At 56.6% G+C, this 138,463-nt stretch overlaps 6 protein-coding genes across 6 annotated transcripts in view; 4 read left to right on the forward strand and 2 right to left on the reverse strand.

Annotated features, from left to right (window-relative positions):
• Positions 1-5,470: 5,470 nt before the first annotated feature.
• Positions 5,471-17,279, reverse strand: LOC135886014 (WAP four-disulfide core domain protein 2-like). Its single transcript, XM_065413906.1, is given in 4 exon segments — positions 5,471-5,622; positions 16,615-16,749; positions 17,056-17,261; positions 17,263-17,279. Coding segments are annotated over 4 exon segments (510 nt in total).
• A 17,445-nt stretch (positions 17,280-34,724) lies between these two features.
• WFDC3 (WAP four-disulfide core domain 3) lies at positions 34,725-39,349 on the reverse strand. The gene is made up of 5 exons (XM_065413905.1): positions 39,220-39,349; positions 38,548-38,691; positions 37,996-38,139; positions 37,451-37,585; positions 34,725-35,086 (listed from the first exon to the last, which is right to left on the reverse strand). The coding sequence occupies exons 1-4, from the start codon at positions 39,293-39,295 to the stop codon at positions 37,452-37,454; spliced, it is 498 nt and encodes a 165-aa protein (XP_065269977.1). The 5' UTR covers positions 39,296-39,349; the 3' UTR covers positions 34,725-35,086; position 37,451.
• A 23,471-nt stretch (positions 39,350-62,820) lies between these two features.
• LOC135886906 (papilin-like) lies at positions 62,821-104,204 on the forward strand. The gene is made up of 15 exons (XM_065414683.1): positions 62,821-62,899; positions 63,340-63,513; positions 66,153-66,293; positions 68,874-69,014; positions 69,379-69,509; positions 72,613-72,622; positions 88,733-88,906; positions 92,312-92,485; positions 93,994-94,161; positions 94,777-94,950; positions 98,402-98,575; positions 100,322-100,495; positions 102,095-102,268; positions 103,347-103,477; positions 104,166-104,204. Exons 1-15 carry the CDS (start codon positions 62,821-62,823, stop codon positions 104,202-104,204), a joined length of 2,058 nt encoding a protein of 685 aa, XP_065270755.1.
• A 3,406-nt stretch (positions 104,205-107,610) lies between these two features.
• LOC135886015 (BPTI/Kunitz domain-containing protein-like) lies at positions 107,611-113,705 on the forward strand. Its single transcript, XM_065413907.1, has 4 exons — positions 107,611-107,702; positions 108,144-108,317; positions 111,188-111,358; positions 113,554-113,705. Exons 1-4 carry the CDS (start codon positions 107,624-107,626, stop codon positions 113,568-113,570), a joined length of 441 nt encoding a protein of 146 aa, XP_065269979.1. The 5' UTR covers positions 107,611-107,623; the 3' UTR covers positions 113,571-113,705.
• A 3,175-nt stretch (positions 113,706-116,880) lies between these two features.
• LOC135886012 (carboxypeptidase inhibitor SmCI-like) lies at positions 116,881-133,186 on the forward strand. Its single transcript, XM_065413904.1, has 6 exons — positions 116,881-116,972; positions 117,879-118,052; positions 121,446-121,616; positions 129,516-129,590; positions 130,648-130,818; positions 133,035-133,186. Exons 1-6 carry the CDS (start codon positions 116,894-116,896, stop codon positions 133,154-133,156), a joined length of 792 nt encoding a protein of 263 aa, XP_065269976.1. The 5' UTR covers positions 116,881-116,893; the 3' UTR covers positions 133,157-133,186.
• Positions 133,187-136,474: 3,288 nt separating this feature from the next.
• The window catches only part of LOC135886010 (WAP four-disulfide core domain protein 3-like), a 5,069-nt gene continuing 3,080 nt past the window's right edge, over positions 136,475-138,463 (forward strand). Inside the window, exons 1-3 of the mRNA XM_065413902.1 lie at positions 136,475-136,566; positions 137,007-137,180; positions 138,083-138,223. Coding sequence (XP_065269974.1) covers positions 136,488-136,566; positions 137,007-137,180; positions 138,083-138,223 — 394 coding nt within the window. The 5' untranslated portion in view covers positions 136,475-136,487. The remainder of the gene's footprint in view (positions 136,567-137,006; positions 137,181-138,082; positions 138,224-138,463) is intronic.

Here is a 138,463-nt window from a genome sequence, read left to right on the forward strand (position 1 = left end):
GCTGGTAACTGTTCCAACCGTCACTGCTAAAAATGTACAAGACCCTATTTCCAGTCTGAATTTGCCTGGCTTCCACTTCCAGCCATGGACGGCGTTAGACTTTCCTCGGCTAGACTGGAGAGCCCCTTAATGAACGTTTGTTCCCCAGGCCAGTGCGCAAGAGACGGGGATCAGCTCACCCCTTTGTTAAGCTACATCGATCCCGCTCGGTGAGTCTAGCACGCGCCTGTTACTAACCTCCTTTCTCCTGCCCTGATGCAGGCGGCAACGCGGCCCAGACGGCCAGGAGCCCCAGGGGGAGGAAGATGCCTCCTGACTCCATGGTGGTGCCGGGAGCCGGGTCTGAGTGCCGGAACTGAGCCAGGCCAGGATTTAAACTGTGGCCCAGAGGGGGCTGGGTCATGCAGGGGAGGGGCTGGCTCACCTGCCAGAGTCCAGCTCATTCTATTCACAATGCGTTGGCTGGAGTACCGGCACTGGGAGCGGGCTGTGCCGCGGGCGTGCTCAGCACAATAGTAATCCAGACGTAGGAGACTCCTGGGAGCAGAGCTGGGCAGGCAGCCCACAGCGCTCTCCAGGGCGTCTGCCTCCCTCCTGCTCACCAGTGGGTTCCTCTGTCCGCAGCGCCTCCTCCAGCACTTTGATGCAAGCGTTTGGTAGCCCCAGGCCGGCCTGCTGTAATGGGCATAGAAGCCACATCGCACACCCTGCCCAGCTCCCAGCCCCAGGTGTGTGGTGTGAATCCCCCTGCTGGGAACACCGGCTCTTGTCTGTAACTGGCTGCACTGTCCATTCCAAGCGGCTGGTTTCCTGGGTCATGCTGTTCGGAGACCCGCTGGCCAGGATCTAGCTGGACAGTGACTGTGCCAGGGCGCAAGCCGTGGGCCAATGGACAGCGACGGGCGCCGTTCAGGAGTGTTCGCCATGTTCCAGGCGGGAAGCGCAGTGATAGTGGCCTGTTTCTCCCGCCTCCCACGGGAGCCGAAATCCCCACCCCGGCTGAGCTGCCTGGCGGAGAGGCCAGTGGAGTGGGACGGGGGAGCAGGGGGAGCCTGGCTGGATTGCAGGGTGAAGGGGGCCATGTGCCAGGATACGCCAGGGCCCGGCCGGACCCGCACTGCCCGGTGGCTCCGCAAGTGACTTGGTCCATGGCGTATTCAGGGTACCCGGGCACAACTGCCCTCACACACCTGTGCCAAGCCCTTAGCTGGTGGCTCATCGCTCGCCAAGAGCCATCCCGGTGCCTCCCCGCTCGCAGGCTGAGCTGTGCCAGGCCCCTGCACCCCTTCTGCCTGCTGATGTGAGGAAGAGACGTCCCCCAGCGGGGCGTTCACAAGGGGTCCGTGGGAGCTAGCCGGTGCCTGCAGCCTATCCCCAGCCCAGCCCCCAGGGCCTGCTCCCTTCTGCTGCCTGGGCTCTGCTGGGATGGGCATAGAGGGCAGAGACCTGAGCATGCAGTGACCCTCCTCCCACCTACTCAGGGGAAAGGGGAGGGACTCTGCCACACAGCACCCCCCCACCTGCTAAGGGAGGCTCAGACACGCCCATGTCCTGTGCCCACGTCAGCCCATGTTGCCCCCTGGGATTAGCATGAGTGCAGGGTCTCTGATACACCCAGCCCATGCCAGCCAGGTGCAGCGCCCACGCATCTGCCGTGCCAGGGTCCAAGCTCCCAGGGGCTGGGGCTTCTGATCCCAGGGAGAGAGGAGACCAGTGTGTGCTTCAGCTTTCAGAGGCCTGGCCTCTCCTGGTGCCTGGGGCTCGGTTTAAACAAACATCAACCAGAGAACAATGCTGCGGGCTCGCTGCCAGCCAGCCTGGGACACTCCTCTCCCCGGGGCATGGTCAGGCAGGGGGCTGGGCTCCTGGCACCGAGCCCTCCCCGGCTCAGAGCCAGGCCACCAGGCCCCGAGCCTCTTCAGAGACAGCGCCCCCTGCAGAGACAGGAACGACTCCCCTGCCTGAGCTGGGCCTGTGGGGGTATCTGTGCTCAGGGATGGCGGGGGCCTGGGTGAGGGTGGAACTTGCGGGCAGGGGTGTTTCTGGGAGTACCTGGGCAGTGTGCCTGAGAAGGGCCAGGTGGGCCCCACAGCTCACCCCTTGGCTGTGAGTCAGACCCACTGAGGCCAGCCTGGCAAGGGTGGACCTACTGCCCGGCCCTGACAGTGCCCAGCTGTGGGGCCGGTGCAGCCCAGCCCTCCCCTCTGGATGTGGCCCTTGCTGGTGCCAGAGTTGTCTCCATCCCTGTGCTCTGAGGCCTGGGGAGCCCTTTCCCCATGTGGTCCAGGCCCCTATGTCCCAAGCAAGTGCGAGCCCCCCTCCTGGCAGCAGGGAAGGTGAGGCAAAGCCAGACATAGAGGGGTCAGGACAGCTTGGACGCCCGGGGTCTAGACGGGTCCCCGTGAAACGAGGGAATGAGCAGCAGGTGTCACCTCTCCCTGTGAACGGCTCCTGGGCACGTAGAGGCATGAGGGCACCAAGCCAGCTTGGCTACGTGTACCATGTCTGGGCCCGAGAGCCAGCCCCTGGGAGAATCACACAGGCAGAGCCCAGCAGGGGAGGCAACGACCAGCCCTGCTCCTGGGGGAACCTGGGCTTCCCGCAGCATCCCTGGGGTGCTCCTGCTGAGCCAGAATCCAGCCATGCTGCCTTTGGGGCCATGCCAGGCTGCTGACAGCACTGGGTCCCAGGGCCGTGCGAGAGGCAGGGCCGGCAATGGTGGGAAGGGTTCGGGTTTCCTCATTCCTTTGGCACGGGTGCTACTCGCCCTGCCTGGCTGCATCCCTGGCCCTCTGCCCGGGCGCCCTGACTGTTTGCTTGCCCCAGGAGCAGAACTGCGTGTTCTGTGTCGCAGGTGGAGCCACCGGCTGTCCCGGGGGGAGTTCCGGGATGATGGGAATGAGGCACGTGAGGGGCTCTGTGTAGCTGCCCGGGCACAGCCCAGCGGGACCTTGCAAAGAGCGGTTCAGGCTCTGCCAAGGCAGGATGTGCCGTGGGAAGTCACCCAGCCAGGCAGTGTGCCAGGCCCCGCCAAGCTGGAAGCTGCAGGGCTGGATTCGTTGCTGCGTCACTTCAGGGCCATTCCACGAGGCGTGCAAAGAGTCTATGCCCAGGCCGTCCCAGCCCTTTCTGCCCCGTGTCTTAGAGCAGAGACGCGTTGCTGGGAACAGCCCAGCTCTCTCACCGCTGCTGCCCAGGGGCCGGACGGAGGTTACAGCGCAGGAAGGGGCTGGACAAACTCGGTGTGTGGGGGAGAGCAAGGTGCCCAACTGCCCTGTCCCAGCCTGGCAGGACCAGGAGGGCACCATGGGGCACATGCTCAGCCCCAGCCCTGGATTGTGCACAGACAGCTGCAACTGAGTGTAGGTGTAAATTGGGTGTGCACCCACTTTGCAAGCCATTTGCATGGTGCAGACTGAGCTGGTGCAATGTCTGTGGTGAGGTAGGGGTGTAGGACTGGAGCCCAGCTGGGCACCTGGGCCTACGGGCGAGGCAGGTGTACTGGCGGAAACAGGGGCACAGGACCAGAGCTGGCCAGGTACCTGGCCCAAAGAGCTGGAGAAGATGCAGACACGACCACCAGAGCTGCAGGGCCAGGCTGTTTTATTGGGGTCTGGATATGCTGGTCCGTGAGAGCCCTGGGCAGGGAGCTGGGGAGCAGGACAGCTCCATGCTGGGGCACTGGGAGTCGTGTGCAGAGCGACAGGCATTTCAGAGCGCCACTCCCCCTTGGCCTGGTGATGAGCAGTTCTAGGAGGCATCTGCAAAGGGAAGGTCACGCAATGAGGAGGCAGGGAACAGGCTGTGAGCAGGACTCCCTGCCCACCCCATCAGCACAGTGAATCGCCTCCTGGGCACTGCCAGCCCCTGCTGGCCTGCAGGCTGTGTCTGGGGCCCCTCACGTGCACTACTCAGCGTAGGGAATCTGTACGGAGAGCCCAGCTGGAGACCTGGGGCCCAGGCTGAGCCCTGGGGCTAGCAGAGATCTCCGGAGGGGAGGCTGGTGCGCAGGATCAGCCCTGCTCACCATGACGCCCTGGGCTAGGTCGGGATTGGGGTGATACTTGTTCTCCGGCTCTATTGTCCTGCTCTGCAACGCCCCACTGACAGGCCGGCCCCATAGGGCAAATGACACTGACTACCTGAGGGGGGACAAGGAGCAGATCTCCCTCCAAGTCTGGCTGTCTGCCCATCCTCGTGGCCTCTGGGCTTCTCACATAGCTGTGCAATGAGAAAGGAGGTCCCACAGTGCCTGGCCATGAGACCGACGCACGGGAGATAGGGCGTGGGGTGCCCTGCCACCTAACTTCCCTGTAAGCTGTGTGGCCATGCAGCAGGTCAGGGAACCCGCCCAGGGGACCTCCCCCAGCCCCAACCTAGCCCGGCCCCCACCCTGCCACGGCCGGGACACCCCTCCCCTAGCCCAAACCCAGGGCCGGCCCAGCCCTGCTGGGAGGGGGGGGGGCGGCGCCTATCCTGCGGCCCCAGCCCTGGAGCTGCTGTGAGGAGAGAGAGTTTGGGGGGGGAAGTCTCCTCTTCCCCCCCCCCCCCATCATAGCCCCGGAGCCAGTAGCGTAGCTAGGGGGGTTCAGGAGAAGCAGCCGCTTCCCCTCAGTACATTTTTCAAAAGCAGCGCCTGCCGGCCGCCGCTGAGGTCCTGCAGGCAAGTGAGGGGGCAGGCCGGACTCGGAGGAGCCATTGGGGGGTGGGGCGGCAGGAGGAGCGAAGGGGCCGGCTCCTCGGCCATCGCGCCCCACGCTCAGCGCGGCCCCAACATCGCCGCCGCGGCCGCCTCCTGCGGCAGCTCAGGGCTCAGCGGCCGAGCGCTCCGCAGCTGGCAGGCAGATCCCCTCTCCCCGGCAGCTTCCTGCCTCCCTCGGCTCGGAAGTAGGAAGCTGCCGGGGAGAGGGGATCTGCCTGCCAGCTGCTCCGCTCCCCCCAGCCCCCAGGAGAAGCGAGCAGCGCCTGCCCGCCCCCCCTTCCCCCGCACCGAGCCCCTCTGAGGGGGGGCGCAGCATGGCCGCAGCGTGGCCGGAGGAGGAGCCTTTTTTATGGTTGCTCCCCCTGCACTGAGAAGCTGGCTACGCCACTGCCCGGAGCCCCCTCCCGCACCCCAAACCCCTCATCCCTGGCCCCACCCCAGAGCCCTCACCCCCTACACCCAACCCTCTTCCCCAGCCCTGAGCCCCCTCCCACATTCCGAACCCCTCGGCCCCACCCCCACCACATGAATTTTGTTCTGTGCATTAAGATGGAGGTGACGTGTCACATAACAAAATTCATTCCACACATGGGTGGGAAAAATGAGAGGAACACTGACCACCACTCCACTCCACACTGCCGCCCTGGAGCACACACGGGGTGGGGTGGGGGGGGAGAGAAGAGGGCTGTGCTCTCTACCCCGCGGCCCCGGAGTGCACACGGGGACTGTGCTCTCTACCCCGCGGCCCCAGAACTGCTACGCTCACCTTTAAAAGTTTGGCCGGACACACGCCTGTTTGCGACAGCCATTGATGCAGCACTTCATGGTCCCTGCGCATTGCGAGTCCATTGTGCATTGGTTCTTGCACAGGCCCAGTAAGGGGATTCCGCCTGACACCACTGGGCACGAGCCGGGTTTCACTGAAAGGGCAGGAGACAGTGTGAGTTCCGCGTGAGGGTCCCCGGCCCCTGGGCTCAGGATCGGGAGCGGGGCTAGCTGCTCTGAAAGGAAAAGTGTCTGCACCCCAGGGGCACGACCTGGCTCAGGGGCTCTGTGCGAAGGAGACGAGGGGCCTCACTTTCCAATCGGCCTCCTTATGTGCCCCTGCCTTGGCTGCGTGCAGCCCCAGCGCCTGTGCACGTAGCCAGCTCTGGGCACACACATGCATGTGCTTGGGGTCGGGTCTGGAGCGCTCAGAGCCTGTCTACACTCAAAACGCTGCTGTGCCGCCCGAGTGACAATGCCTAGCCACACGGCCGGCAGGGGCACTCCTGTCGCTGTAGAGAATCCAGTTCCCCCGGAGACGGAGCACTCTCCCGTCGACCTACACCGGGGCTGAAGGGGAGACAACAAATCAGAGATAACAGCGGAAAACCCCAAGATTAACTTCACTTAAGGACTAACGATCACCGAGCCCAGCTCCTCACTCGTGCTCTAACTGGCCACTAGATTGACTCAAGCTACGACAGACTGGTAACTATAAGACCATCTGGAGGACGTACGTGTGTGTGCGCGCACGCGCTAACACTTGTATTTTCCAATAAACGCAGCGGATTGTCTTTTCCCCTGAAAAAGATCCTGTGTGCTTCTTATAAGCATAACATTTTTGGTGGAGAATTGCGAAAGGGGGAAGACATGCATTGTGATTGTTGAAATTATTGCTAAATACTTCTAAAAGGTATCCCATCCGTATCAAGTGATCGATCAGTCAGGTGTGCACACCCCCGGTCATAGACGTGCCGGGCAATAGGGGAAGGATTAGAGTCCTCGCTCTGACCCATCTGTTAGGGAAAACTGTACAGAGAAGATCTATACAAACTGTCTAGGTATATACATCCCCCCGGTCGTAGAGGTGCCGGGCCATAAGGGTGGAGGATTAGACTCCTCACTCCCACCCGTCTGTCCGGGAAAAATTGCACAGGTGAATATACCCCCGGTCGTAGCAGGATCAAAAGGTAGGGGGCTTAGCGTTTCCCCCTCCTGCTCTGCCAGGCATAGTTTTTAGAGGGTATAGACTGTGTGTGTTGTGTAAATCCCAGCACAAGCATGGGCACATAAGGAGTAGGTTTCTGTAAGACCTCACCTCTGAAAGATATAGGAGTGCGAGTGTCACGGAGTGTGGGGGGACACAAGGCTCTGCACCCCCGGCTTCCTGCGATTCACCATGACTGTCAGCCAGCCAGTAAAGCAGAAGGTTTATTTAGACGAGAGGAACACAGCCCAAGACAGGTCTTGCAGGTCCAAACAACAGGACCCCCCCCCCCAGTTAGATCCATCTTGGGGTCCCAGGGGCACCACAGCCCCATGGGGGGGGGGCAGAGCCCCATCTGGGCTCCCTCCATTACCAGCCAGCTCCTCAAAAACTCCAACTCCCTCCAGCCTCTCTCACCCAGCCTCCCCCGGCTCCTCCCCAAGCCTTTGTCCAGTTTCCCGGGCAGAGGTGTCACCTGGCTCCAACCCCCTTCCTGGGTTCTCATGTTACATGCTCAGGTATCTTCCCTCAAGGCCAGTCTCCCATCCCCCAATGCAGACTGTCCCAGCCAAACTCCCCACTCAGCATTCAACGACCACATTAAGAACAGTCCCAGTTTGTCACATCGAGATATTGTTGTAATTTCACCATTTTGAGAGAAATGTTTAAGGAAAGAGACCACGAGGGGTGGGGGCTAGTTAAGGAGCCCACCCTCCTTGCTAAATTGGTAGTGGGACAAAGCCTGTGCCCATGGGAAGGGATGGTTCAGTGAGGAAAGCAGGATCGGGCCCAGATGAGCAGGCAGGCAACAGATAAAGAGCTTGGAAAACAGGTTGGGAGCCCTGAGGGGCAGAGTGGCAGGAGTAAGGGAAGCAGTAAGTCCAGGCCTGGGGATTTCAGCTCCCTGGGACAATACTGGGAATGGTGAAATCTGGGCTGATGAAAGTGTCATTTTGGGAGATAAGCAAATAATTGAAGGAAAGAGTGAGAAGTTAACCCTGCAGAGGCTGGGGGGAATTAAGCAGCTAAACTTTGTGAAAAGGTTAAAAAGAAAAGTGTTCTAGAAAGAGAATTCTTGGTTTCTTTGCAGCCATTCTGAAGGGAAAATGGGCCCATTTCCAAAGGAATGTCTGTAAATAAGTCAGGCAAAGAGACAATCTGATTTAAATCATTTGACTATGAACAATTTAGTCAACCTTGCTAAAAGAACATAAGGAGTTTCTATTGGAAACTAACTGCCCCTAAATGTATAAACGAAGCTGTAATCTATGTACAGCTGTGTAAACATGAAAGCAGTGTAAGGGGATGTTAAGAAAAGAGTGTATCTGTGTGTGTAAATGTGAGGTTTTAAGGATCTAAATCAACACTCCTGGTTTGTAAAACTCTTGTTTTGTAGGTTTAAAATAAATTGGTTTGGTTTTGTTTTTAAATACCACTAAAAATCCATTTGAATCTTTCATTCAAAGTTGCAAACCTGACCGACTTTTTGCCACACACAGGTAACTGGTGTTGTTTGTCTTTGGTATTTAGCATTTAACTCTTAAGGTACCTCAATGTCTTTTTAAAGACCAAAGTCGTGGCTGAAGCAGGGCAGTCAAACCCAGGAGGATGGGAAGAGAGTCTGGATTTGGTTTTTGGTAACAAAAGAGCAGCTAAGAGCTGTAGTAAAGAAATGAAAAAAGACAGTGCCCCTCAAGAGCAACAGCAGGGGTGAGGTGCACAAAACAAAAAAGCAACATTAGGAACACTGAGCTTTAAGGTGGCTCTGTGTAATCAGACTGTCACTTTGATAAAGGTACATGAAAACTCTTTGAACACAAAATAAACAGTTACACCTTATGTAAAGATGAATCTGGCTAATATAATGTTATAGAAGTTAAACTATGGAAGAAATGTGCCTTTTTCCCAGGACATGTGCAGTGTCTATTGTAGAAGGGGTAAGAGAAATGCAAACATACCATCCTACTTAATTAAAATCCTTTTAGGGCTCCAAAGGGAGCCATCATAGGTTGTGTTTTCTTTTTCAGATCACTGTGTGTTTTGGAAGCAGGAGTTGAAAGTAGAAAGAAATCAAAACTCGGGTGGAAGTTGATTGTGTCCCTTTTAAGACAGAGTCTGAGCTCTGCTGATGGCTTTGGATCCAAAAGCAAGCAGGAAAGCGTCTGTGTTAATGCAAATGACCTAGCTGATAGAGGAAGGAGAGAACTGCCCATAAATGGCAGCACAAAGGGGCTGCAGATCAGCAAACAAACTACCTGAAACCAAAAAGCTTCAATTCTGACCCTCCAGTCCAGAGGAAGGTGGAAAAAGGAGTCAAACCTAAGAATAAGAGAGGGACTGGTTAACCCTAAGTAGAAAAATGCAGTATGCACAGGGCTGAAATCTGAAGACAGGTACAAAAGCGGTCTGCTTATATGCATGGCATCCTACCTTTTAATTCACCCAAACCCCAAGGATAGAGCTCATGGTATAACAAGATACCTTGAATAGATTTGATGCTAATGTCATTGTTAGCATTAAACATTGGGATAAATGTAATGTTAATAAGTACCCTGTAACAATGTATAGTGTGTATGATTTTTGGAAGGAAAAAAAAAAAAAAAAAAAACCCACACACACACCCCTTTAAGGTCATATGGTAATGATGCTTCTCAGCTATTACCTGTGAATAAACTTCAAGCTTAGCATAGCAGAAAAAATTACAAACTTGGTCTGCTGTATAAAAAGGGAAACGGAGGTACATCACCTCGTGAATTTAATAACTGAACAGTGGGATAATTTCCCCTAAACCCTGAAAAGGTAGAAGCCATTGAAACCTGGCCTGCCTATAGAACAAACACACAGAAAGTATGGGGGTAATTCCTCTGTTTTGCCATGTGGCAAATTGCCGGCACTACTATGATGGGTCTCGCACTCGCACTTCTTGGGGGGGGGGGGGGGGAAGGGAGGTTCAGGGCACCATTTCTTGCCCCTGAACTGGGATATTAACTGCCCCACTAGTGTCCTAGAGGAGGGGAGTGGAGAGGGAGGGACCCAGGCCCGCCCTGTACTTCGGGTCCCAGCCCAGGGGCCCTAGGGATAGCAGTAAACCACTTGAACTAGCAGTTCCTTCCCCTGGGCTACTTCCCTCTCCTGCCCTTCAGCTTGTGGGGGCTTCCTGCCCTCCCTCTGCACAAGCCAGGTGTCCCTTTACCTAGGATCTTGGTCTTCTTAGCCCACCGCAGCACTTCTCCAAACTTTCCTCTGCCTCCCTCCAAACTGCTCTCTGCTTCAACACCAATCCACTCTACTTCAACTCCTTCCCCTGTCTGATTGAAGCAAAGGGGGGGGAGGGGTTTTAGGTGCTCTAATTGGCTTCAGGTGCTTTAATTAATCTACAGCAGACTTTTTTCCCTCTACGGGGAATAAGGCTCCCTTCTAACCCTCTTCTACTGCCCTCTGGCCATGCTGTATCACAGCCTGCAATCAGCAAGGGTATTTGTAAAAGGAAGGGATATTTTAAGCAATAATCTCCCACCCCAAAAGGGGTAGAAACATGTTATTTTTGTCTTTCATAAAATCAGAAAAAGCTGGTACCAGCTGAAGAGCAACCCAGAATACTATGGATCTACTGTCGTGACAAACATTGTTTTTTGTGTTGTTTGTTTTGTTGCTAGCATTGTTGTGTTAAAAAAGAAAAAACCAACCTACTGCATTAGGCAGAAAAGGATTAATACGAATGTTCACTGTATTTACAGAAGCCAATGTTGCAGAAGGGCAGAGGTGAAGGAATGGCAGTCTGTTAACAGGGAAACATCCTCAGGTAGCAGACACCATATTAGGAGGGACTGGTTTTGGAGCAGAGATTATGAATACTGTAGACCTGGAGGTAATTAAGAATAAGTTAAGTTCCTTGTCACAACTGCAAGCTAGTCTCATTCACAAGCAGGCAGATAATACTGTGGATTTGGTACAAATAGGTCTGGGAAACCTAAAAGCAACATGGAATATGTGGCGGTGGCAAAACACCACCTCCTGGCTGCTGTATAAACAACAAATAGAATTAGGGAATAAAACTGCCTTGGCCATAGAATGTACTGAGATGCAAATTCTTCGTTTAGCATCACTTGAACACAAAATGTTTTGGGTAATATCTGGGAATGTTTGGGTATTAATGCATCTTTTAAAACAATGGAAGAGGTCCTTGTTTGACACCTACAAATATGAATGGATGCATTATGTTTCCAGCATGGTTAAGCCTGATTTGTTATTAGGTGAAATTATTGTTAAAATTGCTCACCGACAGTCCGGGGAGACAGAAATATGGAAAGTGAGCCCACTCCCAAAATTGACATGGGATCTTTTTGGCTACCCCGGGTTATGGGTCAGTGGGCTGGGAAAGAGGAGAAATGATTGGACACCCGAGGGTGTACGGAGTGGAGCCCTCAGAAATGGGTGTGCTTGTCCCTACCTGTCACCACAGAACCAGGCAGCAAGGACACATCATTGGGAACATGTGTATGGGACAAACTAGAAAATGTGACGTGTTTTGTACAACGGACAATGTGTAGGTGTCACATCCTGGAAAACAGTATTTTGGGAGGATGCAAGTATTAGCCAACCCCCAGTGGATGAATGTAGATGTAATGCCCATGTATCGCTTCTCGGCTCTCTATGAGCTGGGAGGTGAAAACATTATATACTAGCAATCACATGTACTATGTACCAAAGATAGAAGAAGCACAGAGCACTATAACAGCTACCCCGGTTAATTTCTTTGTTACCCATGGCCTGGATTGGCGCGATCTAACTGATCACTTGTTATCAGAAACAAGGTGGCTCAGTTTTTACAACAGACACAGAGGAATATAGGGAAGCGTGTCATTCAAATATTACATGCAAATAGAGACATGCTAAAAATCGCTAAATCTGAAAAAGAACTGACAGCTTACCACTGGTACAACATTTTTACAGGCTTGTCCCCGACCTCTAAGGGCCTATTGTCTATTATGTTTCACCCATTACTAGTTGTGTTTGTGTTTGCTTGCTAGGAATGTGTTATATGTGCTGTTGGACAAACAGAATGTTTATTAAATTACAACCACAAGCTCAAATTGTCTCTCAGTATATTGCTATGAAACAATTGTATAAAATATGACCCAGTCAAGAATTGTTCTTGAGGGGTCAAAAGGGGGATATGTAGTAGTAGGATTTTATGTTTGTATTTTGGATAATTTAGAATGAAGGATATAATAATGTAGCATGTATTAATGTATGATTTGACCATATCCTGCCAGCCACTCTTTTTGAATAGCAGAAAGCAATGGCCTAAGGGGTCACTGGTAGAAACGCATCAGACAGGCTGCCTGTGTCTGAACTGATGTTAAGGCAGGAACAGACCAGAACAGTCCCTATGGCTGATTATGTCCTTTTGTTTTATTTGCTAGAAGGTCTTGTTTCTTATCTGCATTGCAAACAAAGTTGTGTAAGGTTCTTTTGTAATCCCTTTAGTAACCATATAACCCTTTCGAAAATGGAATCCTGTCTGAAATTCTCTGTACAATTGTTTGGGGTGAGTAAAGGACGTGTGCATGGTTAAGGATGAGTGTGAAAGCCTCACAAATGTCCAGATGGTCAAGAAGAAGTGAGAGACTTGGAGAGTCAGCAGGAAACAATCAGAAAACATCCATTGTATCTGATGCTAAACGAGTTAGCAGCATCGACAACCTCAAAGGTGAGGCAAACGCCCCCGTTGGCAAGACAACAAATAAGATATAACAGCGGAAAACCCCAAGATGAACTCCACTTAAGGACTAACGATTACAGAATGACATTGCAAAATCCATAGACTAAAGTGGGAATTTACAACCATAAAGCTGGGGTGTTTTGCCATAGAACTCTGGGTTCAGTCCTGCAAAGCCTCAGCGCATCGGATCGCGACTGACAGAGCCCAGCTCCTCACTCATGCTCAATAAATGCGGTGTTGCCTTTTCCCCGGAAAAAGATCCCCTAGGCAGGGCTCCCCTCTCTGGGGATTATCCCCAGGCAGAAGCTTTCCCTAGCACAGCAAGTAGCTTGAGTGTTCCCTTTCTTACAGAGTCATTGACTTTAATGTCAGACGGGACCATCCTGATCCCTCTTGGCTCCTGGCAATTCCTCACCTTCAGGCATTGCTCTCATAGGATCATAGAATCTCAGGGTTGGAAGGGACCTCAGGAGGTATCTAGTCCAGCCCCCTGCTCAAAGCAGGACCAATTCCCAACTGAATCATCCCAGCCAGGGCTTTGTCAAGCCGGGCCTTCAAAACCTCTAAGGAAGGAGATTCCACCATCTCCCCTAGGTAACCCGTTCCAGTGCTTCACCACCCTCCTAGTGAAAAAGTTTTTCCTAATATCCAACCTACACCTCCCCCACTGCAACTTGAGACCATTGCTCCTTGTTCTGTCAGCTGCCACCACTGAGAACAGCCGAGCTCCATCCCCTTTGGAACTCCCCCTCAGGTACTTGAAGGCTGCTATCAAATCCCCCCCTCACTCTTCTGCAGACTAAATAACTCCAGTTCCCTCAGCCTCTCCTCATAAGACATGTGCTCCAGCCCCCTAATCATTTTCGTTGCCCTCCACTGGACTCTCTCCAATTTGTCCACCTCCCTTCTGTATTGGGGGGACCAAAACTGGATGCAATTACTCCAGATGTGGCCTCACCAGTGCCAAATAGAGGGAATAATCACTTCCCTCGATCTGCTGGCAATGCTCCTACTAATGCAGCCCAATATGCCGTTGGCCTTCTTGGCAACAAGGGCACACTGCTGACTCATATCCAGCTTCTCGTCCACTGTAATCAGCGGCCCACCAGCATTGTGTGTCCCCAGCCTGGAGATGGGACCGAGTCTCACAGAGGTGCAGCAAGCAATATACATGGGCTTGGGGAGAAGGGACTCCTGGTTTCCTGAAGCCCAAACACGTCTCTGCTGGCCTCCCTTCGGCTGGAAGGAGGCTGCACAGTTTGCTGGAGTGCTCTGAGGGAGCCGGAGGTTGGAGGAGCAGATATAAGCAGTTCCTGACTCTCCTTGGCCTGCTGTGGTGCCTGACAGGCAGAGCACAAGGGCTTCCTGCCTCCCTGTGGGGCACAGGTCGGTGGGTGGGGGGCTGCCTGCCACAGCTTCCAGAGCATGTGGGGCAAAGTGCAGCTGCCCTGTGCCCACTGGATCTGAGCAGTCAGCCTGGCACATTGCATGTGTGGATCTGTAGGGCCTGACTGGGGGTCTCAGACTAGTTTAACGGCACTGTAACTCCACTCCCCTCACTGGGGCCCTCCTGCCCCCCTGCCGCACAGGCGTGTAAGTTACAGCAGAGCCCGATCCCAGGCTGCAGTCTGCTTCCCAGCCAAACCGGGCTCAAAACCGAGCAAAGGCTGGGCAACTTCTGCTCAGAATAACTCCAGATCCCAGGGGGCAGGAGGGGGCTCGGGAACATGGGGCCGTGCATTTCTGTGCAGGAGACTACAAACTGCCTTCAGACATGCCTGTCTGCCTGAGTCTGTGCCTCACCCAGGGCCCCACCTAAGAAGACCATCAGAACGGCCATAGTGGGTCAGACCAATGTCCATCTAGCCCAGTATCCTGTCTTCCGACAATGGCCAGTGCCAGATACTTCAGAGGCAGTGAACAGAACAGGGCAATTATCAAGTGATCCATCCCCTGTCATCTACTCCCAGCTTCTGACAATCAGAGGCTTACGGACATCCAGAGCATGGGATTGCGTCCTTGACCATCTTAGCTAATGGCCATTGATAGACCTGTCCTCCAGGAATTTAGCTAATTCTTTGCTGAACCCAGTTATACTTCTGGCCTCCACAACATCCCCTGGCAAGGAGTTCCACAGGCTGACTGTGCGTTGGGTGATGAAATACTTCCCTTTGTTTGTTTTAAACCTGTTGCCTGTTAATTTCATTGGGTGATCCTGGTTCTTGTGTCATACAAAAAGGTAAATAACACTTCACTTTCTCCACCCCAGTCAAGATTTTATAGATCTCTATCACATCCCGCCTTAGTCGTCTCTTTTCCGAGCTGAACAGTCCCAGTCTTTGTAATCTCTCATGCATCGAAGCTCTTCTATACCCCCAATCATTTTTGTTGCCGTTTTCTGTACCGTTTCCAGTTTTAATCTCTCTTTTTTAAGATGGAGGTGACCAGAACTGCACGCAGTATTCAAGATGTGGGCATACCATGGATTTATATAGAGGCATCATGATATTTACTGTCTTATTATCTATCACTTTCCTAATGGTTCCTAACATTGTTCGCTTTTTTGACTGCCGCTGCACATAGAGTGGTAACAGCTAATTCAGACCCCATCATTTTTATGTGTAGTTGGGATTCTGTTTTCCAATGTGCATTACTTTACATTTATCAACATTAAATTTCATCTGCCACTTTTTGTGAGATCCCTTGGTAGCTCTTCGCAGTCAGCTTTCGACTTCACTCTCTTCAATAATTTTGTATCATCTACAGACTTTGCCACCTCACTGTTTACCCCTTTTTCCAGTTCATTTATGAACATGATGAATAGCACCGGTCCCAATACAGACCCTTGGGGGACCCTGCTATTTACCTCTCTCCACTGTGAAAACTGACCATTTATTTCCATCCTTTGTTTCCTGTCTTTAACCAGTTACTGGTCCATGAGAGGACCTTCCCTCTTCTCCCATGACAACTTACTTTGCTTAAGAGCCTTTGGGGAGGGACCTCGTCAGAGGCTTTCTGAAAATCTAAATACACTATATCCACTGGATCATCCTTTTCCACATGTTTGTTGACGCCCTCAAATAATTGTAATAGATTGGTGAGGCGTGATTTCCCTTTACAAAATCCGTGTTGACTCTTCCTCACGAAATCATGGTCATCTATGTGTCCGATAATTCTGTTCTTTACTGTAGTTTCAACCAATTTGCCCGGTACTGAAATTAGGGTCACCGGCCTGTAATTGCCAGGATCACCTCTGGAGCCTTTTTAAAAAATTGGTGTTACATTAGCTACCCGGCGCAGCCCCCACCCGGGGCCCCAGCTTGGGAACTGTGCAGCGCCAGGCGCAGCCCCCACCCAGAGCCCCAGCTCAGGATCCGTGCAGCGCCCGGCGCAGCCCCCACCCGGAGCCCCAGCTCAGGATCCGTGCAGTGCCCGGCGCAGCCCCCACCCGGAGCCCCAGCTCAGGATCCGTGCAGCGCCCGGCGCAGCCCCCACCCGGAGCCCCAGCTCAGGATCCGTGCAGCGCCCGGCGCAGCCCCCACCCGGAGCCCCAGCTCAGGATCCGTGCAGCACCCGGCGCAGCCCCCACCCGGAGCCCCAGCTCAGGATCCGTGCAGCCCCCACCCGGGGCCCCAGCTTGGGAACCGTGCAGCGCCCGGCGCAGCCCCCACCCGGAGCCCCAGCTCAGGATCCGTGCAGCCCCCACCCGGGGCCCCAGCTTGGGAACCGTGCAGCGCCAGGCGCAGCCCCCACCCAGAGCCCCAGCTCAGGATCCGTGCAGCGCCTGGTGCAGCCCCCACCCGGAGCCCCAGCTCAGGATCCGTGCAGCCCCCACCCGGGGCCCCAGCTCGGGACCCGTGCAGCGCCCGGTGCAGCCCCAACCCAGGGCCCCAGCTCGGGAACCGTGCAGCGCCTGGCATGGTGGGGGCCCTCCCTGCACCCGGGGCCTGCGGGTACCACCACTTAGTACAGGTGCAGTATCGGTTCTGACCAGAAGCCCAGCGCGGTGGAGCTGACTTGCAGACAGCCCTTGCTCCCTTCACACACCCCTGCCCGCACCACCTGCTACTTCAGCACATCCCGGCCACTCAACACACCTGGCAGTGCAAGGCGGAGCCCAGTTCAAAGTGCTCCCAGCCAGTAGCCCCTGGGCAGGGCAGCGGCGGGGACACAGTGGGCCGGGCGACACGCAGGAGCGCTAAGGGGGCGCGTTACCGTTGGGGAGCTGACAGGACCATCCGCAGCCCGTCTGGCAGCACTTGAGGTTCTCCTCGCAGTCGCTGTCGGCCTGGCATTTCTCCGTGCAGTTAGCCGCCTCCACCACTGTGTCTGGGCACACGCCCTCTTTCTCTGAAACGGGAAAGGCCCACGGTGTAGCCAGGGTCACACTGGTCCCAGGGAGAGGGCCAGGCTGTGGGCCCGGAGGGCAGCGAATGCATCCCCTGTCCCCGAGGACCAGGGCTCACAGACATTGTTCATGGCGAGAGGCCCTGGAGCACCTGAAAGCTAGAGGATGTGGGGCCAGGTCCTGGCTCCATCCTGGCTCTCGATGCATAAGACCCCCTCCCCTGGGGGGTCCCTCCAGCCGAAGGGCTGCGTACATAGGACCGGTGCCCTCGGCGGGGACATGGGATGGGGCGTGACGTTTCTACTCACTGGTAATGTTCTGGCCAGATGCAGACGGCAGCTCGGCCCAGAGTGCCAGGAGCCCCACCAGGAGGACGATGCTGCTGGACTTCACCATGGTGCTGTGGGGAGCCGGCTCCGACTGTCCAGACCTACCCAGGCTGGACTTTAAGCTTTCCCACAGGTGGGGCTGCAGCCGGGGAGGGAGGGGACTGGTTCCCAGGTGATTTAGAGGAGTCGCTCTCCCTCTTCATTCCATTGCACAATCCGCAGGTATCAGGTATCTGCTCTGGCCCGCCTGCGAACCAGGAAGTGAGAGCTCAGAAGGGACCCAGCATCTTCCGTAGTACACAGTGGGCAGGCTGACAGCAAGCTGCTGCGGCTCCCGGGCAGCCCCCCACGGCCACCGCTGGCCCCCAGACAGGTGGGGGCCAGGGCAATTCAAGAACTTGCTTCTTATGCAGGTTTCTTGGGAGCAGCTGGGGTTTGCAGCTCCCCCGGGGGTGTTTCTGTGCGTGGCACATCTCAGTGGCTGCTGCGTCCTGGTGAGCGGGAGAATCGCTGGCTGAACGTGCTCCGTGCATTGCCGAGTGTGGCGCCGAATAGCTGTGCCCTCATGGCCCATCGAGACGGACGGCTCAGTGTCTGAGAGCTGGGGCAGCGGGAGCAGCGTGGGTCCCCCCAAACTGCAGCAGGTTGGACACTGGAACCCAAGGACTGTGATTTCATCAAGTCACAGAACTTAAGGCCAAAAAAGCCCCTTAGATCATCCAGTCTGACCTCGGGTAGCTCCCAGGCCACCAAATTTCTCCCGGTCCCCAGTGCTGAGCCCAATCACCTGTGGTTGACTAAAGCACCTCCCAGAAAGGCTCCAGGCTGCATGAGAAGCATCGAGAGGAGACTCCACATTTCCCTGGGGAGTTTGGTCCAGTGGCTGATCGCTGCCTGCACTGTTAACAGTCTGTGCCTTACGCCTGACTGGACCGTCTAACTTCCAGCCCCCGGCTCCTGTTCTGCCGTTCCCCACCAGATTAACCAGCCCTGCAATGCCTGGGACTTTCTCTCCAGGGAGGGAGGTAACAGGAAAATGTTGAATGGCGTTGGGCCTAGAACTGATCCCTTAGCAACCCCCTTAGAAACGCCCCCCTGCACTGACGCTTCCCTGCTTTGGGTTGGGGCCGGGGCGCACTGACTCCCTACGGCTTGTGGGAATCACTCAAGCACAGCTCTGCTGCGGGAGCCTCCGGGGTGGAAAGCAACTGCCACTGTGCTAGCAACGCTCCCGCCTCATGTTTGGGAGGGCCCGGGGACAGGAAGAACCTGCAGAACCTATAGTAGCTAAAGGCATGATGGAGCACAATGGAGCTAACATGGTCGCAGGCCCTCGGAGAGCACGGGGATGGGCTCCCCTGCATACAGTGAGCCCACCCAGGGCTGAGAGCAGTTCCCACTGTCCCAGGTCAGGGGAAGTGGAGCAGTTCGGCTGAACCAAAAGCCTGGGAGCACTGGGATGGGAGTAGCAGATGCTGCACCCATCCCTGTAGCCACCCAGTAGCAGAGTCCGTTCACAGACCTTAATGAATTCAGCTTCTCAGTGCTCTCAAGAGGTAAGGGAGGGTGTTGTCACTCCATGTTATGGAGCATGGCAGGTGAACGTCCACGTCTCCTTATCCCCATGTCTCAGGTGGGGAAACTGAAGCACAGCCAGAGACTGACTTGCTCCGGGCAACATTGGACACGGAAACAGCCTCTGCTGCAGACAGACGTGTCCGTGTCACAGGGACACGGCACAGGCTTTGGGCACACGCCTGGGCTCCGGGCAAGCTCTTGAGGCGCTGAGGTCACACCGAGTTTGGCAGCTCTGTCCCTGTGCACATTGTCAAGTAATTTAAAGTCCAGAGTCAACAATGAGGCAAGGTGTGGAGCAGCCGTAAATCAACAGGCTGTTTGCTCTCGCACACACTGCTCCGGGAGTGCGGGAGCGTCTACGTAATAACAAAGCCAGGGCTGACATCGCAGGAGAGGGCGAGGAGAGGGCTCTTTCACATAACCCACACCTGTGCCGGGACTCCGTCAGAGCGGGGGGAAAGGGAGGACAAAGCAGGGAGTGAACCCCATAAATCCTTCCCCATGGCCCCATGGGGAGGGGCAGCAGCCACGTGGTGATCCATGTGTGGGGCCCACTCCTCCACCAGGCACCAGCGGAGGCACGCTCCCAGATTACCTAGGTGTGCAACTGAGTGTCTGATCTACACACACAGGCCCAGCTATGTCATGCCCAGCTGGCTACCGACGGCCACGTGTGTGCACAGCTGGGGGAGCTGAGTGCAGAGCTGAGGCGCACAGGTTGCATGTCTGGAGCAGGTGTCAACACCAGGTACCAGGGGGGTCCTTGTTCCCAGGGCCGGCTCCAGGCACCAGCAAAGGAAGCAAGTGCCTGGGGCGGCCAATAGAAAGGGGCGGCACTCCGTCCGTTGTTGGGGCGGCACGTCCGGGTCGTTGTCGTCGGCACTTCGGCGGCAGCTCATTCGGCCCGCTTCAGTCTTCGGCGGCAATTCGGCGGCGGGTCCTTCACTCCCTGTCTTCCTCCTCGGCGGCACTGCTTGCTTTTTTTTCGCCGCTTGGGGCGGCAAAAAAGCTGGAGCCGGCCCTGCTTACGCCAGGACTCGGGCCGTGGGGAAGACCGATGCCTCAGCACCTTTCAACTGCATCACGGTAACACTGTCCAGCCCTCGTACCCCACAGCAGCCAGTGACAGTTGGCTTTGATGATGTAAACTTCTAGCTTTGGTTTCCATTGGCTGGTGCTGTTGTCACTCAATAGCCTTGCTAGAGAGCTGCGTTGATGGTGCTCCGGTTTCTCTAGCTTGGAGCAGACTCTGGTTCTACTGGTGAAGCTGAAGCAAGCGCTCTCTCTGAAGTGGTACCCGTTCACGTTCCCCTCCGATCACAACACCACATGGAGCTGGACTGCGGCACTGCAGCTCCCGGAGGGCTCTCTGCATCCCCATCTGGAGAGCATGGCGGCGGGGGGTGGGTCCGTTTCCACCAGAGGGACTGGCATAGGGACATGGACGTTGCCCTGCGGCATCTGGGGAAGCCTAAGGTGACCTGAGACAATCCCCAAGAGTGGCAGGCAGGTTGTCAGCTCTTGTGGCAGGGAGCGACTTGTGTTCTGTTTGTACAGCGCCTAGCACCACAGGGCTGTGGTCCATGACGGGGGCTCCAAGGTGCTATGATGATACAGATATCAGATAATACCAGGCAACATGCTAAATGGTGCTTCCTCTTCCACCGCAGCCAGGAAATCCTGGGAGAGTCCATTGTTTGGCTGCCCGCCTGCCGAGGACCCTGTGTGCTGCCCACACATGGGACACAGGAACGGACCAGTTACGAGTTGCCAGCATCAAACCCCTCCCCATGGCGGACCCAGGCCTGTTAGAAGGGCTTGGAGGAGTTGACTTTGGCAGGGCTGAAGACTGCCACAGAGAGCCCCGCTGGGCAAGGGGGCTGCATCCCTAGCCCTAATCAGACTGCCCCTTGCGAAGGAGAACCCGCTGTCCTGTCTGCCTTGGCAGGAGAGAGTCAGAGCTGGCCCTATGAGGCCCATGGCTGCGGTGTGAAGGGCAGAACCTCAAAGTGTCTCCACGGGGATCTGAGCCAATTGTCCTCTGCCCAGCTCAGCCCACGGGACGCACCTGTCGGCCCACGAAGCACTTGGAACCGTACTGATAGCTGAGCTCCAAAGAGCTCCAAAGAGTCGGCCCCTCTGCTTCCCCTTGGCTGTTGGGAGCAGCCAGTGTTCCAGCTACTGGCCAGCGCCCGCTAAACCGCGTCCCTTCCCTCGTGGGTCCTGTCAGCTCCCGACATGGCGGCTTTACCAGTTTGCCTGACGTGGCGCAGTGCGTCCTGGCGCTTCTCTTCCCTCGGCTCCGAAGGGCTCCGGCCCGGAGGCTTTCCACGCTATGGAGGCAATAGAGACCCAGCGTCGCTGCTGTTTCTGTTACCATGGTGCCCAGGGGCCCCAGTGTGCCCGGTGCTGTTCAAACACAGAACAGGCCAGGCCTGCCCCAAAGGGCTGACCGCCTCCGTATGAGCCATGAGACCGTGGCGGGGCCAGCCAGAGCAAGGGGAGAGCACTGGGAAACAAGGAGACAACAATGGTCCGTGTGGTCGGCCCTGGTACCTGATGGGGCACATGTGCTGCACAGTGGAGCAGAGGCACTGAAGAGGGGTAACGCCTGTTGCTGTTGCAGAGAGGTTCGCCCTGGGCGAATCGGCCCCTCAGCACCTCGCCGCACTCGGGCACCCTCAGGCCTGTGATGCCTCGTCCAGGTACGCAGGTTCCTCCACCTTACGGAGCCACGAGTGTGGAGTAACCTGGACTCATGACTCCAGTGCTCTGGGCGTTGTCTCGTGGGACTGATGTACCCACAACAAATCCATCTTCCCCTTCCCGTTACAGGCTTCCCTCTGTTTCCCCTTGTAAGTAAGGGGTACCTTGGTTGTTGGTTCATCCGTTCCGGAGGTGTCAGGCAGAGATCACTGTGCTGACATCAGAGGTACCAGGCTGCTCACAGGGATAAGGACTGGGTTGGGGATAGCTGAAACCTCCCAGAGCGGTAAGGGGAAGCACCCCCAGTTAGCAGCTCAGGACCCGGCTGCTGACGCCCTGTGGCCAAAGCAAAGGGGCACCGGGTACGGGCTCCTGTTGATGGTTAGGTGGCCTTGGCGGGATGGCGACCCGAACCCCCCGGACCTTTATAACAAGCCATCTAGAGGCCCAAGGCAGCAGGGAGCCCAGAGATGTGCTCCATAGCAGAGGTAAACCAGAGAGCAGGCTGGAGCGAGGCCCCTGCTTTCTGTGACCCTGTGCCGGCCCGGGAGATGGATTCACGGCCGGCTGGACAGAATGGCTTCACTCTCTAGAGCTGCCCTGTGGCATCGATGGAGAATTGGCTGCACCCAGAGACACCAAATGACCTTTCCATTCTCTCTGTTCCCAGCTGGGAGTGCCATTTCCCCCTCGCCCTCACCGGAGTCCCTGGCAGGTTTGCACCGAGCCCAAGGTTACACCGTGACCCCTGGGAGATTAACTGCTCAAAGACCTGTTCTGGTTTCAGCCGCCTCCAGCCAGCTGGAGCGCCTGAGGGGGAATTAACTCGCTGGCATCAGCTCCGAGAAAGGAGCCTGGACTCATGCTTGGATTCGGTCCAAGCCTCGGCATTCATACCTGAGAGCTGGAAAGAGTCTGACTCTCTTTCTACGTGTGACATTTCCCAAGATGCTCACATTCCACCCGTGCCGGGGCGTCACAGCAGGACCAGGCTGCTTCCTGGTCACGATACCGTCTCCTCCTTCCTGATTGTTTTGTACATGAGCAGGGCAGGTGGGGAGGGGGCTCCTCAGAAGCCAGGCTGCCAGCCGAGCTCCCCAAGTGCCTGAAGCTCTCCCCGGCCTGGCTCTCTCCCCAGTGCAGGTCCAGACCCGGCTGGAGTTGGCAGCTCGGAGGGGCGCTGGACCCAGGAGCCCAAAGGAGCTTGGTGTCTGCTGACAGCTGGCAGGCCCAGTCCCAGCCCGCCTGGTGCTCCTGGTGAGATGTTCCCGACGGGCCCACGCGGGAGGTGGAGGACTAGCCGGCCCGCTCCTTCCACCTGGGCTCCAGCAAGGGGCTCCCCCCACAGCAGGGCTGGCATGATGACACAGTGAGGTTGTTCGGGCTCCGCAGGCCTGGACAGGATGGGGCCCGTTGCCACCACCGCTGTGTTGCCATCCCTGGGTGCACCCCTGGATTTAGGGGGACGGGGCCCTGAGGGCAAGTCTGGTCCCTTGCGAGTAGCAGTGAGATTAGCCAGTGCAACCACCCCCAACACACACACACCCACACACCTGTGCAGGGAGAGCGGTAAATGATTACAAGCTGTGGCTTGTCTAATTGCTACGGTTCCCAGGGAGGTGACCCCAGGCGACCTCTCCCCTGTTCCACAGCATTTCTCAGCTGTGGGAGGGGGGACGCCCTTGGCTTGTTTTGTTTCAGTTTTTGCCCCCGTCTCTGGCCCTTTCCTTTCGCTCTCCCAGCAGGGGAGGCTCTGAGATGTGGGGAGAAGGGAGGGCCCTGCCCAGAGCCAGATACGCTCCTGGGTGTGGCCTGGCTCGGCCCCCCAGCGCTGCGCCTCAAAAGGTCTTGCCCCTTTGACAGAAAGGCCAGACCCTAGCCCCAGCCCCAGGGAGGAAGGGAAGCCCATTTCCTGCGGCTGCCTGGCCTTAGCCCTGCCCCCTGGGCGCTGTCCTAGGCAGTGACGGGGACGGCTCTGACAGGGCCGGCGGGAGGGTCAGGGGAGTACTGGTGCTGGAGGGCCGGAGAGCTGCTCCCCACGCTGGGGTTTGCGTTCTGAGCTCTCCCACCTCGGTGCAGCCCTAGGGAGACCCCGGCCGGCCGCCGCACTGCATTGCCGATGGCTGCCAGCGGGGCTGCAGGTGGAATCCACGGCTCCACGCCCTGAGTGCATGGCCCACGCTCTCCACCTGGGGCCCCACCACTTCCCTACACCCCCCTCGATAGTTCCTGCCCCAGTCCACTAGCCCAGTCGCTGCTCCTGGGGACCCTGGCCCAACCCCGGGCCAGCCTCTGTGCTGGGAGCCAGAGGGCGGGGGAGTGTCAGACTCAGCCCCAGCATCACCAGGAAGACATGAGCTCTGGCCAGGGCAGTGATCTCTGCCTGGCACTCCAGCTGAGCTGCAGCAGGGCCATGCCCCCATACTCAGGATCAAGGTATAGCACTGCCCACCCTCTGCTCCCAGTGCACTAACCTCTGTGCGCACCCAGCCCCTCACAGCAACACATGCACGGCAGGGGGCCCTGTCACCCACGTCCCGCCCCGAGCTCCCAGGGCCAGTCCCGGGCTCCTCCGCCAGGCATATGGGGCACAGGGGCAGTGGGCTGGGAGAGGGGCCATGCCCGGCTGCTGCTGTCTGCACTCACCCCGGGGCCGGGGCCTGGGTTGTCCAGCCGCAGGCGGCAGCTGGGCCCAGAGGGCCAGGAGCCCCACGAGGAGGAGGAGGATGGTCCCTGGCTTCATGGTGCTGCTGATGTGAGTGCCCTGCGCTGAGCCCGGCCGGATTTATACTCGCCAGGGCCCGGCTGGGTGAGCAGGGGGCAGGTCTCCTCCTGGAGACATGTCCTTTCATTTCACTGTCGGCCCTGCCCCAGGCAGTGTCATGAGCCGAGAAATCATTTACCCCGGCACCGTTCCAGCTGGACCAGGGTGTCTGCGGGGGCACGGGGGGGCTGGAGGAACCCAGCCACCCATTCTCGTCAGTAAAGAAACGTGTGTCCGAGCACTGCCTGAGACACCCCAGCGCCAGCACCCTGGGAAACCAAACGCTGGGTCCCTTTGGGGGAGCCTCACTGGCTCCTCCCTGTCCCAAGGAGCTTGCCCCTCACCCGGTTAACACGGGGGCCGTGCAAGAGCAGAGACTTGAGCCGGGCTAGTCGGGGAGCCCAGAGCAGCTCAGCGGGCAGTGCCAGGGACTCGCCACCACACACTAGTGCTGCACTCTCTGCTCCTGGCCCAGGCAGCGTCTGAGACTGGGCCGTTGTGTCGCACTGCTCAGGGAGGCTGCCTGGGCCTGGTCTTTGACAGTTTGGGCCCAGCGCCCCCCTCCCCCCCCCCCCCCCGGCTTTGCACGCACATTTACCACGACTGCACATAAAGGCTGGGTGGGTGCAGACACACAGGCCCCTAGCCAGCCATTCACAAGCACGACTCCCCCACTTTGTGCATGCTTACTGTGATTGCACGTGCAAACGATGCACACACATTTTTGCACGGCCACCTTGTGAAAATCTGGGTATTTGTGCATATGTTCAGCCAGCTCCCTCTGCTACCTTGCACCGCCCTGCGGCAGGGCTGCCAGCCACGGGCATGTACAGCCCCTGCACCCTAGGGAAGCAGCAACGGTGGGAGGAAATGAACCCTGGGTGCTCTGGAGATCTGCAGGCGTGGCATGATGGCAGGGCGTGATTCTGTGCCGCTCCTAGGGCCATCCCTGTGGGCACTGCTCTGCTTGCCACTAGCGCCCTTGGCGGCCTGGCTGAAGCGGTGTCTGTCCCTGGACTCTCTCAGGGGAGCGGTAGGAGGTCCAAGTGGGTGTTGTCTACAGCAGACCTGCACTGAGGCAGCTGGCAGAGGTGGGACACGTTCTAGCCATCTGTTATGCAGTAACGGCATGGTTGGTATGTGCCCAGCACCCCAGACCTCTCCTGGGTGGAATCACAGCAGCCCATCTGTGTGTCATGGGCCCAGTACTGCTAGCATCTAGTGAAGAGACTGCTTCAGCTCAGGTGGCAGGGGGCTGTGCTTGGGGAGCAGGAGGCTGGCGTTCTAGCCCTCCCATGGTGGAGCTCGGTGAGTGACATGGCAGCCACGCTGCCCAGTTCACCACCGGCCAAGGAAAGAGCCGTGAGCACGACGCTCTCGTACCCACTAGCTTTAAAGGCATCCGTGTCAATCCCTCTCCCCCAGGAGCATCAGCCTGGGCTTGCTGGAGGGTGAGGGGCACTCAGCGTCCGTGGCCAATCGTGCCAGGGCCTGTCTGCTCCGACTGCCAGCAGGGGGCAAATCAGTGCTGGGATGGGGCCGTGTTCTATCAGGTTGGTTCGTGGGCCACCGGGCGGGATCAGCACCATCCCCACAGGGGCTGGCGGCTGTGGGTGTGAGTGGCTGTGTGGGTCAGTTCAATTCCACTTGGAGTCCTTTTCGCCCAGTCTGAGCTGGCTGGAGTCTCTCTGGGGAGACTTTAGGGAGGCCCCGTGGTGTCTCAGCAGCTCCCCGCGGGGCCAATCGCCCCCCAGGATCTGGAGCTACAACCAGCTTCAGATAGTCCAGGTCATGTAAGTTCCCCTGGAGAATCATCACCCGCTGTCCTAGGCTTTTGGTCGCTCTGATCCCCTCTGGAAACCGGCTGTCCCGGCGTAGGCGTTAACCAGCCCTGCCAGGCCTTTGAAGTGCCGTCCCATGCTTGGGGGTTTGGAATCAAGGAACAAGAGCTCCATCAAAGCACCACGCCGCCTGCTCCCCAGCTAGGGGGGCACCGTCTCTGTGTGCCCGTGCCCACGCGGCGAAGGGCAAAGCTAGATGCGGCACCTTGTGTCCCACGGAGCGGGACGCGTCTTCTGGCGCCTGGCTGGCTCATTTCTCCCTGCAGCGGAGACACTTGGCTCAGCTTTTTTGAGGGCTTTGGGGGCAGCACGGCCACCCTCTCGGGAGGCAGGGAACCACTTCGGGGTGGGGGGACACTTCGGAGCCCATGGCTGACGGGATGTTTGTCACTGACTCCAGTGGGACCTGGATTTGGCTCCTCTGCTGTGTGTGTTGAGAATGGCACAGTCTGACTGCCCTGCCCCCCCGTCCCGTGGCCACCAGCAGTACAGCGGATATGCCTGAGCAGTGCTCACGGCGCCTTGTGCTTTCTGGGACATCTTGACCTCTGTCTGTCTGACCACTGCGCTCAGCCCCCATCCTGCAGATACGAACGCACGTGCTGCCCGGTGCACATGGGAGCAGTCCCACGGGCGTCACCAGCCCAGAACATCTGTCCTGGACAGCCCTGGCTGGGTCATGAGCTCTCCCTCCCCACCGTATCACAAAGGGGCAGCTGTTCATCGAGGGGATAAAGCAGCTGATGGAAGCGGGGTTGCAGCAGGAGCTGGACCCATCATCCACCGGTCGCTGCGAGGTGCTGGTCCGGTACTGTGGCGATGGGAGAGGTGTGAAATTTCGGGGCGATAGCAAGGGTGTTAGCCCGTGTGCTGAGTGGGAGAGTCTCTCTGGATCCCCCAGGCACGGCACGGGCTTCCCCTGCAATCCAAGGTGAGGCTGCGGTGGATTTGACAGGCTCCTATCCGCTTCCCTTCCCAGGGCGGGCTGTCCATACACGTCAGCCAGCAAACATGCTTCTCCCTAGCGCCACGGCCAGCCCAGAACAAGGGGGCCGTTAAACTGAAAAGACAAGAACTGTAACACGCAACAGGCAGGGCGGGCCCCCGGCAAAGCAGCCATGAGTGCGTCGCCGGTGACGCAGCCGGATGAGCATTCCTCCCCCACCCCTGCACGGCTGTGCCCAGTGAGCAGGGTGGGGCGAAGGGCTGGGGGCTGCTCGGGTGGCTCCAGGGCTGTCCGTGGAAATGGCTGCGACTCTCCGCTCCCGTCTCTAGCCGGGCTCGGCCACGCCGGGGTCTGTGAGGGGTCATCACATGCTGTGGCAATTCGAAACCAGGCGCCCCTGTGGAGATTCCCTCTGGGTCCCCATGCAACATTCACGTGGGGGAAGCTCCCTGAAAGGCCCAAGCGGCTGGGGGCTTGGGGAGTGAGTGCTGTCGGAAAAGCAGCACCAGAGTCTTCCAGCCAATAACTGGGAGCGTCAGAGATGGGGGCACCTCCCGCCGGCCCCGAGGGCTCAGCCCGTGGGGAGCTGGGCCACAGCGGGAATGCTGCCAGCCTTCCAGGATCTGCGTGCTAGCGCCAAAGGAGGGCCGGGGGGGGGACCCGCGTCTCGGCCGGTAGTGTCGTGGAAAAAGTCACCCACGCATTGATTTTAGTTCACAGACTCAAGCCTGAGGCCAGTTTATTGCAATACATACCAATGCGTTGGGGTAGGAGTCCGAAAACTACCACCCCTAGCACAGCACGCAGGCTGCCTTATTCCGTCAAACCGCAAGCATAGTACAAATAATACGTCATTTATGCGAAACTAAGAGTAGGGGTCTGTCCCTTTTTTCCCGGCAGCTTCCTTATTATTTATGAGAATTGGGTGCCTATTGGGTGGGGGGTTTCTTGGTGGTTTCCGACATGGGTGATACTTGGCACCAGTTGGAGTGTTGTTCTCGTCAGGGTACATATTGTTTTTTCCGGGGTTTTACAGTTAAGGGCATAGGGGTTTATTACGGGACGCCCAAAGATGATATATGATTGGCTAGTTTGGCAGTTAGCTGGAACTACAAGGGAAGTTGACCTTTGCTAGAAGCAATTTCTTCGTATAGGCGGTTATTATGTTTCATAAACAAGCGGTTATCATGTTCTCACAAACAAGCAGTTATCATGTTTTTCATAAACAAGCGGTTATTATGTTGCTAAGCCTTTCGCATTTCTTCTTCCCCCTCCCTCCTCTGATCATAGCCCATGACCGTATTTGGCATGGGCCTGTGCAGCTGAGGTTTGTTCAGGCCCTGACCTGAACTGTTCTACGTAAAGGCCGTCTACATAGTCAGTTTCTGTCAGAGGGCCTGAATTTGGGCCTGCGATGTTACTTTGGCTGCCATAAAGCAGGCCACCTAGTTCTTTTTCCCCACAGTAGGAAGGGCCATCAGGGAGCTCAGCCGGGCAGGGCCCGAGCACCTCGACGCAGAGGGATTTCCCTGCATGGAGCTGATGGGGAGACTGGGCGCTGCTGAGTGGGAAGCACCGGTCTGAAAGCTGAGCTCTGGGGCCTGCGTGCTAAAGGCAGGGAGCCTGCACCTGCCTCGAGGGAGCCCTGCTTGGCAGAGTGGAGGATGCTCAAGGCTGCGTGTGGCAAAGCCCAGAGACCGGCAGGAATGGGAGGAGCAGGGTGGATGGGAGATGAGACAAGAACTGGGTCATTGCACTAAGGTCAGGCTTGACAAAGCCCTGGCTGGGATGATTTAGTTGGGGATTGGTCCTGCTTTGAGCAGGGGGTTGGACTAGATGACCTCCTGAGGTCCCTCCCAACCCTGACATTCTATGAGTCTATGATTCATGGTGGCAGCTGCTGTGGGTACTGCATTGGTTGGATGACAGAGGGTGTCTCTGGGTTGCATGGGGGGCTGGTGCGGTCCCAATGGGCTGCATGTTTGTTGGTGCCCCGGCGGGCAGCTCAGAGCTGCTCCTTACCCTGCTGGGCTGGAGTGATGAGCAGGGTTTGCAGAGGGGAGAGGGTCCCCCTTTACTTTGACAGGGAGGCTCTGGAGGGAAAGGTGATGTGATGCTGCTCTCCCTGAGCGGCACCTCCTTGTGTCTGAGAGCGGTTCCCTGCGTGACGCGCCAGGCCAGTGCCCACGCTCGTCCCAGCATGGGCCTGGCCTCCTCGCCAAGCGCCTGAAGCTCAGGTCCATCCTGCTTCTCTCTGCCAAGTGGCAGCCACGTGAAAGTCTCCCTCAGCCTGTGTGAACTCCCCATGTGCGTGCTGGCGAACCGTGGCCAAGCCACAGCCCGGGGCCTCTGCTGCAGGATGCTGTGACAGTGTACCCCATAAGGCTTTATGGGGAGGGGGTGCTTATAAATGTATGTATGACATAACTGGAATATGTTTTGTGCTGCCTGTGCCAGGTAACATATCTCCGTAAAGGTTATGGTCTACTATATCTATTCATCCTGTTTGTACATATATATATCATTTTCTACTTAAGGTTAAGAATATGGGCTGTATGCTTGCTTGGTTTCTAAGTAAGCTTTGGGAGGCATATGGTCAGCTTTTTTAGGAAGGAATTCGCCAGGTTAAGTACCTAATCAGAAAACACTTGGGGAACAATGCATCTTGGAATGCTCCAATCCACATAAGAAGTCTTCCTGGAGACATGCAAGATACCATGTGGACAATGGCTTCTGCCTGTAAAGACTGAGTTATGCAGGGACATGTGACTTGTCCAGGTGACTCCAGAACTCCATCTTGGAGCTGGACTTTGCATAGGAGGGAGGAGGGGGGTCTCCTCCCACAAGAGAGAGTCTATTTAAGCCTGGGGGAGACCCCTTCATCTGGTCTTCAGCTGGCTAAAGAAGGAGCCTCTCCACCCCCCCAGGATACTTGAAAGAAACTGAAACAAAAGACAGGTTTCAGAGTAGCAGCCGTGTTAGTCTGTATCCGCAAAAATAACAGGAGTACTTGTGGCACCTTAGAGACTAACAAATTTATTAGAGCATAAGCTTTCGTGGGTTGTAGCCCACGAAAGCTTATGCTCTAATAAATTTGTTAGTCTCTAAGGTGCCACAAGTACTCCTGTTATTTTTATTGAAACAAAAGACAGAGACTACAGGGGTTGTGAGAGATTGCTGGACCCAGGCTAAAGGAAGATTAGCCTGTAAAAGGGAGCATTCTGGAACTGGTGAGGAACTTATCTGTATTTAGTTTGATTAGGCATAGATTTGCGCATTTTATTTTATTTTGCTTGTGACTTACTTTGTTCTGTCTGTTACTACTTGGAACTACTTAAATCCTACTGTCTGTATTTAATAAAATCACTTTTTATTTAGTAATTTACTCAGAGTATGTATTAATACCTGGGGGAGCAAACAACTGTGCATATCTCTCTATCAGTGTTATAGAGGGCGAACAATTTATGAGTTTACTCTGCATAAGCTTTATGCAGGGTAAAACGGATTTATCTGGGTTTAGACCCCATTGGGAGTTGGGCATCTGAGTGCTAAAGACAAGCACACTCCTGTGAGCTGGTTTTCAGGTAAACTTGCAGCTTTGGGACAAGTGATTCAGACCCTGAGTCTTTGTTAGAGCAGACTGAAGTGTCTGGCTCAGCAAGACAGGGTGCTGGAATCCTGAGCTGGCAGGGAAAACAGAAGCAGGGGTAGTCTTGGTACATTGGGTGGCAGCTCCCAAGGGGGTTTCTGTGATCCAACCCGTCACAGATGCAACTGTCTCCAATCTGCAGCATCACCAAAGGGCTCTCGCGCCTCTGCGCTTTGTTACCAATGGGACAAAACTACTCAAGACAGTTAAGTCCCAGGCAGACTGTGAAGAGCTACAAAGAGATCTCCCAAAACTGGGTGACTGGGCAACAAAATGGCAGATGAAATTCAATGTTGATAAATGCAAAGTAATGCACATTGGAAAACAGAATCCCAACTAGACGTATAAAACGATGGGGTCTAAATTAGCTGATATCACTCAAGAAAGAGATCTTGGAGTCATTGTGGATAGTTCTCTGAAAACATCCACTCAATGTGCCGCGGCAGTCAAAAAAGCGAACAGAATGTTGGGAATCATTAAGAAAGGGATAGATAATAAGACAGAAAATATTATATTGCCTCTATATAAATCCGTGGTACACCCACATCTTGAATACTGCGTGCAAATGTGGTCGCCCCATCTCAAAAAAGAGATATTGGCATTGGAAAAGGTCCAGAAAAGGGCAACAAAAATGATTAGGTGTATGGAACGGCTTCCATGTGAGGAGTGTGACAGACCCAGACCAGTGGGGTACAGGAGTCTGGTAGAGGGCAAATATACTGGTCACTGGATGAGTAGTTTTCTGTTCCCTGAGTGACCAGAGCAGGGGCTGCACTAGAGTAATCAGGAACCTGCTAGAACCAGTTAAGGCAGGCAGGCTAATTAGGACACCTGGGGCCAATTAAGAAGAAGCTGCTAGAATCAATTAAGGCAGGCTAATCAGGGCACCTGGGTTTTAAAAGGAGCTCACTTCAGTTTGTGGTGTGAGCATGAGGAGCTGGGAGTGAGAGGGTGTGCTGCTGGAGGACTGAGGAGCACAAGCGTTATCAGACACCAGGAGGAAGGTCCTGTGGTGAGAATAAGGAAGGTGTTGGGAGGAGGCCATGGGGAAGTAGCCCAGGGAGTTGTAGCTGTCATGCAGCTGTTACAGGAGGCACTATAGACAGCTGCAATCCACAGGGCCCTGGGCTGGAACCCGGAGTAGAGGGTGGGCCCGGGTTCCCCCAAACCTCCCAATTGACCTGGACTGTGGGTTCTCCCAGAGGGGAAGGTCTCTGGGCTGTTCCCCAACCCACATGGTGAATCTCTGAGGCAAGAAAATCCGCCAATAAGTGTAGGACCCACCAAGATAGAGGAGGAACTTCGTCACAGGAGAGATTAATAAGACTGGTTCAGCTTGGAAAAGAGATGACTAAGGGGGAGGATATGGTAGAGATCTATAAAATCATGACTGAGGTGGAGAAAGTAAATAAGGAAGTGTTATTTACTCCTCCTCATAACACAAGAACTAGGAGTCACCCAATGAAATGAATAGGCAGCAGGTTTAAAACCAACAAAAGGAAGTATGTCTTCACACAATGCACAGTTGACCAGTGGAACTCCTTGCCAGAGGGTTAAAAAAAGAACGAGATAAGTTCCTGGAGGATAGGTCCATCCATGGCTATTCGCCAGGATGGCCAGGGATGGTGTCCCTAGCCTCTGTTTGCCAGAAGCTGGGAATGGGGGACAGGGGATGGATCACTTGATGATTCCCTGTTCTGTTCCTTCCCTCTGGGGCACCTGGCATTGGCCACTGTCGGCAGACCGGATACTGGGCTGGATGGACCCTTGGTCTGACCCAGTACGGACGTTCTGCTGTTTTTATGGGTGAGTTGTCTCTGGCAGGGCTGGCTTCGCAGCACCCAGAGAGGAGGTGGCTGTGCTGGGTGGGGGTGGGGGGCACCCAATGCCCCTTGCAGCGTGAAGGGTGGCTGCTGGCACCGAGGGGCAGGGCTGGCCACAGGCTCAGGGGCAGCCCAGTGCTTCTTGTGACTCCTCGTGTTCCAGGCACAGTACAGCCTGTGAGGAGAGTCGCTCCGTACCGAGCCCAGCCACCCCCACGCTCAGATAGCAATGGCTGATTGAGCACAGGCCTCGTTAGTAATTAGCTCGTTTCATGTTCAAAGCTCCTTATGAGCACTAACGAGGAGATGCGGCGCCATTGCACGGGGTTGGCACCTGCCACGGCCAGTGCACTGGGCAGTCACCCTGGCCTGGAATGTTCTCAGAGGGGAAGGGCCTTGCCCAAGGCCCTGTGTGAGGCAGAGCAGAGCGGGGAGTAGAAGCCAGGTGCTCCAGGGTGCCCAGCCCCCTGCTCCACGGGCAAGACAAGCCTGTTAAATTGGCTCCTGTCCCAGGCCCCTCCAAGCCAGCTGAGTGGTAGCGAGACGCAAACATCTTGCTAACCCTTCCCTGCACCGGAGCCGTTTGGTGTGAGCCGCGGCTGGCTCAGGGACCGGAGCTCGCCCCCTGCCCCGGACTCAGCACATGGCTCAGTTGGCTCTGGAGGGGCCACTTAGACTCTTGCTGGGCCTGGTGAGGGGACGTCTCCTGCAGGCTGATGGGGCTTCTGGGGCCCGGGGGATTTGCTCACCTGCTCTGTCATTGCCAGGACCCTGGGATCTGCTGCGTCTGGGCTGGTTCTTCAGACCAAGCACCGAGCCCTAGTTAGCAGCCCCATGGGCCGAACGAGAGGGAAGATGCTTCTCTGCCCGTGGGGGGCTCCTGGCAGCCCCTGGCCTGGCATTGGGACGGCTGTGGCAATGTCTGTAGCTGCTGAGCATTTGTGGAAGCCCCGTATTGCCTCTCGGGTGGGGCTGTGTCCAGAGGCAGAGAGCAGGCAGGAGGCTGCTGGCCGGGGTGTCCCTGGCTGGGGGAGGGGGAGTCCAACTGGCCGATGCAGGACACCAGCAAATGAGCCTGGACCCATCCCCGAAGAGAACCCTCTGGGCAAGTGCCCTGAGGCTGAGACCCCAGCACCCTGCGCTCGCCCGTCCAGTGCTGCAGGCCGGGTTTGCCCTCCATGCTCCCTCCCGTTACGGGTTTGCCGTTGGCGTTATTTTCCCCGGATGCATTAGCTGCATTTGTCCAGGTCCCACCCATGTTTCCTGCTTCTCTCCTCGTTGGGGCTGGCAGCTCCCCACGCTTAGCGTCAGCTGCCAGTTCACTTGCGTGCGGTCCCATCAGTATCCCAGCCAGCCTTGACTGCCATTCCGGGGCCCGGGGGAGGAGGCGCTGCTGCACGCTGCACGGTGGCGGGGTGGGTAGACAAGCGACTGCAGTCCCGTCATGCCCGGCTGGAGGAGTGAGCACGTTGGCACGGAATGGCTTGGTCTTTAGAACTGCCAGCTGCTTGCAGGGGTTTCTCTTTGTATGGGCACCCAGATACCCTGGTGCTGGGTGCCCGTAAGGGGGTATATGACTCTGTCCTGGTCTGGAAGAGCTCAGGTGCCCCTCTGTGGGTGTACTGGTGGGGCGGTTAGGCCTGGGTGCAGCATTTAAAATTGGAGGAAGCCCACGGGTGGGAGGAGGAAGGGGCATAGAGCCTGCCTGAGCTCTTGGGCGAGGGGAGGAGCGTGCCAACCCCTGGCGTGTGGGGCCAACCGAGGCTAGACAGCCGGGTGGTCTGCAACAGTGGAGGCCCCCTGCGATCAGGTGGTGATCAGCCGAAGGGCTGGTTGTTTCGGCGTCTCTGCTGGACTTGGGTAAATAACGTTGTGGCCCTGGACTGGCTGACCCCTGTGAAGTGGCCTGGCCAGAGGGCCAGGGACTCCAAGGCTGGATAGGCCAAAGGGCCGGGGGGGAATCTGAGACCGAGTTGCTGCATTGCTACCTCTGCCACAAGGGGGCGAGCTGGAGCGGCACCTTTGCTGCTGTGTCCTAGGACAAGGAGGAGGGTGGGAGACACCGTTGTTCTACAAGGGACTGGAGTCGGATTGACCCCTGGGTTAGCTGGGGGGGGGGGGGGGAAGCCCTGGGACTGGTCTCAGATCGGGGGCAGCCCTGGAGCACGTTTCTCTCAGAGTGAATTTTCTCCCTTTGAGAGCTGCGGGTCCAAACAGGAACGTCACCACAGGCCTGGCCTGGCTCAGCCCGGGGGTCTCATGACGGGGGTTCTGGGAGCCGTGAGAGGTGCGCGGGGCACCACCAAGGCTGCGAGCCGGGGATGATAAAGCAGAGGTGGGTTAATGCATCACACGTTTATTAAGAGAGAAAAGGGTCTCCGCAAAGCCCAGCGGCCTGAGCTGGGCAGAGAGGAACACACCCCAAGGCTGCAGCAACAGCCCTTGGCTCCCTGGCCAGGGGCCCCAAATTCAGGACACAAAGCAGTCCCTCAGCAGGGCACCCCCGAAGCAGCTAATGGAGGGCAGGGGGTGCTTGGGAGAGTAAGCTACCAGAAGGGAAGAGCGACTGGGGAATGGAGCATCCTCCCCAGGCCTCGTAGCAGATCCGTCGTGGAAGGACTCCTCAGCCCGGCCCCGGCCTCAGGCAGGTTGTGATGCCATGGCCGGCAGAGGGGTCCCAGGCCTGGGGAGGGAACGCAAGCCCTGGAGAGAAGGAGGGGACATGAGTTAGAGACGCGAATGAGCCTGAGTTGGATAGAATGGTCCCAGCCCCCACGCTGTGTTCTGCTCCGTCCCACGCCCATTGCTGCCGTATCCGCCCATCCCGCGGGTCTGAGTTAGGAGACGTGACCGTGTGTGGTCCGTGGTGTTCCCTTGGGGATTCGCTGCCTGGGCTCCCCAGAAACACAACCCCCAGGTTTTCTCCCAGCTTATAAACCAGACAATTGTTTTCCTTCTAAATCACATAGAACAGGCTAAGCTGTTTTGTCCCAGACACCGCACACCTGTCTGCCCTTTGAATCCAACTCTCTCTCTGTAGATTGTCTCTTGTTCTATTGTAAACCCTGCATTGCGAAAGGCGAATCTGCACTCAGACAGTGTCTGGAGTGCATCTGCCACATTTAGAAGAGGCTAATGGATGTTGCTTGTTTTCATGGTAGAGGCTGGCTGCACTCTAGAAGCCAGAGGCACTGGATCGCTCGCGAAGGAACCTGACCGATCTAATCACCGAACCAGGGTATGACTTTGAATTATTAAAAGAAATTGCTTAAAAAGGGGGAAATTTCAGTGAATAACGTGGGCTAATTCTGAACTACAGCCCCTGAAATGAATCAAACCTGCTGAGAAAAGGACTGAAGAGATCTGTTCTACACCAGAGCCATCTCGTGGGTACGGAGGGAAGCAGCAGAGAATTGGAGAGAGCTGAAATCTGATCACCCCGATGGCAAGTGGGCACCGGCCATCAGAGCGGGCCTGGCTTCCCCTCCCCCAACAAGCCCTGGAGTCAGGGTGCGTTAAGCCGAGGTCACCACTGGGCTCGAAGTAGCTGCAGAAACCCTAGTGGGCCCGACAGCTGCCTGGAGCAGCTGGGTGGGAAGGACTCTTCTCCCAGCCCCGGGGTAAGAGAATAAGAAGTGAGATTTAGATCGTGTTTCTCTTATAGTCTGTAACATTGGAACTGCGGGTTTCTTGCTAAAGCCTGGGCTACACTCAAAAGTCAGGTCGACCCAGCTCCGTGGTGCCGGGTGTGAAAACCCCACACCCCTGAGCAGCGTCGTTAAGTGACCTAACCCTGGTGCAGACAGCGCCAGGCCGCTGGGAGAATTCCTCCATCGACCTAGCTACGGCCTCCCGGGGCGGTGGATTCCCTGTGCCATGGGAGACCCCTCCCCTCGGTGGAGGTAGCGTCTGCGCTGCAGCGGCTCAGCTGTGCGGCTGGAGCATTTCACATGCAGACAAGCTGAGCTCCCAAGTGAGACCTGGGTCGATGTTAACTGATGCTGGATGCCTGCGCTCCAAGCAAACTGGCCTAAGAGGTTTGAACCACAGCTTTAAGCAACTGCTTTTGATATTCTAAACTTGCCCCTTTTGGACCCACTCGTTCCAATAGCAGGGACACACTCTGAAAAGTGCCTTAAAGACAAGTGCATCCTTAGTCCTTGGAGAAACACCGTCCGGGTGAGGCGTGTGTTAGATCCTAACGAACTGGCAGTCAAGTGTCAATGCAATAAGAAATCTTAGTGATTTGCATTGTTCTTTGGTGTACCTGTTGAGCCTCAGGCCTAGGCTCTGACAATTGCTTGCATGACTGTATTTGTGCTGGGCCCAGGCCCAGAACTTTGTGCCCACACATGATTGGTGAGCTGTCGATGGCAAACTGCTGCCAGTCTGGGCAAGCAACAGATTGTCGGGTGGTTCAGAATAACCCAGTGTCCTGGTGTGAGAAATCCTGCTCAAGTTAAACACTGAATTTCAGCTAGTGAGGTAACGCTCCCTGGAGCCTGTGCGAATTCTGCCCATCACACACATCCTATGGGCAAGCCCAGTTTGTTAGGTTTCAGCTTTAAAATCTAACCACCCCTCGGAAAACTCCCAAAGTGCCCCCCTTTCCTGCTTGTCAGTGGAGGTGCTGAGTGACGGGCTCGCTGCACCCTGGAGCTGCTTCTCATCTCTGATCTGTGCTGTTGCTGCTCATTAGAGACACTCTGAATTCCAGGCTCACCACGGGAGAGCACGAGCGGCAGCGAGCGCCTGCCAGCCTGGGGAACCCAGAGCTGGTGCAAGCTGAGCCCAGCTGGTCTCACTAGGAACACGCTACAGCCTGGAACTGCCCACTGATGGGCCCAGCCCGGAGAGAGGAATCCACCTCTGGCTTCAGCTAAGACACCGAGCCCTGGGCAAATTGGCAGGTCCTGCTTTCTCACTGAATGAGCCTGACTCCTCCCACTGTCCATTAGCCCTCAAGGTGGACTTGGGGGGGGGGGGGAGGGGTGTTCTGTGATTGGAACATCCCCAGTGTCCGAGCCTGGGGCAGGGCTCCGAGCGCAGCGATTCCCCTAATCTTACCTCAAATTACTGTTGTACAGACGTGGCCACACCCGTTGCTGCAGCACTTCTGTCCCCTGGGGCACTGCGCATCAGAACTGCACAATTCCACACAAATGCCGAAGCCACTTGGCCTTGGACAAACGCCGGATCTCCCTGCAGCACAGAACAATCTCCTGGCAGTCACACCCCTTATCTATTCTCTGGAGACACCAGCTCAACCCTACCAGCTCCAGTGAGAACGCAGGGTGGGTGTAAGCCAAGCTGTGAGCAGCCGGGCTAGGAATGAAGAGACACCCCCGTGGCCTGGCCCCGGCCTCGTGAGCTGGGAGCTTGCCATAGGGGAGAAGAAAGAAACCACCACATCCGGTCTGAGTAGCGACTCTGAGCCCGGGGGCTGGGGCAGCGGGATCATCCAGGGCTGGTTACGGGGGCTGGGGTCCTGCCCCTTCGCTGAGTGACCCCAACCCCTCCTCCCTGCTTGGTTAGGGGCACATCCCCCCCCAAGGTGCCGGGAGCGTCCGAGTCCAGGGCAGAGTCTGACGTGAACCTGGGTCTGACCTCACCTGTCGGTCGGGTTACTGCTTTCATGCAGACGTGGCCACACCCGTTGCTGCAGCACTTCTGTCTCCTGGGGCACTGCGCATCAGAACTGCACAATTCCACACAAATGCCGAAGCCACTTGGCCTTGGACAAACGCCGGATCTCCCTGCAGCACAGAACAATCTCCTGGCAGTCACATCCCTTATCTATTCTCTGGAGACACCAGCTCAACCCTACCAGCTCCAGTGAGAACGCAGGGTGGGTGTGAGCCAAGCTGTGAGCAGCCGGGCTAGGAATGAAGAGACACCCCGTGGCCTGGCCCCGGCCTCGTGAGCTGGGAGCTTGCCATAGAGGAGAAGAAAGAAACCACCACATCCGGTCTGAGTAGCGACTCTGAGCCCGGGGGCTGGGGCAGCGGGATCATCCAGGGCTGGTTACGGGGGCTGGGGTCCTGCCCCTTCGCTGAGTGACCCCAACCCCTCCTCCCTGCTTGGTTAGGGGCACATCCCCCCCAAGGTGCCGGGAGCGTCCGAGTCCAGGGCAGAGTCTGACGTGAACCTGGGTCTGACCTCACCTGTCGGTCGGGTTACTGCTTTCATGCAGACGTGGCCACACCCATTACTGCAGCACTTTCGTCCTGGAGGACAAGAATAGTCCCCCCGGCATCTCTCCACACAGGCCCCCGGGCCTTGGGGCCTGGGGCAGACTCCAGGTCGCACTGCAACGCAGAACAGGCACATGGCAGTCAAGTAGTATTGTCCTGAAGCTGCCCTGACTCTGTCCCCACCTGCACAGCTTCTGCCTAGGACAGGCCCCTGCCCACTGGCTTCCTGCTCCACACTTAGAGACCTGGTACCCAGAGCTTCTGCCCGCTGTGCGGACCCCGCTCGTCCCTTCACCCTGGCCGAGGGTCCCAGCCTGCTGCCGAGCCTGGAACAGGTGGGGAGAACTGCTGGGTTCTCTGGGCCAATCACCTGCATGCAGCCAGCAGAACTCACCTGGCAGCACCGAAGAGGTGGGGAGCCCGCTGGCTTTCAGGGAGAGGAGAGTCACAGAGCCCGGCCCTGAGCCCCTCTCTGCCCAGCTGCACTAGCAGGGCCAAGGCCAGGAGTACCAGCTGCTTACCCAGGGGAGGCTCCCGTCGTATCTATGAACACAGCAGGGCAGGAGGGGAAGCTGCCACTCTGCCCGGGCTGGGCTGGCAGGCGGCTCCTCTCTGCTGACCTGAGCTGCTCTCTCTACTCACCTTGAGCAGATGCAGGCGGCAGCTGGGCCCAGAGGGCCAGGAGGCCCAGGAGGAGGAAGATGGCCCCTGACTTCATGGTGCTGCCGGGAGCCGGGTCTGAGTGCCCAGCGCTAAGCCGGGCTGGGATTTAAACCCTGGCACAGGTCGGGCTGGGTGGGAAAGGGAGGGGCTGGCTCACAGTTGAACAACAGGGACCTAACTTCCTCCTGACTCCGTTTCACAACAGAACTTGTGCCATAGCCCCTGGGGCCTGTCCCTTCCCTCTGGGCAGGGCTGGGGTGTTGAGAAATCCCCTTGGAAGGTGGAGAGCCCAAAGCCGTTTGTGGGGAACTATTGCCTGCGCTGTGTGGGACAGGGCTCCCCCAGAGAGGGTGGCAGCTCCATTCACACGTGGAGCAGCCCGGCCCCGAGTGACGGGTGGAGAAAACGGCCCAGGAGCGGGGAGCAGAGCGTGCGTCAGGAGAGGAGGGTCTGGCATGTTCAGCATGTGTCTGTTCCCAGGAGTACGAGGACTCCAGCCCAGACTCCTGGGAACTCAGACCAGAGCCCCTCCCACCCCCCAAGTGTCCCAGCAGGAACATCCTGACTGATCCTCCACAGGATGCTCCTATGCATAGTTGGACTCGGTGCATGGGGGGGAGGGAACTCCAGCCAGGCCAATGCGGCCGTGCGTGGGAGGCAAATTCTGCGCCTGCCTGAGGCTTGCAGGGCTGGGCCTGCCGTGGGCTCACCACTGGCCTGGTGTTTGTTTGGGTCTTGCACAGGGACCCGGGGGGGATTTTATCAGGGCCAGGGTGTGGCTAATGCACAGGAGCCCCCAGCCGGGGGGTCCTTGGCAGGGCTGGTGCAAGGATATTTTGTGCCCTAGGCAAAACTTCCACCTTGTGCTCCCCCTTCCCCCGGAGCATCGCTCATTATAAACTTTCAAAAATGAATACTGCATAATATGGCATTGTTCATTAGAATTAATACACGTTATTGGACCCCATATCTACTCTGGCGACACACCATCAGAGGACCCAACCACATCAGCCACACCATCAAGGGCTTGTTCACCTGCACATCTACTAATGTGATATATGCAGGGCCGGCTTCAGGCACCAGCATACCAAGCAGGTGCTTGGGGCGGCAATCTGCAAGGGGCGGCAGTCCGTGTGTTTTTGCCGCCCCAAGCAGTGCGCCAAATTGCCGCCGCGGACAGCGGGGGCAGTCCGTGTGCTGTTAGGGCGGCACGCGCGTTTCCGCGGCGGCAATTCGGCGGCAGCTTCATTGCCACCGTCACGGAAATGCGCGTGCCGCCCTAATGGCACATGGACTGCCCCTGCCGTCCGTGGCGGCAATTCGGCGCGCTGCTTGGGGCAGCAAAAACAGTAGAGCCGGCCCTGGATATATGCCATCATGTGCCAGCAGTGCTCCTCTGCCATGTACATTGGCCAAACCGGACAGTCTCTATGTAAAAGAATAAATGGACACAAATCGGACATCAGGAATGATAACATTTAAAAGCCAGTAGGTGAACACTTCAATCTCCCTGGACATTCTATAACAGATTTAAAAGTCACTATTCTTGAACAAAAAAACTTCAGAAACAGACTTCAAAGAGAAACAGCAGAACTAAAATTCATTTGCAAATTTAACACCATTAATTTGGGCTTGAATAGGGACTGGGAGTGTCTGGCTCATTACAGAAGCAGCTTTGCCTCTCCTGGAATTGACACCTCCTCATTTATTATGGGGTGTGGACTACATCCACCCTGATCAAATTGGCCTTGTCAGCACTGGTTCTTCACTTGTGAGGTAACTCCCTTATCCTCATGTGTCAGTATAATAATGCCAGCATCTGTAACTTTCACTCCATGCATCTGAAGAAGTGGGGTTTTTTCACCCACGAAAGCTTATGCCCAAATAAATCTGTTAGTCTTTAAGGTGCCACTGGACTCTCTGTTGTTTTTATAAAATTAGAATGGCGGATACTCCGTCATACTGGGGGACTGGGTTTGGTGGGGAAGGGAAACAGACTGGGTTCGGTCACTGGGAGGATCGGGTTTGGCTGGGGAATGCAAGGGGAGCAGACTGGGTTTGGGTGTGGAGGGGGTGTCACGGAGTCCCCGGGTGATGCTCTGGAACTGCTCCCTACGAAGCCAGTCAGGACTCTGGTGAAGTCTCCTCTCTGTAAGCAGACCGTCTTCAGGGCAAGAAGCTCACACGGCTTCACCTTCCTGGGTCTGACCCTGGAGCATTCAGCATCCTCTGCCCCTCCATGCGCTTCCCACAGCGAGTCCGCCCAGGCGGGGTCCTGGGAAAGCCACAGGGTTCTGCATCCCAACTCAGTCAGACGTGACTCTTAGCCAGCCAGTAAAACAGAGATTTATTAGATGACAGGAACACGGTCTAAAACAGAGCTTGTAGGTACAGAGAACAGGACCCCTCAGCCGGGTCCATTTTGGGGGGCAGTAAGACAGACACCCACGTCTGCCCTCACTTCCCGGCCCCAGCCAGCTCCCAACTGAAACCCCCTCCAGCCCCTCCTTCTCTGGCCTTTGTCTCTTTCCCGGGCCAGGAGGTCACCTGATCTCTTTGTTCACCTTTAGCTATCCCCTTGCAGGGGGGGAAGGGCCCTGGCCATTTGTTGCCAGGAGACAGAGTGCTGGCCATTTATGCACAATGGCCCTTTGCTCTGCAACATCCTCATCCCCTAGAGACTTAAGAAATGCATAGGGGAAACTGAGGCACCCACCCAGTATTCAGAGGAAACATTAAGAACAGTCCCACTTTGTCAAGGGAGGGGGGAGAGGGCGCAATCTGGGTTTGGCCGGGGTGCGGCGGGCGGGGTAGGATTCAAAGAGCCGCAAGGTGAAATGGGCGCTCTCCTCTCCAGTCCCTGGCATGCAGCAGAGGCCAAGTGCAATTGCAACAGGGCAATGGGAGTGTGTCGCCTGCTTTGCCTTCACGAGTCCGTCCTGCACCCGGGCTGGGGAGTTGAGTGCTGGGCTCTCGCTCCGGCAGGGGGGCGTGGGGCAGGCAGGACTGTGAGGCAGAGAGTGCGCGGCCCTCACGCCAAAGCAGGGTCGGGAGGGTAGAAAACTGGGGCACAGGGAGGTGGGTTAAACAGGGCTGGTGCAACCCTAGGGCGCTACAATTTGGGGGGCGGTGACCGCGGTGGTATTTCGGCGGCGGGACCTTCCGCCGCCTCTGTGGGGGGTGGCATTTCAGGGCGGGACCTTCTGTCGCGTAGGGTGGCAGAAAACCTGGCGGCGCTCCTGGGGTTAAAGCGGCTTAGCCGCCCCTCCACGCAAGAGAGCCCGCAGAGCTGCCAGCCGCGGCATCCCTCCCTTCTCTCCCCAGGGAGCAGCAGAGCCGCTTCTGCCTGCAAATCCTGCAGCCCGCTCTCCGGGCATGCCATGTGCAAGCTGGCCCCGGCTGCACCTCACTGACAGCACAGCTCAGCCCCGGCGGGGGGGGTCTTACACTCCCCCCTGCCTCCCCCCCAAGCTGCTCCACTCTCCTTCTGGCTGCTGTGCAATCTACAAAACAGAGGAGCTAGTACTGTAATGTACCAACACAGCAATATCTGTACAATTATCGATTCACAATCAAAGGACTTCTCTGGCTTTCTAAATGGCCGGAGAGCAATTCATTGGGAGCGTGGTTCTTATCATATATGTCCTACCTCCCTACAGTCTGCGATCTGCAGCCAGCGTCTTGACTGGTGGCGGCGCCCCCAAATCTTGGCGCCCTAGGCGGCCGCCTAGTTTGCCTAGTGGTTGCACCGGCCCTGGGCCTTGGAAGCCATGGGTGGAAATCACCCAGCCTCCAGGGGCTTGGGTGGGACTGGTCCTCCCCACTCCGGCAGGTGGGTTTCCTGTTGACTCCCTGCGTGCTGCAGAGCTCATCTCTCTCGAGGAGCTCATTGTGCTGAGGCGAGGGCAGTGTACAGGTAGCAGGGGCGTCGCAGGAGAGCTAGGACTGGTGAGGGCCAGGACATGGCTATCTGGATCCAGCAGCCATTGCCTTGCCTGGGTGGGTCAGGGACGTCTCAAGCGCTATTCATCAGTGCTGCAGCCCTGAAGCGGGGATGGTGGCTGCTGAGTGTTCGGGGCTGTTCAGCCCTGGAGTGGGGGGTGGGGTTTGCTGTCACATTTCAGCAACATCCTGAAAACTCTCCTGCTGCTCAGTAGTGTCTGTTATAGACCCACATGCAGCACTGCATCCCACTGAGTGATGCTGGGAACAGCAGCCCCACTGGGGAAGCAGAGACAGCAGGAGGGCAATGCATTAACTTTACCGTACAGTTACCCAGGGTGCCCTGCTACACATGTGCCCAATCATTGGCAGGATCTGGGTCTGGGATGTAAGCATGGTGGGGCAGGGAATGTTTCAATAAAGAAGTGTTTTTACATCCCTAGCGCAGTGGGTATGGGATGACTGATTGGTTCGCTCAGGTACTAGTCCAAGAGAAAAGACCTATGTTGGTTTAACTTGCCCTTGTGGGTTTTTTTACAGGGCGACTCCCACTGCAGCTGCGTTTGCAAACCTGGAAGCGGTGCTGGGGACGGGGTAGCTGCTTCACGCCCTGTCTCCTCTGCTTCATTTCCCCTCGCCCCGCACCCCTTTGCTCAGCCAGGCTGAGGTTTGATGACCACCCTCTGGCTGCTCGGAGCGGCTGGCAAGGCTGGGGCTGGCTGGCGGTTCACTATGGCTGTGGCCTCCCCTGCCATCAGGCAATTCCCCCACCTGCTGCTCCTCGACAAAGAGCAGCAGCTTTTCCTGAGAGCCTCAGTACCAGCGAGAGGAAGAAGATCCCCAACCGCTCGGCTTCCAGGGACATGCAGCAGTGGGGGCTGCAGCCAGAAGACTGAGGGGAAGGGGTGGGGCGTGACAGTCCTACCTGCTCCTTGGGGCACTGTGGCAGGCGGGCTTTCTCTGGCTCTACAACGGCAGCTCCTAACCTCTCACCCAACTAAGGGCAGCCAGTAGCAGCAGCTGGTCAGTGTATTTCAAAGGGGGTCTTTCTTGTGGTGAGGGTGGCGGGGGGGGGGGGAGGGGGAGGGGACTGGAAACCCCCCAGCTGTCTGTGAGAGCCAGCACCTGGCTGCTGGTGGGATGGCCGTCTGCATGGTGGGGGGCAGGGGGCTCAGCCAGAGGCACCCCCGCAGCACAGAGAGACTGAGAGTACCAGCCCCTGCCGGGCAGCTGGACCAGGACAGGCATGGGGGGTGGGGGGTAGGCACGTCTCCTGTGGGGGGTGGTGTCCCTGCTTGCCCTCCCTGGCCAGGCCATGTAGTGCGCTTGGTTCCCCCTCCCTGGCATCCGGGTGACTGCCTCTTAGGGGGTGAGGGGTGGAAGGGAAGAGGCAGTGGGGAAGGGATGGGGTGGGGGGGTAGGAGAGGAAAACGATCAGGGGAAATCTTCATAGCTACAATCTCTGCCTTGGGGGTGTGGATGGAATTGTCTCCCAAGGGACGGCTGGAACCATCTGCTGTGCTCTCTGTGAGCTGAGGGGTGAAAACATTATATGTGTTTAGTCCATGTGCTCTGGCAAACACAAGTCCAGGCACCATGTTGGGGGGGGGGCAGGGAGAGGTAGCCTGATTTTCCCTCTCCTATCAGGGGAAACCTGAATTGTCTCCTAAGCAAAGGGCTTGTCTTGTGATCATGTTGGGGGGGGGGGGGGTATTGCTGAGTCCCAGGGTTGAGTAATTCTCTGGTGATGGTGGTCATTAAATTACTAATTGTCATTCACTTGCTGCACACAATGGCTGGTGATGATTGTTTAACATCCACCCAGCCATTTGGTCAAGTGCCTTGTTTCTTGGGAGCTGCCTTCTGTAACTTCTCTACTTTCATCCCACTCTCCTGGGAGTACAAATTCTGGTTCTAAGGACCTGGTGCCTGGATCCCATACTGCCTTGCACTGGGACTGGGAATTAGTGCCCTGCAACTCCTCCTCTTGGGCCAGTGTCGATCCTGCTGTTAGTACAGCTATTTGCAGGTGCCCTTGTGTTTAGCTGAACCGTTGGACTCAGTTCAGTGGGGATGGACTCAGAGACTGAGAGCTAAACTGACACTCCTATCCTGCTGTGTGGATCCCAGGGTGCTTGTACTGTGAATTTTCAGCATGCACATGTGGCTATATTTATCTCATTGTGCTGGTGCTACTTCCTTGGTGTGATGATGACATTATGCTAAGATGAATCGTGAAAATAGTGTCCTGGTGTGATAGTCACTCTGTGCTGTTCATGTGAATCTTGCATTTTTGTATGCTGTGTTGGTGTAGTGTAGCCCTGTTGTTCCCAGGAAATTAGAGCCACAAGGTGGGTGAGGTAATATCTTTTATTGGAGCAACTTTTGTTGGTGAGAGAGAGACAAGCTTTGGAGCTTTCACGGAGTTTTCTTCTTCCTGAAGAAGAGTTCTGTGAAAGCTCAAAAGCTTGTGTCTCTCACCATCAGAAGCTGGTCCAATAAAAAATATTTTACCTCACCCACATTGATATATATTACCACCCCATATTACCTCACCCAGCTTTCCAGGAGTGAGTTTTCATGATGACATGGGAAGTGCTCTGACTGGTCCTGGCTTCTCTGTATCAGCCCCTCTAGCTTGCACTGCAGCCCAGCCCAGTACCTGGGGGCTGGGTGCCTGCAGCGCTGAGACTCTGTGAGATCAGGGACTCACAGACCCAGCTGGGAGGGGAAGGGCACCTCCTCCTCGGCCTCTCTCTCTTGCTGCCTCCTTTTCCCGCGTGGCCTCATGATGCACAGAGCCAGCGTGGCTAGGTGCTGCACTGGAGTCTCCCAGTGCAGCCCCCCACTCCCTCTCCCCCATACGAACCCCCAACAGACCCTGCCCACCTCTGTCCAATTGTCTCTCTCATGCGGGGGACTGTGGGTCCCCCCTTGCTCCTGTGTGCTGCCTGCTTCCAGGGGCCACAGATTGCAGAGCAGCCCCCTCAGGAGAGATGAGAGGGGCTGTCCCACCGGGGGCGTGCGAGCAATGGCCCCCTCACAGCGAGATGCTGCCCCTGCCTCCGTCTGGGTGGTGACCCCGGCCTGAGGAGTGCGAGGCAGCGTGAGCTGAGCATGAGGGCTGGGGGCCAGGCCAGCAAGCCTGAACGCTGACACTCCAGGTGTGCCCAAGTGCAGAGCTAGTGCTCCGGGCTTCTCCTTCGTTCAATGACACATCAGTAGGACTTGCTTTTTTCGTGCAGAATTTGCCTTTCAGAAAGCAAACCAGCCCCCCCCCCCAGCCCTTTTCATTGGGATCCTGGGGGCTCAGGTCCCTTGGGGAGGCAGAATTGGGATTGCATTAAGGGGGGGTTGTGACGATGCGGTTCTGGCGGGACCCAACTGAGAGTGCCAATTCAGGACAAATTGCTAAAACAGGGCAGTTACAGCCCAAGGCTGGGGTTTTTCCACCTTTAAGGCAAACCAAACCAGCCAGACAGTGAAGACTTTGGTCTCACCCCACTGGCTAACCACAAGTCACACAAGCAATTCCCTTAGACACTCCAGTTTCCCAGTATCACCACCAGTGCCACTCGTTATGGGGACAAATGGTTATGAAAACCAATACCCCAGTAAAAGAAAAAAGGTTCTTCTGATCCCAAAGGACCAAGCCCCAGACCCAGGTCAATATACAAATCAGATTTTACCCACAAATCACGCTGTAGCCAATCCTTTAGAATCTAAAATCTAAAGGTTTATTCATAAAAGGAAAAAGATATAGATGAGAGTTAGAATCGGTTAAATGGAATCAATTAGATACAGTAATGGCAAAGTTCTTGGTTCAGGCTTGTAGCAGCGATAGAATAAACTGCAGGTTCAAATTAAGTCTCTGGAATACATCCCCAGCTGGGATGGGTCATTCAGTCCTTTGTTCAGAGCTTCTGTTTGTAGCAAAGTCCCTCCAGAGGTAAGAAGCAGGATTCAAGACAAGATGGAGATGAGGCATCAGCCTTTTATAGTCTTTTCCAGGTGTAAGAACACCTCTTTGTTCTTACTGTGGAAAATTACAGCAAAATGGAGTCTGGAGTCACATGGGCCAGTTCCTGCATACTTTGCTGAGTTACAAGGCGTATTTGCCTTCTCTCCATGGGTCAGTTGTATAGCTGATGGTCCTTAATGGGCCATCAAGCAGGCTAGGCAGAGCTAACACCAACTTGTCTGGGATGTCTCCCAGAAGCATAGCATAAATTTGAAATACAGACAGTATAGAGCCAATATCCATAACTTCAACTACAAAATTGATACACACATATAGACAGCATAATTATAACCAGCAAACCATAACCTTGTCTTAGACACCCCATTTGACCCCCTTTATACAAGATTTGGTGCCACTACTGGACTTTGGTTGCAACCTTGTTCTATATGGTCCCAAATTATATCAATAACGTCACACCCCCAACGCAAAATGGATGCAGGAAGGGATGACACAAACATCACTGACTGCATCCCAAGAGCTCCCCATCCTTGGGTCTGTCTCACTACAGCTAGTACATGGTTAGAAGCCATACCAGTGTATAACAGAAATGGTTTATCAAAGTCATGTTCAATAACATGATTGAATCTCTTTACAAACTCAAGGTAAAACTTGGTTAGAACAATAGTGGATTGGATCTGCTCTTGCAGCAGGATTCCTGTATGACTCGTGATCTTCCCAAGAGCTAAAAAAAACCAGCTACTTTATCCATACAAGCTCTGGCAAATGTTTGGAACCCAGTTAACATCAAATTAATGTAGATATTAATGTTGTTCATAGTACAGGAATCTTGGCATTTAGCCATGAAAGCAATATGGATGTGTGCCTCAGTTTCCCTTTTCATACAGCACATTAGGTCTGGAATGTCTTTTCCCCTGTGAAAAGTTCCAATACTGTTTACAGACATTAACTGTGAAATACCAGTATAACAAGGCCTTTTAACATAAAGTGTGTTCTTATGTATTCCTTTTAACAGGTTCAACGGATTTTTCAAAAGATTAGGCACATTGCACATTTTTACAGTTTGTGGTAATAGCAACACATTTGTTACAAAAATTACCATTAGCAATAACAACAAATTCATTGCAAGTGTCCATTTACAATCATGTTTGTCATGCCACACCTTTGGCTCAATACCATTGGACTTTGTACATTTTGAAACCGTACATTTTAGGGTTAACCTGTGGCTTCCCTTTGCAAAATTCAGTTTTCTCTTTCCTCCTTGTCCTGCAGGATCAAACCCTGATTTCTCTTGCTTAACAGAATTCACTGGCTGATGGGGTGGGCTCTCTGTGCTAACAGCTATTAGCAAGTCCTTCCTCTCCCAGCCAGGCAAGTAATTTGCATTACCACAGACAGGAGCCAGTCCACCAGTTTTCATATCCTTAACTGCTATCATTTCCAAGGCTGGACTTTGTCTTAAAGAGATACCACACAAATCCAAAGAGTCTGAGGGTGAGAGTGTGCTTGCTCTCCCCTGCATCCTCAAGCATTCGGCCATAAAACTGTTCTGCTTTGAAACCCCAGTAACCAAATCTGTCCTCAGACCCTGAAGCACAGACTGCTCACTTAACGAATTAGCATGGCGACAGTCCTGTCCCAACACCATTGTCTTCCCAACAAGCTGGCCACACACAGCCACTTGGGTATAGGGCTGCTCAACTTTCTTAACAGCTCTTACTTCATCTGAGACCTTCTCAAAGCTACCCACACTGGATCTGCTTCTTCTTTGGAGTTTTTAATTCACAAAAGGCGGCAATCGGGTGGCTCCAGACAAGACGGAGTCTCTTTCTCACACGGGTGAATAGATCACGTTGCTAGAATGACGCTTAGACCAAAGAGGCTGTTGTAGTTGCTTCATAGATTATCATAGTGTTCTGATCTTATCTTTGAAATATAAAATAAGGAAATAACACGTGTTTTTATGATGTTTTGATTTGATATACAATACTGTCAACCTTTTTTATATTAAATGCAAAATAACACACGTACTTAGAAAACAAGATCATTCTTGTGTTTTTATTTTAAGTACAAAATAAATATGTATAGCGAATTTAAAAGTATGTAACTAGTAATTTGATATGGTGGCGGGTGGCGCCTTTTTTTATGTGTTCGCTTCCCCTGATGTTAGAACCTGGCTATGCTACTGGCGTGACTCAAGCTCTTCGGGGGGCGGCCTAACCTTTAAATTGCGCCCCTCCCCCACTATCAACGTCTACGGTTGGGCTGCAATGCCCCCCCCATGCCCCACCCAATCTCATAAAAAATACAGCCAAGTACCTAGAAGGTTTGGTGCTTTGTAAACCCCACTAGATATCTAGCTGCATCTTTGAATGCTTAAAAGGTTTTGAAACTCTGTCCTTAAAGCACTGGCCTGGGGTCAGACAGGAAGTCCGTGGGGAGAGTAGAACCCAGGTCTCTCAGGGCCAGCTCCCAATGCAGCAGACCAGCCTCTCTCTCTGCTGTATGGTGCAAAAAAAGAGGACTCTGATAGCTGGGAGCAAAACAAAGCTGGCCAGTTCTCTGAGACTCCAGCACACAGTCCCAGGTGGTTGGGATGGAGGTCATGGTTGACAGCATGAAAAGCAGCACAGAGGTTAGGAAGGCTGGAGAATGAGAGTCAGATGAGAGGAGATCACTTAACTCCCAAGGGGTGGCAGGTTCTGCCCCATGCTGGGTTGTAGAGCAACGGCTGCTGTGCAATTTTACATTTTAACTGAAAACCATTTTGTTCAGTCATTTTTTGTTCTGCGTTCAAGAAAAAGAAGGAATGAGAAAGTGTCATATGAGTATCCGATGTGTTTGTGCCTCAAATTCTTAGGGTTTCAGCTGTATTCAGGCCAATTCCAGAACAAAGAACAGAAACTGCAACCAAAGAGTCCATAATGGAGAGTCTTTATGTCCTAGTAAGGAGAAGAGGCTGGAAGATAAAATACAGGTAGGATCTGATGAGAAACAGTCAAATGAAAAAAAGTCCCATTCAATTACATCATCTAATGGCAGACAGCTAAAAAGTGACAAGTTTTTAAAGGGCTTATATATAAATGCTAGAAGTCTAAATAATAAGGTGGGTGAACTAGAGTGCCTTGTATTAAAATGCAGATATTGATCTAACAGGCATCACAGAAACTTGGTGGAATGAGGATAATCAATGGGGCATAGTAATATCAGGGTACAAAATATATCTGAAGGACAGAACAGGTTGTGCTGGTGGGGGAGGGGCACTATATGTGAAAGAAAGAGTAGAATCAAATGAAATAAAGATCTTAAATGAACCAAACTGTGCCATAGAATCTCTATGGATAGTAATTCCATGCTCGAATAATAAGAATATAGCAGTAGGGATATATTACTGACCAACTGACCAGCATGGTGATAGTGACTGTGAAATGCTCAGGGAGATTAAAGAGGCTATTAAAATAAAAAACTCAATAATAATGGGGAATTTCAACCATCCCCAATTGACTGGGTACATGTCACCTCAGGATGGGATGCAGAGATAAAGTTTCTTCACACCTTAAATGACTGCTTCTTGGAGCAGCTAGTCCTGGAACCCACAAGAGGAGAGGCAATTCTTGATTTAGTCCTAAGTGGAGCACAGGATCAGGTCCAAGAGGTGAATATAGCTGGACTGCTTGGTAATAGTGACCATAATATAATTAAATGTAACGTCCCTGTGGCGGGGAAAACACCACAGCAGCCCAACACCGTAGCATTTAATTTCAGAAAGGGGAACAACACAAAAATGAGGTGGTTAGTTAAACAGAAATTAAAAGGTCCAGCGCTAAAAGTGAAATCTCTGCAAGCTGGATGGAAACTTTTTAAAGACACCATAATAGAGGCTCAACTTAAATGTGTCCCCCAAATTAAAAATCATAGTAAGAGAACCAAAAACAAGCCACCGTGGCTAAACAACAAAGTAAAAGAAGCAGTGATAGGCAAAAAAGGCAAACTTTAAAAAGTGGAAGTTAAATGCTAGTGAGGAAAATAGAAAGGAGCATAAACTCTGGCAAGTGAAGTGTAGAAATTAGGGCTGTCAAGCAATTAAAAAAATTAATTGCAATTAAAATCGCACGATTAAAAAATTTATTACGATTAATCGCGCGATTAAACAATAATAGAATACCATTTATTTAAATATTTTTGGATGTTTTCTATATTTTCAAATATATTGATTTCAATTACTACACAGAATACAAAGTGCACAGTGCTCACTTTATATTATTATTTTTATTACAAATATTTGCACAGTAAAAAACAAAAGAAATAGTATTTTACAATTCGCCTAATACAAGTACTGTAGTGCAATCTCTTTATCATGAAAGTTGAACTTACAAATGTAGAATTATGTACAAAAAATAACTGCATTCAAGAATAAAACAATGTAAAACTTTAGAGCCTACAAGTCCACTCAGTCCTACTAGACCTACTGTTCATCCAATCGCTCAGATAAACAAGTTTGTTTACATTTGCAGGAGACAAAGCTGCCCGCTTCTTGTTTACAATGTCACCTGAAAGTGAGAACAGGCGTTCTCATGGCACTGTTGTAGCCGGCATCGCAAGATATTTTCGTGCCAGATGCACTAAAGATTCATATGTCCTTTCATGCTTCAACCACCATTCCAGGTGACATGCGTCCATGCTGATGACAAGTTCTGCTTGATAACGATCCAAAGCAGTGCGGACTGACGCATGTTCATTTTCATCATCTGAGTCAGATGCCACCAGCAGAAGGTTGATTTTCTTTTTTGGTGGTTCGGGTTCTGTAGTTTCTGCATCAGAGTGTTGGTCTTTTAAGACTTCTGAAAGCAGCTCCACACCTCGTCCCTGTCAGATTTTGGAAGGCACTTCAGATTCTTCAACCTTGGGTGGAGTGCTGTAACTATCTTTAAAAATTTCACACTGGTACCTTCTTTGCATTTTGTCAAATTTGCAGTGAAAGTGTTCTTAAAACGAACAACGTGTGCTGGGTCATCATACGAGACTGCTATAACATGAAATATATGGCAGAATGCGGGTAAAACAGCAGGGGACATACAATTCTCCCCCAAGGAGTTCAGTCACAAATTTAATTAACTTTTTTTTTTTAATGAGCATCATCAGCATGGAAGCATGTCCTCTGGAACGATGGCCGAAGCATGAAGAGGCATATGAATCTTTAGTTCATCTGGCACGTGAATATCTTGCGACGTCAGCTACAACACTGCCATGTGAATGCCTGTTCTCACTTTCAGGTGACATTGTAATTAAGAAGTGGGCAGCATTATCTTCTGTAAATGTAAACAAACTTGTTTCTCTTAGCAATTGGTTGAACAAGAAGTAGGACTGAGTGGACTTGTAGGCTCAAAAGTTTTACATTGTTTTGTTTTTGAGTGCAGTTTATGTAACAAAAAAAATCTACATTTGTAAGTTGCACTTTCATGATAAAGAGATTGCACTACTGTACTTGTATGAGGTGAACTGAAAAATACTATTTTTGTTTATTGTGTTTACAGTGCAAATATCTGTAATCAAAAATAAATATAAAGTGAGCACTGTACTCTTTGTATTCTGTGCTGTAATTGAAATTGATATATTTGAAAATGTAGAAAAACATCCAAAAATATTTAATAAATGTCAATTGCTATTCTATTGTTTAACAGTGCGATTTTTTTGAGTTAATCACGTGAGTTAACTGCGATTAATCAGCAGCCCTAGTAAAAATATAATTAGTAAGGCTGTGACGAAGTGGGGGATTTTCTTGTTTTTTCCTTGTTTTCCAATGGTTTGCATGCAGAGGGGGTGGGACTCAGTGTCCCTGGGTGTTACTGGTTTAATGAGGTGAGGGGAGAGGGAGTTTGTTGTTACAGAGGACCGGAGAGGGAACTTGGGACCACAGCCAATGGACTGGAGAATGGACTCCCCAGCGACTGGTGACCTGACGACCCGGAGACGCAGCGCAGGAGTCGCAGCCGGTTCTGGCCAGTGGGGGGACAATGGGCTGGGGAGAGAGGACCCCGTGACCTAACCAGCCGGTTCCAGCCAGAGGGGGCCAGAGGAGGGCTGAGAAGAGAGGAGGCCCAGGCGACCCGGTGTACGACCCTGTTTACCTGGAGAGAAGACAATGGACAGAGGCGGGGCCTGGGGCCGGTGATCTCAGATGCCCAGCTGGGAAGCAGGGGGGGCTCGGGGTTGGAGAGAGGAAGCAGGCAGGGGGCCGACCGGGAGGCAGGGAAGACAGGGAATGTGCTGTGCGGAGGGAGGCCAGGCCTGAGGGTCAGAGAGTTTCCTGTGCTGTGTTCAATGCTCAATAAACCCTCCTGTGTGACGCTGGCTGAGAGTCACTCCGGGCTAGAGAACAGGGTTGCATCGTCCCCTTCGGGGGCAGAGGCCCGGGGGGTCCAGAGTGAGTGGACTCCTTGAGGGGGCCCACACGAGAAACAGACATGCTAAGGCTCAGAGAGGTGCGGCTCCAGGAGGTGGAGGGGCCTGACCCCGGGAGAGAGTGGACCCCCGAGAAGGGCTGTCTCACTGAAAGGGGCACCCCCCACGGACCGCACGGGGCCAAGAGTGGGCACGATCTGTGAGTCTGTGACAACGTGGCAGCAGAGGATGGTTCATGGATGCACCCTGTAGACGTTTGGCTGCGAGCGCCGGCACTTTGCAGTGAGTGTCTGCCAGCGATAGAACGAGGGTATTGAACGGAAGCAGCCTGGAAATGGCCTATAACCAGTTCCGTAAGAGCGACCTGGCCCGTCTGTGCAGGGAGAGGGGGCTGAGCGTGGGGAGGCTCACTAAGGAGCGGCTGATTGCTCAGCTTGTAGAGAATGACCCGTCTGAGGAACAGGCTCCAGACCCCAGGGGGGCTCCCGGGGTGCCCGGAGAGCCAGAGAGTTGCCGTGGGGGCAGTCTGTGTAGCGACCGGGAGTGGGTCAGACCTGACTCCCCAGTCAGTACAGGGAGACCCCAGTCAGGTTCCTCCCTAGAGGAGCTGCGGAGACTGGAGCTGGAGCTGAAAGCAAAGGAGCTGGAGCTGGAGGATCGGAGGCTGGTCGACAGAGAGAGAGAACGAGCGGACCGTGTAGAACAGCGGAAGCACGAGTTGGAGTTGGAGGAGAGACAGGCCAAGAGGGCCTGCCGGGGGGTAAGTGGGGAAGGGCCCCGAGATGCCGGTGTTGGGGGGAGTCTAGACACCAAACTGCTGCCCCAGTTCCGGGGGGGCGGGGGGGGGGCGGCGGCGGGGAAATTAATGCCGACCTCACAGCCTTTGAGAAGGCTTGTGATCTGAACCATATTGGCCCTGCAGACAGGCTCCGCTGTCTCACGCCCCCTGGTCCTCCCCTGCTGGGTCCCAAAGCCATACAGGCGTTCAACCAAATGGATGGTGTTGAGACGGGGGACTCTGACCTGTTCAAACAGGCTTTGCTGCTGAAGTTTGAACTGACCCCCGAGGCGTACAGGAAACGATTCCAGGGTGTACGCAAGACCTCAGGTGTCACTTACAAGGAAGTCGCCAACCTGCTGGGGGAATATCTCCGCAAGTGGGGGAAGGGCGCAGGGGCCGCTACTGCAGAGGACGTGTATAACCTGCTGGGGTTGGAGCAGCTGTATGACATCTGCCCTCCGGACCTTAAGATGTGGCTAGTGGACCAGAAGCCCAAAGATCTGCGCAGTGCGGGGACACTGGCAGATGAGTTCGTGGACAGTAGATCGGGGGCAGGAGGGAGACCCACATCGGAGACTCAGAAGGAGTCACCCCGAGACCTCTCCAAGGTGGGAGTTGAGGGACCTGAGATGTAATTACTGTGGCCAAAAGGGACACAAGGTGGCACATTGCCTGAAGATGAAGGAAATGGCAGCCAAGCAGAACCCGCGGGGTGTCAACTGGGTGGAAGCCCCCCAAGAGGGGGCACCGCCGGTCCAGGGGGGTGCAGTCGAGAGGGCTGTGCCAGGGGGAGGGAGAGGGCCAAGGTTATAGCCGATGCTGTACCACGGGGCGGGGGCCCTGAACTTCCCCAGGTCACTGGCTAAGTGACCCTGCTCCGTTCAGCCTCGAAGGGGGGAGAGATGTGACAAAGTGGGGAATTTTCTTGTTTTTTCCTTGTTTTCCAATGGTTTGCATGTAGAGGGGGTGGGACTCAGTGTCCCTGGGTGTTACTGGTTTAACGAGGTGAGGGGAAAGGGAATTTGTTGTTACAGAGGACCGGAGAGGGAACTTGGGACCACAGCCAACTGGCCTGGAGAATGGACTCCCCAGCGACTGGTGACCTGACGACCCGGAGACGCAGCGCAGGAGTCGCAGCCGGTTCTGGGCAGTGGGAGGACAATGGGCTGCAGAGAGAGGACCCCGTGACCTAACCAGTCGGTTCCAGCCAGAGGACAGAAGAGGGGAGAGGAGGCCCCAGTTTACAGCCCTGTTTACCTGGAGAGAAGACAATGGACAGAGGCGGGGCCTGGGGCCGGGGATCTCAGATGCCCAGCTGGGAAGCAGGGGGGCTCGGGGCTGGAGAGGGGGAGCAGGCAGAGCCCACCTGGATGCAGAGAGACTGGGATGTGCTGTGCGGAGGGAGGCCAGGCCTGAGGCCCTGAGAGTTTCCTGTGCTGTGTTCAATGCTCAATAAACCCTCCTGTGTGACGCTGGCTGAGAGTCACTCCGGGCTAGAGAACAGGGTTGCATCGTCCCCTTCGGGGGCGGAGGCCCGGGGGGTCCAGAGCGAGGGGACTCCCTGAGGGGGCCCACGGCAGAGACAGACGTGCTAAGGCTCAGAGAGGTGCGGCTCCAGGAGGTGGAGGGGCCTGACCCCGAGAGAGAGTGGACCCCCGAGAAGGGCTGTCTCACTGAAAGGGGCACTCCCCACGGACCGCACGGGGCCACAAGTGGGCACGATCTGTGAGTCCGTGACAAGGCCAAAAAAGAATTTGAGGCACAGCTAGCCAAAGACTCAAAAAGTAATAGCAAAATGTTTTTAAGTACATCAGAAGCAGGAAGCTGCTAAACAACCAGTGGGGCCCCTTGAGATACTAAAGGAGCACTCACGGACAATAAGGCCATTGCGGAGAAACTAAATGAATTCTTTGCATCGGTCTTCACAGCTGATGATGTGAGGAGATTCCCAAACCTGAGCCATTCTTTTTAACTGACAAATCTGAGGAACTGTCTCAGATTGTGGTGTCATTAGAGAAGGTTTTGGAACAAACTGATAAACTGAACAGTAACAAGTCACCAGGACCAGGTGGTTTTCACCCAAGAGTTCTGAAGGAACTCAAATGTGAAACTGCAGAACTACTACCTATGGTGTGTAACCTATCACTTAAATCAGCTTCTGTACCAAATGACTGGAGGATAGCTAATGTGACACCAATTTTTAAAAAGGGCTTCAAAGGTGATCCTGGCAATTACAGGCCGTTAAGCCTGACTTCAGTACTGGGCAAACTGGTTGAAACTATAGTAAAGAACAGAATTGTCAGACACAGAGATGAACATAATTTGTTGGGGAAGAGTCAACATGGTTTTTGTAAAGGGAAATCCTGCCTCACCAATCTGGGAGCATTGGGTTACAATCCCGTTGGCATGTTAAAGGAGAGCCAGGGCTTCCCCAGGCTCCCATACACTGACCTCTGCCCCATGATGTCCCCCATGTCTCATACAAATGAAGGGCTAATGTGCTGCCTTGGGAAAGTGCCAGGGTTAGTGACGGTTACACACTCCCTGCATCCCACCCGCTGGCTGACGCTGTGCTGCCCTACAACCTCGGGCTGTTTGTCAGGGACAGAGTGTGTGCCTCCACCAAACGACGTGGGTTGGGCACGCTCCCAATGGGGCTCCTCCCGCCCTGCTTACGTCATACGAGCGCTGGTTAACTGGGGCACAAAGAACAGGATTCCCCAGGCCCTTCCCCTGCTTGGCATGCATGCGCTGCTCCTATCAGAGACATCACACCCTAATGGGACGTGTGTGTATCTGCGTTCTTTCCCTCTCCACGTACCCTTCTCCAGTCACGTCCAGAGACGAGGGTCAGCAGCACAGAGACGTGCAGCTCCTGGCGTTAGACATCAGCTGAGGGAACCCGCGGGGCGGGGCGAGGCAGGGGGAATAGAGATGGACGGGGCGGGATCCAGAGCACACAACACACACACGGATAGCATAGGCCTTTGGGGGGTGCCTTCTCCCTGCCCCCCAAAGGAGCGTCAGAGACCCGGTGGGAGAGCGAGAAGGACGTACCGACCCCTCCCTTAGCCCCCAGCCCACGGGGGCAGCGTGCGAGGGGCAGGGTTCGGTTCTGGAGCTGTCCCTGCAGCCAGCTCTGGGGAGGGGCGGGTGCATGAGTGCTGCTTTCTGGGCCATGGGGAGCTGCCAGGCCGGTGGGCCAGCGTTAGGAATTACAGCGTGGCAGGCCTGGGCCCAGCAGCTCCTCACGGGAAGCAGCAGAGGGAAGAGGGAGGGCTGGAGGCGTGTTGGGAGAATGACAGATCTGGCTCTGGGGAACCAGCTCTTTGCCGTGAGCTGAGAGGTCCCGTCCCACACAGCTCCCGGGGCCAGCGCTGGGTGGGCTTCATGAGAGGTTCGCTCCAGGGCAGCCCAGTGATCAGTGGCTCTGGGCTCAGCTGTTTGTCCCGGTGCGGCAGCCGAGGTGTGGAGCCGCCTGATGTGACCAAGTGGAAATGTTCATAATGTTCTCTTTGAATACCGAGTGGGGAGTGTTGGCCTGGGAAGGTGGCAGGGGAGTTTTGCTGGGACTGTCTGCATTGGGGGTGGGAGACTTTCCCTGAGGGAGGATACCTGAGCACATAACATGAGAACCCAGGAGGGGGGTTGGAGGCCAGGTGTCACGGAGTGTGGGGGGACCCAAGGCTCTGCAGCCCTGGCTTCCTGCAATTCACCATGACTCTCAGCCAGCCAGTAAAGCAGAAGGTTTATTTAGACAACAGGAACACAGTCCAAGACAGGTCTTGCAGGCACAGACAACAGGACCCCCCCAATTAGGTGCATCTTGGGGTCCCAGGACCCCACAGCCCCCTTGGGAGGTCAGAGCCCCGTCTGCCTCCCAGCCATGTCACCAGCCAGCTCCTGAAAAAACTCTCTCTCCCCCAGCGTCTCCTTCCCCAGCCTTTGTTCAGTTTCCCCGGCAAAAATGTCACCTGGCCTCTAACCCCTTCCTGGGTTCTCACGTTACATGCTCAGGTATTCTCCCTCAAGGCCAGTCTCCCATCCCCCCATGCAGACCGTCCTAACCAACCTCCCCTGCCTTCCCAGCCAACACTCCCCTCTCAGCATTCAAAGATCACATTAAGAACAGTCCCAGTTCATCACACCAGGTAACACCTCTGCCCGGAGAACTGAACAAAGGCTGGGGGAGGAGCCGGGGGGAGGCTGAGTGAGAGGCTGGAGGGAGTTTCAGGGAAATGGAGGGGAGCCCAGTTGGGGCTCTGGCCTCCCAATGGGGCTCTGGCCTCCCTGCCCCGCCCCCAAGATGGACCTAACTGAGGGGGTCCTGTTGTCTGTTCCTGCAAGACCTGTCTTGGACTGTGTTCCTGTCGTCTAAATAAACCTTCTGTGTTACTGGCTGGCTGAGAGTCATGGTGAATCGCAGGAAGCCGGGGGTGCAGGGCCTTGTCTCCCCCAAACTCCATGACAACTGGTGGTAGCGGTGGGATCTACTGCACCCCGTGGACGGTGCTCCTGCAGTAAGTGACTGGGGAGCAGTAAAACGAAGGGGGATTGACAGGGACCAGGCGTGCTGAAGGCTCAGAGAGGGACGGTTTCAGGGGACGATTAACCCCTGGGAGTGTGTGACCAGCGAGAAGGACTTTGGCAGTAACAGGGTCCCCCTGGGGATTGCAGCAAGCGGTCCCAGGGGTGGAGGAGTCTGCAGTTTCACCCTGGCAGAGAGGTGGTGACCTCGAGAAGGGCTGGCACACTAGGGGTCTCCCTGGAAACTGTGGGGAGCGGTGAGCACCCAGGCCTGTGAGTGGCCAGCTGGAAGATGTATGCCAAGCGGCTTAAGAGCGACCTGGTGGAGCTGTGCAGGCAGAGGGGGCTGCGCAGTGGGAGGCTCACCAAAGAGCAGCTCATTGCCCAGCTGGAGGAGGGAGATCGCTGGAATGAACCGATCCCTGTCTCTGAGGGAAGCAGCCTGGCAGATGCAGCGCAGGCACCAGTGTCTGTCCCAGCTGGGAGTGGTCAGCCGGCTGCTGAGGGCTTCCCGAGACCCCTCCTTCCTATGCCTAGGGGAAGGGTGGGGAGGAGCCCAGCAAATACCGAGGGCACCGTGACCCCCGCAGCCAGCAGGGGATCCTCCCGGCGAAGCTCGCCATCGCTGGATCTGAGGCGGCTGGAAGGGGAGAAGGAGATAAAACTAAAAGAGCTTGAGTTGAGGCAGCAGGAACTAAAGGAGGAGCGGGAAGAACGAGAGAGACAGAGACAGCATGAGCTGGAGGAGAAAGAGAAACAGAGGCAGCATGAACTGGAGCTGGCGAGGCTGAGGGGCCGCGAGCCCCCGGCTGCGGTGAGTGAGGGGGGACCCAGGACTGCACGGAGCTTTGATAAGTGCATCCTGGCCCAGCGTAAGGAGGGGGAGGACATGGATGACTTCCTGGAGGCCTTTGAGACGGCCTGCGAGCTGCACCAGGGTGATCCTGTGGACAGACTCCGGGTTCTCACCCCCTTACTGGACCCCAAAGCCGTGGCCTTGTACCGCCAACTGGAAGAGGCGGAGAAAGGGGACTACGAACTATTCAAAAAGGCCCTGCTACGTGAGTTTGGGCTGACTCCTGAGATGTACCAGGAAAGGTTCCGGAGTCAGAATAAAACCCCTGAGGTCTCATATCTGCAACTAGCCGTCCGCATGGAGGGATACGCCAGCAAGTGAGCAGATGGGGCCCAGACAAAGGAGGACCTGATTAAATTGATCGTACTAGAGCAACTGAATGAGCGGTGCCCATCCGACCTGAGGCTGTGGTTGATGGACAAAAAGCCAGAGAACCCGCGACACACAGGGCGGCTGGCCGATGAGTTTGTGAAGAGCCAGTCGGGGTGGCAGGGAGGAGTCCCAAAGGAACAGGCCCGCCGCGATGCAGAGAAAGAGTCACCTGGGGACCTCCCAAAGGGGGAATATGGAGAATCCCTTCCCAAGGGGAACATCTGGCGTCAGGGCCAACCAACCGGCTCGAGGGGACCAACAGGACATGGGCTGCTATCACTGTGCCCAGAGAGGCCACATACGGACCCAGTGCCCCAGGCTCAGGGACAGACTGAGCAGACCGAACCCACACAGGGTTAACTGGATAGAGACCCAGCCGGATGAGGGGCAGGCTTCCCAGGCAAGGGGGGCTGACAGCTTATCAAATGCTCAGGTGGGGGGAGGGCCCCAGGCCAGCTCCTCTGGGGGGCTGGATGCCCCAGACTCAAGGTTCTCCATTTACAGGGTGGGCGCGGGGCTGTCCCTGCGGAGCGAGTGCCTTGTTCCCCTGGAGGTGGATGGGAGGAAGGTCAATGGATACTGGGATACAGGCGCTGAGGTGACGCTGGCCCGGCCCGAGGTGGTGGCCCCGGATCGGGTGGTGCCCAACACTTACCTGACCCTGACGGGGGTGGGTGGGACCCCATTCAAGGTGCCCGTGGTGAGGGACACCTGAAATGGGGGGCGAAGGAGGGCCCCAAGGAAGTGGGGGTGCACCACCATTTGCCCACTGAGGTGTTAATGCGGGGGAGACCTGGAGGACTGGCCAAGCAACCCCCAGGGTGCCCTGGTCATGACCCGTATCCAGAGCCGGCGAGGGGCACTGCGCCCTGACAACGGGGAGGGTGCCTTGCCTGAGGTGCAGGGACCTACCCCGGAGGGGAGGGGGCACTGAGGGACATGGCTCAGAGGGGCTGCGGCCTCAGACCCAGCCGGCGAGAGGGAGCCGGTCCCCATCCCTTCCCCAGCTGCTGAGTTCCAGGCCGAGGTGCAGAAAGATCCCTCCTTGCGGAAGCTAAGGGACCTGGCCGACCTCAGGGCGGCACAGACCCTGGGGAGAGGCTGCCAGGAGAGGTTCCTGTGGGAGAAGGGGTTCCTGTACCGAGAATGGGCTCCCCCAGGGAAAATGGAGTCAGGGGGGATCAGGAGGCAGCTGGTGGTACCCCAGAAGTATCGCCGCCAGCTGCTGTGCCGGGCCCATGACACCCCCCTCGCAGGGCACCAGGGAACCTGGCGTACCCAGCAGAGGCTGCTACGGAGCTTTTACTGGCCTGGGGTCTTTGTTACAGTCCGACAGTACTGCCGATCCTGTGACCCCTGTCAGAGGGGGAGGAAGGCCCGGGACAAGGGGAAAATGGCTTTAGGACCCTTGCCCAACATAGAGGAGCCTTTCCAGAGGGTGGCCAAGGTTAAAAGGGGGGCTCTAAACCAAGAGAGCCCGAATCACAGCCCTCCAGACTGGAACGCTGGGAGAAGACCCCATCCCAGTTTGAACCCCAGGGGTATTGGGGTGGCAAAAGGTCATGGGCTGCATAAACCTTCCCAAATGCAGCCTGCAGGTGCCGTCAAGCACAACAGACCCACGGGAGGGCGTGAAACTGGAATGTCCAGGTGTAACTCCCACCAAGGAATGGGAGAGATGCTGGGGCCAGGGCCGGCTCCAGGGTTTTTGCCGCCCCCCAAGCGGCAAAAAAAAAAGAGAGAAAACCGCGATCGCGATCTGTGGTGGCAATTCGGCGGGAGGTCCTTTGCTCCGAGCGGGAGTGAGGGACCGTCCGCTGAATAGCTGGACGTGCTGCCCCTCTCCGGAGTGGCTGCCCCAAGCAACTGCTTGGCAAGCTGGTGCCTGGAGCTGGCCCTGGCTGGGGCATCCCTGGGAATGTTGGTGGGTTCGAACTTCCCCAGGTCACTGACTGAAGTGACCCCGCTCAGTTCGGTCTCGAATGGGGGAGAGATGTGACCAAGTGGGAATGTTCATAATGTTCTCTTTGAATACTGAGTGGGGAGTGTTGGCCTAGGAAGGTGGCAGGGGAGTTTGGCTGGGGCTGTATTCATTGGGGGTGGGAGACTTTCCCTGAGGGAGGATACCTGAGCACGTAACATGAGAACCCAGGAAGGGGGTTGGAGGCCAGGTGACACCTTTGCCCGGGAAACTGGACAAAGGCTGGGGGAGGAGCTGGGGGGAGGCTGAGGGAGACACTGGAGGGAGTTTCAGTTTAGAGCTGGCTGGGGAAATGGAGGGGAGCCTAGATGGGGCTCTGGCCTCCCAACGGGGCTCTGGCCTCCCTGCCCCGCCCCCAAGATGGACCTAACGGGGGGGAAGGGGGGGTCTTGTTGTCTGTACCTGCAAGACCTGTTTTGGACTGTGCTCCTGTCATCTAAATAAACCTTCTGTGTTACTGGCTGGCTGAGAGTCACGGTGAAGTGCAGGAAGCCGGGGGTGCAGGGCCGTGTTTCCCCCAAACTCTGTGACACCTGGAAACATGAACTCACCTCTGCAGCCTGTAATTACATTTCCCAACTTTTGCAGGGCCCTGCTGCTTCCCTGTTCCGTTTGGGAGGGGCAGACACCGGGGGCGGCTCTCTTGTGCAATGGCCCCTCCCGGGACGGCAGTGCCGGGCTGGCATGATGCTATATAAGCTGGGGCAGCTCGGCGCTGGGCAACCTGGCCCAGCAGCACCATGAAATCAGGCCTTCTCCTCCTGGGGCTCCTCGCCCTCTGGGCTGACCTGACACCTGCCTCTGGGCAGCTCCATGAAGGTGAGGGCTCCCTGCCCTGGCTCCCCACCCAGCCCGGCAGCCAGCGCTTCCCTACTGCCTGCCCCCAGCCCCAAGCCTGCCCCCAGCCCCGTTCGCTCTCAGCGGCTCCTGCCCCGTATCCCCCACGCGACACAGCCCCTCGCAGCCTCCCTGGCCCTGCCACCGGCCCCAGAGTTTCTCGCCCCCTGGGCGTGGGGCTGTCCCCGGGCCTCCTCCATTTCGCCCCAGGGAGGCCTCCCTGCTCTGTCCCCGATACACCAGAGACACTCACAGCTCTCACGCATTAGCAACAAGATCCTCGTTTAGCCCCATCACCCACCCCAGGCCCTGCCGCTTGCATCGACCCTTGAGACTGGGCCCCCGTTAGTTTTGAATCAGGCAGCTGAGATCCGTTGCAGGGTTCCCCCTTTATTCCTAACCCATCTTTCTTTGCTCCGTAGCTAACGCCATCTGCAATCTCCCTGCGGAACCCGGCCCATGTTTAGCCTACATGCCCAGATACTTCTACAACTCGGCCACCAAGAGGTGTGAGGAGTTCATTTACGGCGGCTGCCAGGGCAATGCGAACAGGTTTTCCAATATGGACGAATGTCTCAAGACCTGTGGAAGCTCAGGTAAGACAGCAAGAGAAACTCAGCTAGTTGGGTCATGAGCTGGTCAAAGGGATGTGAATGCAAAGCACCTGGGGCCACAGAGACGGATCTCCCCTCTAATGACTGACTGGCTGCATCACAGCAGTGCCTAGGGGATCCAGCAGAGCCAGGACCCCATCATGCCGGGCGCTGCACAGACTCAGTGAGAGGCAGCCCTGGCCCGAGGAGCTCACAGTCTGACTAGGCAAAGGGAGGAGGGCTGAGGACGTCCCTGGCCCTGCCGCCGGCCCCAGAGTCTCTCGCCCCCTGGGCGTGGGGCTGTCCCCGGGGCTCCCCCACTTCGCCCCAGGGACGCCTCCTTGCTCTGTCCCCGGCCTTTCGCTCTTCCCCTCCCGCTCCAGGACACTGAGCCCCCCTGGGTCTCCCCAGCCCCCTGGCTGCTCCTGGAGCCTTTCTACCCTCTAGGCTCTCCCTGGTGAGCCCCCCATGCCCATGGCTCCGACACTCCCTCGGACCCGTCTCCCTCCGGGCCGGGTTGCAGCCTGGCTCTGGCAGGGCCACCCGGGGGGGGGGGGGGGCAAGTGGGGCAATTTGCCCCAGGCCCCAGGCCCTGCAGGGGCCCCCACGAGAGTTTTCCGGGGCCCCTGGAGCGGGGTCCTTCACTCGCTCCGGGGGCCCCGGAAAACTCTCGCGGGGCCCGGGCCCCCCGAGCTTCTTCCGCTCCGGGTCTTCGGTGGCAGTTCGGCGGTGGGGGCCCCCTGCTGCCGAAGACCCCAGGCCCCCTGAATCCTCTGGGTGACCCTGGGATCTGGGATGTGCCCTTGGGTGTCTCCCTGCCATGCATTGGTCAGTGTGAGCTCTCTTCCCTCCCCTCCCCCACGCTCTCCGTCACCCCCGCCCCCCCCATCCAGGCCCTCCCCACATCCTGCCGGGTCTTTCCCTATTACACCCCCAGCTCGCCCCTGGGCAATGCCATCTCGCCCCCTCTCCCCCCCCGCACCAGGTCCAAAGGCAGCCCCAGTTCGGCCCCCTGCAGAACGTGCTGCCCCTGCCGCGGGGAGCGTCAAACGGTGCCAGCGGCCACAGGAACGGGGGAGACGTTTCCTCAGGAGCAGGGAGGCTGCTGGGGGCTGTGAGTGAGCTCGGGCAGGAGGGGAGCCTATGTCTACACCACTGCCTCTCAGCCTTTCTGGGCACCTGGAGCCCTTTCAGGGGGCTGATTTGTCTTGCGTACGCCAAGTTTCACCTCACTTAAAAACGACTTGCTTTCAAAATCAGACATAAAAATACAAAAGGGTCACAGCCACTAATACTGAACAATGGCTGACTTTCTCATTGTGACCAGACAATTACAAAATAAGTCAACTGGAATATAAATCTTGTGCTTACATTTCAGTGTATAGTCGATAGACGTGTACAAACAAGTCATTGTCTGTATGAAATTTTAGTTTGTTCTGACTTTGCTAGTGCTGTTTATGTAGCCTGTTGTAAAACTAGGCAAATATCTCGATGAGGTGACGTACCCCCGGAAGACCTCTGTGTACCCCAGGGGTTCACGTACTCCTGGTTGAGAACCACTAGTCTACACCACCACTTATCCAGTAGAACTTACGTCGCTCAGGGGTGTGAATAAGCCACCCCTGAGCGAGATAAGTTACACCGACCTAAGCAATGGTGTGGACAGCCGATGGGGAGCTTCTCCCGCTGACATAGCTACCGCCGCTCGTTAGGGTGGATTAATTAAGTAGATGGGAGAGTGACTCCTGTCAGCTTAGAACGGCTCCACTAGAGACCCTACAGTGGCGCAGCTGCATTGGGACAGCTGTGAGCTCTCAAGTAGCCAGAGCCTCCCAGCCCTGCTGCCGGCGGGAAGCTCTGCCAGCTCTCTCCGTACCTGTGACACGTCAAAGCCCGAGAGCCAGACCTCTGGGCTGGTTCTGCCTTTGCAGAACAAAGGCAGAAGGAGGGGATGGCGCCTCCGGGTGCCCTTGGTTCCAACGCTCCAGTCACTGAGCTGTTGGGCGGGATGCGGGGTTGACCTGTATTATACGAAGCTGTGTCATAGGCCAGGGTCTTTGCAGATCCACAGGAATATATACCGAGTAGAAACTGCTGCCCCATGGCGATTCCAGTGGGAATTGCCCCAGCCGTTCCGTGGAATTACAACCGACCCTGCTGGGGAATGGGGTAGAGAGCACAGCAAAGAGGACGATTTACCCTGGGAGACGGGCCTTCTCTCTGTTTTGGTTCCCTTGTCTTGATTGCTCTGACTTTACACTCGTTTCTGTCAGGTAAGGGCCCTGCTGTGGTGGGGGCTTGCCGTGTGCCCCCCCAAGTGGGACTGGCGCAGGCTGGGGTTCATCTTTAATTCCTGTGCCCATCTCAAAGCATGCCCATTGGATCCTCCCCACCAGCCTCCTCCCTGAGGCCTGTGTCTCTAGTGATAAGCAGTTGAAAACAGGCCCTGAAATTGGAAGTTTTCCGGCTGTCTTTGGGGAGCGGAGGAGGTCACCCCTGGGGGCTGAGCAGTTCGATTCCTCCGTCCCTGGGGGAGGGGGTACAGGGAGGGAGAGTCCGTTGGCTGACATGACCCCCTTGCCTCAGGCCGGTGTGTCTGCCCCATGCTCTGTAACCCTGGTTCTCTTCCCCTTCGTTTCCAGTGAAAACGGGCAAGTGCCCCACTCCCATCAACGGGGGGGCTGCGAACTGCGATAACTTCTGCTCCACGGACGCTGACTGTCCCGGATCTGAGCGCTGCTGCAGTAACGGCTGTGGGACGGAGTGCAGACTCCCCATAGGAGGTGAGGGGTTCTCCTTCTCCACCCAGTGCCGGGTTTACAAAGACGCCAGTGGCGCCATGGAGCACCTGCCTGGAGGGGCCCAGCCCAGAAGAGGCCCCGGCCTGCTCCGCTTGCACTGCGCCCTGAGACCCCGCCAGCCACTTGCTTCTCTCGGCCTGCCCGCCGGCCAAGGGCTCCTCTCTGCCCTCTGCCCCCACCCGCCGGTTTCTCTCAGCCCCCTGGCCGGACCCCAGTGCCCCTCCGGCTCCGGGCAGTCTCTGCTTCCCACCACCTGGGGGGCCCTGCCTGACTCCCCGGAGCTGAGCCACCTGGGACTGGTGCAGAAGCCTGGCCAGTCTCAGCCGGGGGGCGGGGGTGGGGGGGCAGTGTGGGGGCTTGGCTGGGCCCCTCCAGGCAGGTGCATCCTGAGGGAGCCTGGCTGGGGCAGGCCCTGGCCTGGCTGATCGCGCCACTCCCGAGGGCCAGAGCAATTCCACGCCCTGGGAGTGGGGGTTCTGTGGGGGGTGCTGGGCTGTGAGGGGACGGGGAAGGTGTGTGTGTTGGGGCACTAGGGAGTGGGGGTTCTGTGGGGGGTGCTGGGCTGTGAGGGGGCGGGGAAGGTGTGTGTGTTGGGGCACTAGGGAGTGGGGGTTCTGTGGGGGGTGCTGGGCTGTGAGGGGGCGGGGAAGGTGTGTGTGTTGGGGCACTAGGGAGTGGGGGTTCTGTGGGGGGTGCTGGGCTGTGAGGGGGCGGGGAAGGTGTGTGTGTTGGGGCACTAGGGAGTGGGGGTTCTGTGGAGCGTGCTGGGCTGTGAGGGGACGGGGAAGTTGTGTGTGTTGGGGCACTAGGGAGTGGGGGTTCTGTGGGGGGTGCTGGGCTGTGAGGGGACGGGGAAGGTGTGTGTGTTGGGGCACTAGCGAGTGGGGGTTCTGTGGGGGGTGCTGGGCTGTGAGGGGACGGGGAAGGTGTGTGTGTTGGGGCACTAGGGAGTGGGGGTTCTGTGGAGGGTGCGGGGCTGTGAGGGGGTGGGAAAGATCTGTGTGTTGGGACACTAGGGAGTGAGGAGTCTGGGGGGGTGCTGGGCTGTGAGGGGGTGGGGAAGGTGTGTGTGTTGGGGCACTAGGGAGTGAGGAGTCTGGGGGGGTGCTGGGCTGTGAGGGGGCGGGGAAGGTGTGTGTGTTGGGGCACTAGGGAATGGGGGTTCTGTGGGGGGTGCTGGGCTGTGAGGGGGTGGGAAAGATCTGTGTGTTGGGGCACTAGGGAGTGGGGGTTCTATGTGAGATGCTGGGCAGTTGTGGGGCTGTGGGCAGGGGTGGTGTTGTAGGGCGCTGTGCATTTGTGGCAGGGTCTGGGGGGGCGCTGGGGGGGGCGCTGGGCATAGCGGGTCTGGGGGGGGGCCCTCTGGTCATAGGGAATCAGGGGTGGGGGTGTTCCGGTGTTGGGTCTGGGGGCATGTGTGGTGTGGAGTGGCATGGCCCCCCCTCCCCCCGAGGGGAAGGGACATGCTGGCAGCACAGGACCAGGTGGGTCACTGTGCGTCTGGCAACTGCCGGTTTGTAAACAGTGCCCTGCACTGGGCTGGGCGGAGCGGGGCAGCCCTCTCCATGCCATGCCCCATTGCCCCTGGCTGGCCCCTTGCTCCGGGGACGGACCCCCCTCCCCCGCCATGTTCCAGTGCCCCCACGTGGGCCCACAAAACGTTAATCCGTCCCTGTCTCCACCCCAGCCCAGCATCGCTGCTGGGAGCCTAGAGCCAAGGCCTGGGGGCCCCATGGCCACACCCACCCCTTTGGGCTCCTTATTTTAATATTAACAAGGTAGCCACAGCCCCCCTGAGAAAGTCTGGACACCTGCAGCCACGATAGCCCCATGAATCCTGCTTCCAGGGCCCAACCCCACCCCAACGGGCATGGGCCCCACCCAGCCATGGGATGGTCAGAGCTTGGGCCCAGCTGGGCCTCCCTTGTGTGCGGGAGTGACAGAGAACGAGGTTCCTGATGGGGGGTGGAATCTCGGGGTAACCTGATTACAACAGTGGCGCTCAGATGCTACGGTGATAAATCGACCGTGTCTGCTGCTTCCTGCCCAGTCCAGCGGCAGCTGCCCATCCGTCCCCTGAGTTTGACCTGGAAGGCAGGAGACCTGATCTGGATGGCCCAGGAGGCTCTGCATCAGTTGCCTTCAGTGACTCAAGTCACTAGATTAGACATTAGGGAAACCATCCTGCCAGGGTGGTTAAGCACTGGAATAGATTGCCTAGGAGGCTGGAATCTCCGTCACTGGAGGTTTTGAAGAGCAGGTTGGACAAACCCGTGTCGGGGTGGTCAGATAATACGTAGTCCTGCCTCCATGCAGGGGACTGGGCTAGAAGATCTCTCCGATCCCTCCCAGTCCTATGTTTCCAGGCTCCCCTGGAGCCCTACAGGCAGATACATTAGCTAGCACTGAACGGGGCGGTGTGTGCAAGGCCAGTGATCTGGGCAGCTGGGGGATCCGCCTGCTCGCGGCTGCAGGCGCACAGGCTGTGGTTACATAGCAGCCTTTCCATTGTCACTAGTCCAGACAATGCTGACCCTGCTCTCTCGCTGTTCTGTTCCCCAGTAAACCCAGGGTACTGCCCGAAGGTCAAACCCGGCACGGTGACAATCTGCCTCGTGGAATGCAATAACGACAGGGAATGTGGAGCGGGCAGCAAGTGCTGCAGCCGGGGATGCCACGTGCACTGCGCACGGGCGGTGCCAGGTAATGCTGCACCTGGGAGCGGGGGGGTCAAAGGGAGGGGTACTTGGTAATTCAAACTGCTAGACAAGTGGGGCCGGGTCTGAGCATGGGCCAGGGAGGGAGGTGGGGTAAGTGACAGAGCTGGGACAGACAGGGGACTGACTGGAGAGGGTTTATGGCCCATGGGCATGCGGCTGAGCGTGGAGTGGGAGGGTCTGGGTGGAAGCAGCGGAGACCAGTCCTGGAGAGGAGCAGACCAGGACTCCAAGGAAAAGCCTTGGCCAGAGGTCAGCTCTTGGGCCTGGCTCAGGTCCGTGGTGCAGGCCTGTGGGTTTGGGGTTTGTTCCCCACGGAGACATGAGCTGTTGTTGTTTCCCTTTTCCAGCCCAACCCGGCACCTGCCCCAAGAGAAGAGTGCTGCAGACGTTCGCGCCGTGTGAGAATAAGTGCAGTGATGACAGGGACTGTCCCACCAGGCAGAAATGCTGCTTTACTGGCTGTGGCCTCGGCTGTCTTGCCCCTCTGTAAGGTTTGAGGCCTTTTTCTGCAGCACATTAGGACAGTGGCGGGCATTCCAACTAAATTACATTAAAACACTGTAATATCAGGCTGTTAAGAAAGAGATCCTGTCCTAATAGACCCACTATCACCAGATAAAGAAACAGATCTTAAGATGGTTAAAGAAAACTTGGTTTGACAGCGTTCTCTCTGGCAAGGAATCACTTATCAACATTTGTGATTGTAAAATCTATACGTCTATTGGTTTGCCTTTATGGTTCCTACTTCTCTATTGTTTATCTGTCTGGTTCTTTGTTTCTGTCTGTTGCATAACTAATTTTGCAAGACTTAAATCAACTGAGGCGGTGGGGTATGATTGGGTAAAGAATTGTTTCACAATATGTTGTGATTGGTCAAATAATTATTTCACAATACTTTAGTAAAATGATTGGTTAAGGTATAGCTAAGCAGGACTCCAGTTACACTAGATGTACTGGGGTCCAAGAATGAGACCAGGTGGGGGGAAAAAAAGAAGAAGAAGAAGAAGGAAAGACCTGAAAAAAGAAGAAGAACTCACCCCCAAGACTCAGCCTAAGATCAAGAGCTGCTAAGAATCCTCTGCCCGACTGTGACATGCAGCAACCAGAATCCAGATGAGACTGCCCTTGCCTGGCCACCAGGGGAAGTCTGCCTGCGTGATCAGGATTGGTGAGCACAGCATTGTATGCTTAGCGCGTGTATTCTACTTGGTGATTGTTAATAAATAGAAATTACGGATATTACTGAGGAAAGGCCCACAAACTTGCAGAAGATTATGCTCCGAGCCCTAGGAACTGGGAAAGGGTGAGGGTGCCTAAATTAACCGGGTTACACCTTGAGCCCACTGGAGGGTAAAGGTGGGTGCCTTAGAGTGTGTGGGTAACACCTGTAACAGGTTCTAGCAGCAAAGAGAGATGGGCCTGTGAGCCCCCAGCCCCACAGCACTTGCCAGGCATCCTGTGGGCCAGAGATACTCCACCTCCCCTCCAGTCTGAGCTCCCTTGCAGATCTCTGCCCTCCTTATAACCCATCTCCTCTCTCCAGGTGACATTTGCCGACTCCTACCTCCTATCCCTCGCTTCTACAACCCGGCCTCCGGGACGGGCCACAGATTCTATTATGGCGGCTGCCAGGGCAACAAGAACAACTCTCCCGGCTGGGCACAGCGTTAGAAGTAACGCTACTGTGAGCGGGACTGGACCCCAGGAGTGCAGGAAGGAGCCCGGATCCAGGGTGGGAAATGGGACTAAATAGCTTGCTCGTTCTGGGGGCTGGATTCTAGCCCTGCTGTGGGAGGTCAGGGTTGGGGAGACAATCACGAAAATCAGTTAAAAAATTGTTCGGCATACGAATCTGTGCCACAAGTATTCATAAACAGCCCTGGCTGTACCTTGAAGGAGCCCGGCATGGAATGGCCATGAGCAGTCATATGCACGTGTCGATTGAGAGTTTGCATACACAGTCCGTAACTGTTAGCAATGGGGTTTGCAGTTGCACATACGTTTTGTCTGCCTAACCTTAGTTTCTGAAAATCCGGCCCTAACCGTTCAACTAATATGTAAATGAAGTGACCATTAAGAAACGGGTTTTCATGGGGTTCGGATACGCACACAGCGCTCACGCCCTTAGCCCCATCTCCCACCCCAGCTGGAGACTGGGTCCCAGTTAGATTTGAACGTGGAGGCTGAGATCCTTCAGGGAGTTCTCCCTTTTCTCCGAACCTGCCTCTCCGTGCTCTGTAGCTAAAGTGACCTGCACGGCCCATGTTCAGCCTGCAGTCGCAGCTACTTCTACGACTCAGTCACCAAGACGCGTGACGAGTTCATTTATGGCGGCTGCCAGGGCAATGGGAACAATTGGGCACTGGAGCCGAAGGTCTCAGGACCTGTGGAGGAGCCGGGAGGCTGTGTCTACACTACCACTTTTGCTGGTATAATTTATGTTATTCAGAAGTGTGAAGAAACACCCCCCTGAGCGACATAAGTGTCACTGAGAGAAGTGCCAGTGTGGACAGCGCTCTGTTGGCAGGAGATGCTGTCCCACCGCCGTAGTTCCCGCCACGCGTTGGGGATGGTTAATTGTGCCAACGGCAGAGCTCTCTCCTGTCGGCACAGAGCAGCTCAACGAGCGATCTGACAGCGGCACAGCTGCGTTGGTACAGCTGTGCTGCTGTAAGTTGCCGCTGTAGACGTGGCCTTAGGTGGGTCGTGACTGCCCAGGTCAGAGGGACAGTGCTGGAAATACACCGGGGGCTGTTCTCGTAGCGCTGAAGGAGAGCCTGCGGCACTATTTGTGATGGGAACTGGACTAAATACAAGGTCCCCTTGCTAGTTCTGGCAGTCAAATCCCACCTGTGCCGCTGCCAGCAGTGCCCCCAGAGCGTGAGAACCAGCCTCGGGGCACTGCTAGGAACCAGAGCACAAACCCAAACTGGCTGTGAGTTCTCTACCTAGGTGTCACCAACCAGTTATTAAATGTGAACTCCTCAGGCACTGTGACGAAGTGGGACTGTTCTTAATGTTTCCTCTGAATACTGTGTGGGTGCCTCAGTTTCCCCTATGCATTTCTTAAGTCTCCAGTGTGCATAAATGGCCAACACTCTGTATCCTGGCAACAAATGGCCGGGGCCCTTCCCCCCTGCAAGGGAATAGCTAAAGGTGAACAAAGAGATCAGGTGACCTCGTGGCCCGGGAAAGAGACAAAGCCCAGAGGAGGAGGGGCTGGAGGGGGTTTCAGTTTGGAGCTGGCTGGGGACAGGGAGTGAGTGCAGACGGGGTTGTCTGGCTCGCTGGGCCCCAGAATGGACCCGGCTGAGGGATCCCGTTCTCTGTACCTACAAGCTCTGTTTTAGACCGTGTTCCTGTCACCTAATAAACCTCTGTTTTACTGGCTGGCTGAGAGTCACGTCTGACTGCGAAGTGGGGGGTGCAGGACCCTCTGGCTTCCCCAGGACCCCGCCGGGGCGGACTCGCTGTGGGAAGCGCACGGAGGGGCATATGCTGAATGCTCCAAGGTCAGACCCAGGAAGGTGAAGCCATGAGAGCTGCTTGCCCTGAAGACAGTCTGCTCCAAGGGAGAGGAGGCTCCCCAGAGTCCTGACTGGCTTTGTGGGGAGCAGTTCCAGAGCATCGCCTGGGGACTCTGTGACAGGCACCACAACAGCCTAACCAGGGCGTCCCAGACAGGCCCCTTGGGTACGCCGGTCTGTCTCACCACCCAGGTGCATGTACCTTTGTGATAGCTGGTTCCTTACACCACCAATCACAGCAATATTCAGCTTACTCCCAGCCCCAAAGGGCCAGTCACTTACCCCAGGTCAACTGCACCTCAGATCTCACATGAAAGACAACTTACAGCTTGTAGACAATCCTATAACTAACTATATATAGATTTGTTAATAGGAAAAGGAAACCAGAGAGTTATTTACAAGGTTAAAGCATGTAAACATAGATGCACAAATGAGTTACCATCTCAACTTTCACAAGATAATAGATTCATAGAATCATAGGACTGGAAGGGACCTCGCGAGATCATTTAGTCCAGTTCGCTGCACTTATGGCAGGACCACGCATTATCTAGACTATCCCTGACAGTGTCTATCCAACCTGCTCTTTAAAATCTCCAATGATGGAGATTCCACAACCTCCCTAGGCAATTTATTCCAGTGCTTAACCACCCTGACAATTAGGAAGTTTTTCCTAATGTCCAACCTAAACCGCCCTTGCTACAATTTAAGCCCATTACTTCTTGTCCTGTCCTCAGTGGTTAAGGAGAACAATTTTTCTCTCTCCTCCTTGTAACAATCTTTTATGTACCTCAAAATTGTTATCATGTCCCCCCTCAGTCTTCTCTTCTCCAGACTAAAGAAACCCAGTTTTTTCAAACTTCCGTCACAGGTCATGTTTTCTAGACCTTTAATCATTTCTGTTGCTACTCTCTGGACTTTCTCCAATTCTCCCACATCCTTCCTGAAATGTGGCACCCAGAACTGGACACAATACTCCAGCTGAGGCCTAATCAGTGAGGAGTAGAGCAGAAGAATTACTTCTGGTGTCTTGCTTACAACTCTCCTGCTAGAAGCCTCTGTCATGAGCAAGCGCTATATGCCCTTCAGGACTAACCCCGGCTGAGCAGCTGTGGATCTCTTGCTTATGCCTAGAAACCTGCCCACCCCAGAGTCCAAGCAGCCTAGTGAGCATCAGTTCCTTCTGTTTGGGGGTTTTATCCCCATCCGTCCTTGTGATCTCAGCTGCAAACTCAGTGATGGGAGGAATCCACTAGCACGACTCATCTTCACGGGGGTGGGGAGGGCAAAACAACAAACATCTTTTGTCCTCTTTAATGTCCCACAATAGTCCGTCTGGCGTCAATGGCCCTTTCCCGTTGGGCAGGACATAACACCTTCTGCAGGAGATCAGCCATTCACACTAATTCATCTCTTTCTCCCCTCTGGCGAGTTACGCAGTCACAGAGACTCACCATACAACCGCTCACATATTACCTTACACTATGGGATAGAGACGCTGTAAGTGAGATGAATGCAGGCAGCAACACACCAGCATTCAATAAAGAATAAACACTAAACAGATTCCTATCATTCCAATCCCTGTTTTAACAATACTAACGCCCAGGTGAGCCAGACTGATTCCACGGTGTGTCTGTCACTGTTCCACTGAGACAGGGGGACTCTGGATTGCCAGTGTCACACCGACCTGGCTTTGTTAGGGTGGGGGGGTATAAAGCTCTGACCTGAGCAGGTAGTTGCCACATTGCTCAGCTGCTCTCCTGTTGCTAAATTTCGCACTGGAACAGGAACTGACCGGCCCCTTCCTGAGGCCGTTGGGCGTTCAGCTGCTGAAGCAACTGCTCCCCTTCTCCTGTTGTTATACGGAATAAACGGCTACCCAGGGAGGTGCCTCTTTGCTGGGTTGAGAGCGTAGCTGTGACAAGCCCTTGGCCCTCCCGCTCGCCACTCTGCACACGTTGGAAACGCTGTTACTGTTATGGCCCCCAGAGGTGCTGGGCGCGGCACAGACAGGATCTCTCATCAGCCCAGCATGTGAGATCTGAACTCTGTGTAGGATTCACAGATAACTACGGAGATGTTCGCTCCTGCGGGCTGTCCTGCCCCTCGGCCCCTCCCTTTGCATCCCTTAGTGCCGTGTTTATCCAACCTTCCCTCGCTGGAATCCCTCGGACAGAATTCCTCTCCTAACCCCTAGAGCTGCACGGGGGCTTGGCCCTGGAGAGCGTGGCTGAAGCTGGAAGTCTCATAGAATATCAGGGTTGGAAGGGACCTCAGGAGGTCATCTAGTCCCACCCCCTGCTCAAAGCAGGATCAAACCCCAGACAGACAGATTTTTGCCCTAGATCCCTAAATGGCCCCCTCAAGGATTGAACTCACAGCTCAGGGTTTAGCAGGCCAATGCTCAAACCACTGAGCTATCCGGACGTTTCTCTTGTGGAAGGACGCCCCTCCCTACGCTGAGCTCTTGGTGAGACTGGGACTGGACAGGGACTGGATGGGGACCCCTAGCTCAAGGGCAGGAGGCCAGAGGTGCCCTGAGCGCAGGCATGGGGGCAGTTTTCCATCTGATATCTAATCTCACATTAATTAGTGTGAGGGGCTGATCTTCAGCAGAAGGTGTTACACCCTTTCCAAAGGAAAGGTCCATCCAGACCAGACAGACTGTTGGGGGACGTTGGAATTTCCCTACATAGAGTCAACAAGAGGACAAAAGATGTTGGTTGTGCAGCGGACAACTCCCCCCAGCTGAGTTTTGCAGCTGCAGGCATGTGGGCAGGAGAGAATGAAAACCACTAACAAGAAGCACTGATGATCTCTAGGCTGCTTGGGCTCTGGGGTGGGAAACGTGTTTCTAGGCATAAGCAAGAGTCCCCCCCCCATGTTTAGCCTGGGTTAGCCCGAAAGGACAGAGAGAAGTGTGTCACAGTTACCTTTTGAAATTGAAGATTGTAACTCATTTGCATATCTATGCTTACCTGCACTAACCTTGTAAATAACTCTCTGGTTTCCTTTTCCTAGTTAATAAATCTTTAGATAGTTTATTATAGGATTGGCTAGAAGCAGGGCCGGCTCCAGGGTTTTGGCCGCCCCAAGCAGCCAAAAAAAAAAAAAAAAAAAAAGCCGCAATCGCGATCTGTGGCAGCAATTCGGCGGGAGGTCCTTCGCTCCGAGCCGGAGTGAGGGACCATCCGCCGAATTGCCGCCGAATAGCCGGACGTGCCGCCCCTCTCCGGAGGGGCTGCCCCAAGTACCTGCTTGCCAGGCTGGTGCCTGGAACCGGCCCTGGCTAGAAGCCTTGTCTTTGGTGTGAGATCTGAGGTGCGATTGACCTAGGTAAGTGACTGGCCCTTTGGGGCTGGGAGTAAGCTGAATATTGCTGTGATTGGTGGTGTAAGGAACCAGCTATCACAAAGGTACACTCACCTGGGCGGTGAGACAGACCGGCGTACCCAAGGGGCCTGTCTGGGATGCCCCGGTTAGGCTGTTATGGTGCCTGAGGAGTTCACACTTAATAACTGGTTGGTGACACCTAGGTGGAGAACTCACAGCCAGTTTGGGTTTGTGCTCTGGTTCCTAGCAGTGCCCCGAGGCTGGTTCTCACGTTCTGCAGGCACTGCTGGCAGCAGCACAGCCTGCTCAGTTCAGCAAAGCAACAAACTGTGACATTACAACCCTGGGATGATCTAGTCTGACCACCTGTAGGGCACAGGCCTTTCCATTCCTCCCTCCCCAGGATTGAGCCCAGTGATGGGGTTTGGCTAAAGCATTTGACAGAAGGGTTCCTGGCTGGAGCTGAAGCTTCTTGTGATAATTGTGCACAATGCCGTGAGTGGCAGTGGTGGGCGGGCTGGGGGGAATACTGGGGGAATGTCAGTGGCCATGGAGTACCAGGAATCAGGATTCTCTCTATTCCAGCCAGCAGGGCGTCGTTAGGACAGAAGCCCTGGTGATCTCTGGATAGTGTCCCTGCCTCGCACCTGCTGTGGGTCTCCACATTGGGTGAGCGCCCTGAGGCAGCAGACAGGTAGGGATGCCAACCATCTCGGTTTTGCCGGGAGTCTCCCGGAATCGGGCTCTATCTCCTGGAGGCTATTGAAGCCAAACTGGAAGATTTTAGGCCACTAAAAGTCTGGTGGCGCAGCGGGGCTAAGGCAGGCTCCCTGCCTACCCTGGCCTCACGCTGCTCCGGGAAGCAGCCGGCACGTCACTGTGGCCCATGCTGGGGGGACCGGGGGCTCTGTGCGCTGCCCCTGTCTGCAGGCACCGACTCCACAGCTCCCATTGGTCGGGTCCCACTAGTGTGGGGAACTTTCCTGGCGTATGTATTACCCCGGTGAAATGGGCTAGTGTAAGGATGTGAGTCCTCGCACCCACTCCCTTCACCTGCAGGCCGGCACTCCGGGATGCTGTCTCTGCACCGGACGCTTCCCTGCCCCACTGCTCACCGCAGAGTTCAGAGCACATACGATTTGTTAACCCGCAACTAATGAGAACACGGGAAAAGGGGAAGGTCAGAGGGAAACATGTCACCCCGCCCCATGGGCCTGGGGCACCGCACCCGGCCATCTCGGGGGCGCAGGGACGTTCCCAGCCTGCTCCTCGCAGGGCCCACACCCCTGCCCACATCCCTGCTCAGGCCCTGGCTGCGTTGCCATGACACCGGGGCTCGCATCCTGCTCTGGCTGTGCCCACAAGCCCGCAGGCGCTAGGGGGCAGGGCCCGTCCCCCCAGCCTCGCCCCCGTCGGGGTCACGAGCCCCTCCCAGCCCGGCCTGCAAGTCCTCGTGCCTGGGGCCTCCCTGCGCTGGGCCCGGGGCTCCTGGACTCCCCAGCCGCTCACGCGCCCGGCTCCGCATGGCCCCAGCCCCAGCCCCACTCACTCCCTGCCTCCATCTCAGCTCCCGGGGCTGCTCCTCTGGCCCTGCTCCCAGCCCAGCTGCGCTCCTGCTCTCCCCTTAGCTCTGCCCCTCTGGCCCGGCAGCTCCACCTTCACACAGGACTCTGGCCTCCTGACTCCCTCATTGGCCTGACTGCCCTTTCAATCAGCCTGACCTGGAACGTTGGTCTCTTCCCATTGGCCCTGTCTGTCTCAGGATCCTGATTTCTCATTGGCCCGTCCCCTTTTCTTTGGCCCTGGGAGAAGATCACCAAACAACTCCCCCCAGTGTCAGGGAGGGGCCAGCAGCCCCCTGACATGTGGGGTACGGAGCAGCTCCCATGGGCCCTGCACGGCTCGGGTTGGCTGCTGAGTGTGGGTCGCAGTGTGATTGGAACGCTGTTATCAGAGCGTCTCTCTCTGGAGCGTGGGTCACAGGGAGAGTGGGATCCAGCCGCCTGTGTGGGGCCGGGCGTGTGAATCCCGGTGGGGTCCGGGTGGGGCTGCCGAGCTGGGGACGGGGAGGAGCTGACTGGCTTGGCCAGGGCACCAAAGGCGTCGCAGGGGTGGTGGAGCAGGGAGATGGTGGGAAGCACGGCTGGCACCCTGCACGGCAAGACTCTGGCGCAGATTCTCCGGTTGGGCTGAGCTGCGCCTGTCTCAGGACTGGGCAGCAGTGGGGAAAAGGCGGCTTCTTCCACTCCGTGTTCCCTGGGACTGCCTGGGTGCTGGGGACACGTCTTAGTGTCCAACAAACTTGCAGTGAGCAGGGAATATGGGAGCCCTGGAGCCCCTCGGTGCCATAGGGAGGGGAGTGCCATCCAAAGCATATGGTTTTGTGGACCCTCGATGTTGCCTCAGCTTTTGCCAAAGCCTTATGGAAAAACACCCCCAGGAAGCAGAGAGTGGCTCCATCTGGAACCTGTGGCTGGATCTGGAAGAGCTGAGACCAGTCTGAGGAACACAGCCATGGTAACAAAAAAACAAGTCCCCAGCCCAGCTCCTCCAGCTCACAGCCTATTTCACCCCAGGAGCCTACTGATGTGAGCCAGAACCTTGGGTAAGCGGAGTCTGAATGAGCTCTCCCCTGACTTCTAGTGGTGAGCTGTGGGAAAGGACATCAGGAGCTGATCTTGTTTACATGGACACACTCACCCCGCCTAGGTGCTCAGCATGATGGGACTGCTTGCCCAAATGGTCAGTTTTGGCTGGTTTGGGATCCCCAGGCTCCTCGTTATTGGGGCAGGAGGAATAAAGGGTTGTTGTCCTCGTTGTGTGACTCAAGGGCAGCAGAACTGTACCTGGCATAGCCTGATTGAGGGACTCACCCTCCACTAAACTAGGCAGGGGATGTGGGTTACAAAGCCGAATGCCTTGAGTATATATGGGGCAGGTACCTGGACCTGACGGTGTCGGCCCTGCTGAAGGGTCCCCAGACACCATTTGACCCTTCCTTTCTCCACTGTGTAATAACAGAGCTCGTTCAGACTGAATTGAGAGTCTTGTTACACGCTGTGGAACTGAAGTCACTGATACCTAGGTCTAAGTATATTAGATCTGCTTTGGGACAGTGTCTCTGATGCAACAGACTGCCCAGTGTGCACCGGCAGTGAGGCTGAAATCACTGAGAGCTGTGTTAAGTGGTGGGCCCTGAAAACATCTTGGTTAGTGGCCAGCAGGACGGCTGGTGGACAGGGCCGGCTCTACCATTTTTGCCGCCCCAAGTAAAAAAAAAAAAAAGCTGCTTGGACTGTGCCGCCCCAAGAATGGATGGAATGTCGCCCCTTAGCATCTGCCGCCCCAGGCACGTGCTTCCTCCGCTGGTGCCTGGAGCTGGCCCGGCTGGTGGAGAGACGTGGCATAAGCGTGCGCGGTGCCTCCTGCTGGTCGTCTCAGGGAATTAGCTCACCAGCCCTCTGGAGCGCCCTCTGTCGGCCGGCTCATGGTTTATGTTTATGAGCCCTGTTTGCGGTGTTTCCCCAAATTAATGCCGAGTTACTTCCCGCCTTTTATTAAAAGATTTTGCTCCACTCAGACTCTGTGCTTGTGAGTGGGAAGTATTGCCTCTTAGAGGCGCCCGGGGGGTGGTGTAATTGTCCCAGGTCACTGGGTGGGGGCTCGCGCCGGTTTTGTGTTGCATTGGTGAAAAGGAACCTTTAGATATGGAACCCGGCCCTTCCTGCTACCAACTCTGGCTGGCAGAGGAGTTACACTTGCAATCTGCATCAGGTGGATAGCCAAGCCTCGTCCTGCTCCACATAATGCAATGTGCAGCCCAAACTGTGTCTGTCCTGCGCAGAGACAGCTGCCGTCTCTCTTGGGGACCTTCGGAGTGGCCTTGTCAACAGGCGAAGGACTTCACTAGTCAGAGGGAAACAGATGTTCAGTCGGAGGAAAACACACTGAAGTTAAAGATTTGAAATCTCAGCCCACAGTCCCCAGTGCCAGCTGTGCAGGGAATTCGATTAGAGGAAAATAAATATTAGGGAAGAAACCATTCAGCACCTCGCTGGGAGCAGGTAGAATTCATGGCCTGTATTGCCTCTGCAAAGTGGGGTCCCTCTCTTCTCTGCACTGGGCATTTCCAATCGCTGCTAGCAGCAATTCAGCTCGCTGGGGGCAATGGAGGGACAGACGCAGTGGTGGTGAAAGCAGGGCCTGGAACTTCCACACTTTAGTTATCAGTATCACGCAATTCTGGCCAGAAAGGGATAGTTTCGTGTACCAGTTTCTGGCCAGCCTCCTCCCTTGCTCTGGGCATGTGTACTGGAAGCAATTGCCAATCCCTGCCCAAGGTGACACCCACTTGTTTTTCAGGAATTGCTGTTTGTCATGTGCCACCTGCCTCTCTTGGTCACGAACCCTAATTTAAGTGTAACAAGTGTAACCCCAAAATAATTCCTGGAGCAGAGCTTTTAGAAGAACATCCAATCTTGATGTAAAAATTGTTGGTGACAGAGAATCTACCATGATCCTTAGTAAGTTGTTCCAGTGGTTAATTAGTCTCATTGTCAAAAATGTGCACCTTATTTCCAGTCTGAATTTGTCTAACTTCAAATGGAACGTGTTAGACCTTTTTCTGCTAGACTGAAAAGCCCATTATTAAATATTTGTTCCCCGTATAGCTATTTATAGATTGTCATCAAGTCACCCCTTAATAGATTGAGCTCCTGGAGTCTATCACTACAAGGCAGGTTTTCTAATCCTTTAATCATTCTCATGGCTCTTCGCTGACCCCTCTCTAATTTATCAACCTCCTTCTTGAATTGTGGGCACCAGAACTGGACACAAGGTTCCAGCCGTGGTCACACTATTGCGAAACACAGTGTTAAACTAACCTCTCTAGTCTTACGGGAGATTCCCATGTTTATCCATCCCAGGGTCACATTGGCTCTTTTGGCCACAGCATCACACTAGAAGCTCGTGCTCAGCAGATTATCCACCATGACCCCCAAGTTTTTTTCCGAGTCACTGCTCCCCAGGCTAGAGTCCCCCACCCTGTAAGCCTGGCCGTCATTCTTTGGTCCTAGATGCCTATGTTTAGCCATATTAAAACGCACATTGTTTGCTTGCACCCACTTTAGCCAGTGGTCCAGCTCACTCTGAATCAGTGCCCTGGCTGCTTTGTTACTGATGGCACCCCCAATTACTGTGTCATCTGCTAACTTTATCAGTGATGGTTTTACATTGTCTTCCAGGTCATTGATAAAAATGTGAAATAGTGAAGGGTCAAGACCCGATCCCTGTGGGACCCCACTGGGAACACACCCGCTGCAGGACAATTCTCTGGTTACCGTTGCATTTTGAGACTGTTCAGTTACCCAGCTTTTAATCCATTTAATATGGGCCGGATTAATTTTATCTCCTTCTAGTTTTTTTAAACAAAATGTCATGTGGTATAAAATCAAATCCCTTGAAAGGAGTCTAAGTCTATTACAAAAATAACAGGAGTACTTGTGGCACCTTAGAGACTAACAAATTTATTAGAGCATAAGCTTTCGTGGGCTACAACCCACTTCTTCAGATGCCCACGAAAGCTTATGCTCTAATAAATTTGTTAGTCTCTAAGGTGCCACAAGTACTCCTGTTATTTTTGCGGATACAGACTAACACGGCTGCTACTCTGAAATAAGTCTATTACATCAACACGATTCCTTTATCCGCCAAACTTGTCATCTCATCAAACAAAGATATCCAGTTAATTTGACGGGATCTATTTTCCGTAAACCCATGATGCCGAGCATTAATTACATTGCCCTCCTTTAATTCTTTATTGATTGAGTCATGTACCAGCTGCTCCATTATCTTGCCTGGGATCAATGTCAGGCTGACAGGCCTATAAGAAACTGGGTCATCCTGTTTACCCTTTTTAAAATTTGGTACAACATTAGCTTTCTTCCAGTCCTCTGGAACATCCCCTTTGCTCCAAGACGATGGAAGATCAACATTAGTGGTCCAGCGAGCTCCTTAACCTGCTCTTTAGCTCCAGAGCCTCCCACACGTGTCCCAGTTGGAACATCCCGCTGAGCCTCCGTAGGGTGCTGCCTGTGTGCCGCACAGCTGGAGGGACTGGGAGGATTCTGAGTCGCAGCTCCACCGACCCGGGGGTCTCTAAAGCGAGAGCTCTGCAAAGAGCTGTGACTGCTGGCCAGGCTGTGTCTGCAGCTCTGTGCCCAGGAGAACTCCCACCGAGCCATGGATAATGAAGATCCAATCGACTGTCTCCACAGACCGTGTCCAGTGACTCTAGCGATGGCTGAGACAGTCGTAAGGTCTGCAAAGGGCAGGCCCCAGTGGGGACAAGGGCAGGGCAGCTCTCAGCAGCCTGTCCAAGGCGTGCCCCTCTCCCTGGGCTGGCAAAGTGCCGAGGGGGGCCCAGGGCTACTCCCCGAAGGAGAGGGAGAAAACGCACACAGGCAGCGCTAGTTTGAGCCAGAGACTTTCAGCTCATCTGCTTCTCATCTCCTGCTGGACCGCAGAACAGCTGTACATATCCTTGAGGTATCATGCAACGCCTCTCCCCTTTTCCCTGCCAGTGCTCCTGGATTACCACACCCTCTGTACCAATATTCCAGCCATGAGATTTAGCCTCGCAAGTCGCAGTGATGCCAACTGAGTAATAATTTCGCTTCTGTGCTAATCCTTCCAGTTCAGCCTGTTTATTCCACACACTCCTTGTATTTGTGCACAGACACCTAAGACGTCGAGCAGATTCCTCCACTGTTTGTGGCTCCTATGACCCCGTTGGAATAAATCACCCCTGCCCAGTGATGTCCCTGCAGCTCATAAAAATACCTGGAGAGCACAAATGTGCTGCCCTGGGAAAGCAATGGCGTGATGGACATTCCCACGGTCCCCCAGCCCACATCCCCCTGCCAGAAGGGGCTTTGACCCTGTGCTGGGTGCTGCTTGCTGCCATCAGACCTGCGGCTGTTGTCAGGGCCAGAGGGTACGCTCCTACCGGGGTCATCACACCCTAAGGGGAACGTACATGAGCCACTCATAGGGTCAGCAGACCCTAAGGGGGACATGTGAGTACTGCTTATCTGGGGTCATCACAGCCTAATGGGGAGGTTGTGGCGGGAACCCCAAGACCTCCCCACGCACCCTCCTCCAGTCACATCCCAGAGACAAGGGTCAGCACCACAGAGACATTCAGCCCCCATCGTTAGACATCAGCTGAGGGAACCGGCGGGGCGGGGCAGGGGGAATAGAGATGGACAGGGCGGGCACACAACAAACACATGGATAGCCCAGGCCTTTGGGGGGTGCCTTATCCCTGCCCCCCGAAGGAGCGTCAGAGACCCGGTGTGAGAGCGAGAAGGACGTACCGACCCTTCCCCCAGCCCACGGGGGCAGAGTGTGAGGGGCAGGGTTCGGTTCTGTAGCTGTCCCTGCAGCCAGCTCTGGGGAGGAGCTGGCGCATGAGTGCTGCTTTCTGGGCCATGGGGAGCTGCCAGGCCAGTGGACCAGCGTTAGGAATTACAGCGTGGCAGGCCTGGGCCCAGCAGCTCCTCACGGGAAACAGCAGAGGGAAGAGGGAGGGCTGGAGGCGTGTTGGGAGAATGACAGATCTGGCTCTAGGGAACCAGCTCTTTGCCGTGAGCTGAGAGGTCCCGTCCCGCACAGCTCCCGGGGCCGGCGCTGGGTGGGCTTCACGAGAGGTTCGCTCCAGGGCAGCCCAGTGCTCAGTGGCCTCTGGGGTCAGCTGTTTGTCCCGGTGCCCCAGGCAGGGCGCGGAGCCGCCTGGAAACATGAACTCACCTCTGCAGCCTGTTATTACATTTCCACCATCCTCACAGGGACGTTTCCCAACTCTCGCAGGGCCCTGCTGCTTCCCTGTTCCCTTTGGGAGGGGCAGACACCGGGGACGGCTCTCTTGTGCAATGGCCCCTCCCGGGACGGCAGTGCCGGGCTGGCATGATGCTATATAAGCTGGGGCAGCTCGGCGCTGGTCATCCTGGCCCCGCAGCACCATGAAATCAGGCCTCCTCCTCCTGGGGCTCCTCGCCCTCTGGGCTGACCTGACACCTGCCTCTGGGCAGCTCCATGAAGGTGAGGGCTCCCTGCCCTGGCTCCCCACCCAGCCCGGCAGCCAGCGCTTCCCTCCTGCCTGCCCCCAGCCCTGAGCCTGCCCCCAGCCCCGTTCGCTCTCAGTGGCTCCTGCCCCGTATCCCCCACGCGACACAGCCCCCTGCCGCCGGCCCCAGAGTCTCTCGCCCCCTGGGCGTGGGGCTGTCCCCGGGCCTCCCCCACTTCGCCCCAGGGAGGCCTCCTTGCTCTGTCCCCAGCCTTTCGCTCTTCCCCTCCCGCTCCGGGACACTGAGCCCCCCTGGGTCTCCCCAGCCCTCTGTCTGCTCCTGGAGTCTTTCTACCCTCTAGGCTCTCTCTAGGTGAGCCCCCCATGCCCATGGCTCCGACACTCCCTCGGACCCATCTCCCTCCGGGCCGGGTCGCAGCCTGGCTCTGGCAGGGCCACCCGGGGGGGGGGGCAAGTGGGGCAATTTGCCCCAGGCCCCGGGCCCTGCAGGGGCCCCCACGAGAGTTTTCCGGGGCCCCTGGAGCGGGGTCCTTCACTCGCTCCGGGGGCCCTGGAAAACTCTCGCGGGGCCCGGGCCCCCCAAGCTTCTTCCGCTCCGGGTCTTCGGTGGCAGTTCGGCGGCGGGGGCCCCCTGCCGCCGAAGACCCCAGGCCCCCTGAATCCTCTGGGCGGCCCTGGGCTCTGGGATGTGCCCTTGGGTGTCTCCCTGCCATGCATTGGTCAGTGTGAGCTCTCTTCCCTCCCCTCCCCCACGCTCTCCGTCACTCCCGCCCCCCATCCAGGCCCTCCCCACATCTGCCGGGTCTTTCCCTATTACACCCCCGGCTCGCCCCTGGGCAATGCCATCTTCCTCCCCTCCCCCCCCGCACCAGGTCCAAAGGCAGCCCCAGTTCGGCCCCCTGCAGAACGTGCTGCCCCTGCCGCGGGGAGCGTCAAACGGTGCCAGTGGCCACAGGAACGGGGGAGACGTTTCCTCAGGAGCAGGGAGGCTGCTGGGGGCTGTGAGTGAGCTCGGGAGGAGGGGAGCCCAGCCTGAGGCAGGGGCCAGGCCCCCGCCCCCTCCCGCCCCCGCACACACACTGGTTGGCACAGGCTGGCACTACCAGGTTGATACCAAGGGGCCCTGGAGGGCTGCCCCTCGCCAGCGACCTGTGGCAGGACCTGGGGAGCGGCGCCAGGGGCTGCAGACCAGTGAACTGTAGCTGGAGTCTGGACAGACCCCGCAGGGGGTGAGCTGAACTCCTGCCAAGACCAGTGAGATCGCCCAGGAGCGGGGGCTCCCATAGGGGAGCCAAGGGCAAGAGACTCACCAAGCCTATGGCCAAGCCCAGGCTGGGGGTCGGTCGACTGCTCACCTCTCCCGGCTGCCCAGGCAGCAGCCCGGGCCCTGGCAATTGCTGTCCTGCCCACTGTTGCAGGGACCACTCCAGCCCTGACCCTGGGAGATGGACTGCATGGGCTGTAGGGCCCTGTGCTACCATGGCCTCCCCTCCCTGCCCCACCCAAATGATCCCCCCCAGGATCTGCCTCCTCTGCTGGTCAGCCCCCGCCCCCATGTGCCTTTGGACAGCTCTGCTCTGGCTCCTCGTTCAGATGTAACAATACCGCAGAGCAACAAATGCTGATGGGGAAGGTATGAAAAGGAAACTGACTGAACTAATCTAGATAAAAGGCCCTACCATTGTGGTTCAAAGACTGTGTTTAAATCACACTTGGTAAAAACAGAAGATGTGGAATCGGAAAATAATGACCCCAAATTGGTGTGTCCGATATTAGACCTAATTGGTGGACAAAATAATGAGGGGATGGGCTCTTCCACCCTCTGCGCTCCCTTTGTGGGCCCTAAGAAAGTGAACAAGGAAGTGTTATTTAGCCCTTAACATAACACAAGAGCCAGAGGCCAGCCAATGAAATGAACAGGCAGCAGGTTTAAAACAAACATAAGGAAGTGTTTCTTCACACAACGCACAGTCAACCTGTGGAACTTGTTGCCGGAGGATGTTGTGGAGGCCAAAATATAACGGGGTTCAAAAAAGAATGAGATGAGTTCCTGGAAGATAGGTCCATCAATGGCTATTAGCCAGTCAGGGATGCTACCCCATGCTCCGGGTGTCCCTAAACATCTGACTGGTAGAAGCTGGGACTAGACGACAGGGGATGGATCTCTTGACGATTCCCTGTTCTGCTCAGACCCGCTGAAACATCTGGCATTGGCCACTGTCAGAAGATCGGATCCTGAGCGAGATGGACTATTGGTCTGACCCAGTGTGATGTAGCAGAGAAGCTGTCAGCCAGCACAGCAGGGGTTAAGGAGAGCCTTTGGCCCAGCTAGCCCAGCCCCATTATACGTGCAGTGAAGGCCAGGCCTGGGGACGGGAGAGCAGGAGAGAGCCTGGCCCAGTTTGGGTCTGACTGGCAAAGAGGCAGGATCACCAGCTGGCCAGGCAGGGCAGCCAGATGGGAGTAAGCACGGACTCCCCAGCCAAGGGAAATAGCCAAGGAGCCTCCAGCACCTGGGCAGACCCCAGAGACACCGTGGGGCTCACCCCCACCAGCTTGCGGCAGCCCTGCCCGAAGGAGCCTTGCACCGTGGTAAGGCACCGCCCAAAATGGGACTCTCCGGGAAGCCAGCTGTCCAGCACACTGGGCTAGAACGGCTTCTCCCCCAACCTGAACAGACTGGTAGGGAGCAGGCCAGGGCCGCAGATTCTGGCTCCCTGTTGGAAGTAGGGTGACCAGACAGCAAGTGTGAAAAATCGGGACGGGGTGGGGGGTAATAGGAGCCTATATAAGAAAAAGCCCCAAATATCGGGACTGTCCCTATAAAATCGGGACATCTGGTCACCCTAGCTGGAAGGGCCCCCCTATTCGAGGGTTGATGTACATAGGGTCCTGGGCTGGGACACGGTGCAGAGGGAGGGCCCAGATCCCCCTACCCCCTTTGGCCTTCAAGGCTGAGGCTCCTCAACCAAGCGGGGGACTGAGGGCCACGTGCTCTAACCACTAGGCAGCTCAGCCCTCCAAGCTGCCTGTTACACCCAGTCTGGTTATTCTTATGTTCTTAAGAAAAAGACTTTGGGGGGAAGATGGAAGAAGAGACAGAGGCTACTGGAACGAGCTTCACCATCATGACTGCCACCCGCCTGCCCCATTTCCTGGGGTCTCAGGCCTTTGTCACCCTGACCACGAGAGATGTCCTGACCACAATGACCTAAAGGGAGAGGGACCCAGATGACATCGCCTCCCCATCAGCGCCAGGTGAATCCCAGTCACCACCTGGGATAAAATGGGCTCAGACTTTAACAACAACAGCAACAACAGCTCCAGCCCATCTCAGCTAACATCTTCTCTTTCCTGCAGCGGGACAGTTGGTGCGTCTTCACTACCAGCTAAGAGAGGCCAGAGAAGGGGGGTTTTCCTTCTGAAACTCTCTCCAGCTAAAGGGACAGGGACCAAGGGATGGGGTTAAAACGAAAGCCTTATTTAGTGCTTAATGTTTCAAAGGCTTCAACTGTTTTCCCTACTTTTCTGTATCTTTAATAAAAGGTTAAAAAGATTTTTACTGTGGTGTTTGCCCCGTTGCTGAGCAGGCTGAGGTCTCTGTATTCCAAGCCCCAGACCTTGATTAACACTGTTTAATGTTGGACGGGGCTGGGTTATGTTAACACTTTTGGCCTACATAGTCCATCTAATTAACACAGCGCCACTGTCACCAGGCGTGATCACCAGGAGCTCTGGGAGGAGCCCAGATTTAGGTGGGAATGACACTAAGTGAAAACAGCTCATTAGTTCTGGGAGCTGGATTCTAGTCGTGTCTTGGGAGCCTCAGGGCTGGGGAAATAACAAAATTCATTTATAAAAATGTTTCCCATTCAAATCTGTGCAATATATTTTCAAGCAAAACTTCCATGACAGTACCTGCAAGCAGGAAAACTGGGCATGTAAATGACCTTAAGCAGTCCAAAGACCATGAGCATGCATGTGTAGGTAGACAGTTTACATCAGGGGTCGGCAACGTTCGGCACGCGGCTCGCCAGGGTAAGCACCCTTGCGGGCCGGGCCAGTTTTATTTACCTGCTGACGCGGCAGGTTCGGCCGATCGCGGCCCCCACTGGCCGCGGTTCGCCGTCCCGGACCAGTGGGGGCGGCGAGAAGCGGCGCGGGCGAGCGATGTGCGGGCGAGCTTCTCGCCGCCCCCATTGGCCCGGGACGGCGAACCGTGGCCAGTGGGGGCCGCGATCGGCCGAACCTGCCGAGTCAGCAGGTAAATAAAACTGGCCCGGCCCGCCAGGGTGCTTACCCTGGCGAGCTGCGTGCCAAACGTTGCCGACCCCTGGTTTACATACATGCTCAGTAACTGTGCATTCAGTTTAGGTGTGCAACTGGGCATATGATTTGTCTGCCCACTTCTCTGTTTAACTTCTCCAAAAACTTCTCCAGACTCCGTTGCCCTGGGCTACTCCCTACCAGTCTGTTCAGTTTGGGGAGAGGCCTCTCTAGTCCTGAACGTTCTTCAACTACTAATTTAAATGACATAATCCTTGAGGATGGGTTTTGCATAGGGGTTCTGATACCCCAGAGACGCTCACAGCTCTCACGCATTAGCAACAAGGTCCTCGTTTAGCCCCATCACCCACCCCAGACCCTGCAGCTTGCATCGACCCTTGAGACTGGGCCCCCGTTAGTTTCGAATCAGGCAGCTGAGATCCATTGCAGGGTTCCCCCTTTCTTCCTAACCCATCTTTTTTTGCTCCGTAGCTAACGCGATCTGCAATCTCCCTGCGGAACCTGGCCCATGTTTCACCTACAGCCGCAACTACTTCTACAACTCGGCCACCAAGACCTGTGAGGAGTTCGTTTATGGCGGCTGTCAGGGCAATGCGAACAGGTTTGACACTATGTTCAGGTGCCTCAAGACCTGTGGCAGCTCAGGTAAGACAGCTAAAGAAACTCAGCTAGTTGGGTCATGAGCTGCCGAGGTCAAAGGGATGTGAATGAAAAGCAGCTGGGGCCACAGAGGCTGATCTCCACTCTAATGACTGACTGGCTGCATCACAGCAGTGCCTAGACCAGTGGTTCTCAAAGCCAGTCCGCCGCTTGTTCAGGGAAAGCCCCTGGCGGGCTGGGCCGGTTTGTTTACCGGCCGCGTCCGCAGGTTCAGCCGATCGCGGCTCCCACTGGCCGCGGTTCGCCGCTCCAGGCCAATGGGGGCTGCAGGAAGCGGCGTGGGATGAGGGATGTGCTGGCCGCCACTTCCAGCAGCCCCCATTGGCCTGGAGCGGCGAACCGCGGCCAGTGGGAGCCATGATCGGCCGAACCTGCGGACACGGCAGGTAAACAAACCGGCCCGGCCTGCCAGGGGCTTTCCCTGCACAAGCGGCAGACTGGCTTTGAGAACCACTGGCCTGGAGGATCCAGCAGAGCCAGGACCCCATCATGAAGACTAGGGACCGAATGGCTAGGTAGCAGTTCTGCAGAAAAGGACCTAGGGGTCACAGTGGACGAGAAGCTGGATATGAGTCAACAGTGTGCCCTTGTTGCCAAGAAGGCTAACGGCATTTTGGGCTGTATAAGTAGGGGCATTGCCAGCAGATCGAGGAACGTGATCGTTCCCCTTTATTCGACATTGGTGAGGCCTCATCTGGAGTACTGTGTCCAGTTTTGGGCCCCACACTACAAGAAGGATGTGGAAAAATTGGAAAGAGTCCAGCGGAGGGCAACAAAAATGATTAGGGGTCTGGAGCACGTGACTTATGAGGAGAGGCTGAGGGAACTGGGATTGTTTAGTCTCCAGAAGAGAAGAATGAGGGGGGATTTGATAGCAGCCTACAACTACCTGAAGGGGGGTTCTAAAGAGGATGGAGCTCGGCCAGGGCCGGCTCCAGGGTTTTGGCCGCCCCAAGCAGCCAAAAAAAAAAAAAAAAAAGCCGCGATCGCGATCGCGATCTCCGGTGGCAATTCGGTGGGAGGTCCTTTGCTCCCAGCGGGAGTGAGGGACCGTCCGCCGAATTGCTGCCGAATACCTGGACGTGCCGCCCCTCTCCAGAGCGGCCACCCCAAGCACCTGCTTGCCAGGCTGGTGCCTGGAGCCGGCCCTGAGCTCGGCTGTTCTCAGTGGTGGCAGATGACAGAACAAGGAGCAATGGTCTCAAGTTGCAGTGGGGGAGGTTTAGGTTGGATATTAGGAAAAACTTTTTCACTAGGAGGGTGGTGAAGCACTGGAATGCGTTACCTAGGGAGGTGTTGGAATCTCCTTCCTTGGAGGTTTTTAAGGCCCGGCTTGACAAAGCCCTGGCTGGGATGATTTAGTTGGGAATTGGTCCTGCTTTGAGCAGGGGGCTGGACTCCTGAGGTCCCTTCCAACCCTGATATTCTATGATTCTATGCCGGGCGCTGCAGAGACGCAGTGAGAGGCAGCCCTGGCCTGAGATGCTCACAGTCTGGCTAGGCAAAGGGAGGAGAGCTGAGGACGAGCGTGTGAGAGGAGTCCATGGTACAGCCAGTAGCGTAGCTAGGGGGGTTCAGGGGAAGCAGCCGCTTCCCCTCATGACATTTTTCAAAATCGGCGCCTGCCGGCCGCCGCTAAAATGCTGCAAGCAAGTGGAGGGGGGCAGCACGGTCGGACTCCGGAGGAGCCATTGGGGGGGGCGGCGGGCGCGGCCAGAGGAGCGAAGGGGCCGGCTCCTCGGCCATCGCGCCCCACGCTCAGCGCGGCCCCAACATCGCCGCCGCGGCCGCCTCCTGCGGCGGCTCAGGGCTCGGCGGCCGAGCGCTCCACAGCTGGCAGGCAGATCCCCTCTCCCCGGCAGCTTCCTGCTTCCGGGCCGAGGGAAGCAGGAAGCTGCCGGGGAGAGGGGATCTGCCTGCCAGCTGCTCCGCTCCCCCCAGCCCCCGGGAGAAGCGAGCAGCGCCCGCCCGCCACCCCTTCCCCCGCGCCCGGCCCCCCTCCCACCGAGCCCCTCCGAGGGGGGGTGCAGCATGGCCGCAGCGTGGCTGGAGGAGCCAAGGGGGGGGTGCGGAGTGGCCGGAGGAGGAGCCAAGGAGGGGCGTGGCCAGAGGAGGAGCCAAGGGGGGGCGCCTTTTTTATGGTTGCTCCCCCTGCACTGAGAAGCTGGCTACGCCACTGGGTACAGCTCATGCTGGGAGCTGAAACGAAATTGAAGGTCCCTGAGTCCCGGTAGCTGCATCCCAGCCTGCTCCGGAGGCCCCTGGCTAGGGCGTTAATGGCAATAACAATCCTGCTGAACACGTCTGTAGCCTGGCACCCAGAACCGCAGACCTGCTGGCCTGGCTCAGAGGAGTCATGCTCGTCTCTGGCAGAGCTGGGGCGGGGGCTGAAGGAGCAGGAGTGAGTCCCAGTCTCAGACACTTCTGTGCTGGAGAAATGGCTCACACAGCTGCCATAGGTGCTGGGCATTTCCTCTCTAACCCCGGGAGAGCGCCCACGAGCCCAGGTTGCCTTTGCCTCAGGATCCTGGTGTCCAGAAAGCCGAAGCAGCAGCCACCTTCCGGCGTTATTTATTACAAGCCGGGTGTGCGACGCTCTTTAGCATGATGCAGCCGGGGGCGCGTGATGATGTCACTAAGATACATTCAGGGTTCCCCAGTCGCCCAGCAGCTACCCCAGCCGGGGACTCTCCCGAGAGTTACTGGGCTGGTGTCACTCCGTGTCCATCTGATCAGCAGTGAAAGGCGATGGGATTGTCAATAATCCTGCAGTGCGTCCCCAGGCAAACTCCCGCTCCAGCCTCCAGGCCGTTCCCTGGCTCGGGACATCAGGATTTCAGAGCTGCACCATCCCTTCAACCAGCATGAGGGGTCTCACTGCCTCTGCACTGAGATTTCAGTTTTGCTTGTAGCGAAATGACGTTGATCAGTGTTACAGTTTATTCCGGCTGTAGGTGAGATTGTAATTGACACCTAGCCAAAATGATCACAAAGATACAATATTAAAACAGCAGAAAAAGGTCAGTAATTTTTGCAGTGCATCCCAATTCCCAGAATGTTCAGCATGCCAGTTTATGCGCCTAATTTGTATGGAAAACTGCTCGTGCATTTTGTCTGCCCGTTTGTTTGCATAACGTGTCTGAAAATCTGGCCCTAACTGTTCTTCTGTTAATAGTTGAAATGGTGTAATTCTTGAGAATGGGTTTTACATGGGGTCAATACACCAGATGCGCACACCTTTCTCATGCACCAAGGACCAGGTCATCTCCACTCCAGCTGCTGGACATCACTGCTAGCCTGGGGCGAAAGACTGCTAGCTTTGAAAGAGGAGACTGAGCTCCTTCGCAGAGTCTCCCTGTTCCTCCTCACTTGTTTCTCTTTATTCTGTAGCTAAAAAGCTCTGCCAGCTCCCTGTGGAGCCTGGCCCGTGTCAGGCCTACATGACCCGCTACTTCTACAACTCGGTCACCAAGAAATGTGAGGAGTTCAGGTACGGTGGCTGCCAGGGCAACGAGAACAGGTTTGCCTCTGAAGTCGAATGTCTCAAGACATGTGGACAGCCTGGTAAGAGAATTACAGAACCTCAGCTAGTTGGGTCATCAGCTGCCCAGGTAATAGAGACGTTAATGCAAAGCAGCTGGGGCCACAGAGACGGATCTCCCCTCTAATGACTGACTGGCTGCATCACAGCAGTGCCTAGGGGATCCAGCAGAGCCAGGACCCCATCATGCCGGGCGCTGCAGAGACGCAGTGAGAGGCAGCCCTGGCCCGAGGAGCTCACACTCTGGCTAGGCAAAGGGAGGAGGGCTGAGGACGAGCGTGTGAGAGGAGTCCATGGTACAGCTCATGCTGGGACCTGAAACGAAATTGAAGGTCCCTGAGTCCCGGTAGCTGCATCCCAGCCTGCTCCGGAGGCCTCTGGCTAGGGCGTTAATGACAATAACAATCCTGCTGAACACGTCTGTAGCCTGGCACCCAGAACCGCAGACCTGCTGGCCTGGCTCAGAGGAGTCATGCTCGTCTCTGGCACAGCTGGGGCGGGGGCTGAAGGAGCAGGAGTGAGTCCCAGTCTGAGACACTTCTGTGCTGGAGAAATGGCTCACACAGCTGCCATGGGTGCCGGGCATTTCCTCTCTAATCCCAGGCGAGCGCCCACGAGCCCAGGTTGCCTTTGGCTCAGGATCCTGGTGTCCAGAAAGCCGAAGCAGCAGCCACCTTCCGGCGTTATTTATTACAAGCCGGGTGTGCGACGCTCTTTAGCATGATGCAGCCGGGGGTGCGTGATGATGTCACTAAGATACATTCAGGGTTCCCCAGTCGCCCAGCAGCTACCCCAGCCGGGGACTCTCCCGAGAGTTACTGGGCTGGTGTCACTCCGTGTCCATCTGATCAGCAGTGAAAGGCGATGGGATTGTCAATAATCCTGCAGTGCGTCCCCAGGCAAACTCCCGCTCCAGCCTCCAGGCCGTTCCCTGGCTCGGGACATCAGGATTTCAGAGCTGCACCATCCCTTCAACCAGCATGAGGGGTCTCACTGCCTCTGCACTGAGATTTCAATATTGCTTGTAGCGAAATGACATCGATCAGTGTTACAGTTTATCATAGTTTTAGGTGAATTTTTGTTAAGATCTAGATAAAAGAGCTACAAAGAAATTGTATCAAAATAGCAGAAAAAATTGTAAGTACATTTTGCAGACAGGTCCCATTTCTGAGAATTTTCAGCATGCTGACTTATGCTCCTAGTTTTTCATGGAAAACTGCATATGCATTTTGTCTGCCTATTTGTCTGCCCGACGTTTCTGAAAATCTGGCCCTAACTGTTCTTAAGCTACTAGTTTAAATGGTATAATGCTTCAGAAGGGGTTTTACATGGGGCTCTGATACACCAGATACACTCACAGCTTCCATGCGTTAATGACAAGGCCCTCGTTTACCCTATCTCCCACCCCCGCAGCCACTTCACACCCACCCTGGAGACTGGTGCCCTGTTAATTTGGAATGTGAAGGCTGAGATGCTTCACTGATTTCCCTCCTTCCATCCTAACCTGTCTGTCTTTCTTCTGCAACTAAAGAGATCTGCAAGCTCCCTATGGAACCCGGCCCATGTTTTACCTACGTGCCCAGCTACTTCTACAACTCGGTCACCAAGAGGTGCAAGGAGTTCATTTATGGCGGCTGCCAGGGCAATGCGAACAGGTTTCCCAATATGGACGAATGTCTCAAGACCTGTGGAAGCTCAGGTAGGAGAGCAAGAGAAACTAGCTAGTTGGATTGTGAGCTGCCCAGGTGAGAGAGACATTAATGCAATGATGCTGGGGCTGCAGGGGCTGATCTCCATGGTTGGTTGGCTGCATCACAGCAGTGCCTAGCCCTAGAGGCAGAGATCAGGACCCCGGCGTGCCAGGCGCTGCACAGACACACAGAGACAGCCCTTGCCCAAAGAGCTCGCAGTCTCACTAGACAAAGGGGAGGAGGGGCTGAGGATGGGTGCTTTGAGAGGAGTCCATGGTACAGCTCATGAGGGGAGTGAACTCACCTGAAGGTCCCCCGAGTCCTGGTAGCTGCACTCCAGCCTGCTCTGGAAGCCCCTGCTAGGGACATAATGACAATAACAATCCTGCTGAGCATGTCTACAGCCTGTGATTCTTGAGACTGGGTTTCACACAGGGTCTTGATACACTCACAGCTCTCATGCACTAGGGACAAAGTTGTCTGGTAGCCCCAACTCCCACCGCGCTGCTGCACCTCGCATCCCCCAACCCCCACAAGACTGGGCCCAGTTAGTTTTGAATTAGGAGTTTTGAATTGCAGAGTTCCTCCCTTTTCCTCCTAACTTGTCTCTCTTTATTCTGTAGATGTAGAGATCTGCCAGCTCCCTGTGCAGCCTGGCCCGTGTCAGGCCTACACGACCCGGTACTTCTACAACTCGGCCACCAAGAAGTGTGAGGAGTTCAGGTACGGTGGCTGCCAGGGCAACGAGAACAGGTTTGCTACCAAAGACGAATGTTTCCAGACATGTGGACGCCCAGGTACCGTGATGATGGAAACTCGGTTGGGCTGTGATCTGCCCAGGCCAGAGGCACATTAATGCAAAGATGCCGGAGCCGCAGGGGTGATTTTCAATAAATCTTTGAATACCTGGGATGGTCCAGACAGGGGTTTGTCTAACCTGCTCTTAAACACCTCCAGTGACGGAGAGATTCCACAACCTCCCTGGGCAATTTGTTCCAGCGCTTAACCACCTTGTTAGGAAGTTTTTCCTAATGTCCAACCTAAACCGCCCTTGTTGCAATTTAAGTCCATTGCTTCTTGCCCTGTCTTCAATAAATAAGGAGACCAATTTGTCACCCTCCTCTTTATAACAACCTTTTACATACTTGAAGATTGTTATTATGTCCCCCCTCAGTCTTCTCTTCTTCAGACTAAACAAACCCAGTTTTTCCAATCTTTCCTCATAGATCATGTTTTCTAGACCTTTAATCATTTATGTTGCTCTCTGGACTTTCTCCAAGTTGTCCACATCTATCCTGGAGTGTGGTGCCCAGAACTGGATGCAGTACTCTGGCAGAGGCCTTATCAGTGCTGAACAGATTGAAAGAATGACGTCTTATGTCTTGCTTACAACACTCCTGCTAATATATCCTAGAATGATGTTCGGTATTTTTTGCAATAGTATTACATTGTTGTCTCATATTTAGTTTGTGATCCACTATAACTAAGCCTACATTTTAGTCACGGATATTTTTAGTAAAAGCCATGAACAGGTCACGGGCAGTAAACAAAAATTCACAGCCCATGACTTGTTCATGACTTGTCCAATATACCCCTGACTAAATTTGGGTGCTCGGGGGGAGGGGGAGCGACCTGGGGCCTGGCTGCGCCTCTGCCTAGGAGCCGAGGGATGTGTTGCCAATTCCGGGGCGCTGCCCTGAGGTAAGCACCGCCTGGAGCCCATACCCACCCCCTGCGCCCCAACCCCCTGCCCCTGCCCTGAGCCCCCTCCCACACCCAAACTCCTGCTGCTGCTGGAGGATGTGGGGCGTGGTGGTCCGAGACTGCCCCAGCAGCGGCCGGTGTGACTGGCCCAGGGGCTGCCTGAGCTGGCCAGGCAGCCCTTGGGCCAGCCGCATCAGCCACTGCAGAAGTCACAGAGGTCACGGAATCCCTGACTTTCCATGGCCTCCGTGACAGACTCGCAGCCTTAACTATAACCCCCAGATCCCTTTCCGCAGTACTCCGTCCTAGGCAATTATTTCCCAGTTTGTATGTGTGCAACTGATTGTTCTTTCCTAAGTGAAGTACTTTGCATTTGTCCTGATTGAATTTCATCCTGTTTACTTCAGACCATTTCTCCAGTTAGTAAAGATAATTCTGAATTTTAATCCGGTCTTTCAAATCACTGCAACCCCTCCCAGTTTAGTATCATCTGCAAACTTTCTGAGTAGTCTTGATGCATTTATCCAAATCATTTATGAAGATAGCAAACAGAACCGGATCCAGGAGAGATTCCTGCAGGACCCCACTCGATATGTCCTTCCAGCTTGACTGTGAACGATTGATAACTACTTTCTGAGTATGCTTTTCCAACCAGTTGTGCACTACCTTATAATAGGTTTGTCTAGGCTATATTTCTCTAGTTGTTTATGAGAAGGTTGTGTGAGATAGTATCAAAAAGCCTTACCAAAGTCAAAATGCATCAAATCCACCAGTCCCCACCATCCACAAGTCTTGTTACCTTGTCACAGAAGGATACTAGGTTGGCTTGACATGATTTGTTTTGACAAATCTATATTGACTGTTACTTATCCCCTTATTATCTTCTAGGTGCTTACAAATTGATTGTTTGCTTATTTGCTCCATTATCTTTCTGAGTCCTGAAGTTAAGCTGATTGGTCTATAATCCCCTGGGTTGTCTTTATTCCCCTTTTTATGACTAGGTACTATATGTGCCCCTTTCCAGTCCTCTGGGATCTCTCTGATCCTCCATGAGTAAGGCTAAGTTTTTGTCATGGATATTGTTAGTAAAAGTCAGGGACAGGTCACGGGCAATAAAGAAAAATTCATGGAAGCCCATGACCTGTCCCTGACTTTTACTAAAAATATCCCTCATAAAATGGGAAGGGGCTGGGCAGCCGTGGGGTGGCTGGGAGCTCCGGGGCCCTCACCACCTGTGGGACCTCAGAGCTCCACGATGCCCTTGCCCCGCACGGTGGCCAGGGAGCTGCGGGGTACCCCTGCTAGTCATGGCAGCTCAGAGCTTGGGGGCCTGCTGCCTCAGGTGGCAGGGATACCTCGCAACTCTCTGCCGCTGCGGGAGGCGATGGGACCCTGCAGCTCCCAGCTGCCGGGGGTGAAGTCTCATGGAGGTCTTTGGAAGTCACAGATTCCGTGACTTCCGCGACCTCCGTGACAAAATCGTAGCCTTAGCCATGAGTTCTCAAAGATAAAGGCTAATGGCTCATAAATCTCTTGAGTCAGTTCCTTAAGTATTCTAGGATGTATTTCGTCAGGCCCTGCCAACTTGAAGGCATCTAACCTGTCTAAGTCATTCTTAACTTGTTCTTTCCCTATTTCAGCCTCAGAGCCTGCCCCGTTTACACTGATGTTCACTATATCAGTCACCCGATCACTGCTAACCTTTTTGGTGAAAACTGAAAGAAAAAAGACATTTAATGCTTCCGTCATTGCTGTGTTTTCTGTTATTGTCTTTCTCTCCTCCCCCTCCCCTGTCCTTGGACTTCCTCTTGCTTCTAATGTATTTGTAAAATGTTTCCTTGTTACCCTTTATGTCCCTAGCTAGTTTGATCTCATTTTGTGCCAGGACCTTTCTAATTTTGTCCCTACATGCTTGTGTTGTTGTTTTTATATTCATCCTTCATAATTTGAGCCTCTTCGTATGGCTCCGTTTTGAGTGTCAGGTCGTTGAAGATCTCCTGGGTAAGCCAGGGTGGTCTCTTACCAGACTTCCTATCTTTCCTATACTTTGAGATAGTTTGCGCTTGTGCTCTTAATAAAAAGCAGCTAACTCTCCTGAACTCTTTTCCCCCCTTAGACTTGCTTCCCGTGGGATCTTACCTATCAATTCTCGGAGTTTGCTAAGGGGTGATTTCTTGAATTCCATTGTCGTTATTCTGCTGTTTTCCCTCCTACCATTTGCACCTAATCTGCATGAAAAATTGCACATTCATTTTGCTTGCCCATTTGTCTGCCTGACAATCCTGGCCCTAAACATTCTTCAGCTTATCATTTAAATGACGTAATTCTTGAGCATGGGTTTGACAGGGTGCTGATACACCAGATACACTCGCACAGCTGTCAGGTGCTAGGGTCAAGGTCTTCTTTTAGCCCCATCTCCTATCCCAGCTTCTGCACCTCACAACCAGCCTGGAGCCCAAGAGCCTGTTAGTTTCGAATGAGGAAGTTGAGATTCTTTGCAGAGGACCCCCCTTTTCTCCTAACCCATCTGTCTTTCTTCTGTAGTTAAAGAGGTCTGCAAGCTCCCTGTGGATGCTGGCTCATGTTTTTCCTACATGACCCGCTACTTCTACAACTCGGTCACCGACAGCTGTGAGGAGTTTGTTTATGGCGGCTGCGAGGGCAATGGGAACAGGTTTGCCAGTAAAAATGAATGTCTCAAGGCCTGTGGCAGCCCAGGTAAGAGAGCGAGAGCAACTCAGCTAGTTGGACTGTGAGCTGCCCAGGAACAAAGACGTTAATGCAAAGATGCTGGGGCCACAGGAGCTGATCTCCATTATTAGCTGTATCATGGCGATGCCTAGGGGACCCACCAGAGATCATGTCCCAACGTGCTGAGCACTGCCCTTGCCCCGAGGAGCTCACAGTCTGACTAGGCAAAGGGTGGGAGGGCTGAGGATGGGTACTTTGAGAGGAGTCCATGGTACTGCTCGTGATGGGTGTTGGAACTCAGCTGAAGGTCCCCCGAATCTCTGCATCCCAGCCTGCTCTGGAGGCCCTGGCTACGGCGTTAATGGCAATAACAATCCTGCTGAACACGTCTGTACTCTGGCACCCAGAACCGCAGACCGCTTGCCTGGCTCAGAGGAGTCATGCTCGTCTCTGGCACAGCTGGGGCGGGGGCTCAAGGGGCAGGACACTGGAGAAACAGCTCACACAGTGGCCATGGGTGCTGGGCATTTCCTCGTTAACCCCTGAGAGCGCCCACGACCTTTGCCTTTGCTCAGGGGTCCTTGTAATGGGATCCCTGGGGTACAACCTGGAACTGGGGTTCTGCTGGGCCCCCTTAACTCTCCAGCCTGGGCTGACTCTCACAATGCTTCGCGAGTGACAAGCAGAAAACCCCTCCAGGCGCTGTGATCACTCAGCACAACAGGAGGTGGCGCTCCACACCCAGCTAGATTGCATGAATGCTTGCAGAGCCACTCACGAATCACACAGAGAAAGGCACCAGCAAATCTGCCTGGCCCCCAGCCTTGCACCCCAAAACTGAACCGTCTTGCCCTGGTCAGAAACCTGACCAGTGTAAGTTCATTACCCAGCAGGGGGTGCGTGATGATGTCACTAAGATATATTCAGGGTTCCCCAGTCACCCAGCAACCACCCCTGCCAGGGACTCTCCCGAGAGTTACTGGGCTGGTTTCATCCCATGTCAGTTTGATCAGCAGTGAAAAGGTTTTGTCAATACTGGGGACAAGATCCTCCTGTGCATCCCCAGACAAAGCTCCACCCGCAGCCTCCCTGGCTCAGGACGTCAGGATTTCAAAGAATGAGGAGTCCTTGTGGCACCTTAGAGACTAACACATTTATTTGAGCGTGAGCTTTCGTGGGCTAGAACCCACTTCCTCGGATGCATGCCATTTCACAGCTGCACTGTCCCTTCAACCAGCATGACAGATCTCATTGCCTCGGCACTGAGCGAAAGATCAGTGATTTTTGCAGTTGGATCCCAATTCCCAGAATGTTCAGCATGCCAATTTAGGCACCTAATTTGAATGGCAAATGGCACATGCATTTTGTCTGCCCCTTCGTCTGCCTGATGCCTCTGAACACCTGGCCCGAAACCTTCTGCCATAATAATGTTAATGGTAAAAAGCGACAAAGAGTCCTGTGGCACCTTATAGACTAACAGACGTATTGGAGCATAAGCTTTCGTGGGTGAATACCCACGTCATCAGATGCATGTCAATGTTAATGATGTCATTCCTGAGCATTGATAGTACGTGGGGCTTGGTACAGCGGATACATACAGCTCTCTAGCACTAGGGACAAGGTCTCTTTTAGCCTCAGGTCTGACCCCAGTTGCTGCCTCTTTCACCCCTCATGGAGCCCGTGGCCTTGTTGGTGTTGAATAAGGAGGCTGAGATCTTTCACGGAGTTCCCCCCGCCCCCGTTCCTCCTAACCCGTCTGTCGTTATTCTGTAGATATAAATATCTGCCAGCTCCCTATGCAGCCTGGCCCATGTCAGGCCTACGTGTCCCGCTACTTCTACAACTTGGTCACCAAGAAATGTGAGAAGTTCAGGTATGGCGGCTGCCAGGGCAATGAGAACAGGTTTGCCACCAAAGATGAATGTGTCGAGACCTGTGTGCGACCAGGTAAGAGAGTGAGAGAAGCTCAGCTAGTTGGGTCGGGAGCTGCCAGATAATGGAGATGTTAATGCAAAGGTGACTGATTAGCTGCATCACAGTAGTGCCTGCACAGACCAGGGCCTCGTTGTGCTAGGGGCTGTACAGAGGAGGCTAGGGAGTTAATGACAAGAACAATCCTGCTGAAGACGTCTATAGCCTTTCCCCCAGGACCGCAGACCTGCTGGCCTGGCTCAGATGAGTCATGCTCGTCTCTGGCACTGCTGGGGTGGGGGCTCACGGATCAGGAGTGAGTCCCAGTCTCAGACACTTCATTGCTTGAGAAACGGCAATGCTGGGCATTTCCTCGTTAACCCCTGAGAGCGCCCAGGAGCCCAGCTTTGCCTTTGGCTCAGAGATTCCATACACAGCAAAACTATACTGTCCGAACCTGATCCCGAATGCAGCTGAGCCCTGGGATGAGCCCGGCCCCTCGCTTACTGGGCACTGGCAGGCGTAACTGCAGGCCTTTCACCTTTCACTTCGCTGTCCTCCCCACCCTCTGGGTCCTCCCCCTGTCTGACCGACTGCCCCTTCTTCCACACTGAAGACAGGAGTGACAGAGAGACAGCAGGCCCTGTGGGGGCAGGGGACACAGTACTGCCAACTCCAAATGTTCAAAAACCAGAAGTCAGGCTCACCAAAAATCATGAGATTGGCTTTAAAACCATGTGATGATGTGAATGTAGTAGATGCGGGGTTCTTTTTATTTGCCTTCTGCTTTTTGAGCCTGTAGGGTGCACTGGGGTCACATTTTGTAGCTTTCTTCACAGTCACAAGGGGTAGAAATGTACTTTTTCTTTAAAAATGAAGGCTGAAATCATCACAGATCCACTTGCCTCCAGGAGCTGGCGCTTTAAGGAAACCAATAATTATCATGAGATGCATGACAAAATCGTGAGAGCTGGCAACACTGTCAGGACCCTCCAATATTCAGTGCCTGGTTGATCAGCAGTGAAAGGCGATGGTGTTACACATACCAGGCACAAGGTCCTGCAGTGCATCCCCAGGCAAACTCCCGCTCCAGCCTCCAGGCCGTTCCCTGACTCTGTGGATTCCAGAGCTGCACAATCCCGTCAACCAGCATGACGGGGCGCACTGCCTCGGCACTGAGTTTTCAGTATTGCTTGTCGCTAAATGACGTCAATCAGTGTTACAGTTTTTTCTAATTATAGTGAGACTGTAGTTAAGGTCTAGACAAAATTGTTTAACATGAATTATATAAAGACAGCAGAAAAAATATGTTAATTTTGTAGACAAATCCCAATTCCTAGAATGTTCAACATGCCAATTTATGCACCTAATTTGCTTGGGAAATTGCACGTGCATTTTGTCTGCCCATTTGGCTGCCTAATGTTCATGAAAACTTGGCCCACTGTGCTTCCACGTAATTCTTGTGCCTGGGTTTCACGTGGGGCTCTGATACACCCACAGCTCTCAGACATTTGGGTCAAGTCCTTGGTTAGCCCCAGCTCCCACACTTCTCACCCACTCCAGAGCCCGGGCCCTTGTTCGCTCTCAGCGAGAGGCTGAGTTCCTTCGCAGATTTTCCCCTTTCCTCCTCTGCAGTTAATGCCGTTTGCAAACTCCCTGTGGACTCTGGCTCATGTTTTTCCTACGAGACCCGCTACTTCTACGACTCGGTCACCAAGAAGTGTGGGGCGTTCACTTACGGCGGCTGCGAGGGCAATGGGAACAGGTTTGCCTCCATCGACGAATGTCTCAGGACCTGCGGAAGCGCAGGTAAGAGAGCGACAGACTCTTAGCTGGGTCAGGAGCTGCCCAGCTCAGAGGGATGGGGCTGAGCTATAATAAATATATGGAGATAGACCTATCTCCTAGAACTGGAAGGGACCCCGAGAGGTCATCGAGTCCAGCCCCCTGCCTTCACTAGCAGGACCAAGTACTGATTTTTCCCCAGATCCCTAAATGGCCCCCTCAAAAATTGAACTCACAACCCTGGGTTAAGCAGGCCAATGCTCAAACCACTGAGCTATCCCTCCCCACCTGATTTCATTGCAGGAAGGCCCATGGTTGGGGTGGTGCTTGTCACATTGCGAAGATGCCAGCCTATTGCTACATTTCCCTTTGGAACAGGAATGAACATGTCATTTTCTAAGGCCACTGGGTGACTCAGCAACTGCTCCCCTTCTCCTGCTGTTATACGGAATAAACGGCTACCCAGGGAGGTGCCTCTTTGCTGGGATGAGAGCATAGCTGTGACGAGCCCTTGGCCCTCCCGCTCGCCACTCTGCACACGTTGGAAACGCTGTTACTGTTATGGCCCCCAAAGGTGCTGGGCGCGGCACAGACAGAATCTCCCATCAGCCCAGCATGTGAGACACGAACTCTGTGTAGGATTCACAGATAACTACGGAGATGTTCGCTCCTGCGGGCTGTCCTGCCCCTCGGCCCCTCCCTTTGCATCCCTTAGTGCCGTGTTTATCCAACCTTCCCTCGCTGGAATCCCTCGGACAGAATTCCTCTCCTAATCCCTAGAGCTGCGCGGGGGCTTGGCCCTGGAGAGCGTGGCTGAAGCTGGAAGTGGAGGTTTCTCTCCTGGAAGGACACCCCTCCCTATGCTAAGCTCGCGGTGAGACTGGGACTGGACAGGGACTGGACGGGGACCCCTAGCTCAAGGGCAGAAGGCCAGAGGTGCCCTGAGCGCAGGCGTGGGGGCAGTTTTCCATCTGATATCTAATCTCTCACTGCTGTCTCCAGGGCTGGTCCATTTCTCTGAGGACCCCGCTCAGCCCCACATGGAGCTGTTGCGATTTATCAGCCAGGCATCTCACTGCCGTGGGACCGTTCTGTCTTCCAGAGAAACCCGGGTTCTGCCCCAAGACAACCGGAGGGCTCTGCATTCTGGGATGCAACGATGATGACGACTGTGCTGGAGCAGAAAAGTGCTGCAGTAATGGGTGTGGCCGGACTTGCCAAACCCCACAGCAGGTGAGGTTCAGCGTAGTGCTTGGGCTCTGCAGAGCGAGCCCTGCCTCCCGCTGCACGGGGCCGTTCTGATCAGCAGGCACCAGGGCTCCCTGCCCCCATCTCTGAGCACTGGGAGGAATCGGGGTCACGCAGACAGGGCCAGGGCCCCAGCATCACAGACCTGCTCTGAGTGACCCAGCTCCCCGCAGGCCTGGAGTCTGGGCGGAAGCTGGCAGTGCAGATTGCCCTCTCCCCCACGGAGCTCCCAGCTCTCTGGGGAGGAGGCGAAGGGCTGCGGGAGGCTGGCATGGAGATGGGGAGAGGACTGCTCTGGGATGATATCGGCGCTGCTGGCCTGGCCGGCTGGGTCTCCTGCCTCCTCCCCGGGGCTGCTCTGTGCCATGGAGTTTGTCCAGTGGCGGCTCCCAACGTCAACCAGCCCCGTGCACTGAGCCCTGCTGCAAGGCCGGCGACTGCCCGGGAGGGGCCGGGTGCAGCCGCATCAGCCGTGCCCCCGACCCCCCCTCAAGGCCGTGCAAGGCAGAACCGCTCTGCCTGCACCTGACCCCGAGGGGGCCCCCTGCGTGCCGGGATCTCTGTGCCCAGCCCCCATGCATGAGGCAGTCCAGGATTGCTCCTGTCACCTCCCTCCCTGCCCCCCAGCCTCAGAACCAGCCCCTGGCCTGACCGACTGCCCCTTTTTCCACAGGGCCGACGAGAGCGTGACCGCGAAGAGCCGAGAGCGTGACAGCAGGGCCTGTGGGGGGATGGGACAGGATCCTCCAATACGGTCCCCACCTGACACCCACCCCCAATCGCCCGTGGGCCTGATCTCGCCCAGCACCTGGGTTGTGTAATAAAGAGCTCAGCTCAGCGGGCCTCCCTGTGATTTCCTGGATTGGGCCTCCCTGTCCCTGCATGTCCGCCCGGGACAACCCCCCTGCAGCTGGAGCCTGTGCCCCAGGCTAATGTCCCTGGAGAAAGGGGGTCTCCTGGGGGTGGCAGGCACTGGGCAGTGTCACTAGAGCGTGAGCTGCCACATAGTCCCTGGGCTCCAGAAACGGGGCCGGCTCCAGGCACCAGCGTAACAAGCAGGTGCCTGGGGTGGCCAATGAAGAGGAGGGCGGCACGTCCGGCCATTTGGCAGCAATGAGAGCTGAACTCACTGGTGGTGGGTCAGTGTTTCTGCCCAGCCTGCTAAAAGCTGAAACTCACTAAGAGACTGACCTGCAGAGGTCACAGCAGAGAGGTGGCAACAGTAGAGAACTGACAGTCAGCTGGCGGGAACAGCCAACAGTCAGCCTGCGGAAGCAGCAAACAGGCGGCCGGTGGGAGTGGAACGAGCGGCTGGCACGACAGCCAGAAGAGAGGGACCGTGGCTGGCGGGGCGGGCAGCCCGAGCAAGTGCTCCGATGGCAGAGCAAGCCAGGTGCCTTCTTCCCCGGGTGGGAGGGGAACTCACCCAGCTGCGCCTCTGAACCCGGGGTCCCCGCTGACCAAGGACACCCCCTGGGAGTGGGGTGCGGTGAGGGAGCCGAGAGGGGCACAGAAAAGGAACTGTTGGCTGTAGAACTTAAGAACACGAGGCGGAAGGCTCTGCCCCACGCACTCCGGGGTGGGCGTCCTGCTCACAGCTGTAGGACTATGAATCCTGCTTGTGGCATTTTCCCTAATTAATGTCGGGTGACTTCCCTCCTTTCATGACAAGTTTCTTTGCTACACTCAGACGCTGTGCTGGTGAGAGGGGCAGTATGGCCTCGCAGAGGTGCCCAGGGCGGTGTGTAATTTTCCCAGGTTACTGTGTGGGGGCTCGAGCTGGTTCTGTGTCATATTGTTAAAGAGGATCCCCTAGATATTGAACCCGGCCCTGGTTGCTGCCGGCTCCACCTGGCAGAAGGGTCACACGTGCCATTACCCCAGCGCTCTGGGCACTGGCTCACCCCCACTCCTGTTTCTCAGCCAGAGACCCAGCCCCTGCTCCCAGCACTCGAGCTGCTGGCCCTTCTGGCGATGGTGACGAAGCCTGACGCACCAGCACGGCCAGTGCCTGGGAATAGCCCTAGAGAACGGCCTCCATGTTTGTAGGGCCAGGCAGAGAGCGGCGTGGACTGCCCTCTGCCCAGGGCCTCTCCTGCAGTGGAAGCCAATGGCTGGGTGTTAATGACAATACCAGTCCTACCGAACTCCTCTGTAGGCTGGCACCCAGGACCGTGAACCTCCTGCCAGGGCTCAGAGGGGTCATAGTCATCTGGGGCGGGGGCTCAAGGGGCAGGACACTGGAGAAATGGCTCACACAGCTGCCATGGGTGCTGGGCATTTCCTCTTTAACCCCGGGAGAGCGCCCACAGGCCCAGGTTGCCTTTGGCTCAGGATCCTGGTGTCCAGAAAGCCGAAGCAGCAGCCACCTTCCGGCAAACTCCCGCTCCAGCCTCCAGGCTGTTCCCTGCCTCCGGACGTGAGGATTTCAGAAATGCCCCGACCCTTGAATCAAGGCATGCCCCTTGTATTGCAGCACTGGGGCGCCTGCCCACGGCGGCGATGTGCCTAGGGAGCCAGGGTGTCCCCGATGCAGACAGGCAGGGAACACGCACACACAGGCTGCAGGGCCCTGCTGCAGGGGCTCGTGGCAGGCTTGTGTTCAAACTGCCCCAGCATGTTAAAGGAGCGCTGGGGGGTGCCCTGGCTCCGATGGAGTCGCCTCTCTGGGAGGCGATAAATCACCCCGGGGGCCCTACCCCACTGCCAGGAACCGAGTCCCTGTCTCACAAAAGAAGCTTTTATAAAAGGAGAAAACCAAGCGGTAATTTGGGGAAACGCTGCCACCAGTAAGTCAAACACCCGCCTGCAGCATCTTGGTGTCAGGGGGCTGCTGGCCCCCACTGAAACTCGGGGGGGAGGGGTTGGTTCCCCTCTCCCAGTACCAAAAGAAAGGGGGACGGCCAATGGGAAATCAGGACTCTGAGACTGACAGTGCCCAGGGCCAATGGGGATAGACCAATGCTTCAGGTCAGGCTGATTGACAGGGCAGCCAGGCCCAGGCCAATGAGGGAGTGAGGAGCGTGGGGTCCCGTGTGAGGTGGAGCTGCCAGGCTGGAGGGGCAGAGCTAAGGGGAGAGCAGGAGCCCGACTGGGCTGGGAGCAGGGCCATAGGAGCAGCCCAGGGAGCTGAGCTGGAGGCAGGGTGTGAGTGGGGCTGGGGCTGGCGCCGGGCGCGTGAGCGGCAGGGGAGTCCAGGGGCCCCAGGCACAGGGTGGGAGCCCCACGACCTCCCCACGCACCGTCCTGCAGTCACATCCCAGAGATGAGGGTCAGCGACACAGAGACGTGCAACTCCCATCGTTAGACATCAGCTGAGGGAACCCGCGGGGCGGGGCGAGGCGGGGGGAATAGAGATGGACGGGGCAGGATCCAGAGCACACGACACACACACGGATAGCCCAGGCCTTTGGGGGGTGCATTATCCCTGCCCCCCGAAGGAGCGTCAGAGACCTGGTGGGAGAGCGAGAGGGACGTACCGACCCCTCCCTTAGCCCCCAGCCCACGGGGGCAGCGTGCGAGGGGCAGGGTTCGGTTCTGTAGCTGTCCCTGCAGTCAGCTCTGGGGAGGAGCTGGCGCATGAGTGCTGCTTTCTGGGCCATGGGGAGCTGCCAGGCCGGTGGGCCAGCGTTAGGAATTACAGCGTGGTAGGCCTGGGCCCAGCAGCTCCTCACGGGAAGCAGCAGAGGGAAGAGGGAGGGCTGGAGGCGTGTTGGGAGAATGACAGATCTGGCTCTGGGGAACCAGCTCTTTGCCGTGAGCTGAGAGGTCCCGTCCCGCACAGCTCCCGGGGCCGGCACTGGGTGGGCTTCACAAGAGGTTCACTCCAGGGCAGCCCAGTGCTCAGTGGCTCTGGGGTCAGCTGTTTGTCCCAGTGCCCCAGGCAGGGCGCGGAGCTGCCTGGAAACATGAACTCACCTCTGCAGCCTGTTATTACATTTCCACCTCCCTCACCAGGGACGTTTCCCAACTCTCGCAGGGCCCTGCTGCTTCCCTGTTCCCTTTGGGAGGGGCAGACACCGGGGGCGGCTCTCTTGTGCAATGGCCCCTCCTGGGAAGGCAGTGCCGGGCTGGCATGATGCTATATAAGCTGGGGAAGCTCGGTGCTGGGCATCCTGGCCCCGCAGCACCATGAAATCAGGCCACCTCCTCCTGGGGCTCCTCGCCCTCTGGGCTGACCTGACACCTGCCTCTGGGCAGCTCCGTCAAGGTGAGGGCTCCCTACCCCTGGCTCCCCACCCAAACCGGCAGCCAGCGCTTGCCTCCTGCCTGCCCCCAGCCCTGAGCCTGCCCCGAGCCCCGTTCGCTCTCAGCGGCTCCTGCCCCGTATCCCCCATGCGACACAGCCCCTCGCAGCGTCCTTGGCCCTGCTGCCAGCCCCAGTGTCTCTCGCCCCCTGGGCGTGGGACTGTCCCCAGTCCTCCCCCATTTTGCCCCAGGGAGGCCTCCTTGCTCTGTCCCCGATACACCAGAGAAGCTCACAGCTCTCACGCATTAGCAACAAGATCCTCGTTTAGCCCCATCACCCACCCCAGGCCCTGCCGCTTGCATCAACCCTTGAGACTGGGCCCCCGTTAGTTTTGAATCAGGCAGCTGAGATCCGTTGCAGGGTTCCCCCTTTCTTCCTAACCCATCTTTCTTTGCTCCGTAGCTAACGCGATCTGCAATCTCCCTGCGGAACCCGGCCCATGTGAGGCCTACATGCCCAGCTACTTCTACAACTCGGTCACCAAGAGGTGCGAGAAGTTCATTTACGGCGGCTGCCAGGGCAATGCGAACAGGTTTTCCAATATGGACGAATGTCTCAAGACCTGTGGAAGCTCAGGTAAGACAGCAAGAGAAACTCAGCTAGTTGGGTCATGAGCTGGTCAAAGGGGTGTGAATGCAAAGCAGCTGGGGCCACAGAGACGGATCTCCCCTCTAATGACTGACTGGCTGCATCACAGCAGTGCCTAGGGGATCCAGCAGAGCCAGGACCCCATCATGCCGGGCGCTGCAGAGACGCAGTGAGAGGCAGCCCTGGCCCGAGGAGCTCACACTCTGGCTAGGCAAAGGGAGGAGGGCTGAGGACGAGCGTGTGAGAGGAGTCCATGGTACAGCTCATGCTGGGAGCTGAAACGAAATTGAAGGTCCCTGAGTCCCGGTAGCTGCATCCCAGCCCAGGCAAACTCCCGCTCCAGCCTCCTGGCCGTTCCCTGGCTCCGGACGTGAGGATTTCAGACCCTTGAATCCAGGCATGGCCCCTTGTATTGCAGCAGCGGGGCTCCTGCCCACGGGGGCAATGTGCCTGGGTGTCCCTGATGCAGCCTGTTATTACATTTCCACCTTCCTCACAGGGACGTTTGCCAACTCTCACAGGGCCCTGCTGCTTCCCTGTTCCCTTTGGGAGGGGCAGACACCGGGGGCGGCTCTCTTGTGCAATGGCCCCTCCCGGGACGGCAGTGCCGAGCTGGCATGATGCTATATAAGCTGGGGCAGCTCGGCGCTGGGCATCCTGGCCCCGCAGCACCATGAAATCAGGCCACCTCCTCCTGGGGCTCCTCGCCCTCTGGGCTGACCTGACACCTGCCTCTGGGCAGCTCCGTCAAGGTGAGGGCTCCCTGCCCCTGGCTCTCCACCCAGCCCGGCAGCCAGCGCTTGCCTCCTCCCTGCCCCCAGCCCTGAGCCTGCCCCCAGCCCCGTTCGCTCTCAGCGGCTTCTGCCCCGTATCCCCCACGCGACACAGCCCCTCGCAGCGTCCCTGGCCCTGCCGCCGGCCCCAGTGTCTCTCGCCCCCGGGTGTAGGGCGGTCCCCGGGCCTCCCCCATTTCGTCCCAGGGAGGCCTCCTTGCTCTGTCCCCGGCCTTTTGCTCTTCGCCTCCCGCTCTGGGACACGGAGCCCCCCTGGCGCGCCCCAGGCCTCCGGCTACTCCTGGAGCCTTTCTACCCTCTAGGCTCTCCCTGGTGAGCCCCTCATGCCCATGGCTCCGACACTCCCTCGGACCCATCTCCCTCCGGGCCGGGTCGCAGGCTGGCTCTGGCAGGGCCACCCGGGGGGGGGGGGCAAGTGGGGCAATTTGCCCCAGGCCCCGGGCCCTGCAGGGGCCCCCACGAGAGTTTTCCGGGGCCCCTGGAGTGGGGTCCTTCACTCGCTCCGGGTCTTCGGTGGCAGTTCGGCGGCGGGGGCCCCCTGCCGCCGAAGACCCCAGACCCCCTGAATCCTCTGGGCGGCCCTGGGCTCTGGGATGTGCCCTTGGGTGTCTCCCTGCCATGCATTGGTCAGTGTGAGCTCTCTTCCCTCCCCTCCCCCACGCTCTCCGTCACCCAGACCCCAGGCACCAGCGCAGGAAGCAGGTGCTTGGGGCGGTGAATGGAGAGGGGCGGCACGTCCGGGTCTTCGGCAGCAATTCGGCGGCGGGTCCCTCAATCTCTCTCGGAGCGAAGGACCCGCTGCCGAATTGCCGCCGAAGAACGAAGCGGCGCGATAGAGCTGCCGCCGAAGTGCTGCCGATCGCGGCTTTATCTTTTTTTTTTTTTCTTTGCCGCTTGGGGCGGCAAAGAAGCTGGAGACGGCCCTGCACAGAATCATAGAATATCGGGGTTGGAAGGGACCTCAGGAGGTATCTAGTCCAACCCCCTGCTCAAAGCAGGGCCAATCCCCAACTAAATCATCCCAGCCAGGGCTTTGTCAAGCTGGGCCTTAAAAACCTCCAAGGAAGGAGATTCCACCACCTCCCTAGGTAACGCATTCCAGTGCTTCACCACCCTCCTAGTGAAATAGTGTTTCCTAATATCCAACCTAGACCTCCCCCACTGCAACTTGAGACCATTGCTCCTTGTTCTGTCATCTGCCACCATTGAGAACAGCCGAGTTCCATCCTCTTTGGAACCCCCCTTCAGGTAGTTGAAGGCTGCTATCAAATCCCCCCTCATTCTTCTCTTCTGGAGACTAAACAATCCCAGTTCCCTCAGCCTCTCCTCATAAGTCATGCGCTCCAGACCCCTAATCATTTTTGTTGCCCTCCGCTGGACTCTTTCCAATTTTTCCACATCCTTCTTGTAGTGTGGGGCCCAAAACTGGACACAGTACTCCAGATGAGGCCTCACCAATGCCGAATAGAGGGGAATGATCACGTCCCTCGATCTGCTGGCAATGCCCCTACTTATACAGCCCAAAATGCCGTTAGCCTTCTTGGCAACAAGGGCACACTGCTGACTCATATCCAGCTTCTCGTCCACTGTGACCCCTAGGTCCTTTTCTGCAGAACTGCTGCCTAGCCACTCGGTCCCTAGTCTGTAGCAGTGCATGGGATTCTTCCATCCTAAGTGCAGGACTCTGCACTTGTCCTTGTTGAACCTCATCAGGTTTCTTTTGGCCCAATCCTCTAATTTGTCTAGATCCCTCTGTATCCGATCCCTACCCTCTAGTGTATCTACCACTCCTCCCAGTTTAGTGTCATCTGCAAACTTGCTGAGGGTGCAATCCACAGCTCATCAATTATTGGGAGTGGACCACATTCACCCTGATTGAATTGGCCCTGTCAACACTGGTTCTCCACTTATAAGGTAACTCCCTTTTCTTCATGTGTCAGTATAATAATGCCTGCGTCTGTAATTTTCACTCCATGCATCCTCACTTCCCCTCCAGTCTGGGTTCACTAGCCTGAGCTCCCTTGCTGATCTCTGCCCTCCTTATAACCCATCTCCTCTCTCCAGGTGACATTTGCCGACTCCCGCCTGAGACGGGCCCTTGCAAGCAATATATCCCGCGCTTCTTCTACAACCCGGCCTCCAGGAGGTGCGAAAGCTTCATCTACGGCGGCTGCCGGGGCAACGGGAACAACTTTAGAACTCTCCTGGAGTGCCAGCAGGCCTGCAGGAAACGCGGTAAGGGGACCGAGCGCGTGAACCCGCTCTCCTGGGCTGGGCAGCCCAGCAAGCTGGGACAGCCTGAGAATTAACTTACTCCCAGCCCCAAAGGGCCAGTCACTTACCTAGGTCAATCGCACCTCAGATCTCACACCACAGACAAGGCTTCTAGCCAAACCATCTAAAGATTTATTAACTAGGAAAAAGAAACCAGAGAGTTATTTACAAGGTTAAAGCAAGTAAACATAGAAGCACAAATGAGTTACTATCTCAACTTTCACAAGGAAATAGAAGCCTCTGTCATGAGCAAGCGCTATATGCCCTTCAGGACTAACCCCGGCTGAGCAGCTGTGGATCTCTTGCTTATGCCAAGAAACCTGCCCACCCCAGACTCCAAGCAGCCTAGTGAGCATCAGTTCCTTCTGTTTGGGGGTTTTATCCCCATCCGTCCTTGTGATCTCAGCTGCAAACTCAGTGATGGGAGGAATCCACTAGCACGACTCATCTTCACAGGGGTGGGGAGGGCAAAACAACAAACATCTTTTGTCCTCTTTAATGTCCCACACTAGTCCGTCTGGCGTCAATGGCCCTTTCCCGTTGGGCAGGACATAACACCTTCTGCAGGAGATCAGGCATTCACACTAATTCGTCTCTTTCTCCCCTCTGGCGAGTTACGCAGTCACAGAGACTCACCATACAACCGCTCACATATTACCTTACACTATGGGATAGAGACGCTGTAAGTGAGATGAATGCAGGCAGCAACACACCAGCATTCAATAAAGAATAAACAGATTCCTATCATTCCAATCCCTGTTTTAACAATACTAACGCCCAGGTGAGCCAGACTGATTCCATGGTGTGTCTGTCACTGTTCCACTGAGACAGGGGGACTCTGGATTGCCAGTGTCACACCGACCTGGCTTTGTTAGGGTGGGGGGGCATAAAGCTCTGACCTGAGCAGGTAGTTGCCACATTACTCACCTGCTCTCCTGTTTCTACATTTCGCGTTGGAACAGGAACTGACCGGCCCCTTCCTGAGGCCGTTGGGCATTCAGCTGTTGAAGCAACTGCTCCCCTTCTCCTGTTGTTAAACGGAATAAACGGCTACCCAGGGAGGTGCCTCTTTGCTGGGTTGAGAGCGTAGCTGTGACGAGCCCTTGGCCCTCCCGCTCGCCACTCTGCACACGTTGGAAACGCTGTTACTGTTATGGCCCCCAAAGGTGCTGGGCGCGGCACAGAGAGAATCTCCCATCAGCCCAGCATGTGAGACACAAACTCTGTGTAGGATTCACAGATAACTACGGAGATGTTCGCTCCTGTGGGCTGTCCTGCCCCTCGGCCCCTCCCTTTGCATCCCTTAGTGCCATGGTAAGGGGAGCCAAGGCTGCTGGGGGGAGTCCCGGGCCCTCCATCTGCCCTGGTCACTGTACCCCAGGGGGCAGGAAAAGCGGCGGGAGCTGCTCTCAGGCACCTCGGCCCCCGCCCAGGGCAGGTGGAGGGTCTGGGTCTCCCACAGCGGCCCGGGCTCCCTGGGCAGCTCTTCCCATGGCTTGGCTCCGGCTTCTGGCCTGGCCAAAGTGCGGGGCCGGGGGAAGAGGCAGTGCAGGGGACATGGCTACAGAGGTCTGGGGTTCCTGCCTGTCTCGTTTTGGCATTTTGAAAAGGTCACTCTAGTCACAGACCTACTCCGAGTGACCCGGCTCCCCCCAGGCCTGGAGTCTGGGCGGAAGCTGGCAGTGCACATTGCCCTCTCCCCCACGGAGCTCCCAGCTCTCTGGGGAGGAGGCGAAGGGCTGCGGGAGGCTGGCGTGGAGATGGGGAGAGGACTGCTCTGGGATGATATCGGCGCTGCTGGCCTGGCCGGCTGGGTCTCCTGCCTCCTCCCCGGGGCTGCTCTGTGCCATGGAGTTTGTTCAGTGGCGACTCCCGAGGTCACCCAGCCCCGTGCACTGAGCCCTGCTGCAAGGCCGGCGACTGCTCGGGAGGGGCCGGGTGCAGCCGCATCAGCCGTGCCCCCGACCCCCCCTCAAGGCCGTGCAAGGCAGAACCGCTCTGCCTGCACTTGACCCCGAGGGGGCCCCCTGCGTGCCGGGATCTCTGTGCCCAGCCCCCATGCATGAGGCAGTCCAGGATTGCTCCTGTCACCTCCCTCCCTGCCCCCCAGCCTCAGAACCAGCCCCTGGCCTGACCGACTGCCCCTTTTTCCACAGGGCCGACGAGAGCGTGACCGCGAAGAGCCGAGAGCGTGACAGCAGGGCCTGTGGGGGGATGGGACAGGATCCTCCAATACGGTCCCCACCTGACACCCACCCCCAATCGCCCGTGGGCCTGATCTCGCCCAGCACCTGGGTTGTGTAATAAAGAGCTCAGCTCAGCCGGCCTCCCTGTGATTTCCTGGATTGGGCCTCCCTGTCCCTGCATGTCCGCCCGGGACAACCCCCCTGCAGCTGGAGCCTGTGCCCCAGGCTAATGTCCCTGGAGAAAGGGGGTCTCCTGGGGGTGGCAGGCACTGGGCAGTGTCACTAGAGCGTGAGCTGCCACATAGTCCCTGGGCTCCAGAAACGGGGCCGGCTCCAGGCACCAGCGTAACAAGCAGGTGCCTGGGGTGGCCAATGAAGAGGAGGGCGGCACGTCCGGCCATTTGGCAGCAATGAGGCTGAACTCACTGGGGGTGGGTCAGTGTTTCTGCCCAGCCTGCTAAAAGCTGAAACTCACTAAGAGACTGACCTGCAGAGGTCACAGCAGAGAGGTGGCAACAGCAGAGAACTGACAGTCAGCTGGCGGGGACAGCCAACAGTCAGCCTGCGGAAGCAGCAAACAGGCGGCCGGTGGGAGTGGAACGAGCGGCTGGCACGACAGCCAGAAGAGAGGGACCGTGGCTGGCGGGGCGGGCAGCCCGAGCAAGTGCTCCGACGGCAGAGCAAGCCAGGTGCCTTCTTCCCCGGGTGGGAGGGGAACTCACCCAGCTGCGCCTCTGAACCCGGGGTCCCCGCTGACCAAGGACACCCCCTGGGAGTGGGGTGCGGTGAGGGAGCCGAGAGGGGCACAGAAAAGGAACTGTTGGCTGTAGAACTTAAGAACACGAGGCGGAAGGCTCTGCCCCACGCACTCCGGGGTGGGCGTCCTGCTCACAGCTGTAGGACTATGAATCCTGCTTGTGGCATTTTCCCTAATTAATGTCGGGTGACTTCCCTCCTTTCATGACAAGTTTCTTTGCTACACTCAGACGCTGTGCTGGTGAGAGGGGAAGTATGGCCTCGCAGAGGTGCCCAGGGTGGTGTGTAATTTCCCCAGGTTACTGTGTGGGGGCTCGAGCTGGTTCTGTGTTGCCCCCACTCCAGTTTCTCAGCCAGAGACCCAGCCCCTGCTCCCGGCACTCGAGCTGCTGGCCCTTCTGGCGATGGTGACGTAGCCTGACGCACCAGCACGGCCAGTGCCTGGGAATAGCCCTAGAGAACGGCCTCCATGTTTGTAGGGCCAGGCAGAGAGCGGCGTGGACTGCCCTCTGCCCAGGGCCTCTCCTGCAGTGGAAGCCAATGGCTGGGTGTTAATGACAATACCAGTCCTACCGAACTCCTCTGTAGGCTGGCACCCAGGACCGTGGACCTCCTGCCAGGGCTCAGAGGGGTCATAGTCATCTGGGGCGGGGGCTCAAGGGGCAGGACACTGGAGAAATGGCTCACACAGCTGCCATGGGTGCTGGGCATTTCCTCTTTAACCCCGGGAGAGCGCCCACAGGCCCAGGTTGCCTTTGGCTCAGGATCCTGGTGTCCAGAAAGCCGAAGCAGCAGCCACCTTCCGGCAAACTCCCGCTCCAGCCTCCAGGCTGTTCCCTGCCTCCGGACGTGAGGATTTCAGAAATGCCCTGACCCTTGAATCAAGGCATGCCCCTTGTATTGCAGCAGTGGGGCGCCTGCCCACGGCGGCAATGTGCCTAGGGAGCCAGGGTGTCCCCGATGCAGACAGGCAGGGAACACGCACACACAGGCTGCAGGGCCCTGCTGCAGGGGCTCGTGGCAGGCTTGTGTTCAAACTGCCCCAGCATGTTAAAGGAGCGCTGGGGGGTGCCCTGGCTCCGATGGAGTCGCCTCTCTGGGAGGCGATAAATCACCCCGGGGGCCCTACCCCACTGCCAGGGACCGAGTCCCTGTCTCACAAAAGAAGCTTTTATAAAAGGAGAAAACCAAGCGGTAATTTGGGGAAACGCTGCCACCAGTAAGTCAAACACCCGCCTGCAGCATCTTGGTGTCAGGGGGCTGCTGGCCCCCACTGAAACTCGGGGGGAAGGGGTTGGTTCCCCTCTCCCAGTACCAAAAGAAAGGGGGATGGCCAATGGGAAATCAGGACTCTGAGACTGACAGTGCCCAGGGCCAATGGGGATAGACCGATCCTTCAGGTCAGGCTGATTGACAGGGCAGCCAGGCCAATGAGGGAGTGAGGAGCGTGGGGTCCCATGTGAGGTGGAGCTACTGGGCCGGAGGGGCAGAGCTAAGGGGAGAGCAGGAGCCCGGCTGGGCTGGGAGCAGGGCCATAGGAGCAGCCCAGGGAGCTGAGCTGGAGGCAGGGTGTGAGTGGGGCTGGGGCTGGGGCCGGGCGCGTGAGCGGCAGGGGAGTCTAGGGGCCCCGGGCACAGGGTGGGATCCCCACGACCTCCCCACGCACCGTCCTGCAGTCACATCCCAGAGACAAGGGTCAGCACCACAGAGACATTCAGCCCCCATCGTTAGACATCAGCTGAGGGAACCTGTGGGGCGGGGCGAGGCAGGGGGAATAGAGATGGACGGGGCGGGATCCAGAGCACACAACACACACACGGATAGCCCAGGCCTTTGGGGGGTGCCTTATCCCTGCCCCCCGAAGGAGCGTCAGAGACCCAGGGGGAGAGCGAGAAGGACGTACCGACCCCTCCCTTAGCCCCCAGCCCACGGGGGCAGCGTGCGAGGGGCAGGGTTCGGTTCTGGAGCTGTCCCTGCAGCCAGCTCTGGGGAGGAGCTGGCGCATGAGTGCTGCTTTCTGGGCCATGGGGAGCTGCCAGGCCGGTGGGCCAGCGTTAGGAATTACAGCGTGGCAGGCCTGGGCCCAGCAGCTCCTCACGGGAAGCAGCAGAGGGAAGAGGGAGGGCTGGAAGCGTGTTGGGAGAATGACAGATCTGGCTCTGGGGAACCAGCTCTTTGCCGTGAGCTGAGAGGTCCCGTCCCGACAGCTCCCGGGGCCGGCACTGGGTGGGCTTCACGAGAGGTTCACTCCAGGGCAGCCCAGTGCTCAGTGGCTCTGGGGTCAGCTGTTTGTCCCGGTGCCCCAGGCAGGGCGCGGAGCCGCCTGGAAACATGAACTCACGTCTGCAGCCTGTTATTACATTTCCACCTCCCTCACCAGGGACGTTTCCCAACTCTCGCAGGGCCCTGCTGCTTCCCTGTTCCCTTTGGGAGGGGCAGACACCGGGGGCGGCCCTCTTGTGCAATGGCCCCTCCTGGGACGGCAGTGCCGGGCTGGCATGATGCTATATAAGCTGGGGCAGCTCGGCGCTGGGCATCCTGGCCCCGCAGCACCATGAAATCAGGCCTCCTCCTCCTGGGGCTCCTCGCCCTCTGGGCTGACCTGACACCTGCCTCTGGGCAGCTCCGTCAAGGTGAGGGCTCCCTGCCCCTGGCTCCCCACTGTGACGAACTGGGACTGTTCTTACTGTGGTCTTTGAATGCTGACAGGGGAGTGTGGCTAGGATCGTCTGCATTGGGGGATGGGAGACTGACCGAGGGAAAATACCTGAGCATGTAACATGAGAACCCAGGAAGGGGTTAGAGGCCAGGTGACACCTTTGCCCGGGGAAACTGAACAAAGGCTGTGGGAGGGGTCGCTGAGGGGAGAGTTTTCAGGAGCTGGCTGGTGATATGGCTTGGAGGCAGACGGGGCTCTGACCTCCCAAGGGGGCTGGGGCGCCCTGGGACCCCAAGATAGACCTAACTGGGGGGGATCCTGTTGTCTGTGCCTGCAAGACCTGTCTTGGACTGTGTTCCTGTCGTCTAAATAAACCTTCTGCTTTACTGGCTGGCTGAGACTCATGGTGAATCGCAGGAAGCCGGGGGTCCAAGGCCTTGTGTCCCCCCACACTCCGTGACACCCACCCAGCCCAGCAGCCAGCGCTTCCCTCCTGCCTGCCCCCAGCCCTGAGCCTGCCCCCAGACCCGTTCGCTCTCAGCGGCTCCTGCCCCGTATTCCCCCACGCGACACAGCCCCTCGCAGCGTCCCTAGCCCTGCCGCCGGCTCCAGAGTTTCTCGCCCCCTGGGCGTGGAGCTGTCCCCGGGGCTCCCCCATTTCGCCCCAGGGAGGCCTCCTTGCTCTGTCCCCGATACACCAGAGACACTCACAGCTCTCACGCATTAGCAACAAGATCCTCGTTTAGCCCCATCACCCACCCCAGGCCCTGCCGCTTGCATCGACCCTTGAGACTGGGCCCCCGTTAGTTTCGAATCAGGCAGCTGAGATCCGTTGCAGGGTTCCCCCTTTCTTCCTAACCCATCTTTCTTTGCTCCGTAGCTAACGCCATCTGCAATCTCCCTGCGGAACCCGGACCATGTTTAGCCTACATGCCCAGATACTTCTACAACTCGGCCACCAAGAGGTGCGAGAAGTTCATTTACGGCGGCTGCCAGGGCAATGCGAACAGGTTTCCCAATATGGACGAATGTCTCAAGACCTGTGGCAGCTCAGGTAAGACAGCAAGAGAAACTCAGCTAGTTGGGTCATGAGCTGGTCAAAGGGGTGTGAATGCAAAGCAGCTGGGGCCACAGAGACGGATCTCCCCTCTAATGACTGACTGGCTGCATCACAGCAGTGCCTAGGGGATCCAGCAGAGCCAGGACCCCATCATGCCGGGCACTGCAGAGACGCAGTGAGAGGCAGCCCTGGCCCGAGATGCTCACAGTCTGACTAGGCAAAGGGAGGAGGGCTGAGGACGAGCGTGTGAGAGGAGTCCATGGTACAGCTCATGCTGGGAGCTGAAACGAAATTGAAGGTCCCTGAGTCCCGGTAGCTGCATCCCAGCCTGCTCTGGAGGCCCCTGGCTAGGGCGTTAATGGCAATAACAATCCTGCTGAACACGTCTGTAGCCTGGCACCCAGAACCGCAGACCTGCTGGCCTGGCTCAGAGGAGTCATGCTCGTCTCTGGCAGAGCTGGGGCGGGGGCTGAACGAGCAGGAGTGAGTCCCAGTCTCAGACACTGGAGAAATGGCTCACACAGCTGCCATGGGTGCTGGGCATTTCCTCTCTAACCCCGGGCGAGCGCCCATGAGCCCAGGTTGCCTTTGGCTCAGGATCCTGGTGTCCAGAAAGCCGAAGCAGCAGCCACCTTCCGGCGTTATTTATTACAAGCCGGGTGTGCGACGCTCTTTAGCATGATGCAGCAGGGGGTGCGTGATGATGTCACTACGATACATTCAGGGTTCCCCAGTCGCCCAGCAGCTACCCCAGCCGGGGACTCTCCCGAGAGTTACTGGGCTGGTGTCACTCCGTGTCCATCTGATCAGCAGGGAAAGGCGATGGGATTGTCAATAATCCTGCAGTGCGTCCCCAGGCAAACTCCCGCTCCAGCCTCCAGGCCGTTCCCTGGCTCCGGACTGAGGATTTCAGACCCTTGAATCCAGGCATGGCCCCTTGTATTGCAGCAGCAGGGCTCCTGCCCACGGGGGCAATGTGCCTGGGTGTCCCTGATGCAGCCTGTTATTACATTTCCACCTCTCTCACCAGGGACATTTCCCAACTCTCGCAGGGCCCTGCTGCTTCCCTGTTCCCTTTGGGAGGGGCAGACACCGGGGGCGGCTCTCTTGTGTAATGGCCCCTCCCGGGACGGCAGTGCCGGGCTGGCATGATGCTATATAAGCTGGGGCAGCTCGGCGCTGGGCATCCTGGCCCAGCAGCACCATGAAATCAGGCCTCCTCCTCCTGGGGCTCCTCGCCCTCTGGGCTGACCTGACACCTGCCTCTGGGCAGCTCCGTCAAGGTGAGGGCTCCCTGCCCTGGCTCCCCACCCAGCCCGGCAGCCAGCGCTTCCCTACTGCCTGCCCCCAGCCCCGAGCCTGCCCCCAGCCCCGTTCGCTCTCAGCGGCTCCTGCCCCGTATCCCCCACGCGACACAGCCCCTCGCAGCGTCCCTGGCCCTGCCGCCGGCCCCAGTGTCTCTCGCCCCCGGGTGTAGGGCTGTCCCCGGGCCTCCCCCATTTCGTCCCAGGGAGGCCTCCTTGCTCTGTCCCCGGCCTTTTGCTCTTCGCCTCCCGCTCTGGGACACGGAGCCCCCCTGGCGCGCCCCAGGCCTCCGGCTACTCCTGGAGCCTTTCTACCCTCTAGGCTCTCCCTGGTGAGCCCCTCATGCCCATGGCTCCGACACTCCCTCGGACCCATCTCCCTCCGGGCCGGGTCGCAGGCTGGCTCTGGCAGGGCCACCCAGATGGGAGGGGCAAGTGGGGCAATTTGCCCCAGGCCCCGGGCCCTGCAGGGGCCCCCACGAGAGTTTTCCGGGGCCCCTGGAGTGGGGTCCTTCACTCGCTCCGGGTCTTCGGTGGCAGTTCGGCGGCGGGGGCCCCCTGCCGCCGAAGACCCCAGACCCCCTGAATCCTCTGGGTGGCCCTGGGCTCTGGGATGTGCCCTTGGGTGTCTCCCTGCCATGCACTGGTCAGTGTGAGCTCTCTTCCCTCCCCTCCCCCACGCTCTCCGTCACCCAGACCCCAGGCACCAGCGCAGGAAGCAGGTGCTTGGGGCGGTGAATGGAGAGGGGCGGCACGTCCGGGTCTTCGGCAGCAATTCGGCGGCACGTCCCTCAATCTCTCTCGGAGCGAAGGACCCGCTGCCGAATTGCCGCCGAAGAACGAAGTGGCGCGATAGAGCTGCCGCCGAAGTGCTGCCGATCGCGGCTATATCTTTTTTTTTTTTCTTTGCCGCTTGGGGCGGCAAAGAAGCTGGAGACGGCCCTGCACAGAATCATAGAATATCGGGGTTGGAAGGGACCTCAGGAGGTATCTAGTCCAACCCCCTGCTCAAAGCAGGGCCAATCCCCAACTAAATCATCCCAGCCAGGGCTTTGTCAAGCTGGGCCTTAAAAACCTCCAAGGAAGGAGATTCCACCACCTCCCTAGGTAACGCATTCCAGTGCTTCACCACCCTCCTAGTGAAATAGTGTTTCCTAATATCCAACCTAGACCTCCCCCACTGCAACTTGAGACCATTGCTCCTTGTTCTGTCATCTGCCACCATTGAGAACAGCCGAGTTCCATCCTCTTTGGAACCCCCCTTCAGGTAGTTGAAGGCTGCTATCAAATCCCCCCTCATTCTTCTCTTCTGGAGACTAAACAATCCCAGTTCCCTCAGCCTCTCCTCATAAGTCATGCGCTCCAGACCCCTAATCATTTTTGTTGCCCTCCGCTGGACTCTTTCCAATTTTTCCACATCCTTCTTGTAGTGTGGGGCCCAAAACTGGACACAGTACTCCAGATGAGGCCTCACCAATGCCGAATAGAGGGGAATGATCACGTCCCTCGATCTGCTGGCAATGCCCCTACTTATACAGCCCAAAATGCCGTTAGCCTTCTTGGCAACAAGGGCACACTGCTGACTCATATCCAGCTTCTCGTCCACTGTAACCCCTAGGTCCTTTTCTGCAGAACTGCTGCCTAGCCATTCGGTCCCTAGTCTGTAGCAGTGCATGGGATTCTTCCATCCTAAGTGCAGGACTCTGCACTTGTCCTTGTTGAACCTCATCAGGTTTCTTTTGGCCCAATCCTCTAATTTGTCTAGGTCCCTCTGTATCCGATACCTACCCTCTAGTGTATCTACCACTCCTCCCAGTTTAGTGTCATCTGCAAACTTGCTGAGGGTGCAATCCACAGCTCATCAATTATTGGGAGTGGACCACATTCACCCTGATTGAATTGGCCCTGTCAACACTGGTTTGCCACTTATAAGGTAACTCCCTTTTCTTCATGTGTCAGTATAATAATGCCTGCGTCTGTAATTTTCACTCCATGCATCCTCACTTCCCCTCCAGTCTGGGTTCACTAGCCTGAGCTCCCTTGCTGATCTCTGCCCTCCTTATAACCCATCTCCTCTCTCCAGGTGACATTTGCCGACTCCCGCCTGAGACGGGCCCTTGCAAGCGATATATCCCGCGCTTCTTCTACAACCCGGCCTCCAGGACGTGCAAAAGCTTCATCTACGGCGGCTGCCGGGGCAACGGGAACAACTTTAGAACTCTCCTGGAGTGCCAGCAGGCCTGCAGGAAACGCGGTAAGGGGACCGAGCGCGTGAACCCGCTCTCCTGGGCTGGGCAGCCCAGCAAGCTGGGACAGCCTGAGAATTAACTTACTCCCAGCCCCAAAGGGCCAGTCACTTACCTAGGTCAATCGCACCTCAGATCTCACACCACAGACAAGGCTTCTAGCCAAACCATCTAAAGATTTATTAACTAGGAAAAAGAAACCAGAGAGTTATTTACAAGGTTAAAGCAAGTAAACATAGAAGCACAAATGAGTTCCTATCTCAACTTTCACAAGGAAATAGAAGCCTCTGTCATGAGCAAGCGCTATATGCCCTTCAGGACTAATCCCGGCTGAGCAGCTGTGGAGCTCTTGCTTATGCCTAGAAACCTGCCCACCCCAGACTCCAAGCAGCCTAGTGAGCATCAGTTCCTTCTGTTCGGGGTTTTATCCCCATCCGTCCTTGTGATCTCAGCTGCAAACTCAGTGATGGGAGGAATCCACTAGCACGACTCATCTTCACGGGGGTGGGGAGGGCAAAACAACAAACATCTTTTGTCCTCTTTAATGTCCCACACTAGTCCGTCTGGCGTCAATGGCCCTTTCCCGTTGGGCAGGACATAACACCTTCTGCAGGAGATCAGCCATTCACACTAATTCGTCTCTTTCTCCCCTCTGGCGAGTTACGCAGTCACAGAGACTCACCATACAACCGTACATAGTGTAAGGCTCACATATTACCTTACACTATGGGATAGAGACGCTGTAAGTGAGATGAATGCAGGCAGCAACACACCAGCATTCAATAAAGAATAAACACTAACAGATTCCTATCATTCCAATCCCTGTTTTAACAATACTAACGCCCAGGTGAGCCAGACTGATTCCATGATGTGTCTGTCACTGCTCCACTGAGACAGGGGGACTCTGGATTGCCAGTGTCACACCGACCTGGCTTTGTTAGAGTGGGGGGGTATAAAGCTCTGACCTGAGCAGGTAGTTGCCACATTACTCACCTGCTCTCCTGTTTCTACATTTCGCGTTGGAACAGGAACTGACCGGCCCCTTCCTGAGGCCGTTGGGCGTTCAGCTGCTGAAGCAACTGCTCCCCTTCTCCTGTTGTTAAACGGAATAAACGGCTACCCAGGGAGGTGCCTCTTTGCTGGGTTGAGAGCGTAGCTGTGACGAGCCCTTGACCCTCCCGCTCGCCACTCTGCACACGTTGGAAACGCTGTTACTGTTATGGCCCCCAAAGGTGCTGGGCGCGGCACAGACAGAATCTCCCATCAGCCCAGCATGTGAGACACAAACTCTGTGTAGGATTCACAGATAACTACAGAGATGTTCGCTCCTGTGGGCTGTCCTGCCCCTCGGCCCCTCCCTTTGCATCCCTTAGTGCCATGGTAAGGGGAGCCAAGGCTGCTGGGGGGAGTCCCGGGCCCTCCATCTGCCCTGGTCACTGTACCCCAGGGGGCAGGAAAAGCGGCGGGAGCTGCTCTCAGGCACCTCGGTCCCCGCCCAGGGCAGGTGGAGGGTCTGGGTCTCCCACAGCGGCCCGGGCTCCCTGGGCAGCTCTTCCCATGGCTTGGCTCCGGCTTCTGGCCTGGCCAGAGTGCGGGGCCGGGGGAAGAGGCAGTGCAGGGGACATGGCTACAGAGGTCTGGGGTTCCTGCCTGTCTCGTTTTGGCATTTTGAAAAGGTCACTCTCTAGTCACAGACCTACTCCGAGTGACCCAGCTCCCCCCAGGCCTGGAGTCTGGGCGGAAGCTGGCAGTGCACATTGCCCTCTCCCCCACGGAGCTCCCAGCTCTCTGGGGAGGAGGCGAAGGGCTGCGGGAGGCTGGCGTGGAGATGGGGAGAGGACTGCTCTGGGATGATATCGGCGCTGCTGGCCTGGCCGGCTGGGAACTGCCACCGAAGACCCGGAGCGGAAGAAGCTCTGGGGGCGCAGGCCCCGCGAGAGTTTCCGGGGCCCCTGGAGCGAGTGAAGGACCCCGCTCCAGGGGCCCCGGAAAACTCTCGTGGGGCCCCTGCAGGGCCTGGGGCAAATTGCCCCACTTGCCCCCCCCCTGGGTGGCCCTGCCAGAGCCAGGCTGCGACCCGGCCCGGAGGGAGACGGGTCCGAGGGAGTGTCGCAGCCATGGGCATGGGCGGCTCACCAGGGAGAGCCTAGAGGGTAGAAAGGATCCAGGAGCAGCCGGAGGGCTGGGGAGAGCCAGGGGGGCTCCGTGTCCCGGAGCGGGAGGCGAAGAGCGAAAGGCCGGGGACAGAGCAAGGAGGCCTCCCTGGGACGAAATGGGGGAGGCCCGGGGACAGCCCCACGCCCGGGGGCGAGAGACTCTGGGGCCGGCGGCAGGGCCAGGGATGCTGCGAGGGGCTGTGTCGCGTGGGGGATACGGGGCAGAAGCCGCTGAGAGCGAACGGGGCTGGGGGCAGGTTCAGGGCTGGGGGCAGGCAGGAGGGAAGCGCTGGCTGCGGGCTGGGTGGGGAGCCAGGGCAGGGGGCCCTCACCTTGACGGAGCTGCCCAGAGGCAGGTGTCAGGTCAGCCCAGAGGGCGAGGAGCCCCAGGAGGAGGTGGCCTGATTTCATGGTGCTGCGGGGTCAGGATGCCCAGCGCCGAGCTGCCCCAGCTTATATAGCATCATGCCAGCCCGGCACTGCCGTCCCAGGAGGGGCCATTGCACAAGCAAGCTGCCCCTGGTGTCTGCCCCTCCCAAAGGGAACAGGGAAGCAGCAGGGCCCTGCGAGAGTTGGCAAACGTCCCTGTGAGGAAGGTGGAAATGTAATAACAGGCTGCATCAGGGACACCCAGGCACATTGCCCCCGTGGGCAGGAGCCCCGCTGCTGCAATACAAGGGGCCATGCCTGGATTCAAGGGTCTGAAATCCTCAGTCCGGAGCCAGGGAACGGCCTGGAGGCTGGAGCGGGAGTTTGCCTGGGGACGCACTGCAGGATTATTGACAATCCCATCGCCTTTCCCTGCTGATCAGATGGACACGGAGTGACACCAGCCCAGTAACTCTCGGGAGAGTCCCCGGCTGGGGTAGCTGCTGGGCGACTGGGGAACCCTGAATGTATCTTAGTGACATCATCACGCACCCCCGGCTGCATCATGCTAAAGAGCGTCGCACACCCGGCTTGTAATAAATAACGCCGGAAGGTGGCTGCTGCTTCGGCTTTCTGGACACCAGGATCCTGAGCCAAAGGCAACCTGGGCTCGTGGGCGCTCGCCCGGGATTAGAGAGGAAATGCCCGGCACCCATGGCAGCTGTGTGAGCCATTTCTCCAGCACAGAAGTGTCTGAGACTGGGACTCACTCCTGCTCCTTCAGCCCCCGCCCCAGCTCTGCCAGAGACGAGCATGACTCCTCTGAGCCAGGCCAGCAGGTCTGCGGTTCTGGGTGCCAGGCTACAGACGTGTTGAGCAGGATTGTTATTGTCATTAACGCCCTAGCCAGAGGCCTCCAGAGCAGGCTGGGATGCAGCTACCGGGACTCAGGGACCTTCAATTTCGTTTCAGCTCCCAGCATGAGCTGTACCATGGACTCCTCACACGCTCGTCCTCAGCCCTCCTCCCTTTGCCTAGCCAGAGTGTGAGCTCCTCGGGCCAGGGCTGCCTCTCACTGCGTCTGTGCAGCGCCCGGCATGATGGGGTCCTGGCTCTGCTGGATCCCCTAGGCACTGCTGTGATGCAGCCAGTCAGTCATTAGAGGGGAGATCCGTCTCTGTGGCCCCAGCTGCTTTGCATTCACATCCCTTTGACCAGCTCATGACCCAACTAGCTGAGTTTCTCTTGCTGTCTTACCTGAGCTGCCACAGGTCTTGAGACATTCGTCCATATTGGGAAACCTGTTCGCATTGCCCTGGCAGCCGCCGTAAATGAACTCCTCACACCTCTTGGTGGCCGAGTTGTAGAAGTATCTGGGCATGTAGGCTAAACATGGTCCGGGTTCCGCAGGGAGATTGCAGATGGCGTTAGCTACGGAGCAAAGAAAGATGGGTTAGGAATAAAGGGGGAACCCTGCAACGGATCTCAGCTGCCTGATTCGAAACTAACGGGGGCCCAGTCTCAAGGGTCGATGCAAGCGGCAGGGCCTGGGGTGGGTGATGGGGCTAAACGAGGATCTTGTTGCTAATGCGTGAGAGCTGTGAGTGTCTCTGGTGTATCGGGGACAGAGCAAGGAGGCCTCCCTGGGGCGAAGTGGGGGAGCCCCGGGGACAGCCCCACGCCCAGGGGGCGAGAGACTCTGGAGCCGGGCCCAGCAGCTCCTCACGGGAAGGCCCCCTGAATCCTCTGGGCGGCCCTGGGCTCTGGGATGTGCCCTTGGGTGTCTCCCTGCCATGCATTGGTCAGTGTGAGCGCTCTTCCCTCCCCTCCCCCACCCTCTCCGTCACCCATTCCCCCCTATCCAAGCCCTCCCCACATCCTGCCAGGTCTTTCCCTATTACACCCCCGGCTCGCCCCTGGAGAATGGGACCCCCCCCCCCCCACGCCAGGTCCAAAGGCAGCCCCAGTTCGGCCCCCTGCAGAACGTGCTGCCCCTGCCGCGGGGAGCGTCAAACGGTGCCAGTGGCCACAGGAACGGGGGAGACGTTTCCTCAGGAGCAGGGAGGCTGCTGGGGGCTGTGAGTGAGCTCGGGAGGAGGGGAGCCCAGCCTGAGGCAGGGGCCAGGCCCCCCCTGCCCGCCCCCGCACACACACTGGTGGGGGCAGACTGGCACTAGTCATGTTTGTTGCCAGCTGAGCTGCGCTGACTACGGGTCCCTCCAGCCATAAATACTGCTTGTCTGACTGTGGCCATGGCTGTCTAGCCCCAGAAATGTGCTCTCCAGAAAGATCCCCCTCCCCTCCTGGGGACCAGAGACCCCCTCTGTGTTTAGTAGTCTGAGACTCCCTGGTAGATCTCGGCTCTCTTTCGAACCCATTTCTCGCCAGTGTTGTCAGATGCTACCGGTGTGGTGCTCTGCTTTCTCCTATGTTGATATCACTCGGCTGCGTGTGTGTGTTCCCTCTGTGTGCTGCCCCAGCTCTGCGCAGATAGCTGACACAGCAAACCCGACGAGAACCCCCAATAACCACAGAGTCTAGTAAGGTACGAAGGCACCCGGCCAGGTTTATTGCAACCTCGGACACAGTTGCAGTTCCCCGTAGATTACTTAGTCTACCGGGCATACTACGAGAAAGTGCCTCTTGGCAATGGACCCAGCTCAGTCAGTGGCGGGACTTTCCACTGCCTCCTCGGTTGGACAAAGACACCACCCCAGGGATACATTCTTATACACAGGTACAAACAAGTTACACATCACTCCTGACGTATTGAGGTGCAACCCCTCTACGCAGCAAGGTACAACCCCTCTACGTAGTAAGGTGCCGCCTCTCACCTTGTACATGTTGGTTCGAACAAAACAACTCTATCCATCAGTTTACCCTTTTGCCCCTGTCATTGGGATGGGTCGGCTTGTTCCTTGAGTGTGGAATGTACAAGTATGCGAATGTTCTGATATCTGGTGTCCAGTACCTTTTAGGTATGTCTCTTTTTGCAGCATCAGCCCTTTCCTTGCCAGCTTCTGTGAGCAGGGCCTGCCTCTGGCTCACAGCTTAACTTTGCTTTATGTTAGCAAAGTCTTGACCATTACTTTAGTTCAGGCCTCAGGCCTCATACTGGGCCTTTATCAGGGCCTTCACTTACTACAGCCAGCTCTGCAACCCGGCCTCCAGGAGGTGTCAAAACATCGATTATGGCAGCTGTCAGGGCAGCAAGACCAACGCAAAGGCTCCCCAGGAGTGTCAGGTGGCAGCAGGAAATCCAGCGGCCCCCCTCCCCTGTGCCTGGGCTGGGCTGGGCTGCTCATCTCTACGGGACAGTGCTGGGATCATGCCACTGTTGTGATAATTGGGCCGACAGATTTGCTCTAGTTGTGAGCACGAGGGATAAAGGGCCGTGAAAGTTCCTAAGATGTCAGAATACCGCAGAGCAACAAATGCTGATGGGGAAGGTATGAAAAGGAAACCAACTGAATTAACTAGATCAGGGGTCGGCAACCTTTCAGAAGTGGTGTGTGCCGAGTCTTCATTTATTCACTCTGATTTAAAGTTTCTCGTGCCAGTGATACATTTTAATGTTTTTGGAAGGTCTCTTTCTATGTCTATAATATATAACTAAACTATTGTTGTATGTAAAGTAAATAACATTTTAAAAATGTTTAAGAAGCTTCATTTAAAATTCAATTAAAATGCAGAGCCCCCCGGACCGGTGGCTTGGACCTGGGCAGTGTGAGTGTCATTGAAAATCAGCTCGCGTGCCGCCTTTGGCACACGTGCCATAGGTTGCCTACCCCTCAACTAGATCAGGGGTGGCCAACCTGGGGCTCCGTAGCCGCATGCGGCACTTCAGAGGTTAATATGCGGCTCCTTGTCTAGGCACCGACTCTGGGGCTGGAGCTACAGGCGCCAACTTTCCAATGTGCCGGGGGGTGGGGGGTGGGGTTCACTGCTCAACCCCTGGCTCTGCCCCAGGCCCTGCCCCCACTCCACCCCTTTCCCCAAGGCCCCTGCCCCTTCCCCCGAGCCTGCCATGCCCTCGCTCCTCCCGCTCCCCCACACAGCCTCCTGCGCATGTGAAACAGCTGATTGTGGCAGGCGGGAGGTGCTGATTGGCGGGGCTCCCGCCGAGCAGGAGGTGCTGGGGGCTGCTGATCTATTACTGTAGCTCTTTGGCAATGTACATTGGAAAATTCTGGCTCCTCCTCAGGCTCAGGTTGCCCCCCCCCCCGCCCCGATCTAGATAAAAGGCCCTACTGATGTGCTTCAAGGACTGTGTTGAAATCACAATTGGTAAAAACAGAAGATGTGGAAACGGAAAATAATGACCCAAAATTGGTGTGGTGGATATTAGACCTAATTGAAATAATTATTTGCTAGAGCCAGCAAACCATTCCAGATTTCTAAAGTTCACCAAATGTGAAGTTGTGTTCTTACTGCAAAAAATAATGAGGGGATGGGCTCTTCCACCCTCTGCGCTCCCTTTGTGGGCCCTAAGAAAGTGAACAAGGAAGTGTTATTTAGCCCTTAACATGACGCAAGAGCCAGAGGCCAGCCAATGAAATGAACAGGCAGCAGGTTTAAAACAAACATAAGGAAGTGTTTCTTCACACAACGCACAGTCAACCTGTGGAACTTGTTGCCGGAGGATGTTGTGGAGGCCAAAATATAACGGGGTTCAAAAAAGAATGAGATAAGTTCCTGGAAGATAGGTCCATCAATGGCTATTAGCCAGTCAGGGATGCTACCCCATGCTCCGGGTGTCCCTAAACATCTGACTGGTAGAAGCTGGGACTAGACGACAGGGGATGGATCTCTTGACGATTCCCTGTTCTGCTCAGACCCGCTGAAACATCTGGCATTGGCCACTGTCAGAAGATCGGATCCTGAGCGAGATGGACTATTGGTCTGACCCAGTGTGATGAAGCAGAGAAGCTGTCAGCCAGCACAGCAGGGGTTAAGGAGAGCCTTTGGCCCAGCTAGCCCAGCCCCATTATACGCGCAGTGAAGGCCAGGCCTGGGGACGGGAGAGCAGGAGAGAGCCTGGCCCAGTTTGGGTCTGACTGGCAAAGAGGCAGGATCACCAGCTGGCCAGGCAGGGCAGCCAGATGGGAGTAAGCACGGACTCCCCAGCCAAGGGAAATAGCCAAGGAGCCTCCAGCACCTGGGCAGACCCCAGGCACCAGCGCAGGAAGCAGGTGCTTGGGGCGGTGAATGGAGAGGGGCGGCACGTCCGGGTCTTTGGCAGCAATTCGGCGGCGGGTCCCTCAATCTCTCTCGGAGCGAAGGACCCGCTGCCGAATTGCCGCCGAAGAACGAAGCGGTGCGATAGAGCTGCCGCCGAAGTGCTGCCGATCGCGGCTTTATCTTTTTTTTTTTTCTTTGCAGCTTGGGGCGGCAAAGAAGCTGGAGACGGCCCTGCACAGAATCATAGAATATCGGGGTTGGAAGGGACCTCAGGAGGTATCTAGTCCAACCCCCTGCTCAAAGCAGGATCAATCCCCAACTAAATCATCCCAGCCAGGGCTTTGTCAAGCCGGGCCTTAAAAACCTCTCCTTCCCTAGGTAACGCATTCCAGTGCTTCACCACCCTCCTAGTGAAATAGTGTTTCCTAATATCCAACCTAGACCTCCCCCACTGCAACTTGAGACCATTACTCCTTGTTCTGTCATCGGGTACCACTGAGAACAGTCTAGATCCATCCTCTTTGGAACCCTCTTTCAGGTAGTTGAAAGCAGCTATCAAATCCCCCCTCACTCTTCTCTTCTGCAATCCCAGTTCCCTCAGCTTCTCCTTGTAAATCATGTGCCCCAGCCCTCTAATCATTTTTGTTGCCCTCTGCTGGACTCTTTCCAATTTTTCCACATCCTTCTTGTAGTGTGGGGCCCAAAACTGGACACAGTACTCCAGATGAGGCCTCACCAATGCCGAATAGAGGGGAATGATCACATCCCTCGATCTGCTGGCAATGCTCCTACTTATACAGCCCAAAATGCCGTTAGCCTTCTTTGCATCAAGGGCACACTGCTGACTCATATCCAGCTTCTCGTCCACTGTAACCCCTAGGTCCTTTTCTGCAGAACTGCTGCCTAGCCATTCGGTCCCTAGTCTGTAGCAGTGCATGGGATTCTTCCGTCCTAAGTGCAGGACTCTGCACTTGTCCTTGTTGAACCTCATCAGATTTCCTTTGCCCCAATCCTCTAATTTGTCTAGGTCCCTCTGTATCCTATCCCTACCCTCCAGCATATCGACCACTCCTCCCAGCTTAGTGTCATCTGCAAACTTGCTGAGGGTGCAATCCACAGCTCATCAATTATTGGGAGTGGACCACATTCACCCTGATTGAATTGGCCCTGTCAACACTGGTTCGCCACTTATAAGGTAACTCCCTTTTCTTCATGTGTCAGTATAATAATGCCTGCGTCTGTAATTTTCACTCCATGCATCCTCACTTCCCCTCCAGTCTGGGTTCACTAGCCTGAGCTCCCTTGCTGATCTCTGCCCATATCCTCTCTCCAGGTGACATTTGCCGACTCCCGCCTGAGACGGGCCCTTGCAAGGGACAGATCCCACGCTTCTTCTACAACCCGGCCTCCAGGACGTGTGAAAGCTTCATCTACGGCGGCTGCCGGGGCAACGGGAACAACTTTAGAACTCTCCTGGAGTGCCAACAGGCCTGCAGGAAAGGCGGTAAGGGGACCGAACGCCTGAACCCGCTCTCCTGGGCTGGGCAGCCCAGCAAGCTGGGACAGCCTGAGAATTAACTTACTCCCAGCCCCAAAGGGCCAGTCACTTACCTAGGTCAATCGCACCTCAGATCTCACACCACAGACAAGGCTTCTAGCCAAACCATCTAAAGATTTATTAACTAGGAAAAAGAAACCAGAGAGTTATTTACAAGGTTAAAGCAAGTAAACATAGAAGCACAAATGAGTTACTATCTCAACTTTCACAAGGAAATAGAAGCCTCTATCATGAGCAAGCGCTATATGCCCTTCAGGACTAACCCCAGCTGAGCAGCTGTGGATCTCTTGCTTATGCCTAGAAACCTGCCCACCCCAGACTCCAAGCAGCCTAGTGAGCATCAGTTCCTTCTGTTCGGGGTTTTATCCCCATCCGTCCTTGTGATCTCAGCTGCAAACTCAGTGATGGGAGGAATCCACTAGCACGACTCATCTTCACGGGGGGGGTGGGGGGGGGTGGGGGTGGGGAGGGAAAAACAACAAACATCTTTTGTCCTCTTTAATGTCCCACACTAGTCCGTCTGGCGTCAATGTCCCTTTCCCGTTGGGCAGGATATAACACCTTCTGCAGGAAATCAGCCATTCACACTAATTCGTCTCTCCCCTCTGGCGAGTTACACACTCACAGAGACTCACCATACAACCGCTCACATATTACCTTAAACTATGGGATAGAGACGCTGTAAGTGAGATGAATGCAGGCAGCAACACACCAGCATTCAATAAAGAATAAACACTAAACAGATTCCTATCATTCCAATCCCTGTTTTAACAATACTAATGCCCAGGTGAGCCAGACTGATTCCATGGTGTGTCTGTCACTGTTCCACTGAGACAGGGGGACTCTGGATTGCCAGTGTCACACCGACCTGGCTTTGTTAGGGTGGGGGGGTATAAAGCTCTGACCTGAGCAGGTAGTTGCCACATTGCTCAGCTGCTCTCCTGTTTCTACATTTCGCGTTGGAACAGGAACTGACCGGCCCCTTCCTGAGGCCGTTGGGCGTTCAGCTGCTGAAGCAACTGCTCCCCTTCTCCTGTTGTTAAACGGAATAAACGGCTACCCAGGGAGGTGCCTCTTTGCTGGGTTGAGAGCGTAGCTGTGATGAGCCCTTGGCCCTCCCGCTCGCCACTCTGCACACGTTGGAAACGCTGTTACTGTTATGGCCCCCAAAGTGCTGGGCGCGGCACAGACAGAATCTCCCATCAGCCCAGCATGTGAGACACGAACTCTGTGTAGGATTCACAGATAACTACGGAGATGTTCACTCCTGTGGGCTGTCCTGCCCCTCGGCCCCTCCCTTTGCATCCCTTAGTGCCATGGTAAGGGGAGCCAAGGCTGCTGGGGGGAGTCCCAGGCCCTCCATCTGCCCTGGTCACTGTACCCCAGGGGGCAGGAAAAGCGGCGGGAGCTGCTCTCAGGCACCTCGGCCCCCGCCCAGGGCAGGTGGAAGGTCTGGGTCTCCCCACAGCGGCCCGGGCTCCCTGGGCAGCTCTTCCCATGGCTTGGCTGCGGCTTCTGGCCTGGCCAGAGTGCGGGGCCGGGGGAAGAGGCAGTGCAGGGGACATGGCTACAGAGGTCTGGGGTTCCTGCCTGTCTCGTTTTGGCATTTTGAAAAGGTCACTCTAGTCACAGACCTACTCCGAGTGACCCGGCTTCCCCCAGGCCTGGAGTCTGGGCGGAAGCTGGCAGTGCACATTGCCCTCTCCCCCACGGAGCTCCCAGCTCTCTGGGGAGGAGGCGAAGGGCTGCGGGAGGCTGGCGTGGAGATGGGGAGAGGACTGCTCTGGGATGATATCGGCGCTGCTGGCCTGGCCGGCTGGGTCTCCTGCCTCCTCCCCGGGGCTGCTCTGTGCCATGGAGTTTGTTCAGTGGCGACTCCCGAGGTCACCCAGCCCCGTGCACTGAGCCCTGCTGCAAGGCCGGCGACTGCCCGGGAGGGGCCGGGTGCAGCTGCATCAGCCGTGCCCCCGACCCCCCCTCAAGGCCGTGCAAGGCAGAACCGCTCTGCCTGCACCTGACCCCGAGGGGGCCCCCTGCGTGCTGGGATCTCTGTGCCCAGCCCCCATGCATGAGGCAGTCCAGGATTGCTCCTGTCACCTCCCTCCCTGCCCCCCAGCCTCAGAACCAGCCCCTGGCCTGACCGACTGCCCCTTTTTCCACAGGGCCGACGAGAGCGAGACCGGGAAGAGCCGAGAGCGTGACAGCAGGGCCTGTGGGGGGATGGGACAGGATCCTCCAATACGGTCCCCACCTGACACCCACCCCCAATCGCCCGTGGGCCTGATCTCGCCCAGCACCTGGGTTGTGTAATAAAGAGCTCAGCTCAGCCGGCCTCCCTGTGATTTCCTGGATTGGGCCTCCCTGTCCCTGCATGTCCGCCCGGGACAACCCCCCTGCAGCTGGAGCCTGTGCCCCAGGCTAATGTCCCTGGAGAAAGGGGGTCTCCTGGGGGTGGCAGGCACTGGGCAGTGTCACTAGAGCGTGAGCTGCCACATAGTCCCTGGGCTCCAGAAACGGGGCCGGCTCCAGGCACCAGCGTAAAAAGCAGGTGCCTGGGGTGGCCAATGAAGAGGAGGGCGGCACGTCCGGCCATTTGGCAGCAATGAGGCTGAACTCACTGGTGGTGGGTCAGTGTTTCTGCCCAGCCTGCTAAAAGCTGAAACTCACTAAGAGACTGACCTGCAGAGGTCACAGCAGAGAGGTGGCAACAGCAGAGAACTGACAGTCAGCTGGCGGGAACAGCCAACAGTCAGCCTGCAGAAGCAGCCAACAGGCGGCCGGTGGGAGTGGAACGAGCGGCTGGCACGACAGCCAGAAGAGAGGGACCGTGGCTGGCGGGGCGGGCAGCCCGAGCAAGTGCTCCGACGGCAGAGCAAGCCAGGTGCCTTCTTCCCCGGGTGGGAGGGGAACTCACCCAGCTGCGCCTCTGAACCCGGGGTCCCCGCTGACCAAGGACACCCCCTGGGAGTGGGGTGCGGTGAGGGAGCCGAGAGGGGCACAGAAAAGGAACTGTTGGCTGTAGAACTTAAGAACACGAGGCGGAAGGCTCTGCCCCACGCACTCCGGGGTGGGCGTCCTGCTCACAGCTGTAGGACTATGAATCCTGCTTGTGGCATTTTCCCTAATTAATGTCGGGTGACTTCCCTCCTTTCATGACAAGTTTCTTTGCTACACTCAGACGCTGTGCTGGTGAGAGGGGAAGTATGGCCTCGCAGAGGTGCCCAGGGTGGTGTGTAATTTCCCCAGGTTACTGTGTGGGGGCTCGAGCTGGTTCTGTGTCGTATTGTTAAAGAGGATCCCCTAGATATTGAACCCGGCCCTGGTTGCTGCCGGCTCCACCTGGCAGTAGGGTCACACGTGCCACTACCCCATCGCTCTGGGCACTGGCTCGCCCCCACTCCTGTTTCTCAGCCAGAGACCTAGTCCCTGCTCCCAGCACTCGAGCTGCTGGCCCTTCTGGCGATGGTGACGAAGCCTGACGCACCAGCACGGCCAGTGCCTGGGAATAGCCCTAGAGAACGGCCTCCATGTTTGTAGGGCCAGGCAGAGAGCGGCGTGGACTGCCCTCTGCCCAGGGCCTCTCCTGCAGTGGAAGCCAATGGCTGGGTGTTAATGACAATACCAGTCCTACCGAACTCCTCTGTAGGCTGGCACCCAGGACCGTGGACCTCCTGCCAGGGCTCAGAGGGGTCATAGTCATCTGGGGCGGGGGCTCAAGGGGCAGGACACTGGAGAAATGGCTCACACAGCTGCCATGGGTGCTGGGCATTTCCTCTTTAACCCCGGGAGAGCGCCCACAAGCCCAGGTTGCCTTTGGCTCAGGATCCTGGTGTCCAGAAAGCCGAAGCAGCAGCCACCTTCCGGCAAACTCCCGCTCCAGCCTCCAGGCTGTTCCCTGCCTCCGGACGTGAGGATTTCAGAAATGCCCCGACCCTTGAATCAAGGCATGCCCCTTGTATTGCAGCACTGGGGCGCCTGCCCACGGCGGCAATGTGCCTAGGGAGCCAGGGTGTCCCCGATGCAGACAGGCAGGGAACACGCACACACAGGCTGCAGGGCCCTGCTGCAGGGGCTCGTGGCAGGCTTGTGTTCAAACTGCCCCAGCATGTTAAAGGAGCGCTGGGGGGTGCCCTGGCTCCGATGGAGTCGCCTCTCTGGGAGGCGATAAATCACCCCGGGGGCCCTACCCCACTGCCAGGAACCGAGTCCCTGTCTCACAAAAGAAGCTTTTATAAAAGGAGAAAACCAAGCGGTAATTTGGGGAAACGCTGCCACCAGTAAGTCAAACACCCGCCTGCAGCATCTTGGTGTCAGGGGGCTGCTGGCCCCCACTGAAACGCGGGGGGGGAGGGGTTGGTTCCCCTCTCCCAGTACCAAAAGAAAGGGGGACGGCCAATGGGAAATCATGACTCTGAGACTGACAGTGCCCAGGGCCAATGGGGATAGACCAATGCTTCAGGTCAGGCTGATTGTCAGGGCAGCCAGGCCAATGAGGGAGTGAGGAGCGTGGGGTCCCGTGTGAGGTGGAGCTGCCAGGCTGGAGGGGCAGAGCTAAGGGGAGAGCAGGAGCCCGGCTGGGCTGGGAGCAGGGCCATAGGAGCAGCCCAGGGAGCTGACCTGGAGGCAGGGTGTGAGTGGGGCTGGGGCTGGGGCTGGGCGCGTGAGCGGCAGGGGAGTCCAGGGGCCCCAGGCACAGGGTGGGAGCCCCACGACCTCCCCACGCACCCTCCTCCAGTCACATCCCAGAGATGAGGGTCAGCGACACAGAGACGTGCAACTCCCATCGTTAGACATCAGCTGAGGGAACCCGCGGGGCGAGGCGGGGCGGGGGGAATAGAGATGGACGGGGCGGGATCCAGAGCACACGACACACACACGGATAGCCCAGGCCTTTGGGGGGGTGCATTATCCCTGCCCCCCGAAGGAGCGTCAGAGACCTGGTGGGAGAGCGAGAGGGACGTACCAACCCCTCCCTTAGCCCCCAGCCCACGGGGGCAGCGTGCGAGGGGCAGGGTTCGGTTCTGGAGCTGTCCCTGCAGCCAGCTCTGGGGAGGGGCGGGTGCATGAGTGCTGCTTTCTGGGCCATGGGGAGCTGCCAGGCCGGTGGGCCAGCGTTAGGAATTACAGCGTGGTAGGCCTGGGCCCAGCAGCTCCTCACGGGAAGCAGCAGAGGGAAGAGGGAGGTCTGGAGGCGTGTTGGGAGAATGACAGATCTGGCTCTGGGGAACCAGCTCTTTGCCGTGAGCTGAGAGGTCCCATCCCGCACAGCTCCCGGGGCCGGCACTGGGTGGGCTTCACGAGAGGTTCGCTCCAGGGCAGCCCAGTGCTCAGTGGCCTCTGGGGTCAGCTGTTTGTCCCGGTGCCCCAGGCAGGGCGCGGAGCCGCCTGGAAACATGAACTCACCTCTGCAGCCTGTTATTACATTTCTACCATCCTCACAGGGACGTTTCCCAACTCTCGCAGGGCCCTGCTGCTTCCCTGTTCCCTTTGGGAGGGGCAGACACCGGGGACGGCTCTCTTGTGTAATGGCCCCTCCTGGGACGGCAGTGCCGGGCTGGCATGATGCTATATAAGCTGGGGCAGCTCGGTGCTGGGCATCCTGGCCCCGCAGCACCATGAAATCAGGCCTCCTCCTCCTGGGGCTCCTCGCCCTCTGGGCTGACCTGACACCTGCCTCTGGGCAGCTCCGTCAAGGTGAGGGCTCCCTGCCCCTGGCTCCCCACCCAAACCGGCAGCCAGCGCTTCCCTCCTGCCAGCCCCCAGCCCTGAGCCTGCCCCCAGCCCTGTTCGCTCTCAGCAGCTCCTGCCCCATATCCCCCACGCGACACAGCCCCTCGCAGCGTCCCTGGCCCTGCCGCCAGCCCCAGAGTCTTCGCCCCCTGGGCATGGGACTGTCCCCGGTCCTCCCCCATTTTGCCCCAGGGAGGCCTCCTTGCTCTGTCCCCGATACACCAGAGAAGCTCACAGCTCTCACGCATTAGCAACAAGATCCTCGTTTAGCCCCATCACCCACTCCAGGCCCTGCCGCTTGCATCAACCCTTGAGACTGGGCCCCCGTTAGTTTCGAATCAGGCAGCTGAGATCCGTTGCAGGGTTCCCCCTTTCTTCCTAACCCATCTTTCTTTCCTCCGTAGCTAACGCCATCTGCAATCTCCCTGCGGAACCCGGCCCATGTTTAGCCTACATGCCCAGATACTTCTACAACTCGGTCACCAAGAGGTGTGAGGAGTTCATTTACGGCGGCTGCCAGGGCAATGCAAACAGGTTTCCCAATATGGACAAATGTCTCAAGACCTGTGGAAGCTCAGGTAAGACAGCAAGAGAAACTCAGCTAGTTGGGTCATGAGCTGGTCAAAGGGATGTGAATGCAAAGCAGCTGGGGCCACAGAGACGGATCTCCCCTCTAATGACTGACTGGCTGCATCACAGCAGTGCCTAGGGGATCCAGCAGAGCCAGGACCCCATCATGCCGGGCGCTGCAGAGACGCAGTGAGAGGCAGCCCTGGCCCGAGGAGCTCACACTCTGGCTAGGCAAAGGGAGGAGGGCTGAGGACGAGCGTGTGAGAGGAGTCCATGGTACAGCTCATGCTGGGAGCTGAAACGAAATTGAAGGTCCCTGAGTCCCGGTAGCTGCATCCCAGCCTGCTCCGGAGGCCCCTGGCTAGGGCGTTAATGGCAATAACAATCCTGCTGAACACGTCTGTAGCCTGGCACCCAGAACCGCAGACCTGCTGGCCTGGCTCAGAGGAGTCATGCTCGTCTCTGGCAGAGCTGGGGCGGGGGCTGAAGGAGCAGGAGTGAGTCCCAGTCTGAGACACTTCTGTGCTGGAGAAATGGCTCACACAGCTGCCATGGGTGCCGGGCATTTCCTCTCTAATCCCGGGCGAGCGCCCACGAGCCCAGGTTGCCTTTGGCTCAGGATTCTGGTGTCCAGAAAGCCGAAGCAGCAGCCACCTTCCGGCGTTATTTATTACAAGGCCTGTGTCTCTAGTGATAAGCAGTTGAAAACAGGCCCTGAAATTGGAAGTTTTCCGGCTGTCTTTGGGGAGCGGAGGAGGTCACCCCTGGGGGCTGAGCAGTTCGATTCCTCCGTCCCTGGGGGAGGGGGTACAGGGAGGGAGAGTTCATTGCTTGACATGACCCCCTTGCCTCAGGCCGGTGTGTCTGCCCCATGCTCTGTTACCCTGGTTCTCTTCCCCTTCGTTTCCAGTGAAAACGGGCAAGTGCCCCACTCCCATCAACGGGGGGGCTGCGAACTGCGATGACTTCTGCTCCACGGACGCTGACTGTCCCGGATCTGAGCGCTGCTGCAGTAACGGCTGTGGGACGGAGTGCAGACTCCCCATAGGAGGTGAGGGGTTCTCCTTCTCCACCCAGTGCCGGGTTTACAAAGACGCCAGTGGCGCCATGGAGCACCCGCAGAAGAGGCCCCGGCCTGCTCCGCTTGCACTGCGCCCTGAGACCCCGCCAGCCACTTGCTTCTCTCGGCTTGCCCGCCGGCCAAGGGCTCCTCTCTGCCCTCTGCCCCCACCCGCCGGTTTCTCTCAGCCCCCTGGCCGGACCCCAGTGCCCCTCCGGCTCCGGGCAGTCT

This window comes from Emys orbicularis, chromosome 12 (assembly GCF_028017835.1).
Source record: "Emys orbicularis isolate rEmyOrb1 chromosome 12, rEmyOrb1.hap1, whole genome shotgun sequence".
Classification (NCBI taxonomy): Eukaryota; Metazoa; Chordata; order Testudines; family Emydidae; genus Emys; species Emys orbicularis.

Coding starts and splice junctions, on each gene's coding strand:
- LOC135886906 (XM_065414683.1), top strand. CDS start 62,821: ATGAAATCAGGCCTTCTCCTCCTGGGGCTCCTCGCCCTCTGGGCTGAC. Junction 62,900..63,339: donor CTCTGGGCAGCTCCATGAAG/GTGAGGGCTCCC, acceptor TTTGCTCCGTAG/CTAACGCCATCTGCAATCTC. Junction 103,478..104,165: donor CTTGCCAAACCCCACAGCAG/GTGAGGTTCAGC, acceptor CTTTTTCCACAG/GGCCGACGAGAGCGTGACCG.
- LOC135886015 (XM_065413907.1), top strand. CDS start 107,624: ATGAAATCAGGCCACCTCCTCCTGGGGCTCCTCGCCCTCTGGGCTGAC. Junction 107,703..108,143: donor CTCTGGGCAGCTCCGTCAAG/GTGAGGGCTCCC, acceptor TTTGCTCCGTAG/CTAACGCGATCTGCAATCTC. Junction 108,318..111,187: donor CAAGACCTGTGGAAGCTCAG/GTAAGACAGCAA, acceptor TCCTCTCTCCAG/GTGACATTTGCCGACTCCCG.
- WFDC3 (XM_065413905.1), bottom strand. CDS start 39,295: ATGAAGTCAGGGGCCATCTTCCTCCTCCTGGGCCTCCTGGCCCTCTGG. Junction 38,692..39,219: donor GCCGCCTGCATCTGCTCAAG/GTGAGTAGAGAG, acceptor TCTGCGTTGCAG/TGCGACCTGGAGTCTGCCCC. Junction 38,140..38,547: donor AGCAGTAACCCGACCGACAG/GTGAGGTCAGAC, acceptor TCTGTGCTGCAG/GGAGATCCGGCGTTTGTCCA.
- LOC135886012 (XM_065413904.1), top strand. CDS start 116,894: ATGAAATCAGGCCTCCTCCTCCTGGGGCTCCTCGCCCTCTGGGCTGAC. Junction 118,053..121,445: donor CAAGACCTGTGGCAGCTCAG/GTAAGACAGCAA, acceptor TCCTCTCTCCAG/GTGACATTTGCCGACTCCCG. Junction 121,617..129,515: donor GCAGGCCTGCAGGAAACGCG/GTAAGGGGACCG, acceptor TTTTCTTTGCAG/CTTGGGGCGGCAAAGAAGCT.